At 40.9% G+C, this 144,179-nt stretch overlaps 2 protein-coding genes and 1 pseudogene across 11 annotated transcripts in view; all 3 read left to right on the top strand.

Moving 5' to 3' along the window:
* The window catches only part of GDPD1 (glycerophosphodiester phosphodiesterase domain containing 1), a 44,598-nt gene extending 13,224 nt beyond the window's left edge, over positions 1-31,374 (top strand). The window contains exons 3-11 of one of the 4 annotated variants that reach the window (XR_013991854.1): positions 2,339-2,474; positions 4,354-4,399; positions 14,836-14,954; positions 15,474-15,563; positions 20,729-20,862; positions 23,413-23,472; positions 28,816-28,867; positions 29,857-30,071; positions 31,038-31,374. Coding sequence is in view for 3 of the 4 variants with exons in the window: in XM_081027444.1 (XP_080883570.1) it covers positions 2,339-2,474; positions 4,354-4,399; positions 14,836-14,954; positions 15,474-15,563; positions 20,729-20,862; positions 23,413-23,472; positions 28,816-28,867; positions 29,857-29,979 (760 nt within the window). In the remaining variant the exon portion in view is untranslated. Of the gene's footprint in view, positions 1-2,338; positions 2,475-4,353; positions 4,400-14,835; positions 14,955-15,473; positions 15,564-20,728; positions 20,863-23,412; positions 23,473-24,361; positions 24,456-28,815; positions 28,868-29,856 lie in introns of those variants that run through there. The other 3 variants (XM_081027444.1, XM_081027445.1, XM_081027446.1) reach the window with 3 other exon arrangements.
* On the top strand, positions 17,260-17,972 carry LOC308488235 (proteasome activator complex subunit 2-like; annotated as a pseudogene). Its single transcript has one exon. The product of its transcript is annotated as a proteasome activator complex subunit 2-like (transcript).
* Positions 31,375-64,176: 32,802 nt separating the features above from the next.
* On the top strand, positions 64,177-122,261 carry YPEL2 (yippee like 2). 6 transcript variants are annotated; one of them, XM_081029970.1, is made up of 6 exons: positions 64,192-64,422; positions 66,293-66,369; positions 82,451-82,764; positions 111,946-111,989; positions 113,148-113,256; positions 117,474-122,260. In XM_081029970.1, exons 3-6 carry the CDS (start codon positions 82,648-82,650, stop codon positions 117,561-117,563), a joined length of 360 nt encoding a protein of 119 aa, XP_080886096.1. In that variant the 5' UTR covers positions 64,192-64,422; positions 66,293-66,369; positions 82,451-82,647; the 3' UTR covers positions 117,564-122,260. The 6 variants fall into 6 exon arrangements, 5 of the variants coding, with proteins under 5 accessions (XP_080886095.1, XP_080886096.1, XP_080886094.1 ...); XM_081029972.1 differs by lacking the exon at positions 64,192-64,422 and adding an exon at positions 67,036-68,024 and having other exon boundaries at positions 117,474-118,078; XM_081029969.1 differs by lacking the exon at positions 66,293-66,369 and having other exon boundaries at positions 64,177-64,422; positions 117,474-122,261.
* The last annotated feature ends 21,918 nt before the right edge of the window (positions 122,262-144,179 follow it).

Genomic DNA, 144,179 nt, shown 5'->3' with positions numbered 1-144,179 from the left:
AGAAACTTTTGCTTAATTGTTAAAACTTTATTCTCTAATTGTTATATAATATTTTAATGTGATGTGTTTTAGGTTTAAGTATAAAACAGAAGATACATTCATGCCCTTTAGGAGATTCATAGGCAAAATAAGAATCATGAATACTTACGTTTTTAAAAGGATGTTCAGTTTTTCTTAGATTAAATTACTACTGTTATTCATTGTGTTGCAGGTGGATAAATTGGTGTCAAAAATATTGTCTTTTAGATAAAGTATATTCATAATGTAATTATTCTTACTTTTTCATTATAAAAGCTTATATAGGCATACCTCATCTTATTGTACTTTGCTTTATCACACTTCACAGATACTGCATTTTTTACAAATTGAAGATTTGTGGCAACCCTGTGTTGAGCAAGACAGTTAGCCCCATTTTTCCAACAACATTTTCTCATTTTGTGTGTGTCATATTTTAGTCGTAATACTTGGAATATTTCAGACTTTTTCATTAGTGTTGTATTTCTCATGGTGATCTATGATCAGTGATCTTTGACGTTACTATTAATTGTTTTGGGGGTGCCATGAACCACACCCATATAAGACAGTGAACTTAATTGAAAAATGTGTGTGTTCTGAGTGCTCCACCCACCAGCTGTTCCCAGTCTCTCTCCCTTTCCTTGGGCCTCCCTATTCCCTGAGACACAACAATATTGATATTAGGCCAATTAATAACTCTACAGTGGCCTCTAAGTTGTTTAAGTGAAAGGAAGAGTCACACATCTCTCACTTTAAATCAAAAGCTAGAAATGATTAAGCTTAGTGAGGAAGAAGGCATGTTGAAAGCTGAGGCAGGACAGAAGCTAGGCCTTTTTGCTCCAAACAGTTAGCCAAGTTGTGAATGCAAAGGAAAAGTTTTTGAAGAAAATTAAAAGTGCTGCTTCAGGGCAGGCCTAGTGGCTCAGGTGGTTGAAAGGCCGTGCTCCTAATGCGGAGGTCACCAGTTCGATTCCCACATGGGCCAGTGAGCTGCGCCCTCTACAGCTAAGATTGTGAACAACAGCTCTCCCTGGAGCTGGGCTGCGGTGAGCAGCCAGAGGTTGGTGTAAGCTGCTGAGTGCTGGTAGCCGGCAGACATCATGAGCTGCCGTGAGCCGCTGTGAGTGACCGGCGACCAACTGCCTCAGTTGGGGTGGAGCGCAAGGCTCATAATACCAGCATGGGCCAGGGAGCTGTGTCCTACTCAACTAGACTGAGAAACAACAGCTTGAACCAGAGTGCGAGGGGAGGCAGAAAGGGGGAGGAAGTGCTCTGGAAAGAAGATCAAACCAGCCACAACATTCCCTAAGCCAAAGCCTAATTCAGAGCAAGACCCTAACTCTCTTTAATTCTATTAAGGCTGAGAGAGCTTAGGAAGCTGCACATGGAAAGTTTGAAGCCAGGAGAGGTTGGTTCCTGAGGTTTAAGGAAAGAAGCCATCTCTATAACATAAAAGTGTAAGGTGAAGCAGTAAGTGCTGATAAAAAAGCTGAAGCAAGTTCTCCAGAAGATCCAGCTAAGATAATTAATGAAGGTGGCTACACTAAACAACAGATTTTCGATGTAGACAAAACAGTTTCATATTAGGAAAAGATGCCATTTGTGACTTTCACAGCTAGGGAGGAGAAGTCAATGCCTGGCTTCAAAGCTTTAAAGGACAGGCCGACTCTCTTGTTAGGGACTAATACAGCTGGTGACTTTAAGTTGAAGCCAATGCTCGTTTACCATTCCGAAAATCCTAAGGCCCCAAAGACTTATGCTAAATTTACTGTGCCTATACTCATTGTTGTTTTTATTCTTTTTGATGCTATTGTAAATGGAATTGTTTCATGATTTTCTTTCCAGCTTGGGTACACACCCTTTTTTTTCCCTTGCTTAATTGCTCTGTCTAGAATTTCTAATCCTTTGTTCAATTACCGTGGCAAAAGCTAACATCCGTTTCTTGTTTTTACCCCTTTCGTTTTGTAGATGTGGAAATATAGGCCCAAAAGGGGCATTTACTTGCCCAATGTTATACAGCAAGTTCATAGCAAAGCCGAAACTGACACCCAGATCTCTTAAGTTCTGGACCAGTGTTTTTGGGCTGACAGAAATAAGGGTAACTGGTTATGGAAAGGAGGCAACGTGATTCTTTTATTCTAAGTTCATTTGGAATATTTTCACATCAATAAATCATAGTAGATGACAGTGTTGAGAACTTTTAGTATTATGGGATTTTTTTTTTTTGCTGTTTGATTATAATTCCCAATTTTTACATCTGATTGTATGTAACCTAAATGTTTATGTAAGTTTCAAAATGCCATTATTCTTTGTATTTCTTCAGTGCAGTTACAATTGGAACTGATATGCTGGAATTAGACTGCCATATCACAAAAGATGAACAAGTCGTTGTGTCACACGATGAGAATCTAAAGAGATCAACTGGGGTCAATGTAAACATCTCTGATCTCAAGTACTGTGTAAGTAAAAATGCATGACAAACTAATACCTAGTAGATATTAGGGCCTGTAAGATTTTTAAAAACAGTGAATGCCAGATAGTGCTTCAATACATAATTTTAAAAAATCAATGATAGTAGTTAAATAATGAATCTGAAAGAAAATTTAAAAAACTATTCTGAGTTTCAGTGAGGATGTACTTACTTCATACATATATGGAGACTTATTTTTATAAGTATTGTAACAAAATTACCAAAGTTTTCAAATTTAAACCTACTAGAGTTCAACTTGCTCGAAGTACTCTATAATTTATTTGATTCAGATTAAATATATGAATTAGTTTTAGTCTTCAAGTATAGAAAGGACCCTTTAAAAATCTGATTTTAATAGTTTGCAATGCTCATTATAGTAAATACTAATAAATGGAAGGAAAATGCTCAATTTTACCATCTGAAGAAAACTTACGTTAACAGGATACTACCTGTATGTATATCCTGTATGTTTTTTACATAGTTGTGATCCCACTGTATATCATGTATATGTTATTCTAAAACACTTTTAACATTTTTGCATAATACACATTTTTCTGTGCTTTTTCTTTTTTTAATATACTTTAGTTTTTAGAGCAGTTATAGGTTTACAGCAAAATTGAGCAAGAAAGTACAGAGACTTCCCTCATATCCTTTGACCCCACACAGGCACAGCGTCTCCCCTTATCTACATCCCCCACCAGAGGGATGCATTTGTTACAGTTGATGAACCTACACTGATAGGTCCTCATCACCCAAAGTCCATAGTTTACATTAGGGTTCACACTTCGTGGTGTACCTACCATAGGTTTTAACACATGTACAATGACATGTACCCACTATTACAGAATAGTTTCACTGCCTTAAAAATCCTCTGTGCCCCACCTATTCATCCTTCCTACCCCCTAATGTCTGACAACCACCGATCTTTTTACTGTCTTCAGTTTTGCCTTTTTTAGAATGTCATATACTGAGAAGTGTACAATATTTAGGCTTTTCAAATTCCATGCTTATTTTTCATAAACATTTCAAATGACTGCAGTTATTCCATTGAGTGGGTATATAGTTATTTTTTTAACTATTCCTCTATTGTTGGACATTTGAATTAAGTCGTAAGTTTTCACCGTTAAAGATAACACTACACTGAACACCTTTATGTATAATGATAAAGTTTTCTCTATATTTATGTGCTTATATAAAGTTTTTTAAGAGATATAAATATGTATTTTTAAAGATGTTTGTATTTATTAAAAGTATTTATATAAATAAAAAGTTATCTCTATATTTAAAATTATTTCCCTAACTAAACTCTCAACAAACAAATTATTGGGTAAAATATTAGGAATATTATAGTGTCTTAATATATATTGAAAGTTGCTTTTCATAATTTGCTTTTTAAGTTGTTTAAAAGAGTTCTAAAATCTGATATTAGAATACCGCCCACTTTGCCATACCCTTATCATTATTGGGCATTATAAAACTATACCAAATATTTCCTAATTTGGTAGGTTAAATTTTAATTGGCACTTGATTGTTTGTGAGATTAAAGATTTTCTATATGATTTTTAGTCATTTTTGTTTTTTCTTTTAATTATCTATTTTTGACATTTGTCTACTGAGATGTTTGTATATTTATTTTTGAGAAAAGGTTCATATTAAGTAGTACAAATTTCTTGTAGGTTGTGAAATGAAGTAATTATATGATTAATTTACTGTTGGGGATGTTCTGCTAAAGGGTGCCCTATGTAAACTTATGTAGTGTTTTGTTCTTTTATTTTTTTGAAGAAGCAAATCTTTATGTTTTAATGTAAGACATTAATATAATTTTAATTTTTTGAGAGCTAACTTGTTTGCAATCATATCTTTCAAAGGAACTCCCACCTTACCTTGGCAAACTGGATGTCACATTTCAAAGAGGTAATATTTCCCATTTGTACCTTAACCCTTTACATTAAAGTATATTCATTTACGCTGATAATTAGATATTCATGCATGTTCTCTTGTCATAGTAAGTTCCAGCTAAAAGTACTGCCCTCAAAACTTATTCTCTCAGGCCTACAAATCTTGACTCTTGACCCTGAAATGATGAAGTCCAGAGATTTAATTGGCTCATTCTGTTTCAATTTATATACAGATAATGTAAACCTGAATACTAATGACAAGAAACCCAGATATTATTAGGGACATTTTGTACTTCTAAAGCTTCAATTCTAGAATATTACTATAACTTGTAGTAATCATAAATTAAATCAATAAATGAAAAGACATTAAAATGACCCCTTTCAGATCCTTACTGATTCTATCACATTTGATTCTTTTAGCTGCTCCATATTATTAATTATTAAAGAGAATTCTAATACTCCAATAAACCATCCATTTCCTATTCATCTTCACTGCTTAGTCACCAGCATAGCCGTTTTCTTTCTTTTAAGGGAACATTTCTCACAACAAAATATGTCCCTTGGTCCAATTTGTTAGTTAGAGAGTGGAACATGTTAGAGTGGAAAATAAACCACCTTGAGATACACGTTGCTGAGCAGGTATACACTCCCTCACTATCACATTTTAGCTTCATGTTTTGAATGATTCGAATGTAACTCATTAAAACCACAAGGTGCTACATGTTATGGTCCTTCATATGGCTTGCATGTAGTTAAAACCTTGGTTAAATGTCAAGGACCTATTGATACTAACTTTCAGAAAGAACTGTTACTGCTCTGTGAGCTAGATTTAAAATTGGCAAGTAGAGACGTCATCAAAATGGCGGCGTGAGGTGAGCCTCTGTAAAGATCGCCTGGAATTTACAACTAATCGAACAACAATAACTCCACAAAGGACTCCCTGCATAGCAGACAGGCAAGACGAAGAGGCCCACTACTGAATTCACCTAAAGGTGGGCGAATCATGCAAGCAGGCGAGGAGGGAAGGGAGAAGTGTGGAGACGGAGCCGCGAGGGCGCAGGATGCAGACCTAGCTCATGCTCCGAGCTCGCTGCATCCCGGAACTACCGCAACTGCGGGAGAGGAAAGAACTTGGACTGCTAGGGCTCCGCTTATGGCCCACAGGGCTGAGGGGGCAGCATATAACACGGCTGAACCCAACACTCACAGCAGAGACCTCGGAGAAAAGACTGAGGGAAGAAGGCTTAAAACGGTTGTTTAAGCCCTCACTGCGGAGCAGAAAACGGAAGCCTTAGGCACTGAGACTAGCCGACCCCTCCCTAACCTCCCAGAGCTTGCCCCAACCCCACCTGCCCGGTACTAGAAGCGGAACAGTAGCAGTGTCAATATGGAGCAGCTAAAAGACAGAATCAAATGTGATAGAATCAGTAAGGATCTGAAAGGGGTCATTTTAATGTCTTTTCATTTATTGATTTAATTTATGATTACTACAAGTTATAGTAATATTCTAGAATTGAAGCTTTAGAAGTACAAAATGTCCCTAATAATATCTGACAACCACCGATCTTTTTACTGTCTTCAGTTTTGCCTTTTTTAGAATGTCATATACTGAGAAGTGTACAATATTTAGGCTTTTCAAATTCCATGCTTATTTTTCATAAACATTTCAAATGACTGCAGTTATTCCATTGAGTGGGTATATAGTTATTTTTTTAACTATTCCTTTATTGTTGGACATTTGAATTAAGTCGTAAGTTTTCACCGTTAAAGATAACACTACACTGAACACCTTTATGTATAACGATAAAGTTTTCTCTGTATTTATGTGCTTATATAAAGTTTTTTAAAGTGTTCAAAAGAACAGAATATTTGCTGTTCTGAGAACTGTGGACTGCAGACACAGATTCGCAGTCCAACCAGTTCCTGCAAAGGGGAGGGAGCTGTGGAAGCGGGACCGGCTGTGGTGGTGGTCACCGCCATTGCTCTGGGCCACCTCTCACAACGCACCCGCCCCTGGCCCCACCTATATGGGCAGATCCCTGCAGGAGTAAACAGAACTGCTGAAACATACTGGCTCTGAATCTGGTGCAGGAAGAGCTTTGGAACTTCAAAAGCTCTCCGCATACCCACCAGGACACTGCGCCCTGTGACCCAGGTGAACTATTAACAGAGGAGAAGCCCGTCTCCCAGGGAATCCCCCAATTGTATGAGAAGCTGGAATAGTGCAGAGAAAACATAGTACTACCGTGTTAGAGAAAAAAAAGGCTGCAGTTGGAGAGAAAATAAACCATTCTGCCAACAAGTACTGGAAAACAAAAGAAAGACCTCTTCCTATCAACCTGTTGCAGAAGCCACTCCTGTAGATGTCTAGGAAGAGAAAATAACGAAATAACGAAAATAATGAAATAGCAGCCCTATATGACACATTAGATGAAATGGACATAATTGACATATATAAAGCACTTCATCCTAAAATATCAGACTATACATTCTTTTCTAGTGTACATGGAACATTCTCAAGGATAGACCATATATTGGGACATAAAATCAGCCTCAGCAAATTTAAGAAGATTGAAATCATACCAAGCATATTCTCTGATCCCAAGGCTTTGAAATTGGATATCAACTGCAAAAAGAAAGCAGGAAAAAACACAAATACATGGAGATTAAACAACATACTTTTAAAGAACGACTGGGTCAAAGAAGAAATTAGAGGAGAAATCAAAAGATACATAGAAACAAATGACAATGAAAATACATCCTACCAAAATTTTTGGGATGCAGTGAAAGCAGTTTTAGGAGGGAAATTTATATCATTACAGGCCTACCTCAAGAAACAAGAAAAATCCCAAATAAATAACCTCATGTTACACCTTAAAGAACTAGAAAAAGAAGAACAAGTGCAACTCAAAGTCAGCAGAAGAAAGGAAATAACAAAAATCAGCAGAACTAAATGAAATAGAGAACAAAATGACAATAGAAAAAATTAATGTGACAAAGAGTTGGTTCTTTGAAAAGATTAACAAAATTGACAAACCCTTGGCTAGACTCACTAAGATAAAAAGAGAGATGACACTAATTAACAAAATCAGAAATGAAAAACGGGAAGTTATCACGGACATCACAGAAATACAAGGGATCATCCAAGAATACTATGAAGGACTATATGACACCAAATTCAATAACCTAGACGAAATGGACAAGTTCTTAGAAACATATAGCCTTCCAAGGCTGAACCATGAAGAACTGGAAAATCTAAACAGACCGATCACCAGTAACAAAATTGAATCAGTCATCCAAAACCTTCCCAAAAGCAAAAGTCCGGGACCAGATGGCTTCACTAGTGAATTCTACCAAACCTTCAAACAGGATCTAATACCAATCCTGCTCAAACTCTTCCAAAAAATTGAAGAAGAGACAGTATTCCCTAACTCATTTTATGAGGCCAACATTACCCTGATACCAAAACCTGGTAAGGACAACACAAAAAAAGAAAACTACAGACCAATATCTCTGATGAATACAGATGCAAAAATCCTAAACAAAATTCTAGCAAATCGAATACAACAATGCATTAAAAAGATTATTCATCATGACCAAGTGGGGTTCATCCCCGAGGCACAAGGATGGTTCAACAACCACAAATCCATCAATGTGATACATCACATAAACAAAATAAAGGACAAAAATCATATAATTATATCAATTGATGCAAAAAAAGCATTTGACAAGATACAACATCCATTTATGATTAAAACACTTAATAAGATAGGTATAGAAGGAAAATACCTTAACATAATAAAGGCCATATATGACAAGCCCTCAGCTAATCTCATAATTAATGGTGAAAAACTGAAGCCCATTGCTCTACGTTCAGGAACACGACAGGGCTGTCCCCTATCACCTCTGCTTTTCAACATAGTGTTGGAAGTCCTTGCCAGAGCAATCAGGCAAAAGAAAGAAATAAAAGGCATCCAAATTGGGAATGAAGAAGTTAAATTGTCACTCTTTGCAGATGACATGATGCTATATATAGAAAACCCTAAAGACTCCACCAAAAAGCTATTAGAAACAATCAATGAATACAGTAAAGTTGCTGGCTACAAAATCAACGTACGAAAGTCCATTGCATTCCTACATACTAACAATGAAGTCTCAGAAAAAGAAATACAAAAAACAATTCCTTTTCCAATTGCAGCAGAAAGAATAAAATACCTAGGAATGAACTTAACCAAGGATGTGAAGGACCTATATGCTGAAAACTACAATTTCTTTTTGAAAGAAATTGAAGAAGACACAAAGAAATGGAAAGACATTCTGTGCTCATGGATTGGAAGAATCAACATAGTTAAAAAGGCCATATTACCCAAAGCCATATACAGATTTAATGCAATCCCCATCAAAATCCCAATGGCATTTTTTTAAAGAAATAAAACAAAAAATCATCAGATTTGTTTGGAACCACAAAAGATCCCAAATAGCCAAAGCAATCTTAAGAAAAAAGAACAATACTGGAGGTATCACACTCCCTGACTTTAGCTTGTACTACAGGGCTACAATAATCAAAACAGCATGGTATTGGCAGAAAAACAGACACATAGACCAATGGAATAGAATTGAGAACCCAGAAATAAAACCACATAAATATGGACAGATAATTTTTGACAAAGAAGCTAAAAACATACAATGGAGGAAAGACAGCCTCTTCAATAAATGGTGCTGGGAGAATTGAATAGCCACGTGCAAAAGAATGAAACTGGACTGCTATCTGTCACCATGTACCAATATTAATTCAAAATGGATCAAAGACTTAAGCATAAGCCCTGACACGATAAACTGCATAGAAGAAAACATAGGTACTAAACTTACGGACCTTGGGTTCAAAGAACATTTTATGAATTTGACTCCAAAGGCAATGGAAGTAAAAGCTAAAATAAACGAATGGGACTATATGAAACTTAAAAGCTTCTGCACAGCAAAAGAAACCATAGACAGGGCCGGCCCGGTGGCGCAGGCGGTTAGAGCTCTGTGCTCCTAACTCCGAAGGCTGCGGGTTCGATTCCCACATGGGCCAGTGGGCTCTCAACAAAAAACAAAAATAAATAAATAAAAAAAAAAGAAACCATAGACAAAATAAAGAGGCAACCAACTGAATGGGAGAAGATTTTTGCAAACAGTGCCTCCAATAAGGGGCTAATATCCAAAATATACAAGGAATTCATGAAACTCAACAACAAAAAAACAAACAACCCAATTGAAAAATGGGCAGAGGACCTGAAGAGACATTTCTCCAAAGAGGACATACAAATGGCAAATTGACATATGATAAAATGCTCAACATCACTAATCATCAGAAAAATGCAAATAAAAACCACAATGAGATGTCACCTCACCCCAGTCAGAATGGCTATCATCAACAAGACAAATAGTAATAAGTGTTGGAGAGGCTGTGGAGAAAAAGGAACCCTCATACATTATTGGTGGGAATGCAGACTGGTGCAGCCGTTATGAAAGGCAGTGTGGAGGTTCCTCAAAAAATTATGAATAGGATTACCATATGACCCAGCAATCCCTCTCCTGGGTATTTCCCCAAAAAATCTGAAAACATTTATCCCTAAAGACACGTGTGCTCCAATGTTCATTGCAGCTTTGTTTACAGTGGCCAAGACATGGAAACAACCAAAATGTCCTTCTATAGATGAATGGATAAAGAAGTTGTGGTATATATACACAATGGAATACTATTCAGCGGTAAGAAAAGATGATATAGGAACATTTGTGACAACATGGATGATCTTGAGAGTATAATGCTAAGCGAAATAAGTCAGACAGAAAAAACAGAGAACCATATGATTTCACAGATATGTGGTATATAAACCAAAAACAACAAAAGAACAAGACAAACAAATGAGAAACAAAAACTCATAGACACAGGCAATAGTTTAGTGGTTACCAGAGGGTAAGGGTTGTGGGGGGTGGGAGATGAGGGTAAGGGGGATCAAATATATGGAAGGAGAACTGACTCTGGGTGGTGAACACACAATGGGATTTATAGATGATGTAATACAGAATTGTACACCTGAAATCTATGTAATTTTACTAACAATTGTCACCCCAATAAATTTTTAAAAAATGAATTAAAAAAATTGGCGAGTATAATTTCACCTTGATTGGGAAATTTTAGAAAGGCAAATAAAAATCAGAAAATTGTTTAACTTAGCTATCTCTAAGGGATATTAAAATTTGATAATTTGTTGATTTTGCCTTCCAGGTAAGCATCTTTAAGCTGTGTTGGTTTGAGGAAACACTTTTTTCATTCTTGTAATTAATAGGATTATACTTGCCAAGTTATTTTAATATTTGTGTCAGTTGTGGACTTGTGAAGGTTAAGAAAATTTCCTAAGTGAAGTTTTTCCTGTTTTTCCCTTTGTAGAGCAAAGCCAAAGCTTCACAAAGATTAAAAGATCTTTTGAGAAAAAAATGTTATTGTTGTTTTTTTGTGGTTTTAATATCCCCCTCATAAAGTCATGAAACTTTTGAACGTGAAGAGAACTTTGAGACCATTCAGTTCTTTTTCCTCATGTGATATATAAGGAAACATGTCTAAAGATGTAAATTAATTTGATTAAGGTCAGTCAAGTTAGTCACTGCAAGTCAATGACCGGGCTAGGACTTGAAACTAGGTCTCCTCCTTACCCAGGCCAGTATTCAGCTCTGTATTCAGCATTCACCATATTGCTTCTCCATTTGAAGAGTCTCTTCAATGCCTTATTAATAGCAATGCCATGTACTCTCAAGTTACAGACAACTGTAAAGAATAATTAACTTTAGTTCATATTGCATTCAATTCATACTGTAATTAAGACTGTGCCTCAAATGTGAAGTTTACAGTATTTGAAACAGACTAATACATAGTACTGTAAAAACTTGACTCAGTTTTTTTCTATCCTAGTCCCCTGCTCAGAACTCTTGCTTGCTTTTCTTTAAATACTAGAGAGAAAGAGAAACTATCAACTAACTCTCAAAGCAATATATATACCAGGCCTGTGGTTTTCTCTGTGGTTCACAAAAGTACTGGAGAAGCATAGTGTTCTTTTAAAGGTGCTTTGAATGTGCCACAGGTTACATTAAAAAGAAGGAACACTAAAGTATGTTAACCAAAGGGTTTGTTATTATTTATCCTGCTTATTGAAAGTAGTCTTTTTTCATGCAAATAATAATTTGGATAATCTGGAGTTGACTGCAATAATCAGTATTAAACTAGCATGCTATAGAGGCAACTTCAGTCAACATCCTAGGGTATACTCTTGCCTAGCGTTCTTTTATTCATTTTATTTTTTAATTACAGTTGACATTCGATATTACATTAGTTTCTAGCATTCTTGTTTTCCTGTTAGTTTCCTCTTTCCCTTTTTGTAGTATTTCCCAGCCGGTTATCCTCTGCCTGGAACAATACTGGGGACAAACTTCTTTCTCCAACTCTTTTTCTACATTCTGTGCTGGCTGAGGCATCTAATTTAAATATCTTCACAGCACATTAGCACACTTTTTTCTTAGCACAGTTAAATTACCTTGTTTTCCCCAGTATTCAATGCAATATTGTTCTTGTGCAATGTGTCATTTTGCTGTTCCAAAGTTAGTTTTGTCTGTTTGACCCTTTTCTAAATTGACCCTTCCATATATCTTACTTGGATGTGAAGAGCTATTGCCCATGGCAACTCTTTTGACTGCTAAATTAATTTTTCCACACTTAACAAGCTAACAACATTTTCAGTTAATTAGAATAGCACTGTCTAAACAGAACTTCCAGTAGTGATATCAATTTTTTTTTACACTGTCCAATAGAATAGCCAAAAGCCACATGTGACTATTGAGCACTTGAAATGTGGCTAGTGCGCCCGAGGAACTGAGTTATTTTATTTCATTTGAATTGAAATAGCCCTAATGCAGCTAGAAGCTACCACATTGAACTGTGCAGTATTAGAGCATCATGTTCAGACTTTTTAGGTTATAAGTAACAGAAACCAGTTTACACTAGCTTAAGGGGGAAAAAATAGAGATTTATTTTATCATTAATTGTCTAGGATGATGGTGGATCTGACATTAAACATTATTGGATCTAAGGGTCTAAAAAGGACTCTTTTTCCTTCCTTCCATGGTTCTACTTCTCTTGGGTCTTATCCTCTTCCGCTGTAGATGGATCTTGTCTCTGTGTCTGGGAACATGTTCACTGACAACTATAAATTCACATCCTGCCTGCGCTGTGACCCCAGGGAAAAAGGCAATCTCCCCAGTGAGCTTCAAGGAAAAAGTTCTAGAGAAAGACACTGATTGGCCTAGTTTGGGTCACGTGTCCATCTTGAAATATTTACTGTGGACAAAGAGATAAGCGATTATGATTGGCCAGACCTAGGTCATATGCTTACCATGAGAGTGAATGGGGAGTGGGTCTTGTTTTTTACAGCCCAATATATTAACGTAATTAATTTTTGAGTTCAGTTTTGTAGTCTATGATAAGTCTAAACTCTTTCAGTTGTATATGCTGGTAATCCATCTCAAAACAGCTCAAAAAACATTCTTAAAGAATTTATTGATTATCATAACCAAAATATCTAGAAGTTATATGCCTTCAGACGTGACTGATTCCAGTTGCTCAAACAATAATTGGTCTCTATCAACATTTCTTCGTTCCACTTTCATTTATGTTAGCTTTGTTCTTAGGCACATCTTCTCCACATAAAGATGGACCTCTGAGAACATCAAAAATGCATTATCAGTTTTGCTGAGGATTTCAGGAGACCTCTCCTAGTATCCATATTGATGTGATTAAAGGGTCATGTGCTCCTCTGTGTCAGGGGAGACAGCCAAATGATTGACAGTCCCATCAGAGCCCTATTTGAATTACAAGGAGTAGGAAAAAGGCATTAGAAATAGAATACCAAACAGACAAAACAGTAACAGATACTTCTTTTTTTTTTCATTCACATGTGGCTTTTCACATGAGCCTTTATTACAATTAATGTTCTGACATGGATTTAATTTACTTTTTTGATATGCTTTGTTTTGATTTGCTGTACAATAAAGATGAAATGAAGGATCTTTCACCATTTTGTTATTCACAGATTAGTAGAATTGAAGTTTTAGATGGAAGAGGAAATTTTATGATAGTTATATAGTATGTATAGTAAATGATATAAATGATTAGAGGCAAGAGGGACTAAGGAAAGAATAAAGGAAATAATCCTCAGGAAACAAAGAATGATTTAAAATCCTATTCTAATTATTTTATGACTCAGTTTTCTTTGACTTGAATTGTATTAATGTAATTCTTCAACACATCACTGAATTAGCATGTATTTCTCTTGCTTGAATATTTTTCTCAATTTCTGAAAAATTCAATGATGATATCAGAGCAAAACTTTAGGAACAATCTCAGTATCCACTAGTAGGGTACAGAGTCCCAGCCTGGGGTTCTGTAACACAAGAGAGATTAACAAGAGAAAAGCAAACAGAAGTTTATTAATATGTATGTATCATGGGAGAAACTCAGGGATGGCTGGAACCTGAGTTTATATAGCATCTTAACAACAACAAAACCAATAAATGTTCAGAGTGACAAGACAAAGGAGTGAGTTTCTAGGGTGGCAAATTGGGGGAAGGTAATATGTGGGGGAATAATGGAAAATAAAGGCCAGTCAGTAGTTATGTAGTCTTCTGGTGCTGATAAGGGTCTAGGGTTGTCGGTGATTGATTTTTGTACAAATTTAACTCTTGTGTATAGGCAAATAGGGGGAGGGCAGAGAACTTTTTATATCTGCTGCTTCTCTATTGCTTTCAGTTCAAAATAGTCCTTGTGCCAAAGTGGCGTATTTTAGAGTGGTACCCTTCAAGGGGAATGGTTAAATTAAAATAATTAAATTGTTGTATCGCTACTCAATGGAGTATTTTAAAAACTTTAAAAATAATAATTAAAGAATAAAATCAGTAGATGCTATCAATGTCAATATCATGGTTATGATATTGTATTATATTATAATTTTGCAAGAGGTTACCATTGGAGAATCTGGGTCAAGGGTGCCCAGATCTCCGTGTATCATTTCTGACAACTGCATGTGAATTTAAGAGTTATCTTAAGAGATTTAATGAAAAACTTTTAAATCATAATTATAAATACAGTGTATTAACATGCAATATTTATTTTTGTGTAAAAAGATCAGGTTAAAATCTGTAGGTACACCATAACGTCCTTGAATTATGCATAGGAAAAAAAAGGGTAGAGACAGTACACCAGAGGGTCCCGATGGTTATATCTAAGTTGTTGATTTTCTTTTTCTTTGTACTTTTCATCATTGTGTAAATGTCCTATTATGACTACGTGCTTTTAACTTTTCTAATCATCAAAAAAGTAAACGTCATCTTTTAAAAATACGTTTAAAAATCTTGCTTTCTCAGCATGCCAATGCGAAGGAAAAGATAACCGAATTCCATTACTGAAGGAAGTTTTTGAGGCCTTCCCTAACACTCCCATTAACATCGATATCAAAGTCAACAACAATGTGCTGATTAAGAAGGTACTTAAGGCATTGCCTCCTCTGAGTGTGTTGCATCCGATTTCACAAACTAAATAAGGCTAGAGTAGGTGGCTGCATAGGTCGATACTGTTCAAGGAAATGTGATACTCTAGGGATCAGTATTGTTTTAAATAATGCCCTCCCTAGTAGGACAGATCACTTTACTGCAGAAAAGCCTGTTTCCTGAGTGAGTTGTCCTGTCTCAGTCTTGGATAAAAGTGAGCTCCTGTGAACCAAAAGTTCTGCATTTACATAATTAACTATTTCTCCATAAATTTGCTTCATTTGTAGTTAGCTTATGCCAAATTACTAAAGAGTTGTAGTCTGTCAGATAAATCATATAATGGTAAATGTAATTCCGTATATCTTCTAACATAATCTGAATGTATGCATCCCTTCTTCCAAAATTTTATACTATTCATTGGCAGATAGTCAATTGTAACACATTTTTTTACGTGAAATAATGTAAGCAGATTTACAAGTAGGCACATGCATAAAAATTTGAATTTTCCTTTGTAGGTTTCAGAGTTAGTGAAGCAGTACAGACGAGAACACCTAACAGTGTGGGGTAATGCCAGTTACGAAATTGTAGAAAAGTGCTACAAAGAGGTAAGCTTCAAAAATGATACAGAATGATCTATCTTTGTTATTATTGTGGTTGTATATCAATAAATGGTAAATTATTACAGTAATAATTTTTTTAAATGATCTTATTTCATAGCCTTGATCCAAAGACAGATGGTACTGGCTGGGGGCAACTGATCAGAATTTTACAAAGAGAGATAATGGATTTATAGGTAATAGATTTAATAGAGATAATGAACCATGCAATTAAAGTTCAATATAATTGAACTGGCTTACATTATTATTTTTACATGCTAATATTGTTTACCGACATTTTATTATGTACATTATGAAACAAAATATAGTTCCTATCTTTTAATTTCTGTTTTTTTGTTAGGTAATTGAAATTAAAAAAGAAAAGCACCTTTTATTTATTTTAAGTGTGTTTTTCTAGGACCCATCAGCTCCAAGTCAAGTAGTTGTTTCAATCTAGTTGTGGAGGGTGCAGCTCACAGGGCCCATGTGGGGATCGAACTGTCAACCTTGGTGTTAAGAGCATCACGCTCTAACCAGCTGAGCTAACTGGCCAACCCTGAAATTTTTCGTGCAATTTGGAATTAAAGAAAAAGTATTTAGTCCTTCGATTCTGTATCTCAAGCTTTTCTTTACTCTACCTCCACACTAGAATTAATCAAATTAATCCAGGATCATAATTATCAAGATATATATACACACACACACACACACACACACACACACACACACACAGACTGTGTTTCCCTGAAAATAAGACCTAGCCCCACAATCAGCTCTAATGCGTCTTTTGGAGCAAATATTAATATAAGACCTGGTCTTATTTTGCTAGAAGACCAGGAATATAATATAATATAATATAACATAAATACTGGGTCTTATTTTACTTTAAGACCCGGTCTTATATTGTATAAGACCGGGTCTTATATTAATTTTTGTTCCAAAAGACATATTAAAGCTGATTGGCCAGCTAGGTCTTATTTTTGGTGAAACACAGTGTGTGTGTATATATATGATTTTAGTGAGCTATCTACCCACTGAAATATTATCTGATTGAAGAAAATACATCTATAAAAATTAATTTTGCTATATTATGAAATGGTATGCTAAGCCTCTGTAAGGAACTTTAGCTATATAATCAGCTAAGAGAATTTGAAATTCAAAATGTTATAAAATCTTAGGCATTGAAAACTCTCTTTCAGAATACAAATAATAGTGCAGGAGAAAAATGACACAAGTAACAATTCCAAATATAAAGAATTCTTTTGGAAGACCTTCCTTTCTAGCAAGGAAGACAAAAACACAGATCCAATATCAGCAGCGTTACAATTAAAAGTACAATTGAGGCCTTCAGTAAGGCAAGTAACTTTTATTTATGTGCAGCAGGCTCTGTGAGATCCCAAAGTAGCTTGTATACAAAAGGAGAAAACAGGATAATTACAGGTCTGAATGTCTTCAGATCCCTGAGAATTTACAACTAAGACTTTACCATAATAATGATTGTCTGATGGTATTTTCAGGCATAATGACATGCTGATCTTTTTGCATCATTCAAATAAAATAATGATAGTAGCAAATGTTGGGGAAGATGTGGAGAAAACACTCTCTTAATTATGTTGGTAGTTTCTTACAAAACTAAACATATACTGGTGAAAGCGAAAGCTCAGGCAGCGAACCAGGAGACCAAAGATCTAGCAACTGGAGCAGCATGGCCAAGCCTTGTGGGGTACGCCTGAGCGGGGAAGCCCGCAAACAGGTGGATGTCTTCCGGCAAAATCTTTTCCAGGAGCCTGAAGAATTCCTCTACAGATTCTTGCCATAGAAAATCATATACCTGAGTCAGCTCTTGCAAGAGGACTCCCTCAATGTGGCTGACCTAACCTCTCTCCGGGCCCCATTGGACATCCCTATTCCAGACTCCCCACCAAGGATGATGAGATGGAAACAGATAAGCAGAAGAAAGAAGTCCCTAAATGGGGCTTTGTTCCTGGGAATGAGAAGGTTTTCGCCCTACTTGCCCTGGTTAAGCCAGAAGTCTGGACTCTCAAAGAAAAATGCATTCTGGTGATCACATGGATCCAGCACCTGATCCCCAAGATTGAGGATGGAAATGACTTTGGGGTGGCAATCCAGGAGAAGGTGCTGGAGAGGGTGAATGCAGTCAAGACCAAAGTAGAAGCCTTCCAGACAACAATTTCCAAGTACTTCTCAGAACGCAGGGATGCTGTGGCCAAGGCCTCTAAGGAGACCCATGTAATAAATTACCCGGCCCTAGTGCATGAGCGAGATGAGGCAGCCTATGGGGAGCTGAGGGGCATGGTGTTGGACCTGAGGGTCTTCTATGCTGAGCTTTATATCATCAGCAACAACATGGAGAAAATTGTCAACACAAAGGGTGAAGAGAAGCCATCTATGTACTGAGCCCAGGGCTAGAAGGGAAATAAATGACCTATATGTGGAAAAACGAAACAAAACAAAACAAAAACCAAAACTAAACATATACTTAAACCACATTGACCAGCAGTCTCACACTTGGGCATTTATTTTATAAAAATGAAAACCTATACACACAAAAACCTGCACACAAATGTTTATAGCCGCTGTATTCATAGTGCCAAATTCTAGAAACAACCCAAATGCCCTTTCGTGGATAAATAGCTGAACAAACTGGCATGTCTATACAGTGTAACACTGTTCAGCAATAAAAGAACAGATGATTGATGCACATAATAATCTGGATGTTCCTCAAAGACATTCTGCTTAGTGAAAAAAGTTAACCTAAAAAGGTTACGTACTGTACGATCCTATTTATATAATATTCTCAAAACTATAGGCAGGAAGAGCAAATTAGTGGCTGCCAGTAGACAGTAACTAGAAGTGGAGTAGAGTTGATGCAAATACAAAGAGGTGACCCAAGGGAGTTCTTGTGTGGTGATGGAACAGCCCTGGATCTTGACTGTGGTGGTGGTCACACGAATCTATACATGAGTGAAAATTGCACTGAACTATACACATGTGCAAGTGAATACTGAATAAGGTCTATCGTCTGATTAACAGTATTGTACCAATGTCAGTTCCTGTTTTTTGTTGTTGTTGTTGTTTTTGTTTTAATTTACTCACATTAAATGTACATTTTTTTTATTTTTTAGATTTTATTGGGGAAGGGGAACAGGACTTTATAATTCCTGGTTTTGATATTCCCATTACATCAGCTGTCACCATTTGGGGCAGCTGGGTTAAGGGTGTATGGGACTCTATTATGTTTTTACAATGCTCTGTGAATTTATCATTATTTCAAAATAAAAAGTTAACTTTTGGCCCAGAATCACAGAACTTTTCCTTTGATTCAGACAGTCATTGAATCAAATGACTTTCTGTCATTTCAGAATTTAAAAGCTTCCAAACTTTCAGCAGTGATTTTCAAACATCATGGTCAGAATGTCTCAATATTTGTCATTCATATTATGAACATGTTATATAATTAAGTCATGCATATCTTTTATAATTCTTAAGGTATGATTTATAGGAATTTTACATTAGCTCTTTCATTCCCAGATGTTAGAAGCTAAAGATATAAAAATCAAAGAACGTGGGCTGCACCCTGGTGATGGGAAAATATGTGGCACTTATTCTCACTTAATGATTTTTATTTACTCATACTCAATGCAGTGGTTCTTAACCTTGGCTGTATGTTGAAATTACCTGAACAGTTACAAAAAATGCTAATGCCTAAGTCCCATCCCAGATATTCTAATTTAAAAGATATGGAAGCAGCCAGTTGTTATGCTAGTGGTATGCCAATATACAGCTCCCCACCCTCTCTCACCAGCAGCTTTACATGGCTCTCCAGAAGTACCAGTTACTGTTTTTAATTATCTGGTTCCAAAGTTGCATAAATTTTGAGAGTCAGCCCCTATCCCTATTTTTCCCTTTAGCTCTGTGATTCTTAGGATATGAATTTACAGAAATCATGGTTTTTCAGGGACTTGTATATTGGGTTGCAGCTGAAACACCTGTATATGAGTATAAATCAGCTGAAAATACTACAAAGCAGCATGAGAACATAGGGGGAAAAGAAATCCTCAAACTTATTTACTATATATATTTTTTACAATAAAGAGGTGGGTAATTTAGAGCGAATGTTTAAAATAAATTACTTTTTTGCATGATTTTTTTCAATGTTACTTTTATACAGAAAGTTCAAAATTATCATAATTTTTATTTGTTTTAAAGACAAATATAGGAGGGGCTAGGGAGAAGGGTTATGGTGAGTTGTTCAAAGGATGTAGAGTTTCAATTTTGCAAGATGAAAAGAGTTCGTATACAGAGGGTGCCAAAAAAATATACACACATTTTAAGAAAGGAAAAACTATTAAAATTGTAATAATACATACCGATAACAAAAGATGAATACAAGTCACGTTTGACTTCTGCAATTACAAGAGGTGCTCAAAGTGGTTACCATCAGCATCCAGACACTTCTGATTATGGCAAATTACTGCTTGAGCAACGTTGACCAGAGTGTCCACTTATACATTTTTTTGGCACCCCCAGTATACATGAAGCTTGCATGCTAAGGGTTTTGGGATCTTGAACACATTTTCCAGTAGAAACTTACAATGGTGGTTAGATTCTCTGACTAACTTACAAAAGTTTATAAGTTTTGTTTATACAAAACTTGTACAAGTTTATAAGTCCTGTTTATATTTAAGCTATACTGTAGCTGAAAGATGACATATTTGCAACAGTATTAATATATATCTGTATATGTCGATATTCATATTTACATCATATCCTATTTAAAGATGTATAACTATATGTAGATACTAGATATAGTTACCTATTTTAAACGGGAGTAAGGTTACTAAGTATTTCATATCTTCCCTTTATCTGATAAGCACTATCACCAATAGACAGAAGTGGTGTTCCAAAAGTAGAGAGTAGGGAATAGAGAAACTTTAGTATCATCAGTTAACATTATAGAGCTCCAAGACAGATCCTGACCCATTTGTCAAGGACTAGCCATTTTTAAGTGTGGTGTGTTTGGATATGAATAATTCAGGGAGTGCTTTTAACAGATGTCAAGATATGGTCTTGGGAAATTTTGAGGGTTGTGAAATAATCCCGGTTATTTGAGCAGTTATATAATAACATATAATATTGTTTGTGTCTTTTAGAATTCAGATATTCCTGTACTCTTCAGTCTACAACGTGTTCTGCTCATTCTTGGCCTCTTCTTCACTGGTCTCTTGCCCTTTGTGCCCATTCGAGAACAGTTTTTTGAAATCCCAATGCCTTCCATTGTATTGAAGTAAGTGGTTACCTGTTTTTATCAGTTATCAAGGAGGATGAGATAAAGCTCGTTAATATCAATAACAATTGATAAAGAATCGATTGCTGTAGTTATTTCCATGTTTGATTAGCTGACCTATATTAACACATTCTCTAAAATGAATAATAACAAAAGATTTATAAGTTTTTAATCTGGGCCCATCTCAGGTAACAGTGGATTTCTGTGCCTGTATACTCAGAAGTCAGGTAAAAAGAATTAAACTTAATTGTTGAAGCTTAATAATTATTTTATTCTAACATCTAATAGCAATTGCCCTCCAACTATTTTTTTTTCTACTTCATTGACAACTATACATAGCTGAAATTCCATTAAACTCCAAATTCACCACTAGTATTAATACATTTGGGAAGAAAACAACTGCCACCACAACAATGACCCAAAAAAACCCTCTGGGATAAAAAAACAATATAATTAGTGTATATAAGATACTTTTATATTTATATAACTTCTCTACAGGATACAAAGCCTTGCTTTTTACATACTAGCTTACTATAAAGATAAAAATATATAAAACACTTAGCATTGCCTGGCAAACAAAAAAACACTCAATAAATGATAGATTTTATTGTTTATTGATAGCCTTTATAGATAATGTAATAAAAATTTAAAGTTTTAATAAATTTTATTAAATTATCTTTATCATTATTATTAAAGAAAGATAACTTTATCTCACGATCCTGCAGCCTTAGAAGGTGATTTCTAGCTGTAAATTTATAATAACTGAGTCATCACAAAGGAATTTGGAGCTCTTGGAGATGTCATTTAAATGTGAATTCACCTGCGTGAAAACTTTTTCATCCCCAAACGGAACTTTAAAAAGTCAAGCTTAATACTAGAAAAATTATCATTAGAAACTATTGGTAAGAAAAGCAATTTGGTCAGTACCCTTGTACTCGACATCTATGTTTCATGCTTGTTTTCCAATTTGAGTTAGAGATGAGCATTTTTAAATATTCCCAATTATATTTATTAGCAGTCTTTGTGTTTTTCAGACAAAGGAACAGAAATCACTTCTTGTTTTACGAAGAAATCATTTTCATTTGCTAGATTAAAATGATTCCTAACCATTTATTGTGTTTCCCCGAAAATAAGACCAGGTCTTATATTAATTTTTGCTCCAAAAGATGCATTAGGGCTTATGTTCAGGGGATGTCATCCTGAAAAATCATCTAGGGCTTATTTTCCGATTGGGTCTTATTTTCAGGGAAACATGATATTCCTAAAGTAATTAGCTTTCCTCTAGCCTGGAATGGACTGTTATGCTCTCTAGATTATCTCTATGTGTTTCTTTTAGAAGCAAGTATAATTGAAATATAGACATACGAACAAACTTCACAGAATTAATCTTTTCTGTAAAAAATGGTTATGGATTAAGTCGGGTAGAATATAATATACGTGTTTTGATTTTTTTTTAAAGTGGTAAACAATGGGTACTTCCTAAGACAACATATAATTTGTGTTTAATGAAGTAATTAGCTATTTGAGATACTAAATCTCTGAGATTCCTGAAATTGCAACCAGGACTTTCCACCTTCGCTAAAGTTAGGAGAAAAGGATTTTATTTAGAGAGAGTTTCTAATAAAAAATGAATTTAAGTGTGGAGGCTCAGAATTATATTAAGAATTATATAGATCGGTGGTGTTTGAAAGAAAACAAGAAATGAAGATCTGGGGAGATTGAAAATCACTTTGTGTAAACTTAGAAAGAAGCTGAGAAATCATCATAGTAGAGAGGCTAATCAGAGATTTTCTACAGACACAATGTACAGTAAATGACACCCATAATTGTGCTGCTCTAGGTGTCAAAGAGATTGAAGAAGGAACTCAATGTAGGTCTAAAAGTCAAATATCCTCTTCCAATAGACAAGATAATTAATAAGTACAGGGCTTAGGTCTTTAAATATTGAAAAGGGGGAGGGGGTAGTAGAGGAGGGTAAAGGGGATCAAATATATGGTGATGGAAAGAGAACTGACTGGGTGGTGAACACACAATGGGATTTATAGATGATGTAATACAGAATTGTACACCTGAAATCTATGTAACTTTCCTAACAACTGTCACCCCAATAAACTTTAATTTTAAAAAAAAGAAAACTAAATATTGAAAGGGGAAGAAAAACATGCTTTTAAATTATTTTTTAGTCTTATTTTTACCCCAAATATTTTAATGCATAATAAAGTTTGGTTGTATGTTTAAGCCTACTATATACTAAATTATAGCAGACAAAGCAAGAGAAAGAAGCTTCACCAAAAAAGAGGCATTAGCCCTGGAAAGATAACCTTTTTTTTTTTTTTTTTACCTTTGAATAGTGGTAGCAAAAAGTTAGCCTAAAATCAATGAAAATGGAGAACCCACACAGGCTTTATTTTAATTTATTTTTGTCCTTTTACAAATATTTTTGAGCACATACCAAATGCAAGACACTTTTTATTTTGAACTTATTTTATTTTGTCACACTGATCTATTCCTTTGTTTCTAATTTATGATTTAAATTTTATTTTGCCTCAGGCTAAAAGAACCACACACCATGTCCAGAAGTCAAAAGTTTCTCATCTGGCTTTCTGATATGTAAGAATTTTAGTTTCCTGATATACAAGTTATTGTTTTAGCTATATCAAATACTGTGCTTATGATTTAGTGCAAGCTTTCTACATGTAATTTGTAATAAGGATGTGTGGAATAGCTACCATATAAATGGATGTGTATGAATCATTTAAAACCAGCTTAATCACCAGGCACAAAGCCTTAGCAAGAATCTGGGGAGATGATCTCATATTAGCTTCAGGAGAAAACTGAGCACCAACCCACCCAAAGTTACATGGGTTTATCTAGCTAGTTGGTAACAGAGCTGAGATATATAACCGTTCCCTTCTACTTATTTGCTGTTTCCAATAGCCTACAGTCAAAAACATGATGAAAAGAAGTGTGTATAACAATATAGTATATGTAAAATGTATATTTACTAATGGCACATTTCTCAGTAAAATCTGCACCAAAGCTCAGCAGCAGAAAAGAAGTTCTATCTATGGGGTGGGCATGTACTTTGAAGAGAATGCCTTAATTTCTAAGATATGTTGAGTTTATTTTTAGGTAAAAAACACAAAGTTACTGGGCTGTTTTTTGCTTTAAAATAGAACCTGAATGCTCAATTTTTAAAAAGATTTTTATTAAAATATAGCTAACATACAACCTTATATTAGTTTCAGGGGTACACCATGGTTATTCAACAATTATATGCCTAAAACAATGATCACCATGATAAGTCCAGCAACCATCTGACACTGTACCACACTATCACAATATTATTGACTATATTTCCTATGCTATATATTGTATCCCCGTGACTTATTTGTTTTATACCTAGAGATTTGAACCTTTTATTCCCCTTCACCTTAACCCCCTTTTTAATTTTTCAATTACAATATTGACATTCAATATTATTTTATATTAATTTCAGGTGTACAGCATAGTGGTTAGACATTTATATAGTTTAAGAAGTGATCCCCTGACTAGCCTAGTACTCACCTGCCACTATACATAGTTATGACCATATCATTGACTATATTCCTATGATTTACTTTACGTCCCCATGACTATTTTGTACTTATCAGTTTGTACTTCTTCCTCTCTTCACCTTTTACACCCTGCTTCCCAACACCCCCATCTGTCACCCCAACAAATCTAATACCAATATGACACCATACGTAGTTATTACAATATTATTGACTATATTCCTTATACTATACCCTACATCCCCATGATTACTGTATAACAACCAATTTGTACTTATTAATCCCTTCTGTCGGGCATCTGTCAGTCATCAAAATGTTCTCTGTATATGTGAGTTTGTTTCTGTTTTGTTTGTTTATTGTGTTCTTTAGATTCCAGATATAAGCAAACTCTCATTGCATCTGTCTTTCTCTGTCTTACCCTCCACTCAGCACAATACCCTTCAGGTCCATCCATGCCTCCGCAGGTGGCAAGAACCCATTCCCTTCCCTGGCTGAGCAATAGTCCATTGTATATATGTACCATGTCCTCTTTATCCATTCTTCCATTGACAGACACCCAGGCTGCCCCCACATCTTTGCCATTGTAAACAATGCTGCAATGAACATATGGATGCACACGTCCCCTCGAAGCAGTGTTTGGGTTTCTTCAGATAAATACCCTGAAGTGGGATTACTGGGTCCTTTATCTCGTTATAGCCTTTGTTTTAAAGTCTATTTGTCTAGTATAAGTATTGGTACCCCAGATTTTTTGTTTTTTCACTTCCATTTTCATGAAATACCTTTTTTCCATCCTTTTACTTTCAGTCTATGTATGTCTTTCAAAATGAAGTGGGTCTCTTGTAGGCAGCATATGTAAGGGTCTTGTTTTCTTATCCATTCGGCCCGCCTGTGTCTTTTGAGTGGAGCATTTAATCCATTTACATTGAAAGTAATTGTTGATAGATGTGTGGCCATTACCATTTTATTATTCATAATTTTGACTTTTTTTTTCATCTCAAAGAAATCCCTTTAACATTCCTGGTTTGGTGATGATGAACTCCATCAGCTTTTTCTTGTCTGGGAGTCTCTCTAGCTGTCCTTTGATTCTAAATGATAGCTTTGCTGGGTAGAATAATCTTGGTTGTAGGTCCTTGCTGTTCATTACATTGAATATTTTGTGCCAATTCCTTCTGGCCTGCAGTTTCTGTTGAGAAATCAGCTGATATTCTTATGGGAGCTCCCTTATAAGTTACTAGTTGCCTTTCTCTTACTACTTTTAGGATTCTCTCTTTGTCTTTAACCTTTGCCATTCTAATTATAATGTGTCTTGGTGTGGGCCTGTTTGGGTTCATTGTGTTTGGGCCTCTCTGTATTTCCTGGACTTGTATGTCTATTTCCTTCACCAGGTTAGGAAAGTTTTCAGTCATTATTTCTTCAGAAAGGTTCTCAATCCCTTGCTTTCTTCTTCTGGTACCCCTGTGATGCAAATGTTGTTATGCTTGATGTTGTCTCAGAGGTTTCTTAAACTATCCTCTTTTTTTTTTGGATTCTTTTTTCTTTTTGCTCTTCCAATTGGGGTTTGTTTTTTGTTTTGTTTTTTTGTTACCTTGTCTTCTAAATCATTGATTCAGTCCTCTGCTTTATGTAGTCTGCTGGTGATTCCTTCTAGTGCATTCTTCATTTCAGTTATTGTATTCTTCATTTCGGAGTGGTTCTCTTTTAAGATTTCTATGTCCTTTTTTCTGCTTGCTGTCTCTCTGTTGAAGTTCTCATTGAGTTCCTTGAGTAGTCTTTTTTTTTTCTCTTTCCTTTGAGCATTCTTATATCCATTGTTTTGAACTCTGTATCTGGTAGTTTGCTTGCTTCCATTTCATTTATTTCTTTTTCTGGGGTTTTCTCCTGTTTTTTTATTCAGGACATATTTCTTTGTTTCCTCATTTTGGCTGCCTCTCTCTTTGCTTCTATGTATTAGGTGGATCTGCTATGCCCCCCAGTCTTGGCCAGGTAGCCTTATGTAGTAGGTAACCTGTGGGGCCCAGTGGCACAGTCTTCCTGGTCACCTGCTCTAGGAGTGTCCCTTAGGATTGAGCCTTGGTTGCTATTGGCATATCAGTGAGTGGGATTGACCCTCAGGCTAAGTGGCTGTGGGGTTTTCCTTCATCCTCAGCTTACGGGCTGCTGTGTGGGGGGCTTCCTCACTGAGTGGGATTTGTCCCAGTGGGCTCTGGTGCTCGTTAAGACCGCCCTTTGTGTATGCCACTTGTGGGGCTAATTAGGCGGTGCTCTGCTGTAGTCTGAAGCAAAACTCCAAGTATGTTGGTTCTGGTGCTTCTTGCAAGGGACTCCAGTACAGGCCCAGGTCACCCATTGCCAGTGACCAATCGGGCACTACCTGATAAGAGCTACAAAGTGATCTGCGGTTGTTTGCTGCCTGTGCTAACCCTGGATGCACATAGGAGAGGCCACACTGTGAACTGAGGATATCTGCCATTAGTACTAGGCCTAGGGTAGCTACACATAATGCCAGGAAAACCCAAGGCCTATGGCCACCTGTCAGCTCCCTTAAGGTTCAGCCTCTGATAAAGCCTCGTGCAGTATCCCAGTTGGGTGAGGCAAGGTCACAGGGACAAACTAGAGTGGGAAGAATTGTAGTCACCAGGTTAAAGTAAATTCTGGTTTGATGCCAATGCTGAGCTTGAAGCTACTCAGCAAAAGTCTCAGCACGAGGCCATTCGCCACCTGTCTGGAGTCTATGGGATTCTGACAGTTTTCCAAGAAAGAGTGCAATGCAGCTGGGGCTGGCTGCTCTTGGAGAAAGTACCTCGAGTGTTGGGAGTATTGGGTGGGGTGGGGTCCCAGTGAGTCAGCAGGGTGGAGCTGTGGAGCTCACTAGATGAATCAGATTCAGATGTGGCCAGAAGTGTAGTGGGAGGGCTCAACACAGGAAAGATGGCGTAAGCCTATCGTCTGCACGGGAGAAGGACCCCTCACAGGGAAAATGCCGACTGTCCTCCAGCTCTTCTCCCGAACCACACAACTCAATCTACCCCTCGTATGTTTCTGACACCCCCTGAGTTACTCTCCTTCCACTGGAGCCCAAGGTGAGTGCCTGGGAGTGAGAGAGTCTGTGCTTGGGCCCTTTAAGAGGACACCTGGGTTTCCTGCCACCTTCCATCCCACCCGCATGGTTGGAATCCCCTCCCCACTGTTTTTCCCAGCCAGATATTGTGGGGGCTCCTCTTCCCAGCACTAATTCTCTGGGCTGGGGAGGCTGGTGTGGGGCTGGAGTTCCTCTCTCCCCTTGGAGAGAACCTCTGCAGCCGAGATATCCCTCCCTGTTCTCAACTGCCACATGGAGGTTTGGGGTTAGCCAGTTCTGGATCTCTGCCCCTCCTACCAGTCTCAATGTGGCTGCTTCTTTATAACCTTAGTTATAAAACTTCTGTTCAGCCAGATTTCAGATCGTTCTCCAGGTTGACTGTTCTATAATTTAGTTGTAATTTTAATTTGTTCACAGAAGGAAGCAGGCCCAGTATATAACTACTCCCCTATCTTGTATCTCCCCCACTTTCCTCCCTTGAATGCTTAATTAATAGTCCTTAGTTACAACATTTTTAATTTAACTCCTCTTTCAAAGAGATAGAAAACCAGTTTCATCTTTTTCTGTGCCTGAGGGTTTATTGGGGGTTTTTTGCTTTATTCCTGATTTAATTTCTAGTTTTCAAGGACACATTTTTAACTGATGTTAAATGCGTGTGATTTTCAGTTTCTGTTACTTAATCATTCTAGTAAATATAAACAGACTAGGAATTCTATACATAAGTTTCTAGTACAGTTAGTTCCCATCTTGCTCAAGTGATTTGTTTTCTAAAAAATTCACTTTGAAGTTGGTTTTTTGGAACTAAAAAAAAATGCTTTTTTCCTATACATGTAGGATAGTGTAATTAAATGACATTAGGTTCTAAGATAGCTCACAAAAGACTAATTCATTCTGTAAATGAACTATGATGTTATAGAACTTGACTCAAGTTCACTGCCTCATTTTAACTTGCAAACTTAGGAACACAGACTTCTCTGCTCTTTCTCACTCTCATTATGGCTCCAGCAGAGAGAATGAGGAAGCCATTGAGCTGCTTCAATAAAAGGTCTCTTAAGGATCTAGTGGCAGCAAGGAGTAGAAAAAAGGTTCTGGTTGTTCACCAGCAAGCAGCCAGCAATGAAAAGAGATCCAGCAGTTATGATATAAATGCATCCACAGCAGCTATTATTCTTTGAGGCCATTGCTTGTGTTGCTGAAGCATTGGGATTAAATTCAACCAGGAATTATAAATTCTAAATTGACTAAATTAGGACTAAGGACTAATTTTCGTCCTTTGTAGGGCTGAGAAGTACTAAAATCTGTTCTGCTTTTCTTTTCTAGTTTACTAATGAGAAAAGCTTTGTTTGATCACCTCACTGCCCGAGGCATTCAGGTAAATTTCTGGAATAATGCATTTTGGAAAGAGCATAGTTTACCAGTTGAACCCAAATATAATGGGCAATAACTTTTAACTGACTTAATTTGGTCCCAACTCTGATGATTCTGCTTTACTGGTTCACATACGAAGACCTTCATTTCTTCCTTACAGTTGACAAGAAAGCAGTGGCATTTCAGTAACTAGAGTCCACTTACTGAGGTCTGACAATTAAGTTCGCGAACTTGTTGCAATGATGTTACTAACCTTTTTTGATATCAGAGGGATTATTCATTACGAATTTGTACCAATTGGATAAACAGTTAACCAAGTTTACTATTTGGAATTGCTGAAAAGGCTGCGTGAAAAAGTTAAGATGAAAATGACCTGAATTTTTCACCAATTCATAGCTCTTGTATCACGACAATGCCCCAGCTCACACGGCACTGTCTGTAAGGGAGTTTTTAGCCAGTAAACAAATAACTGTATTGGATCACCCTCCCTATTCACCTGATATGGCCCCCAATGACTTCTTTCTTTACCTGAAGATAAAGGAAATATTGAAAGAAGACATTTTGATGACATTCGGGACATCAAGGGTAATACGACAACAGATCTGATGGCCATTCCAGAAAAAGAGTTCCAAAATTGCTTTGAATGGTGGACTGGGTGCTGGCATCAGTGTATAGCTTCCCAAGGGGAGTGCTTCGAAGGTGACCATAGTGGTATTCAGCAATGAGGTATGTAACACTTTTTCTAGGATGAGTTTGCGAACTTAATTGTCATACCTCGTATGTGTAATTGAGAATAGCTAAAGACACAGGTGTGGGACAGTGCATATTTAATGAGCAAAATGGCATATTTTAAAGGGTTCAATGATTTCTTAAAATTTCAAGTATAAAAGATTATTTCTAAGTGTGCTGAGATTGTAGTGGATAAATGCTATTATAAAAATAATTTTCTATCTTAACATTTCTTCTCATACTTCTCATGCTTCTAATTTTTAGGTGTATATTTGGGTATTAAATGAAGAACAAGAATACAAAAGAGCTTTTGATTTGGGAGCAACTGGGGTGATGACAGACTATCCAACAAAGCTTAAGGATTTTTTACACAATTTTTCAACATAGAAAAGGAAGTACTCAGAAGCATTCAAAGAAAACATAAAAAGACCTAAGAAAAAGAATTTTCACCATCATTTTCCTAAGCCATTTCCAGAATGGTAAAAAGTTTAATCAATTAAGTTTTTATTACCTCATTTTTAAGCCTGTTTGAGAATCTAGAAACTATATATTGTATATTTATTTTAAACAATGTTCCATATTTTGCATTTGTAAATAGTTTGTTTAGAAAGATAACTGGTTATAAGATGTAAGTAGAAGATTATTGATTAAGATTTCTGTATGTGATTCTAAGTAATTCTGAAATCAAAGACTACTGGATAATTTGATATTAGCCTTCACCGGAATAAGTCAACTAATTAGTAAAACAAAATTATTGAAGGCCATTATAGCTATTCTGAGTTGTCTTGTTATTTCTACATACATCTTAGTTAAAAGGGAAAAATATAGTGGAAGGAGAGCTCAGAAGTCAATGATGTTATCTGAGTACATTGTTAACAGAAGGCAGACTCAAAGAAATAACTGAAAGTTTATTACTTAATCAGAAATAAAATCTGTAGACTGAGATTTCTTGGTTGCTGTTGTTAATGGGGACATTCTATTTGGAATCTTCAGGTGCGTGACAATGCTACCATGTCTTTTTTTTTTTTTTTTTGATAAATATTAGAATTGCGCTTATCAATTGTAAATTAAGACAAGAACCAAATAGTCATATTTTTTGTTTCCTTTAAAGAAATGTAAATTTTCCATTTTTGTCAATGACTGTGTTTGGGCCTACATCTAGATTTTAAATAACATCTTGAATCCTAATAATCATATGAAACTGATAAAAAGTACATATCATTGTTTTTAATACTTATAGTGTATTAAAAACCTGTTCCTCATCTTTAAGAATTTTGTTCTTTTGAGTACTAAGTGGAAACAGGTTTTCCCAAACCATTAGCCTTCACTATCTCAGCTTTTCTGATGTGACTTCATGTAAATCTGTTTGTAATCTTTTTGACTAATTTTCGCAATCTTTTTGGGAGGTAAATACAATCTGGACTAATAAATGTCTTTTAACCTAGATCACATCTCTCATTTGGAGTTTGCCAGTTTACAGCTATGAATGATGATCATATTCCCACCTGTCCTTGGATGACATAAGTAACATTTGCTTTTTTGTTTAAACTGAAATAAAGTTTTCCCAGAACAAAATAAGGGTTCTTCATTGTTTTTTCTCTTTTTTTGCAGTTGTAATTTCACATATGCTTTATAGATACTTTTTTGCAGAATTTGCTGAGGTGATGAATTGATGAGTAAATGCACCTGAGATTTCTCTCTAGAGTAAGGAAAATAAAAGAAAATATGGAAACTCTTTTATGGTAAAGAAGTTGCTTCTTGACATTTGAACAAATAACTTCGGTAGGTAATCCATTAAATCAGTCATTTTCATTTTTACTTATTATAATTTATGGTTATGGTTACTAGAGATCATTTTGATCATATTTGATATAATTCTTTTTGTTATTTCTTCTTCCCAAATTTTGCTTTGTTATGATTCAGAGCAGTTCATATTATAGGACCAGCATATATTTTGTGTCATCCAGTAGAAGATAAAGTACCCAGTATGGTAAAGATGTTTAAAAAGTCATGTTTAACAAGTGTGATAATTTTATAGTCAAGGTAACTTAAATTCACTTAATAAAGGTATAGTATCTATAGCAAGAGAGTAGATATTATCAGAAAACATTTGAATACTGCTTTCCTGATTGGGGCATCACGTTTTATAAGAGGTTAACTATCCTTTCATTTTGAGCTAAATATGGTGGGTAAGGCTAGAGAGGTGGTCAAAAGATGTGATTAAACCTTTCTTTTGGGATAAGCCTGGCCCTAGATTTGACAGGACCACCTATAGGTCTAGTCCAGCATGCTAATAGTATCCCAAGTACATGGCAATTGGACTACAGTTGGCAAGCATTTATTTCAGGAAGCAATTGGCATGAGGGAGTTTTGACACTGAAGTGTAGTAAGAGCTTCTCTGTAGCATTGACATGTTACCAATGCAAAACAGGACAGAAGATATCAACCAGAACTAGGACCCAACTCTTGGAAAGAAGCTCACTAGAACTGAAAAACTGAGTAATAGCACTGGACTATAATTAATAAGGGTAAGTTGGTACTTAGTCCCATTAAACATCTCATTTCTGGCCAGGGCTGATTCTAGAAATTGGGGTAGGGCCCTGACATTTGGTGGGCATCTAGTGGCCACAGCTGTAAAGAAAGAATGGCTGCTGTTGAGTTGGGATAAGAGAACATAAAACATAAATTATAATATGTATGGGAAACCATTAACGTAGAATACAGTGTGAATGATTCTGCTTAGAGTTGTGCACCATGGTAGCCCTGGGAAGGTGCATTTAAAAAAAAATCAACAGAGAATCTGCAGCAGGTAAGAGTGCCAATTGAAGAGCACCAGGTTGAAGAGTGTTCTGGACTAAAAGTTTTATGTCTTAAGTAGATGGCTAAACTTGAGACATTAAAAACAAGAATCAAAACTGCTAGGCAATAACATGATGTAATCATTTTAGTACCAAAAGGAAAATGTAAATAGCAGTCTGAGATCAGGCATCAAAACAAGGTCAGAACTAAAGCAGTCAGATTCGAGAGTTTAAAGAGGAGATCAGAAGACAATTCATAAAGCCACTAGTGATGTTTAGCTTTTCTGCCTCTTTTGTGTAGCACTGTGACAAACTAATGTTTGGAAAGTTGGATCATCCTATTGTCGGGGTTCAGAATGAGTCACCCCAAAAGGTGCCTCTGGGGTATGAGGATTATTTTGAGCTAAAGGCACCTGAGATCCTATGGGCTCAAGAGAAACTGTGCCCCTACAACTTCCTAGAAGAATTTGAATTAGGGGCCCATAATATTATCAAAGATAACCTTTTTTGACCTATCTATGTGACAGGGCAAACTATTCATTCCTGAATATCTGCTCTTCTTATTGTCCTGCAGTGATTCTCTGAAGTCCCAAGGTGACTTACCTCATCCTTAGTTCAGAATGCCATATATACCTCATTTTAACTTTCTGTCCCTAAACCTGTCATGTATGTGGGGTCTCTGACTCATGTAGGTGAGCTTCCCATACATATGTGTGTATTAAATTTGATTATTTTCTCTTGGTAGTCTGTCTCATGTAGACTTAATTATTAAACCAGCTGAAAGAACCTTGAGGTTAAAGGAAGCTTTCTTCTTCCCCCACACTCTATTCTGAAATAAAGATGAAAACCTAGACCAGAAAACAGTCCAGAAACCAGGTCAGAAGGCTAAACAGAGCCAACTGACATTAGCTTGCATAAAAATTAATTTGGCAATAGTCTATAGGATGAGAGACTTGCAGCAATCCAGACATGAAGTAATAAGGGTCCAGATGAAAGTAGTGGCAGTGTAAGTAGAGAAACATTTGACTCTGTGTCTCTGTAAGAGAAGAATTAGTGAGAGTTGGTGACTACAGCTTAAAAGGGGAAGGGAAAGTCACTGCTAACTCCAAAGAGGCCAGAAAATGGGGAACTTGGAGAGGAGAAAAATGATAAGTATGGGTGCTCTTTGAAATGATAGACATTTGAGTGGCTATGCTTTGGGTATACTAGCCCTTGGATGAAAGGATGGTTCTGGAAGAATAGATTTAGGAGTCTCATATATACTTTGTAGGTATGAATTTGCAGAGCTAGCCATTTAGAGGTGATGTTAGTTCCTTCTGTGTATGGTATTCTACTTGCAATTTGAATAGGTTGCTCTGCCACCAAATGCCTATGTTGTGACTAGTATACTTCATACTATGATCAAATTGAATGATAATATACTTTCCCATTCATTTAGGCCTTTTTCTTTGAAAAGCAGAGAACTCTAGCAAAACAGCCGTAATTTAACTCATTGTATCGTTCATGAAAAGAACACAAATACATTGGTCTTGTTTGTCCAGTAGTTTTAAATTTAGTTTCTTGAAGTCCTACAATAACAAGACAGGGTATAGACAGCTTCTGCTGGGTGAGTGGGGATAGTTATGCCAAGAGCAGGCTGAGCAGGTTACCCATTCCCAATTTGACCAGAACTGCTCCACTTTTTTTCTGTTTAATGTATCAATTCCATAAAGTTTGATTTAAAATAGTTTTCTACCAAAAATATTATTTTGCCTTTATAATCTTTGATGTGTCTCTTCCTCCATTCCTTCATCCCTCCTTTCCTAACTCTCTCTAAGCTTTTTGCATTCAATCAGTTCTTCAAGAGTTTGTGGTCCTTCTTTCTGGTCAAAAACTTTTCAAGTATGATCAATGGTTGGGGGAGGAGCATAAGATAAGAACAAGTAATCTACAAATGTAAACAGTTAGCAAGAAAAAAAATGTTTTTCCTCCCTAGTAATCAAAAAATCTATACATTACAAAAATTAAGTGAGATACCAATTTCTAATTCAGATGGGCAAGAGTGAAAGTGTTGAGAGGCATGGAGAAAACAGGCATTCATGAACTGTTGGAGAGAATATAAATTGGCAAAACACTTTGAGGATCAATTTGAATACATCCTTTAATTAAGATAGGAATAATATTCTAAGAAAATCATAGGATGAGTACCCAAAGATACATATGCAGAGTGAAAATTTGTAAAAAACCTAAATATGCAACATTAAAGGACTAGTTAAGGACTAGTTAAATAAGTTATGATAGGTCTATATAATGATATCATTAAAATACTACTCTTTTTTATCTACTGACATGAGACATTAAGTGAAAAGACTAAGGCATAGAACTGTATGCTGTGTAAACAAAAATATTTATACATATTTATTTTAAAAGTGAAGTGATATGTACCAAAAGTATTAATTGTGCGAATTTTTTTATGATGATGGAATTATGAGTGATTTATTTTTAATTGTTTACGTTCTTCTAATTTTTCTACAATTAACAGAAATAAATGCTTTTACAAAATAATTTTAAAATAAAGGCCTTTCTAGCTACTACAGCATTGTTTGATGTCCAGGGCATTAACAGGTGTCTCTTCTCCAAATTTTAGTTTCTTTCTTGAGGAGAGAAACTTTTAACTGCCAACTTGGAGTTGACCAAGGAGTCCAGATTTCCAGCTTAGCCACTCCTTTCCAGCAAATCAGGAAAGAGGGATTATGGCTTTGCTTTGAATATGATCCAGAAATTGATCTGGACCTTTTTAAAGTATTCATCACGCCACAACTCAAAGACATTTACTTGTTATTAATTTTTTGGTCCATTTCTTTCTTTCTTTTTTTTTTTTTTTTTTTACAATGCATAGTTTTGGGGGTTTTTACTCAAAAAAAAAGAAGAGAGGGGTAGAACGTAAGTGAATAGATGACCTTTGATGGGAAGGACCACTGTGTCTCTGTTGTAAATGAAAAGAATCATGGCATACAAAAGCAGGGTTTTGTGGCTTTGGTGGTGGGAAGGTTAGAGAGTTTTCATCTAAAGGTTTCTAATTTCTCAATGACAGGTGAGCCAAGGTCTTTGCTAAAACTTGGAATGGTGAAAGGGGTATGAAGGTTTGAAGAAAGAGAAGGCTTGTCAGAGTCATATTAGGGAGTGGGAATGTGAATCTATTGGAGAAACATAGTGGGGGTCCTCGGCTGTTCTGAGGGCTAATTTGAGGCCTGAGATTCTGTATTTAAAATGAAACCAATCAATAAAAAAAAAAAATGCAAAAAAATAAAAATAAAATGAAACCAATCAACCCAATCAAGAGTCATCAACAAAAGAGTTGGTAATTTAAGAGAATAAAAACATTCTTGAAGGAAGTGAGTGGGGAAAAAGAGTGAACAGAGTTAATCCTTAGAATATGCCCAAAGGAGATAGAGAAGGTACGGTCTGAGAAGTAGACATAGGGAAATACAGTGTCTTCAACACCACCAAAGTAGAGAATTGAAGAAAGAAAGTGGTTATCAGCATTGTCCAAAATAGGACATTAAGATCAAGGAAGGCAAGGGCTGGGATAGGATGATTACATTTGGTGTAAAAGGAGGTCTCCTTAACTGAGGTTCATTCATCTCTCTAGTTGATGGAACTGATACCAGATTGCAAAGGGATGAAGAGGACTGAATGGTACTAAATGAGGCTAGTGAAAATCAGCCACTTATTCAAAGAAACTGGAGAACCAGGACATTTGAAAAGGCAGCAGTATCAAGTGAGTTGTGTTCTAAATGGGGAGGCTTGTAAATGTGTGAAAATGAGAAGGAGGTAGTGGAGACAGATTGGAGATACTGGAGAGAGAGGACATGTGAGCAAAGGTCTCGTTCAAGATGGAATGGGTTGTAATTTGTTCAACAAATATTTACGAATGCCTGCCATGCCTGGCACCTGGGTTACAGCTGTGAACCGTACAGAACAATTCCTGTCCTCCTTGGGGCTTTTGGTCTCATTGGTAGGTAATCAGGAGTTGAGAGAAGAGAAGAAAGCAGTATCTTTTTTCTTATACTCCAGGGCAGAATGGCAGTATAAAAAACTGGGATGTTTTGCACTTGAGAGAGGATAGAAGAACTCAAATGTATTAGTCCCCTCAGGTTGCCATAGCAAAATACCACAGATGGGTGGCTTAAACCACAAATTAATTTTCTCAGTTCTGGAGGCTGGCATTCCAAATCAAGGTGTCATCAGGGTTGGTATTTGGTGAGACCTCTCTTCCAGGCTTACAGACGGCACCTTCTTGCTGTGTCCTCACATGGCCTTCTATCTGTATGTAGAGAAGAGAGAGGGAGATATAGACAGAGAGAAAGAGAGAGAGAGATACAGAGAGAGAGAGAGAGAGAGAGAGAGAGAGAGAGATATCTGGTGTTAATCCTTTTCTTATAAAGACATTAGTACTATGGAAATAGGACCCTACCCTTATGACCTCACTTAACCTTAATTACTTCCCTAAAGGCTCTATCTCCAAATAAGTCACATTAAGGGTTAGGGCTTCAATTTATGAATTTGGGGTGGGGGGCACAGTTCATAACAGGTGGGGATGGGGGTCAAAGTGGCAGAGGTGGAGATGGGAAGGATAAACTGAGGAAACCTGACAGAGTTGGAGAAGAAGTGCTAGTAGCTGACCATGGAAGGGCTCAGATGGAAGGAAGTCTGCTGTGGCCAGAAATTGTCAGAAAGAAGCTGATGTGTGTTTGTTTCTTAGTTTCCTAAGTTATCTACTTGGAGATTTACATGCAGCTTATGCTAAGCAAGCCTGTAGATTGCTAGAGAAGAACAGCAACAAAAACAAAAAACCTTTCAAATGTTTAAATTCAGATTAAGATTCAAGTGAAAGTAAGTTCGAAAGTTTGGGTATTGCTGAAAAATAATGTCACATTTACATAAATATTTAGATTTCATTCACTTTTACATACATTCTCATGTGTCTCTTACAATAAGTTGATATCACATTCCCATTTGTTAGATGAAACGGAAATGAGGGAATTTACAAGTTTTCCTGGTTAGAATTGGTGTGGTTGGTTCTTCTCTTCCTCCTCCTCCTCCTCCTTCTTCTTTTACTCTTTCAGCCATTTATTTTTATTTACAGTTTGTGTTCAATGCAAATCAACTCCATAACACTTATGCTATGAATCAAAGCATAAGTGCACAAACACAATACACGATCCAAAATATATGTACAGCATCCAGGTATGAAACAAAAGGAAATGTTCAATTCACACACACAGGAGCTTGAGATCTGTTGGTGTTCTTGTGTAAGTTTCTAAAGATGAAAAAAAATGACTTGAGTTATCAAGTCTACTGTGGCCATATTAGATATTGGAACATCTAAGCATCAGTGTGTGACTATGCGAACAAAAGACTTGAGGGAGTGTCTATTTTTAAAAAGGTTTCTGTGCATAGAAGCAGTTGTGAAGAGATTTACTTTCCAAAATCAAGCCCACAGTAGGAGCAGGTTCAATCTAAAAATATTGAACGATAACTAAGTGTTCCAAATGTGGCTATTTGGATTCATAGTTTTTTTGTGTGTTTTTTTTTAAGTATATGCAGAAAAAGTATAAAAGTTTTTCTAAATTTTATGTAAGTAAGTTTCCAGGCTTGACTTTCCAAATACCTGATTTATAGTTTTGGCTCCTTCATTATTTGCCTTTTCTGTTTTAAGATTTGTCAGTTTTACCTTCAAAACATACCTTTTTTTTAATTGTAAAAAGTGTTCAACATACAAAAATAAAAAGCATTTTGAAGTTAGTTGAGGGTCAGTTTAAGAATTAGTTCCACTCTTTGTAATTAGTTTAGCTAAATGAATCCGACGCGCTTGAATAGGAATAACTGGTACTGTGTTTCCCCGAAAATAAGACCTAGCTGGACAATCAGCTCTAATGCATCTTTTGGAGCAAAAATTAATACAAGACTCAGTCTTATTTTAGTATAACATAAGACCTGGTATGATATGATATGATATGACATGTCATGACATAACATAACATAATATAATGCCAGGTCTTATATTAATTTTTGCTCCAAAAGATGCATTAGAGCTGATTGGCTAGGTCTTATTTTCAGGGAAACACGGTAAGTATATAAACAAAATTTACTCATTATGCTTGGATTTGGGGTGGATTCCAATCCATCATTGCTCTGGCATATGTCAATTGCTATATAAAAAGACACATGCAATATCCAATCCAGAGCCTCAAAGGAAAGAGTTCAGTACCCAAGAGAACAGTAATCATTTAACAATGTAAAACCTGATCCAGAGTTACATATACCGGGGTACCAAAAAAATGTATACACATGACTTGTATTCATCTTTTGTTATCGGTATATATTGAGTATTACAATTTTAATAGTTTTTTCCTTTCTTAAAATGTGTATACATTTTTTTGGCACCCTCGGTATGTATATGTATTAGTCTTTTCTAATGGAAGAAATAAAACCTTACAGAAAAAATGGTATCTGAGCCCTATCCCTAGTCCTATTCTCCTTCCTATTTGGCCAGTGGGGATTCCTAGCATGAAATCAGAGAGAGAGAGGAGAGGGAGACTGGCATTGATTCTCTCAGGTCCCTCTCTATAAAATCACTTTGGGTTGGCTGAGTCCCTTGACTGAAGGGCAAGCTTATTTCATGGTGGTTCTGTCTCCAGGACCTTCTCCCTCTTGGTTCCAGTAACAGCTTCCAACTTTTCTCCATTCTGGCCTATGGGTGGTAAGAGTTCTGCTATTACTAGTCCTGGGGCATTTTATTATCCTTGTGGTTTCCTCATACCTTTGTAAATGATCTCTTATTAAACAATACTCAAATTGTTATAATTTGAGTATGCATCTGTTTCCTGCTTTTCCCTTACTGATTCACCTGGGAAGCTAGCCCAAATACAGATTTTTGAGACTTTCTTTCACCTTTCTTTTCATTAATTCTCTTAGTTATTCATTAATTCAACAAATATTTGAGTGCCCCATGTGGCAGGCACTGGGCAAGGTGCTTATGGATACCGTGGTAACAAGACACATTTCCTACCTTTGGGAGAAGACAAACAATAAACAACTTAATTATGGCTAATTATAATGTGATAGAGGGTTAAGGGGGTAGGGGGCAACTTTAGATTTAGTGGTCAAGGAAGGCTTCTCTGAGGATGTGACATTTCAGCCGGAAGTATGAGATAAAACCTGAAGGAAGAGTGTTTGAGGCAGAAGAAACTGCACGTGCAAATGGTGGGAAAGCGCTGGGCCTTTTCAAGGAGCAGTAAGGAAACCAGTGTGCTTGGAGCAAAGTAAACTGGAGGTGCAGCATAAGGCTAAAGAGCTAGGCAGGCGTCAGATCATGCAGAGCCTTTTCAGCAGGCCATGGTAAAGAATTCACATTTTATTCTAAGTGCAAAAAAGAGCCATTAAAGGGTTTTAAGCAGATGAGAGATATTATATATATATAAATATATATATATAATATGTATATATATATATAATATGTATATATATATATATATATATATATATATATATATATATTTACAGCTTTATTTTTTTTTAAAGATTTTATTGGGGAAGGGGAACAGGACTTTATTGGGGAACAGTGTGTACTTCCAGAACTTTTTTCCAAGTCAAGCTGTTGTCCTTTCAGTCTTAGTTGTGGAGGGCGCAGCTCAGCTCCAGGTCCAGTTCCCATTGCTAGTTGCAGGGGGCACAGCCCATCATCTCTTGCAGGACTCGAACCGGCAACCTTGTGGTTGAGAGGAGGCGCTCCAAACAACTGAGCCATCCGGGAGCTCAGCGGCAGCTCAGCTCAAGGTGCTGTGTTCAATTTTAGTTGCAGGGGGCGCTGCCCACCATCCCTTGCAGGACTGGAGGAATTGAACTGGCAACCTTGTGGTTGAGAGCCCACTGGCCCATGTGGGAATCGGACTGGCAGCCTTTGGAGTTAGGAGCATGGAGCTCTAACCACCTGGGCCACTGGACGGCCCTGTAGTATTTTTTTAAAGATTATTCTTGCTGCTGAGTAGAAATAGATTGGAAAGGGGCAAGATGGAAACAGATATGGCAGTGGGAGTGGAGACCAAAAAAATGGCTGGATTTGAGATATATTTTAGAAGTAGAACAAATGGACTTGGTGGGTGAAGAAAGGGGGAAAATCTCTAGGTTAATTGGTAGGTTTGGCTTATCCAACTGGGTAGTTGGATGATGGGCAATTTACTGAGATGGGGAAAAAATATATTTCTGGAGGGAATATGAAAAATTCTGATTGAAATCACTCCTTGAGAAACCCTCTCCAAAACCCTAGGATGTATGTTTTAATCTCTACAAAATAACTAGATACTCTGACCCTACTTGGTATCACACCTATTATTTAATATTTACCAGAGTCCTATGAAGTAAGTGATGTTATCTCCGATATATTAATGAGGAAACTGAAACTCTGATGGGTTGAATGACTCACAGATTGCACAGCTAGTAAGGTGACAAACCTAGTTCTTCAGAAACCAAGTTCAAAGCTGTTTTCACCGCACAACACTGCTGTTCACAGGCTAGTTCTTTCTCCATAACCTTTGTCACTGACCTTCTTAAATACGATCATGGGAAGAGTGTGTTAAAAGGAATCAAATTAGCTCATGTATTTTCCTTCCTCTTCCAAGTAAGACTTTTGTTTAAACAAATTAGTATTTAATATACATCAGTGCTAGGCCTCTTCCAACTGTTATATAGTGTTACATGGAGGATTTGTTTTTCAGTTCCTCATTCTAACCATTTTAACCATATTATAAAATAAAGAAATTTGACTTTTAAAAAATCCAGAGTTTCATCTTTTCTGTCTTTTGTGATGTTTAAAGTCAAATATTAAAGCTTACCAATGATGAAGCTATAGTTCTGTGTACTTAAGTAAAAGTTCAGATGAACTATATAACTTTTTTACAGGTTCTTTCCCAGTGCCTTCTCCTCTGTAGCTAATTCACTTCCCTTTTTCTTGGGTATATTTTTGCAGTCATCATGTTTAAATCATGTGATTCTGAAATAAGAAATATTGATGTGGCTTTGCAAAATGTAACAGGGTACATCCAGTCCTATTAATCACTAGCAGCAATCTGAATTTAACCTATCAAAAACTTAGATAAATGATACCATCTTAGGAGAAAAATACTTCTTGATTCAGGTTGGAAATGCTGAGAATTATGGCAACATTTTCCTCAGGAAAAAAGTTGTCTTTTTCTAAATTCATCAGCTTCTGGAATAACGTCACCCAAATAACTTGTGTTAAAAAGTTATTAGAACCACTTCACAATCATTAGAATGGCTACCACAAAAAAGAAAATCCCCAAAATAACAAGTGTTAGCAAAGTTGTAGAGATATAGGAACCCTTATGCACTCTTAGTGGGAATGTAAAATGAATGGTTGCTATGGAAAAATAGTAGGGTGATTCTTCAAAAAATTAAAAATAGAATTACCATATGATCCAGTAATTCCACTTCTGGGTGCATATATGAAAGAATTGAAAGCAGGGACTTGCCAAGATATTTGCACACCATGTTCATAGCATTGTTCACAATAGTCAAGGGGTGGAAGCAACCCAAGAGTCCATTGACAGATGAACAGATAAACATAAGGTGGTGTACATACAGTGCAATATTATTCAGCTTTAAAAAGGAAGGAAATTCTGACATATGCTGCAACATGGATAAACCTTGAGGACATTACGTTAAGTGAAAGAAGCCAGACACAGAAATACAAATAATGTATGATTCCATTTATATGTGGTACCTAGAGTCATCAAATTCATAGAGACAGAGAGTAGAATGGTGGTTGCCAGGGAGTGGGATGGGGGGAATGAAGAGCTTTTGTTTAATGGATAGAGTTTCAGTTTCTTTTTTGTTTGTTTGTTGTTTAAAGATTTTATTGGGGAACAGTGTGTACTTCCAGGACTTTTTTTTCCAAGTCAAGCTGTTGTCCTTTCAATCTAAGTTGTGGAGGGTGCCATTCAGCTTCAAGTTGTCCTTTCAGTCTTAGTTGTGGAGGGCACAGCTCAGCTCCAGGTCCAGTTGCCACTGCTAGTTGCAGGGAGCACAGCCCACCATCCCTTGCGGACCAGCAACCTTGTGGTTGAGAGGACGCGCTCCAACCAACTGAGCCATCAGGGAGCTCAGCAGCAGCTCAGCTCAAGGTGCCGTGTTCAATCTTAGTTGCAGGGGGTGCTGCCCACCATCCCTTGCGGGACTCAAGGAATTGAAGTGGTAACCTTGTGGTTGAGAGCCCACTGGCCCATGTGGGAATTGAAACCGGCAGCCTTCAGAGTTAGGAGCATGGAGCTCCAACCACCTGAGCCACCAGGCCGGCCCTAGAGTTTCAGTTTTGCAAGATGAAAAGAGTTCTGGAAATAAATGGTAGTGGTGGATACACAACAATGTGAATATTTTTAATGCCACTGAACTATACACTTAAAAATGGTTAAGATGGATTCAGTAAAAAATGTGGTTAAAAAATAAGCTCAAAATAAATTTGATAATTTTGGTGTGGTGGATAATTAGGGTTTTCCATCTATAGAGTCATCCACAGAAGTTACCAGGAGGACCTGTACTGCCAAAGCAGAAATTACTTATTTGAAAACAAAACATGAAGAAAGCTTACGTGTGTAAAATTGGCCAACTGACATTTTATTAAAAGTCCACTCAAAACTTTAAAAAAAAGTTTTTAAGATGGTAAATTTTATGTTATGTGTATTTAAAAAATTACTTTTGTTGTTTAGAAGACTATAATAGGACTTTGACAATATGGGAAGATAAATGTTTATTTCATCTATCTTTAATAGATAGAATTTGGGTTAATGAAAATATTTTAGATTTTTAATATTTTTAGAATGTTAGCATTTATTGATCATCTATTCTAAACTTACCCAAAAAGGAATAGTTCTATCCCTGATAGAAGAGCATTTATTTTCTAATGTTCTTTCTGCGATTGGGAGCTCTCATAACCACGGAGAGCAACCCATTTCAGCTCCTGGATGCCCACTTTGGTTTGCAACTTAAATTCCATAGGCTGTGCTGCTTTGTCCACCTCTAATATACAAGAAAATCCTGATAAAATAGTCATCTTGTTGCACTAGAGTCCTATTCTGATACCACCATTAAAATGATTACCTTTTATTAATGAGTATGCTTTTAGTGTCTGTGTTATACTACTTTTTCAGTACATTTTCTGGTCTACCGGAAACATCAAAGGGTAAAAATGTTGTTCTTAAAATCCAAAAATTATAGACATATGTAGAGTAAAAAATGGATCTCTCATTCTTCAGCCAGTTCCACATCCCAAAGATGACAATTGACTGCCATGTGTTCAGAGTATTTTCAAGAACAAACCATTCCATTTTATCACAAATAATATCATACTATTCATATTGTTCTATAGCTTACTTTTTTCATTTTGTCATCTAATCTGTGTTGATTTAGTTATTCCAAAGTCATCTTTCTATTCACAGGACATTTTCCAGCATTAGTGAAAATATAGTGTAGAATACAACAATGGACTGCGAAGGATTTTCATGATACTGCTTTGTCTTATTGCTCCCCCATTCAACTGTGAAAACTTTCTTACAAACCAAGGATTTGATTTGAATAATATCTAAACCTGAGCTCTGGTAAAACAAATTTAAAAACCTGGCAAATTGCTTTCGAAGGAAAAGCCGCGACAGTGTCGTCTATGTAGGAAAACAAAAAAGTTAATGAGCGTTACTGTATTTTGGTTTTCTGGTGTCATTCTTTTGGGTTCTTGAAACTAATTATTAGCACCAATTCCTGAAAAATCTCTGAGCAACAGAAATCCTGTAACCTTGTCAGTACCTTGTTTTCTGCGGACATTCATTACATCTTCCTGCAGGAGCAGGTAGAGGGCACTTGCTCCATGTTCTTCCTTCTACATTCTATTTGAAATGTTGTTCATATTTTGCTACCTGACATCTACTTTCCTGTGCAACTGGCATTTGGTTTAGGGTAAAGTCTGAGATTCTGCCAGGTGTAGTAGGAATGCCTTCAGTGACATTCCTGACATATAGTCATTCAAATTCAAAGTGGAAACATTATTGTTCACTCTAGGAGCAAAATCTCAAGGACTGAAGGAGGAGCCCCAATAACTTTCCTGCACAAATAAAGATCTCCACTGTGTTACCACTTCAAGATTAAGGGATTTATAGGACATAATCCTCAGATGCATGGTTCTGGATTAAATCCTGGTTTTGATAAGCCAGCTGTAAAGGTCATTTTGAGATTGGTGAAATTTGTATGTGGGTGTTAAATGAGATGAAAAGTTATTGAACTAAGTAGAGATCATTAAATTGAAGCAGATTATAAGGCAACATGTATATAAAATCTCATTTTGGTAAAAATGCATGTTTTTATTTATCTCTCCGTAGAAAAGTATCTCAAAAGAATATATAGTAAGGTATGATAAGACAGGGGATTGTAATGGTGGCACTAAATCTTCTATTTTGAGATTTGGACCTCTGGTATGATTCGATTTAACAAGTGTAATTTAGCTTGGGACTTTTTGAAAGTTTTCTTTGCCTCCCTCCCCTCCTGCCAACTTCAGATGAAACTAGGACTCAAGGCAGTAGTCTCCAGCAGACTCTGCCCAGCCGACCCTTCTCTTACTTTAATAAAACTTCCTCTGTATTTCTACCTGCCTCATGAATTAGGTGAGCAGCCGCAACAGTGTCTTCTATGTACCAGGCACTGTCCTAGATGTTGGAGATTTAATAAGGAATAAGATGCAGTCTCTCTGAGGGGATTGATGGGGAATTATTATTTCTAAGGCATTTTTATATATATTACCTTCCTTGATTCTTGTAGAAGTCCTTTGAGGTAGTCATAAAGAAGCAGGCTCAGAGAATTCTGAGAATTGCTCAAGGTTGATGACCAATAAATTGCAGAGTATCCAAACCGAGGTTTTCTGATGGCAAAACTCAGGATATACACCATGAGGATTAATATTTATAATCTGAACTTGGAGAGAACCTGGAGACCTGACTTATTCCTCTGTGGTTCCTTACTTTTTTATGGTAGACACAGGAAATTTTCATTCTTAGCTGGTAGTGCATTTGTATTTAATATTTTGGAGGACTAGTAGGGTTCTGGCTCTTTATGTCTTGAGACTATTTAGGCAACATTCTTTAAAAGATCATAAACGATAGCATAGACTACAAAATGCTTTTGTTGGAATTTTCGTTGTCGTCATAAAAAGCAAATACTGTCGGGCTGGCCCAGTGGCTCAGGCGGTTAGAGCTCCATACTCCTAAGTCCGAAAGGCTGCCGGTTGGATTCCCACATGGGCCAGTGGGCTCTCAACCACAAAGTTGCCAGTTCAATTCCTCTCAAGGGATGGTGAGCTCCGTCCCCTGCAACTAAGACTGAACGTGGCACCTTGAGCTGAGCTGCCGCTGAGCTCCCGGATGGCTCAGTTGGTTGGAGCGCATCCTCTCAACCACAAGGTTGCCGGTTTCGACTCCCGCAAGGGATGGTGGGCTGTGCCCCTTGCAACTAGCAATGGCAACTGGACCTGGAGCTGAGCTGCACCCTCCACAACTAAGACTGAAAAGGACAACAACTTGAATCTGAATGGCACCCTCCACAACTAAGATTGAAAGGACAACAACTTGACTTGGAAAAAAGTCTTGGAAGTACACACTGTTCTCCAATAAAGTCCTGTTCCCCTTCCCCAATAAAGTCTTAAAAAAAAAAAAAAAGTAAATACTGTCCAGGGCAGCCAAGATTTCTTACATTTTTTTTCTGTCTGCAATGTGTAGTGTAGATATATAAATTTCACTTTTCCTTGGGGTGTTGCAGTCATGTACAACAAAACTATTTTATTACACTGAGTATTTTATTACACTGAGTATTTATTATTATTTATTATTTATTATTTTATTACACTGAGTATTTATTACTCAGTGTATTTTATTACACTGAGCTTCTGGAGTGCAGGAAGCTCATCTTATGCACCTCTGCTATTTCTCTCTTTCCCACATGAGGTACATGGTAGATCCTCATTAAAACTTCAAGTTGAAAAGAGCAGGAAAAGAGAAAACGAATTACGGAAACTCTGTATTTGGGTGGACAACAACATTTTTCAGTTAATTTGCAGATAATTTAGTGAATCTAATATTTGCAATGAGGGGGAAAAAAGCTAGGGATCTATGAACTTCTTTCAGAATTTAATGAATGAAGATAAAATAGCTTCCTTTGTGTAAATAAGAACATTCCTGTTTGGATTTTGCTTGGTATTTTCTTGTCACATAGTCAGCAATCTTTGAAAAACACTTCAAGGAGGAGGAGGACTGGAGGGCTGCAGGAAGAGGCAATAAGGAGGATGAGCAAAGTTGTAAACAGGACTCTGCTCATACTGGCCTGAGGCCTATCTGATCTTGGCCAACCCAGTAAGCTGGAATCAGAAATGAATCTTCCTGCGGGGCCTTCACTGAATACTTGCCCTTTGACCTAAGCTCAGAGAGGGGACTAGGGGCCACTCTGTTCTGGAATGCTCTATTCCTGAGATTGAGCAGAGGTCTCAAGTGTTGCTGCTGCAGTTTCCCCAAAGCAATGAGAGGCCAAGGACAAAATGGTTCATTTTGTTCAACACCACAGCTTGAAGAAAACGTGAGATACAATAGCCAACTTTCTTTATAAGTGTGTGCACAGAGTTTATTATTATATGTTCATTCAACAACTCTTTGGGTGCTCACAATATGGAGGTTCTAGGGATATAGGAGTAGAAAAGGCAGGCAAGGTCTCTGCTCTGAAAATCTGTTCTGAAAGTTTTAAGGCAACTATGTGCAGGCTGACTAAACCATCATTGTGTATTATCTGACACTAAGCACCCTTTTCTCTTTTACCAACTCACCATGGAAAAGGACAATCTAAGAGCAGAAAGCATGAATAGTATCTGATTCTAGCCGATTAAATGGATTAGTATCCCTTTCCTTTCTTGGAAAAGTGATCACTCTCCTTTTTATTGCCTGGAAAGAATGAATGCCAAGGCTGCAGGTAAAAGCTATAGACATGCAATATTAACCAGTTTTGTTTCTGTGCTTTTCCATTTCCAGGATGTGTCCTCAATTGCATGTTGGAAATACAAATTCCTCAACTGTTTTTTTTCTACCTTTGTACATCAGTGTGATATTGAACAGGAAGTTGGCAAACTTTACCTGTAAAGGACTAGATAGTAACTATTTTAGGTTTTGCAGACTCTAGGGTCTGTCACAACTACTCAACCCTGCCATTACAATGTAAAAGCAACCATAGCTCCTACGTAAGTGGATATGTGGGGTATGTTCCAATAAAAATTTATTTATAGATATTGAAATTTGCATTTCATATAATTTTCACATATCACATAATATTATTCTTCTTTTGATTCTTTTTCAACCACCCGAAAATGTAAAAACTGTGCTTAGCTTGTGGGCCATGAGTCATAGCTTGCCAATTCCTGACATAAAGGACTGGTTAGTTCAGTTAATTAGGACCTGGTGATCAGGCCATGGCTGCGGATTTGACTTTCATGTGAGTGAGCTCATCAGCTTTGCATTGGTGAACCTGTTGCAATCTGAAATTCCACCCTCAGTTTTTGAATATGACTTGAATATGTAGGCCATTAGTTGTCACCAGGGGAAGCCAGTGAAAGATGCCACTTCCTCATGCTTTCATTTCTGTTATAGAACAGCTTACTGATGATTAGTCACACTTTTTCTGTCACTTGAAAGTTTTTTAATTCCATTTTTTCAGAATAGGGTGACACAAATTGTAGTGTGCTCTTCTCACCCCCTTTATGAAGGCACTAAAGGCAAAACTCTATGGGTTTTTGTTGTTGTTAGGTAAGAAAACAGACTTGTAAGCATTTTGGATAATTCTCTGAGAAGGCAAAACAGCTGTGTTGTGCATATTTAATATTGCTCTTGTACATTTTCTTGACCAGGATCATTTTATTCAATTCCCTTAGGTTTGCTTTGCACTGGGAAATAAGAGGAGTACTTTTGTTTCCTCTTGAGGTCATTTCTGTGCACTTTTGTAAGACCCAGAGCTCTTTTTACCTTAACTAAGCATTACGGATAGCTTTGTGCTATTTTCTTATGAGAAGGCATTACTTTTCCCGACCTAGATTCCCTTGCCTCTTCCACACCTCTTGCGTCTCTGCTTTTTAAATGGCTTTGTTTTTGAGGTGAAGCAACTGGCCATGGGGGATTTGTGAAGTGTAAATCACAAATCCCTTGGAGGAGATTTATAAACAAAGCCGCTCTTTGTCAGGTATGATTGTAAACTGGCTGAAATCCCTCCAGTAGGAATGATTTTTTGATTACAGGTATAAGTAGGTTCAAGGCTGTTCTGTCTCATGGACTATTGCCTAAACTTGATGTTATTATAATTAGGTTTGGAGGAGTGACCCCTGCCGGATTCTCTGTGTGATCAATTCTACCAAAAAGTTTGTACAGAAGACCTGGGTTCAATCCTATCCTACCCAAGCTTGAAAACCTGAATTATGCTTGATATTAAAACTTGCTTTTTCTTGTACTCCAACCTATCAGAGAACCCTGTCAGGTCTACCTTCAAAACATATCCAGAATCAGATGCCTTCTTACTTTTTCCTAAAATGCCACAACTCTGACCCAAGCCCAAACCATGTCTCTGCTAGATTACGGCAGAAGCTCTCTCTGCTTCTTCCCTTGCTCTTCTTCAGTCTTTTCTCAGCAGAGCAACTAAAGGGGTCAGTTAAAAACTTAGATCATGTCTATCCTCTGCTCAAAACCCTCCAATGATTTCTTCTCTATCCCAGCATAAAAGCCTTACGACGGCTTATTTTGTCCTTCGCCCCAGCTCCTACTTCTCTTACCTCATCTCCTGTTACTCTCCCCATTGCTTACTCTGTTCCAGCCCCACTGGTCTCTTTGCTTCTCTGACAACACACTTCTGCCTGAGGCCTTCCTACTTCTCTTCCAGAGGCCAAGTGTTCCAAACAGAGTACACATCCTTCAGGTCTCTGCTTAAAAGTTATTTTATAAACACATATTCGTAGAATGGCTAAAATGAAAAAGATAGACACAATCAAGTGTTAGCAGGGATGTGCAGGAACTGAACTCTCATACTTGGCTGGCAGGAATGTAAACCGGTTCAATTGCTGTTTGTCATTAATTACTAAAACTACACATACACCTACCTATTCCATGACCCAATAATTCTACTCCTCCACATATACAAGAACACAGCAGTTTTATTCATGATAGCCTCAAATTGGAAATGATCCAAATGTTATCAATAGGCGAACAGATAAACTGATCTAATCATGAAATGGAATAGTACAAAGCAATAAAGAGAAAAACTGCCTTTACATGCAACAGTATGGATTAATCTCACAGACATTATGTTGAGTGGAAGAAGCCAGACACAAGTGGATACATACTTTAGGATTCCATTTATTTAGTTTAAGAGCAGGTAAAACTCATCAATGGTAATAGAAGTCAAAATATGTAGCCATTTGCTGTCAGAGGGAGCTGACAGGGAGGGGACACTAGGGAACCCCTCTGGGACACTATAAATATGCTATTTCTTGGCCTGGGCAGTGGTCACATGAGTGTATGTAAAAATTCAAGTTGTACATAGTTGTACGCTTTACATACTCTACAGCATGTATGTTATACCTTCATAATTAAAAAAAGAAAAATGAAAGAAAACAAATGCACGTATCTAAAATAGCCCATCCTACCTTCTCTTCACCTCTCCCTCTTCTTCTGTTTTATTTTTACCCGTAGTACACATCACCAACTAGCATATTTTTTATATATTAATGCACTTGCTTATTTATTATCTGTCTCTCCCACTAAAATGTAAGCTCCACGAGAGCGAGGACTTTGTTTACTGCTCTATCTCAGAGCTCAGAACAATGCTTGGCACAGAGATCGCAATAAAGATTTGTTAAATAAATGAATACTGCAGCTTCAGCTCTGGATATGCTTACAAATCAGTATTTATCCAGGACACAAGATACTCCTCTTTCCTGATAATCAGCACTATGACAGATTTACATAATGCAGTTTTTGTTTTGTTTTGGTTTTTTTTTTACAGTGAAAAACTGATTACAGATTGCAAAATGGGTTTGGGGACAATGATGTCAATCTTTGGGTTGAGTTGCAGGCACTGGGATTTTATTGACAAAGACATTATTTGGTTGACTTCTGGGCCCAAACCTAAGAAGGCAGAAGAGTGGGTGATATCGGTTCCTATTTCTCACTCTCCCAAGATGTTTGAGTTGTGCAGTATTATTTTCTCAGAAGCCGGAAGAGGGAAATGAATAAGACATTGTCTCCCTAAGCTAAATGCTTGTGCTATCAGTCAAGATCTTTGACCCTGGAATCAGATAGAAAGAATGAGCAAAGCAAATCTTAAGAAATGTGATATAGTGAAATGGACAGGGTGGGGAGGGAGTTGGTCCCTTCAGATCTAGAATGCTCTTGTTGATTTGAAAGGTGAAACACAGAGAGAGGATAAGAAATATACAAAAAAAAAGAAATTTGCCTTAAGGTAGCGTTTAAGTGCAAGAACGTAGACATGAAAAAGGGAAATGGGTAGAGGATTTTGAGAAATACAGGAACATGAAAACAGTGATAAGTAAAAATACAAATTTCTCAACTATAAACTCAGTCAAGGTGGGAGGAGCTGGCATGCTTGGAAATAAGGTTGATTGAGTACCTACTATGTATTTGGTATTTAATATGCTTTTCTCATTTAGTCCTCGCAACAGGTGTTTAGGTAGGTATTATTGGCCTCAGTGTTTTATTAGAGATCAGGAAATTGAGGTTATAAAATTTGTTCACAGATGATGAGAGAAAGAGCTGGGGATATCTGCCTAGGACGAGATTAATGTGGAGATAACTCCCTCCCCTGAATGCCTAGTTATTGTCTGTGTCACTCATTGTCATGGCTTATTTCACTACTTGATTACTTATTTGATCTCATCACTGCTATCTGCAAGTTAAGGTCCAAACAGCAGGTTTAGCTTTCTTATGGCATGCCATGCTTTATAGTCTGACTCCCACCATCTTTCCAGCCTTTCTTCCTATTTCCAAGTTATCCTTGGTGCCAGAAAGAACGATTTTTGTCAAAAAGTAATTCTAATCAAAACTCCTGCTTCAAAACCTTTCCTTACAGTATTACTTTGATGATCAAGTTCAAATTCCTTACATATTATATACCTCTTCTTATCTTTCCAGAATCCACTCCCATTTCAAATACCCCAAACTTCAGCTACACCAAACAAAGGCACGGTTCTCTCCGAAGACAGTGAGTGCTCTTCAACACGTCCCTACCAACCTCCATTTGCCTTCCCTCCGCCTTTCCCACAGAAATGCCCCAACTTCCCATACTTTTACATGAATTCTTTCTCCACTTTCTCCTTTCTTTTCCTGGTGAACTTTTGTTTACCTGGCATTGTGTGCCAAATAGTATCTCCTTGGTGCAGCCTTATTGACCTTCCTTGTGGCATTTTATTGCCTTGCTCTATATTATTTAGACCATCTATTCATCTTTCCCAAGAATCAACCCAAGGACAAAGAAACAGACACATTCGTCCATGTGTTTTCAGAGCCTGTCATACCACATATGCTCACTAGATGTTGAGATAAGTGAATTAATTAACAATTCTTCTATAATTCTAGTACATCCCTCCACTAGATGATACATTTTTAAATATTAATTTATATCCCTAATGCCTGACAATAACCAGTGAAAATGTCACAAGAAGACCTTCCTTAACACCCTTTTCACCAAGGCAATCAAAAGAAAAAAATCACTCATTAGTATTAACAAGAAATTTGAGTGACAAAACAAACATAAATTACTAAGAAACACAAAGAAATACCTGAATAGGTGGAGAAATAAACCACATTTCTGAAGGAGAATACTAATTCATACTAATATTGATGTTATCAAATCAACCCTTAGTGTGGATTAGTTTCCATTGAATCCTCAAAAGCAGATTTTGTGGATTTGTTTGTTTTCATTTGAGTTTTGAAATACATTATTTGAAAGTTTATCTAGGGTGTTCACTATATAGTTCTTTTAACTTTTCTTTATATTTGAAATTTTCATAATTAATTATGGGTAAAAAAGTCTGTTAGGAAGAATGAGCAGGCAAGACTAGTAAGGAAAGTGCTACAAAAGCATAGTGTGTGTGGGTATTGGCTTGCCCTAACAGATTTTAAAATGCCATTTTAATCATCAAAAATAGAACAGAAAAATCCAAGACAGATCTTGAAACAGATCTTAGGATTGATAAGTCCACGACATTTTCATTGTATTTACTAAACAAACATTTATGCAAAGATTACTGTGAGCCAAACACTGTTTTAGATTCTTTACAAATATTAACTCATTTACAATTTAACTAATTTAATTAAGAATGGGTCTCTGATGCCAGTCTACCTGTGTCAGATTCGATTTCTGCCATTTATTAGCTGTGTAACCTTCGACACCTTACTGAACCTCTCTGTGCCTATTTCCTTAGGTGTAAAATGTGAATAATAACAGTTAGCTATCTCATAGGATTTTTAAGAGATTAAGTAAGTTAATATTTTATAAAGTATATGTCATAGTAGGTAAGAAATTGTATCATCAATTGTGTGTAGAAAATTGTATTAAAATGCCTCACTGGGGCTTTACCTCATACCATACACTGAAAATAAATTTTAGAACTTGAAGAAATATATCTAAAAAATGAAAGTATAAAATATTTAAAAGAAAACGTAGATGGATATTTGATTGATTCTAAAAATGGATGACTTTCTAAATATAAAATGAAAAAGAAATAATAAACTTTAATGTAGCAATAAAAGTTGAAAGTTAAAATGAAAAAAACTTGGAAATAGATAAAACAAATGGGCTAGATGACAGGTAAATATAATTTTACATCAACTTTTATAAATCAGAACAACATAGAAAACAGGCAAATACATAAACGATTTACAGTCGAAAATACAAACAGCTAATAGCTATAAACATGTGAATAAAATGTTCAGTCTCACTAATCAAATGCTGGTCAATTAAACCAGTGAGATAACATTTTTAATTGATAAATTGGTTAGTATTAAAAAATACGGGCTGGCCCAGTGGCTCAGGTGGTTGGAGCTCCTTGCTCCTAACTCCGAAGGCTGACAGTTCGATTCCCACATGGACCAGTGGGCTCTCAACCACAAGGTTGCCAGTTCGATTCCCGCAAGGGATGGTGGGCTGCGCCCCCTGCAACTAGAAAAGAGCAACTGGACCTGGAGCTGAGCTGCGCCCTCCACAACTTAGACTGAAAGGACAACAACTTGACTTGGAAAAAAGTCCTGGAAGTACATACTGTTCCCCAATAAAAGCCCTGTTCCCCTTCCCCAATTAAAAAAAAATCTTAAAAAATAGAATATTTAATGCTGATAAATGTACCCTAAGACAGGCACTCTCACATACAGAATAAATTTGTTATGATTGTCTGAAAAAAATTTTGGCAAAATGTATTGAGTCTTGAAAAATGTTCCTATGTGTTGATCCTGTGATTCTATTTTTTATGGTTTGAATTGTTCCCATCCAGGAGCTATGTTGATGTCCTAACCCCCTGTAACTCAGATTGTAACCTTATTTGGAAATCGGGTCATTGCAGATATAATTAGTTACGATGATGTCATACTGGAATAGGGAGGGTTATTAATTCAATATGATTAGTGCCCTTATAAGAAAAGAGTACGAGACATATCTACAAGCCAAGGAATATCAAGGATTGCCAGGAAACAACAGAAGATAAAATAAAAAAGGGAAGAAAGGATTTCCCGCTCCAGGTTTCAGAGGGAGCATGTCTCTGATAACACCTTGATTTCTACCTTCTGTCTCCAGAGCTGTGAGACAATACATTTCTGTTGTATTATAGTAAGTCACCCAGTTTGTAGTAGCTTGTTATGTCAGGGCTAGAAAACTAATACATTATCCTTGGGGAGTAATTGATATAAATAAAGATATATGTTTAAAGATACTCATCATTGGATTATTTATAATTATGAAAATTTAGAAATGACCGCAATGTATAACAATTGTAGAATCATTAAGTGAAATATATTATAAGGTAAAATAATGCTAGTAATGATAATCATATTTTTGAAAATCTGGGTAAATATTTCACAATATAATAGTGAGAAAAGGCAGGAAATAACACTACATAATACCATATGATTCAAACTTCATTTAAAAAAATCATAAATTATATATTTATAGAAAAAAAGCTGGTGGTAAATACTCTAAATAATTTAACAGTGGTTAGATTTCTTTTCTATAGTTTTCAATGGTTGTCATAGCAAAGTATAGATGTTAGAAATGTCAGAAAGAAAAAAGACAGTATATATAAATATGATAATCTCAGGGACAAAAATGCAGAGAAGAGAAAAGGAATTACACATATACATTACACAATAGAAAACTTATACTATTTCCCCACACAGCTGGGACTTGCTTTACCTTTAAAATGCAGCCCACTTCTAGAGCAGAAGGTGGCAGAGACTTAATTCAGGTCCAAACCTTTGTTCCCTCCTACAGAACCAAAGGTAGAGGCTATCAATTTGACTCTTGTATTTTCTTTTCTTTATATTATAGCCTACACAACCTAAGAGAAAGCACTTAGAAGAACCTAAGGAGAGCCAGAGGATATTCTTTCTTGCTTGAAGTACTCAGTTATATTTAAGAATTACCAATCTCCATGTGACCCCAAGTCCTCAGGGAGGAGTGAATCCTCACAGACCTACAGGAAAGACAAGAAGGGCCCAAATGGAAGTGTTTATAAGAGGAAGGATGAGGTGCCATAGCTGCAAGTGCCATGGGCGCTGGCAGGGAAGCAAGACCTAATCCAAGGCCAATGTCATGCAGCTAACGGCTCTGCATAACTGCATGGATGTTAGATACATTCCTTCACCTCACTGCATCTCTCTCTCTCTCTCTCTCTCTCTCTCTCTGTCTCTCTCTCCCCACACACACTCCCTATCCTAGTTCAAGTGATCTCAAAATGTGATTTACCTACAGATGTGTACTTTTAGGAAGATAATTCATCCATGAAAGCAACATAAGCTAATACAAACTTACTCCTAATAAATAAGCAAAATTTTAAACAAGGTGTGGGTTGTACGGTAGTCAAGGCCAGCTTTTGTATTGCCTGTGGTTCTGCAAGTTGGTACGATCTTTTGGGAAGGCAACATGACAATAAGTATCAATAGCCTCAAGGAAAACAAGGAAGAGAATAAGAATAGCAGAAATGGTAATTTGTCAACTTGCCAGAATCTATATCACGTACTTGGCATACACAATCTCACTTAATCATCACCACAATCCCCAGAGCATCGGGAGCTTAAGCAAATCACTCAAGTCATGGGTAATGATGGGCAGAACTGAGTTTTGAACCCAGGTTGTTTAATTCCAAATTCTGTGTTCCTATCCTCTCTGCTTGTTGCTATATACTGTTCATACTCTTTGACTCTAGAATCTGCCTCCTAGGAAGGTATCCTAAAAAAATTCTGTAACTGAAGAAAAACACTGTATTGCAATGATAGTTAGAAAAAAGATTGAAACAATATAATTGTTTACCAATAGAAGAATGGCTATAGTATGGTTCACCTACATTATGGAATATCATATAGATAGTTAAAAATATAATAGGGACTCTAGAAATACGAAGAACACATTTCAGATACAACATCATTGAAAAAAGCAGAATATGAAGTAGTTATACTCGTATTCACTGATTGCAACAACATAACAATATGTATGTATAGGAATGCAATTTTCAAAGTAGCTGTGGAATGTAGTCGTAACAGCCCTGGGTGCAATCCCCCCCCCCAATTCTTCGTAGTTTAAAAAAATTATCTGAAATGAACAATTTTATTACATAATCCTCTCCTCAAAACACTGGCCCTGGTTTAGTTCCTTTGTCTACTTGCACCTCTTCTGCTGAGAACAATTCCCATTGACCAGTTGCTTGTGTGCGGCTCCATAGCATGAGCTCTTGCCATTCGTATTTGTGTGCCCAAGGTTGGCGCAAATAGAAACTGCACATTTACAGAAGTTACTTTACCATTTCTTCCATCTCTGCTGTGATCAGTAGTGTAGAACTGCACATTCTATTGAAGTATTGAAGTTGTTCTCTTTTTCTCACAAAACAGGTCCTTCCCTCTCACTCCATTATAACAGTATGCTTTGGAGCACGGCTGTAACCTTTAGACACGTGTATATAGCTGTTGGCCACAGGGCTTCTCAACCTCAGCATGACTGACAGGTCAGTTCAGAGAATCCTTTGTTGTATGTGTCCTGTGCATTGTAGGATGTTGAGCAGCATCCCTGGCCTTTTTTACCAGATGTCAGTAGCATCGCCTCGCCACAGTGTGACAATTGAAGATGCCTCCAGATGTTGCCAGATATTCTCTGGGGCTGGGGGCAAACTCATGCCTGGTTGAGAACCACTAGACTGAAGGAATGTCAGGGGCATAAAGTGAAAACCTGTAGCTGGCTGGTTATGCCCTCATTTAACCACGAGAGGTCTCCCTAGACCCCATTATGGTTGTAATCTGGAAAATACAGGTCTATGGCCACCACCAAATAGATTGTCGTGACTTAGTGGGTGGTGACAGCAAAAGGTTTACAAACAAAAGCATATGATCCATTTCCAGTGTACAATAATTCCAAATAACTTATCTAGATATTTTACTCTAAAGGAGGGGACCATAACTCCCCATAGTGTGGGCTGTTCATAGTGACTTCCCCGCCAAAAAGTACAATGTGGAAAGTGGAGACACCTGAGCCAGGTGATCAAGGTCAACATCAACACTAATAAATCATGTAGATAGCATTTACCCTTGATATGATGTGAGGAAAATGCCATTTTACCTCTGTGATTCTCCTCCCCAAACCCTATAACCCCAGTCTAATCATGACAAAAAACATCAGAAAAATTCCAGGAGAGAAGGGCATCCTACAAATACCTGACCAGAACTCCTGAAAACTGTCAAGGTCATTAAAAACAAGGAAAGTCTGAGGAACTGTCACAACCAAGAGGAGCTTGGGGAGTTGACAACTAAATGTAAAGCGGTATCCTGAATGAAATTCTGGAACAGAAAAAGGATGTTAGGTGAAAGTCCGTAGGTATAACTATGGACTTAATAAGAAAGTATCGATATTGATTCATCAATTATAACAAATGTTCCATATTAATATAAAAATGTGAATAGGAGAAACTGGGCAGGGGCAGGATTATAGAGGAACTCTATTCTGCTTAATTTTTCTATAAATCTAAAATTGCTCTAAAAATTGTCTATTAATTTTTTTAAAAGCATCTGATCAAGCACAGCCTTGTTTAAAAAACGAAGATTTCAAAATGGTGGATTTACTAGGATTCTGATTTCTGATCGAAATGAAATCATTTGGTGAGTGTAACGAGAAAGGCCACCATCACGAACCAATCAAGCCCCTTTATGCAGCAGTATCCGGTAAGAAAATTACCAAAGATTGCTAACAAAGAAAACTTTTAATGGAGTAAAGGAGTCCAACCACTTCAAATAATTCTTAGAGATTATTTCATTCTAACAAGTAGGTAAAAGTGGCATGATTATATATTGAGAATATCAACTATTATATCTCATTGATACCCCTTTGAAGATGGTGCTATATTTTAGTTTTATATTCACACGAGGAAAATTGAATCTCAAAATGATGATATATGTGCTTAAGATCATAGAGCTAATAAGTGGAAAAACTACAATTCAAATTTTTATGTCTGATTTTAAAATCTTTGCTTTTAACTCCTGTGCAGTATTTCCTCCCTATATGTGACAGCCGAAATTATTCACTGTCACTGTGGCGTATGTATTATGTAATTAGAAGAGTGCTGAACAAAAACCAGGAGTCTGGGTCCTCAGGATATTAATTTCCTTACCAGAAAATGGTGGATAATAATACCTGTCCTGCTTACCTCACTGGGTTATTTTAAGAGTCAAATGAAAGAATATATGAGAAAATGTCTTGCCACCTGTGAAGAAGCATGGCATTGTATCATTAACACATTTTTACTTTTGCAGCCTTTTGTAAATATGTCTGGGAGCTAATTGCAAAATGGTATGTGTGGAGATGTTGGAGGGGAGCTTCAGACCAGAAGGCTTAGAATTGTGCCAGCTTCAAATCCTCCCTTTGAGCAGAAGATGCCAAGTCTGTGGTCTTCATCACTGGCTGCACTTATCACCTGGGAAATTTTAAAGGCATCCATGCCCAGGTTCCACCCCAAGCCAATTAAATCACAATTGCTAGGAGTGGGGCACAGGAATTGCTATGTTTAAAAAGCTCTCCAGATGATTCTAATATGCAGCTAAGGCTGAGAACAGCCATCCTAAGGGATCTATAGTCAGCCCAATTCCATGGGGCCCACCATACCCTTCCTGCATAGGCAGCTCTTCACGCCTAGAAATTGCTGGAGTTGGAACACTGCCATCAGGCAATGAGGCTTAAAAAAAAAGTCTGGTCAGCCAAGCTGCTAGGACAGCTGATGATATTGTCGTTTGACTAAAGAAAATGGATCTATTTCAGTTTTATTCAAAGAAGGAAGAGTCCAGTCATGGGAGGGCGAATGCTACTGTGTTTCCCAGAAAATAAGACCTATCTGGACAATTAGCTCTAATGAGTCTTTTGGAGTGAAAAATTAAGACCCGGTATATATTATATTTATATTATATTATATTATACCTGGTCTTATAGTATAGTAGAATAAGACCGAGTCTTATCTTAATTGTTGCTCCCAAAGATGCATTAGAGCTGATTGTCCAGCTAGGTCTTATTTTCGGGGAAACGGTACAGAGGGCAGCTATGTAATTATTCAGCACTCTGCCACAATAACAGACCAGGATAACGGAGAGGCTGCTCTGAACCTTCATAAACTCGGCTCTGCAGGTCAGTGTACCTTGGCTATCGTGTTGTCCTTCAGCCTTTGTCGAGAGCCTGGAGCTTGGTGTCTGGCAGACCAAAGCAACAATCAGCTTACAAGTTAGTGAATAAACATTGTTCAAAAACTGAGGCCAGAGAAGAAATAACTGTCGAGCAAGAATAATGTTAGGTGTGCTACAGAATTAATACAATTCAGAGCTATAAACTCCCTTATTTTAGATACAAGGCCCAGATTTCTATATGTATTGCCTTTCAGGGTCTTCAGTGGAAGAATGTAGGTTATAGCACTGCCGGGAGAGAGTACCGAGATGGAGAAGACATCTGGGGAAACTGAGGGTCTCTGTCTCTAGGGTCTTGTCATTACCTTGACAAATCCAGGAACTTACGTTTTTCATAACACTCAGAGGTGAGCAGTCCCTTGGGGATGGACCCACAGGAATCAAGCTCACAATACTGAATTATGCAATGACCAGACACCGGATGGCACATTCCCTACCAGTAAGAAAGGTAACAGCATGGGGAGCCACATTTGAACCATAAATTGTACTTGAAAATCAAGGCTAAAATTAAGAAGTGAGTTGGGCGAGCTTAAAAGATGGTATCAGCTGGATTCATTCAGTCTTTCTGTAGGCGTGACCAGTGAAGCAGGATGAAATCCCCCAGACTCTGGGGTACCTTCTCTCTGGACCACAAGGTTGTTGTGGAGTTTGGATTAAATGAAGCAATGCATGTAAAGTGTCTGGACCAGATCCTGTAACATAGGAAGCACCAAGTACCAGTAAATATTACTGTTGTTGTTTTAGGATGGAAGTGCTAAGCCCTTAAACTCTTGTTTCCGGGACTTTTAGCTTGGCGGTAGGGTTTTGCTTTGTGGGGTGGTTTGATGTTCAAATGAGTTTCTTTGTAAAGGTAACTGGGATATTTGAAGAGAGAAACATTTTCACTCTTTGATGGTGTAGAAGAAAGAGAAGGAATGGGCTTTGAAGCCAGATAGATCAGGGCTCAAATTCCATAGGATCAGCCTCTTTTTAAAAAAGAAAAAGAAAAAAGGAAAAATACCTATCTTGCAGATTGTTTTGAGGATTAAATATAACCAAATAGACGAGAAACTGCTCTGTACACAATATGTGCTTAATAAATGATAGCAACTGTTTTGTTAGGGTATGTTCAGGAGGGCTGAGGGACAGCCCTTAGCCATTTACAGTTGAAAAGCACATAATCAGCCACTTTCGTGACTAAAAAAGCAGGACTTGGACAACGATCAGAGAAAGCACTTATTGTACACAAAGAAACAAAGCACCGTTACCATGATCTGTCTGCAGGAAGACAGCACCAGGCCCTCTGCTGTGATGTAATATCATGGGACTCTACTTGTGGGGGGGAGGTGATGGACGGATGGAGGGGGTACAGTGAGGCCTTCGAGGAGCAACTCCTCCTCCCCACACAGGCAGAGAGGAAAGTTTTCCCAGGTGGTATTGTAGTGTGAGAGCCTGTAGCCTTTAGCCTTCAGGAAGTTTCCATTGTACTGTGGTTTTAAAATGTAGGTTTCCCCCTTTATTGTAGAATATACTGAAGCTTTAGGTTTAATGTCATACTACAAAGTAAGACTACTATCAGTTGATCAGTATTCCCTGAGGACAGACCCTATCCATTTCTGCTTAAATGTGTACTGGATTCTATTGAGATATAAACCTTGGAGAGCCTACCATGTGCCAGGTGCTGAAAATACAAAGACGATCTGATAAGTTTCCATCTCAGGAGGGGCTGGCAGAGAGGATGGATAACTGATAACTCTTAATAGGGAGTGCAGAGTGTTGAGTGATGTAACAGAGCTATGAATAACTGCTATGGAGTGTACTGAGAAGAGAGGAATTCATTTTTCTAGGTTAGGGGAAACTCCTCCAAAGAAGTGGCATTTGATCGGATCTTTGGAATGACTCATCAAGCAAAAGGCTTTGAGAAGGAATGAGGAAAGAGCAGAGAGGGAGGCAAGGGGGAATAAAGGAGAAAATAACATTCCAAGTGAAAGAAACTGCAGGGACAAAGGTATGAGGCAGTAGGCATATTCATTCATTTGCTCAGCTATTTATTCAACAGATATTGGTTGAGTGTCGGACACTATTTTTAGTGCTGGGGATAAAGCAGGAAGCAAGATAGATAAAGCTCTCATGGAGTTTACACTTTAGAGCTGGATAGGACTGAAAAGAAATAAATAAGTAAACAAGGTAATTTCAGAGAGTGGTATGTGTTGTGAAGAAAGTAAGTTGGGAGAAGGTAAGATAGAGAGTACCCTGGCAAGGGGTGGGGGGAGATATGTAAGATTGGGTAGTCAGGGGGGTGTTCTCTGGAGGGGGCATTTGACCTGAGAACCAAGTGTTGAGAAGGCAGCCTTCTGGGGGCAAAGTGTCTCAGGTGGAGGGAACAGCAAATACAAACGCTGTAACAGGACTCTCCCCGTGTATTTCAGGAATAGTAAGGCAGCCATCTTAACTGGAACTGTGAACAAAGGAGTGATGGGGGAAGAGCAGACAGGGGCAGACCTGGTTAGCAGGGCCCTGTGGGCATCATAAGGAGGTTGTTTAGAAGAGGTTGTGAATGCTTTGGAATGAATGCATCTGGCCTTCCACAGAGGAGACAAGGCTACTGGGCCATTGACAAAGCCAGGCTGATAATCTGACTGTGAGGCCAGGAATCTCTAAATTTCACTGCCAAAGGTTTTTTTTAAAAAGAGCCCTTTGGCAAAATTTGAACAAATTTGTTCACATCTCTCCAGCTCTCTTTTTTTTTCCGGACAGGATACATATCTATCTATACTTACACACTCTCCATTGACCTCAGCTTTTCTCTTCTCAGTAGATTCTTTAGTATGTGTACCATCATCCAAGTCAAGCAGGAAATTTTGCACATTATAGGCCCTGAGTAAAAGTGTAAGGAGGGGCAATTAGAGGTGCTACCTTTCAAAGAGGAAGATAAGTCATTTTTACTACTTTGTTTCACTTCTACCTTCTGGATTAACAACTCGCAACACTTTGTTCCTTTGCCTTGGAAGAGGCATGATTAGGCTTATGAATTTTTTTTTTTTTTTTTTTTTTTGGTGGCTGGCGGGCTCATTCTATTGTCTTCCTGTCCTACTGTCTGATTGCCTCTTCCAGTCCCCTGCATACACACACCAGGCCTGCAGGGGTCCCCAATCTCCCTCTGAACATCGGCACCAGGCTTGTCCTCCTTAGCTAACATCTTTTATTTAAACAGAAACAGTAGCCACCAATCTTGTTACATAACATACCAATATCCTAGGGTGTTAAACTAATGTAGTACCTGCTGTTGGGGAGTGGTAATCTGTCAACACAAATATTCACTAGGAAAATATTACAGAAATGTTGTAACAGATTTGACTTTCTGGCCCTAGAACTTAGAATTTTGGAGCTGGAAGGGACTAGAGATCACCCTATTTCAGTTTTCTTTCTTTTAAACTGTGAAAACCAACGCCCAGAGATACAAAGACATTTTGGGCAAAGGCTAGAAATCAAGGTCTGAATAATCTAAAGAATCTATCACATCTTAGATTATGGATTAAGTGTTAAATCTTTCTTGTTCATGATTCTTTCTTATCTCAACAGCCTTTTTTTTTTTTTCTGTTTTAGACTTCGAAGTTTGTCAATTCTGAACAGTGACATGGTGTTCCTGCTTTCACCTGAAACACCAAATTTGAGACTGATACATACATAAAATACCGATGTATTTGAGGTAGTTTGGGATTTTTTGCTAACATTTTACTAACTGGATTGGGACTGGATTCACATCCAACCATGCAATGTATATTAACTGACTCAAATATATTTGAAAAGACAACAGGGTGGAGTTGCCAGGATGGGGTGGGTGTAGTTTAAGCCACCTGGCGGAGGAATGCATCCCAGTACAATTCTCTTTCTGGTCTCTGAGGAATTGCAGGAACCTCAGTGACCAAGGGAAAAGGCTAGGCTGCTCTCTTCCCCTGACCCCTGCCAGCATTCTTTCTCAAACGACCTGTTTTCCTGCTGGGAGAATGCCCCACTCCACCCACCTGGTGCCTCCGTGAATTTCCTGACGGCCAACGGCTTATTTTTTAACCTTCTGTTCTTTGAAAAGCGCCACCCCACTGACCCAGAACGTGGGCTCCTCCACTCTGGTCCCTGACCAACATACTCTCCTGGGCTTACCATCCTCATCTCCCTCTAAATGCCTTGGAAAATCAGCAGTAATAGGGAGCTGAGCGCCTTCCAATTTCCCTAGGACCTCTTTCCTCTTAACTCGCTGAAATTACTAGCAGAGCAAAGCGGGGAAATGCCTTGCTTTTGAGTAGGGCCTGGCTGGGCCAGGTAGGGCTGGCACTATTTTATTAAATTCAACTGCCCCAGGTCCTGAGGGCCTCCTCAGGTAACTTCGGCTCTGGGTTAGGGATGGCTAAGGTGTAAGGAGGAAGTTACTATCTTGGCCCTCTAAGAAGAAGCAATATAAAGCCTCCTCCCTCTCTACCCCAGGTTCTGGGAATCCCAGCCTTGACCTGGGGACAACAGTTCCCTCACAGAGGCTGAGAACCTACCCATGCTCATCACCCTTTCTCCCTGTTCCTCCCGGCAGTCGCCCTGCTTAGCCAGGCTTCGCTGGCTGAGCCTAGCGGGACCAGACCCGTCACTCATCGCACTCCCCGCACCCAAACCCGGCCCGGGCAGAGGGGTGGGGGGTGGGAGGTAGGGGAAGCAGGGGGCGGAGTTCCGTCCTTCGCTGATTGGCTCGGGGCGGATGGGCTGCGGCCGTGCCGAGCCAACCCGCGGCGTGTTGCTATGTGCTGAGCCGAGGGGATAGGCGCGGGGGCGCGTCCGTCACAGGGCAGCCCCCGGCCCGGACCCGGAGGGATGCGGAGTGGCGGCGGCGGCGGTGGCGGAGACTGTGGCTTTAAGAGCGCGCCCGGAGCTCGGCATCCAGCCGGGCGGTCCTTTGCTGTTGCGCACCCCCGCGGAGCCGAGCCCGGCGCTGGCCGGACGGGGCAGCCTGCTGCCAGGTAAGCAAACCCCGAGCGCGCGCGGGTAGGGCGCGCGTGGGCGTGGGGCGCGCTGTCAGTGCGGGTGCCGGGCACCAGGTACTGGGCACCGGTCCCGTGGCCCCTCGGGCTCAACCCCTTGGAGCGCGGCGCCCTGTGCCGGACGCAACCCCGGCGGGGTCGAGCGTGGGGTCCCCACGGGGACTGCGGGTACAGGGGGCGGGGAGCGGGCCGCCGGGGCCACGTGACCGGTTTGTTTACAAACACGGCCGGGGCCCGGCGGCGGCCAGAGGAGGGAGCGGAGGTGCAGTGGATCCCCGGGTCCAGGGCGGGAACCTGTGGGGGGGAGTCAGGCAAGTGTGGGGTGCGCGATTTGGCGGAGGGGACCTCGGGTCGCTGCTTCTTCCTTAGCGCAGTTCCCGCGGGTTTGGACTCCCGGGGGCAGGGTGGTGGCTGCGGAAGTTTTCTGTCCCTGGTGACGCTGAGTGTCTGCTGGACACACTGGGTCCGGGTGCGCCGCCCTCGGGGGCCCCCGCCTGTGGGAGACTGGCTGTTCTCGAAACTCCCCGGAGTGCTCGGCCGGCCGTGGGCCGAGGTGACCGCAGCCGAGTTCCTGCCTGGCCGCTTCCCGGCGCCGCCTCAGTGTCCTTGCCAAGGGGGTGGGCACGAGCTCTCTCCTGCCCGACGGAATGTCGGGGCCTCTCCTGCGAGTACCTCTCGGTTACTGACGCTGAGGGGCAGCCCCCGCCTTTCCCTGCTTCAAGTTCATCCTCCTTGGCCGCTGACCGCTTCAAAGTGTCTTTATCCAAGTGGTGGCTTTTTTCCCGTGGGGGGATGGGGAGAACCACCTGTTTTTTACCCAGCCCAGGAGACTGCCATCTCTGACTTCACCCTCACCTTATAAGCTGTTAAAAAGCCAAGTGAGTGAGAGTCGTCCGTTTTTCTTGGTTCTGCATGTAGCTGACCTCCCACAGCCTTGAAGCTGTGAATGGCACACGAAACTGCCCCTGGGCTTTGCTGGGGTTTTTGCTTTCTGGCCTCTTGGTCAGTTTGCTTTCTTGAAGTCTTGAGGCTCTCCTCAGTGAGTCTTTGTTTCTGGTGAGTCTAAAGGATAACAAGACAGCTAGCCACTCATCCTTTTTCCTTGCCTTTCCTCCCTGTTCCTCTCTTCTGGTCCAGCAGGATGTGCAAAATGGGGCTCCCTGTCCTAGAGTACTGGCCAAGAAGGGAAACTGTCTGCTACCTTGTACCTCTCTTGCTCAGAGAACATTAGTGGTGCAAAGAACCTAGAAGGTTGAGAAGTTAAGCGACTTGCCTGGGGTTACTCATGTCACTGTTTTGGGCTGGGACTTGACCTCACATGCTTGTTGCTCTCCAGTGCTGTCTGGGTTCTGAGAACTCTGCTTTGTGATCAGTGGGCTTGGTCTCAGTCTTCACTGGCTTCCCTTTGACTTAATCACTGCCCCAGGACTGCACATGTGGACCAAACCTGAAACTGAGTTCTGTCCATCCTTCCCCCCTTTTCCTTAGCACTTAATACTGAGGCTGAGTCTTGCCCTGATGTATATTTTAATTCTTCTGAACGGTGGTATGAGTGGCTACAAGTTCTTTATCAAGGAGTAGGTCCAGCCTGAGGAGAGTTGTGCAAACTTCCCTTTGACATTGTCCCTTGTTCCCAGCTCCATAAGTGTGTCCAGTAAAAGGAGTGAAGGCCTTGGGCTCATTAACCTCCTCAGTTTGACTTTGCCTTACTAGTTTAAGATTTGATAACAGCACTTCTGGGATCTGTCTTGATGTCTTGTGCTTGAACTAAAATCAAGAAGCTTAGAGTTAGGGGTGGAAAATAGAAAATTAAACACCACACCTAGGAATACTGTTTTTTTCCCTCTAGGAGAGTGGTTTTTAAACTTTGAGTGGGAGCCACAGTAAGGAACACACTTTGCATCACTGTGCAGAATAAGAACTGTGGTAAGTTCCAGGAAACAATTGCCCTTACTACCTGCAGTGTGCTCTGTTTATAATTTTTTTTCTACTTAATTAAAAAAGACCAACTGCTGGTCATGACCCATTAATTTGATTTCTTGACCAAACGGCTCATGGCCCAAAGTTTAAGAAACGTTGCTGTAGGGCAGAGGTCCTTAAACTTAATGTGCATAAAGATGACCTGGGTAGTGTTTAAAAATGCAGTTTGTCAGTCCACTCTGGAGATGTTTATTTTCAGTGGAGCATATTTGTAATAAATGGACCATGAGATTGTGATGCAGGTGGTTGAAAAGAAACCCTCATCTGGTGGGTCTTGGGGGCAGTGAACAATGAAAAGCTTTCTCTCAAATATGAAGACTTAGGTGTGTGACCCACACCCTGTGCAAACCCAAGATCACTCATCTGTTAGTCACACTAGCTTAGGCTTTGTAAAGTCTAAGGGTATAGTGTTGGCTTTCAGCTGCTGTGAAGCCTTGGCCATAAGAGACCGATCCCCCTCCCTCCCTACACCACTCCAATCTGAGGGCTGCTGATCACTGTTCTGTGCCACTGGATGTTTCTAGATGCATGGGGTTGGGGTTGTGAGTAGTGCTGATGAGTTAGTATGCTATTCACGGAAACTTGAATTTTCACTGTTTTAATGATTTTTAGGTAGCAGCGCAGTCATTGTGCCTGGGATAGTAACAACTGATCAACAGAAAAGGTTGTTTTTGTTTAATATATGGGTATTCCAGGCTGTGTAGCCTGGGGGAAAGGCAGGTAGGTGATTTTATTTTTGTTTGAGGGTGGTGATGGGGCATTGTCAAGGCTTGTCTATCAACAGTTGTTAATGAGAAGAGGCACAAGGTCCCCTACCTCATGGCCTACCTCAGCTCTGGTTCTTCCTGTGGTGACAGCTCTGCTCTTGTGTGCACTTAGATCTCGTTAGTCATCCAGTTTCTGATGCTGTTACCTCCATCTCTACATTTAAACACAAACATACACACATCGAATGCATCCACATGTGGGATGTTTTTTAGTTATTGTGTCCAAACATGTTGGTAAAAGAAATTCCCTTAGTTAATCAAAGCTTCAATTTAGCTTCAGAAGAACTCTAAATTATTCAAATTCAACCATTGTCCTTTCTGTCAAAGGTATGCCTTATATGGGAACTCTAACTGTAGGTTTGTTTAAATTAACTTTAATAATGCTCAGTTTGGTCAAGCAGCACCCATTTACAATGTTTAGCTTTGAGCCTGTGGAAAAAAAGAAAAGGATAGCAACGGATAGGATATCCTAGGATAGGAAAAGCAGAGGGAAGAAATGTTCAGGTGGGATTAAAATGGAGGACCAGGCTCACTTTCCTTTGTATATTATCTTGGCATTTCCTTAGGGTCTGTTGACCAAACCACTAGGTGCTCTGACAATTGCATTCCCTTAGCTTGGAAGGGATATTAAACTCTGGAAAACAAGCATCTTTTTGACGTTTACTCTCCAGTGATGGAAAGCCAGGGCCTTCAGGCTAAAGGTATTTTGTAAGTTTTCAGTGACATTATCTTTAACAAAAGGTGATGGTACTTTACTTTCATCCTAAAGGACTTTACTTTCATCCTACCTGAATTTCCCTGGGAGCTGTGAACGGAGCCCGGGAGGGTTTAAAGGTAAATTGGATTATGCTACTCCCCTGCTTACAATTTTCCAGTGGTTTCCCATTGCCCTTCAAACATAATCCAGCTCCTTTCCAAGCAGGACTTGCCCTCTCCCAACTTTTCACACCTCATCCCCTACCAGTTCTTACCTGGTTCACACTGCTTCATTCTGGTCCTACTGCACCAGCCATCCTGAGATTTCTAAAATGCGGAAGGTTTATTTTAGTCATTGGGTCTTTTCTACTGGTAGTTTCTTTTTTCAAGAATGCCTTTTCTCCGCATCTTTGCATGATTGGCTTCTCTCGCATGAGTCTCAGAAAGCCCCTCCATGACCAGTTATCTAGAAGAGCTCGTCCTCTCCCTGCCCCTCAACCTCTCTTAATCCCTTTAACTTTACTTTTTTCAAATCTCTCTAATACCATCTGGAGATACATTGTCTACTTGATGGCCAGATTGGAAGCTTGAGAGCCTTTGTTTTGCCCTGACAGTGCCTGGCATGGAGTAGCACTGGATAAGAAATCTATCTGTTGTTGGAATGAATGAATGAATGACTAAAGAGTGCCAAGGTTCAGAGTCTCTTAAGAGTAGGAAATATTACTTTGTTTTCAAGAGAAGAAGGGGAAAAATTTTTTTCTCTCCCTTTTCCTGGGATGGGGTAGTGTTTCTTTGGGATTTCTGCTTTTCACCATATTTTTATTGTTTTGTTCTTTTTATAGGTTGCCAAAGTCTCTTAAAAACTCTATTGTTGTTTTGTTGTTAATGAACAACTCTTTCTTCCTCCGGTATTATTATTCTAGGGCTCATTGTTCTGACAAACCTAAGCATTTCTACCAGTAATCACATTTTATTAATACTTGGAGGCACTGTAAGTAAGGGTTAAGAGGCTGGGTTTTAGAACCAGAAAGATCTGGATACTTGGCTCTGTGACCTTGGGCAGTTGGCTAAAATTTTCTAAATCTCTGTTCCTTACTATAAAATGGGACTAATACTGGGGGTTCCAAAAAAATGTAAACACATGACTTGTATTCATCTTTTGTTATCGGTCTATATTGAGCATTACAATTTTAATACAGTTTTTTCCTTTCTTAAAATGTGTACACATTTTTTTGGCCCCCTCTGTAGTTACTATCGCACAGGATTGATGGGAGGATTAAATGAGAGAATGCACGGGAACCAGGCACAGAGCTCGCCACATGAGTAAGCGCTTGGAGGTAGCATTAAAAACAATATAAATATTAATAGATTCTCCTTCTTGCTCACTGGCAGGAATTCCCAATTCCATTGACTTGGGAATGGACAGTAAGAGGTGAAAACTACCAATGTGATTGACTGTTGACCTAAGAAGTCCAAACCTGTAAAGAATTTCTATTGAGTTTTATTTGAACCAATTTAAGGAAGAGTACGTGAAAGTGGGAGAAAGCAAGGCAGGGATTGGATTACAGGGTAAATAACAAGATTATGTGCTCTCTTGAGGGTGATTACACTTATTTCAAAGGTATGTTAATCTAGATGCCCAAGAATAATGGACAGGGCTGGCTTTAGGCAAAGATAAACCTTTTACTAAAAAAGTTATTTGCCTGGGGCATAACTACCCACCATGATCTGCCCAGTTAGGAATTTATGATCAGATCATCCTATGAGGTTGCTTAGAACTCCTTTTACGTCCACAAAATCTTAAATTCGTGTAAGTAAACGAAGGCCATAAAATGTTGCTTGGATCTATCAGAACTGGAATGGAATTTAGAAATGTGCAAGTCTTAATAAACATCCATTGAAAGAAGTAACATTTATAGAAGCTTTTGGAAGGGCATGTTGTCTACCTGTTCCTCTGGCCATTCATAGTTTCATCCTTGAATTAAGGTGGGGCCACTGAAAGCTGTGTACTTGGGCCATCTAGCTCAGCTCCTCGGCTTCGAGGTACTGTCTGAGATAGCCGTCTATAACTTGCTACTATATTTAAGGGTTTATAATGTTGAAAATTTAAGCTCCAGTTTCACTGAATATCCCTTTTAAGAAGTTAATTGGAGAAAGCTTCTTTCAGAATCAAATGCCAGGGAAAGCTTTGCCTCTTCTGAGGAACTGGTATGGTTTTTCTTTGTGGACAATTAGAAATTTATAACCGATCCTGTTTCTCTCTTTTAGCGTTGGCTACCAGGAAGCACAGACCCAAATTTGTGGCTGAACTTAGAAACTGGAGAGCCCTACATCTTAATTTTTTTGTGGTGTTAACCTTGTAATTTTTATTTTCTCTAATTTCAAGTTAGTGATTTATAACTTCTTATTAATTCGACATATGCTGGAGTGGGTATGAAAATCTACTTTCAGTATTGCCTTTTAGAGGTATAAACATTGAGGCTCAAATAGGCAAAAGAGATTTGCTTAAGACACAGATTTAATTAGGGCAAAGAACTGACTGGAAACCATACCTTTTGTTTCCTAGGCCCAGGGCTCTTTCTACTCCTATGCATTCTGGAATAATACCAATTCCTGACTAAAACCCCAAATAATCCATAATGTCTCAATAGTAGGCAGGGCCTACTTCCTCTCAGTGATGGGGCAGTGGGACGTGTTGCCAGTCAGGTGGGACACTACCACCACGTCCCTGCCTCCTGGCTGAGTCAGCAGCATCGTGCCCTCCTGTCTCCTGAGCTACAGGGCGGCCAGCCCTCCTCTGTGGTCTTGGGAATGTGGTGAGTCCAGATTTAGTGGCTCTGATCTGAAACCCAGATTGCCAGCTCAGAACGAAAATAGCCTCTAGTGTCTGGAGTTCCCTTATCTGTTTCTTGATATCCAGGAAGGAAGGCTTGACGGCAGATGGGTGCCACTGAGGCTCAGACAAGGGTCTTCTGGGTGGGAACAGTGGCTGAGTTTGGTTGGCCTGAAGAAAGTAGCTTTATTTTATCTGATATGAAATTTAGTTATAGGAAATATTGATCTTCCTAATGATTTGTTTCATTTTGTTTTCCCATGGTGCTCTGGTTGGGAGTACCTGGGGCAAGAGAGCATAGGCTTGCGACACATCCTGCCAGAGTCAGGAAAATTTTTTGATTTCTATTTTGAGCGAGAGAAAAGGAACCTCTTTCTGGCCTTGGCCTAAAACTCAACCTTGGTTTTGTTTTGTTTTTTCCTGGGTAATAATCATTAAATAGGTAATAAGACCTCTGAGAGATAAGGATAAATTAATATATGGCCCCTGCCCCTAAGAGCATATGCTCCAATAGGAGCAATTAAGACATATGCATTAGTTAATAACCAGAGTACAAGGTAGAGTTTAAAGTCATTACAGAGATACAGAATGAAGGGGAGGCATTTTGAAGATGGGACTGTGAAGAATGAAGAGGATTTAAATATGCAGAAACACTCCAGGCAAACAGTGCGTGCAAAGCCAGAGGTATGGACATAAGAGGTGGTGTATGAGGAATGTTCAGTAGGCTCGTGAGGTGTGGGAAGGGAACACTGGGGTATTGCGTGGGCTACCATTGCTGCAGTTTAGAGTAACCCCATGGAAGTGGACTGTGACTTCCATTCATAGTGGAACCCTTAAGGATGAAGCCCTGTGAACAATGGCTAGTTGACATAGATGATAGACATCCTCAAAAGTGAGACTATCCCTAGGGATTCTCCATCCTGGCTGCCCTAAGAATTCCTAGTCCAACCAAAGGCCCACAAAATCAGAATGTTCAGAATGGGGAATCTATTAAAACAGGCAAATAATAATCAAAAGAAATGTTGCCCAGGTTTTTCTAATGCTGCCCACTCCACACATGCCTGAGATCTGGAAATCGCTGAGGTGGTTGGTCTCCCTGGCAGGAACCAGCCACTTAGCATCCTTGACCTTTGGCCTCCTTTCCTAAACTAACCCTTTTTGCCACTTCCTTATCTCCTGTATGTCATCCATTATATTTGCCTCCCTTTATCTGCTTTACCACTTTGGTCTCTTGTCTGTTGGGGATCCCTCCCTAAATTGAGCCACTGCCATTGGACCATAAGGTAAAAATGAATTCTCTTTCAGTTTTTGCTGCATTAATGGTATAAACATGTGTATTATGTAAACATAAATTAAATAGGGCTTTTGGTTAGTTTTGTTTATATGATTCTTAATTTGTTTACTTTGGGATTTGAGGGTAAAGTATGCCCACACAGACTGTAGCCTTAAAGCTAAATATCCCATTGGCAGGAATACAAGAACCGAAAACCAGCTTTTTCTTGTGCCTAATCTGTTGATCCACCTTCTGCTTCAGGTTATCCACTTTCCTCATTTGTTTTCTCAGGTTTCTGCAATTAAAAGTTGACACTCTGAGCCAACCCTGAGAGTCTGAAGATGTTTTAAGAGAACTTGACATCTTTGTTTTGCATTATAATTAGTTGATTTAGACTCTCCCTCTGGGAGATATTCTATTTGTTGCTCTAGAGGACTTGAGGACCAAGGATGAGCACCTTTAGAACCCCTCTTGCTTGTCTGGGTTGCAGGATTCATGGGGGGTGGGCGATGGGGTCCCAGGATTCAAATGTTGGCTCTGGTCCTTTCAAACAGGTAGTCATAATAATGCCTGCCTTCCTGGGTGGTTGTGAGGATTGATTGAGATAATGCATATTAAGTACCTGGCCCCTCCTGGGCCCCCAATAGGAAATTAATAAACTATAGCATCCTGGAGGCTTACTGACAGTTCCTGCAGGGCCTCAGATGACTCCTCCTTACCTCTGCCCCTCCTCCCCTTCTTTCAACCAAGGCTTTCTGAGCTCTTACTGCCAGCCAGGCTTTGGGCTAGGTATGAGGGTTGATTAACCAGTCCTGGTCTCTGGCCAGGAATGGCTCACAATCTAGTGGGAAGACTGACCCATAAACAGCTAGCTTTGTGGAGGTTTCTTAAATTATATGAAAAAGCTGCACTGGCAACGTGCATGGCTCCCCTGATGTGCCAGGCCTGACAGGAAAAGAGGCCGTAATTCTTGTTAAAATCCATCTGCCACTCGCATAAAAGGAGAAACCCAGAAATTTGCTCTAGAATCAGTCTCTCTCTCCCAGCCTACTCCTTTTCCTCTCTTTCAATAAATGGCAACCCTAGATGACAGTTTAATAATTCTTAGAACAAAATAATCCTTCTTTGGGCTGGTGAAGGCTGAGACTTTAGACGTACAGGCATCCTTTTGAAAGTGCCTCTGCCCTTTCTTTCTCTTGAGTTTTAAGTTTAATTTCCAAATTCCAATTGTGGAAAGGCAGGGAGCCCAGCCACAGATGTCAGAGTCTAGAGTTTTGGATATATTTGAATTGAGAGATTAAAGTGAGAAAGCCAAAGGCATGCTGACAGCTGAACAATGAAATTGTATTGGCAGATTTGGGATGGATGGTTTGTAACTAATTGGGGCCCCAGCTGTGCCCTGGGGGAGCAGCAGTTAAAGAGAAATCAAGGTCACACAGTGCCAAAAGACATTCATTTATTCCGTAAATAATATTTGATATTTGAGTGTGGGACACAGACAGCAATCAAATAATTACCTCAATAAAAGCAAAACTACAACTGAAAAGTGCTGCACATGTGGAATAGAGGACCTGACGTAGTAGGGATTGGAGGAGGTTAAGGGGAGGGTTCCCTGGGGAAATCACTTTTGAAGGTTGGCCACATCTCTTACCCTGTTTTCCAAAATGATAGATCTTTTTGATAGATCTTCTAAATGGCTATTTTACATTATAGTTCGAGTACAGTCTTGTCTGAAGGCAGAGGAATGGACCGAGCCCTCACGAGGTCCCGATGTTGGGGAAAATGTGTTTGTTTTGTTTTAAACAGGATTCTCATCTCTGAGCATGGCCAAATACAAAGCAAAGAACTGATGCTTAGATGGCCGTCTCTGGTGGCTGGAGGACAGGACCAGAGCTGGCCCTCTTTCCCATGTGGAGCAGAGGCAGGGTTGAGGGACCGCTTTTCTTCTTGGCCTGAGTCAAGTCTGACACTTCAGTTCTCTCTATTTCGGTCTCACCTAGAGTAGCATCTCAGACTACCCTGGGGTTTTGTGGGGCCCACCTTGGGAAAAAGAAGGTTCCTGGGTTGGCAGTGGGTCCAGAAGTCAATGCCAGCCTGGGGAGGGTTTCTTGAGACGGTGTGAAGGGCCAGGGAGGCGGAATGGGAAATGTTTCTGCCATCAGACAACAGCCAGGTAAAACCATTAGAGGTTCGTGTGATGTGGCTTATTGGAAATATGGCTCCATGGTACTGAGTTTTATTAGACTCCTGCTAGCCCAACTGAGCTGATGTTACAAGAGTTTGCTGGCATGTGAGTCCCATGTAATGCTCAGAATTAGGTATTTTAAATGTACTGGGTATGGCAAAATAAGGAAATTATAAAAATAACTGCATACAGCGCAGCTCTGTTTCACTGATGGTCATGGTCTTGATATTAACACTTACCAAGAATCTCCAATATTGTGGTCACCAGGAGCCCTGGGGAAAACATGGCGGGTAAAAACTGGACGTCTGACTGTAGGAAGTTCCCAGTCTAGTAGAGAGACAGGCACACAATGTGCTAAAGGCTATTCCAGAGAAAAAAATGGTTTTCTGCATGCTGGAAGAAGGAGGCCACCGGCTCTGCGTAGGGTCTCATTTAAGCTAGGTATTATGGGGTGAGCAGGCATCTACCAGGCGGAGAAGATGGGTTGAGGCAACTGCAGGCCTGAAGCAACTTGAGAAAAGGTATCGAGAGAACTTGGTCTGCTGGGGAAACGGGTTTGGAGTGAGATGGAAAGGGGATGAGAAGATAAGCCACCAGGTTCTTGGTGCCACTAGAGGGGTTCGACCTGGTTCTATATGTTGCCAGGAAACCACTGGAGGTTTTGAAGCGGAGATGTGATCAGATTTTGTTGTGTAAATAGAATTCTAGATGGGCTGGAGAGGTAAGAGCTGAGTCAGTGAGTCCAGTTAGGAGGCTGTCATGGCTGTTCAGGATGAGAGAGGACAGTGCTGCTGGCCCGGACTGTGAGGATGGCCATGGGAGGCTGAGTTTCAGAGCCAGAACCAACTGTCTAGGGGACAGATGAAGTACGGCACAAAAGGAAGGGAGAATAAAGGGTGTTTTCTGTTTGAGCAACTGGGCCAAAGAACATTAGCATTCAAAATTATTAGTGTTTAGGGCAGCTGGTTAGCTCACTTGGTTAGAGTGCATTGCTGCTACGCAGCACCAAGGATGCCAGTTCGATCCCTGCATGGGCTACTTTGAGCTGCGCCCTCCTTAAAAAAAAAGAAAGAAAGAAAGAAAGAAAAAGAAATATTAGTGTTTGGACCTGGCACGTTGGAGGCTGCCCATGTTTTTGTTCCTCAAAAGCCTGGTTGTGATAAATGACATTCATGGAGCATTGCCAGAAGGTTCTGTAGCTCTTCCATTTCTCCCGAGAGTCTAACACTGGATCCAGCCAAACCATCAGAAAGCCATGTTCTTCCTTGATTTGATCCCAGGTGGAATCCCTTTTACTGCATTGCCCTTTGGTGTTTGTTAGGTTGTCCATTTTCATGGAGGGATTTCTCAAAAACAGTCTTGCAAGAGGGTTGCAGGGTAGGAATTATTGCGGTGTGTAGGGGATCTTGTCTGCTGGGTTACTCATTGTCTCCTCTATGACTACCCAGAAGAGAAAATGTCTCTCAGAAAATCTGTATCTGGAACAACCCAGGTTCTTTTATTTTATAGGAAATATAAACCTCATAACTGCTGACATTTTTTTTTTTTCTGTCTTGGTTACTGGGGAACTCAAAGCCAAATTTGCAATTAAAATCCAGTAAATATTTAGCAACTTAGCAGCATGCATTTCTATGCCCCAAACTCTCCTTTTTTCTTACCCTAATTTCTTAACCTATTTTATAATATTGTATTGTTTATATTTTTGTAAGCCACCTTAAGTCCTTTTTGGACTGGGAGTTGTATAAGAAAAAGAAGGAAGCCATGAACGAACTGTAGGCAAATGTCTTCGGTAACCTCTCTTCAGACGGGTTTTTCACATTATTTTTGATTGAAATTGTAGAAACAACCCAAAAGATATGATGTCTTCATAGTCAGCTAGCAACAGTTACTTCTATCTAATATTTAGTAAATTACATGCAAGTTTCAGGATTTTCAAGGGAAACGGCCTCTTCTCTATGTAGATGTTCTGACAGATGCGAGCCTCACTTGGGGGCCTCCCCAGGCAAAGTGCTGAATGAAGGGCCATATGGTAAATACACTGCTGTGCTAACAGATGTTTCAAAGCACAGTCCAGCAGCCATCTCTGAGTGGACTCTGTGAGACTGGCATGTTCTGTGACCTCACGGAAATCAAGGTCTTAACAGAATGATGTTTGATGGATGGATACGTACTCTGCTCTAGGGCAGAATTCAGCTGGCAGAGACATCATTACAATATACTGTGTTTCTCCCAAAATAAGACCTAGCCAGACCATCAGCTCTAATGCGTCTTTTGGAGCAAAAATTAATATAAGACCCAGTATTATATTATATTGTATTATATTATATTACATTATATAAGACCTGGTCTTATATTATATTAAAATAAGACTGGGTCTTATATTAATTTTTGCTCCAAAAGATGCATTAGAGCAGATGGTCCAGCTAGGTCTTATTTTGGGGGAAACATGGTAGAATCAGGACTTTAAAAACTGAAGGAATCCTAGAGATCATGTAGGATTATCATCTGACAGATAATCCCCCTGAAATCAAGACTAGGCCCTGTATCTAGGATAGAGGTGAATGGTTGGTTTTATTTACCAGAAGGTAGTTACTTGACATCCAAGCTGGTTTTCATTATTATCAACTGGTTGGATTTGTAGTACACCTGGGTCCACTGCTTTACACTGGGTAGCAATGAAATGATGACATTCAGTTTCCTGTGTGTCTTGCACATTAGTTGCGTAGTAGTTTGAATCTGGGCATTTCAGTCAAGTTTACACCCGTGGCCCCATCCTGGGATTAGTGGTGTCAGTGCAGACCACAGAGGTAACTTTTCCTCTGAATTAAGGGATGGAATGGCCTGTTGTTTGGAATGACATATCAGTAATGTCAGATCTCCAGTTAAGCCACAAAAACCTACTTAAACCACAGTGTACCTTTAAGTGGATTAATTTAGGTCCTAACCCTCTAACCACCATGAGTCAGCCTCAGAGGACAGGAACATTGCTTTGTTTGGGTGTTGTGAATAAACAGTTCCTGTGCTTTTTCACGCTTGCTGGTAAGGGTGATTATAGCTAATCGAGGTTATTGAGTACTAGCCATGTACCAGGAGCTGTGCTGAATGCTTCACTTGCATTATGTCATTGGTTCTTTTGTCTCCTCCGTGAGGTAGGCACTGTTGTCATTCCCTGTTAGGCATAATGGTGATGCAGCTCGTGAGAAGAACCAAGACTGAATCCAAGCGCATCTGCCTCTAGATCCTGTACCCCTCAACAGTGGGCTACGCTGCCTCCCACTTCTCTTAGTTGGAAGCCCCGAGAAAGGGGTTCTCTCTGCTCCCTGGCCAGGGTTCAAGGATTCTGGTGAGATTAGGAATGGGGAAGGAGGTCAGTCGTCCTGGGATGAAGGCCTCTCACAGCCATTCTCTCTCTCTCTCCTAATTCTGTCTCCCAGTTCCTGAAATGGCTGGTCTGTTCCCCTATTTTATTGCCTCCAGTAAGGGCTTTTCTCTTTCCTCACCCATGTTGGGACAGAGCAGGGCTACTCCGTCCTGTGCCTCCTCTGCTGTCCTTAAAGCTAGCATACAGCCCTCTTTAGGCTTTCTAAGAGTTCCTACAATAAGTCAACGATGGAAAAGTTGAAAAGTGGTTCAGTTGTTACTCCAACAGCTATACACATATTTCACCTAGACCCTGCAAATGCAAAGTGGGCATCAGTGCCAATGACAGGACTTTACTTAATACCCAGGTCTTAAAAATTCACCCATAGCCCCTATGAACCATAGTTCTGGGCATCTCAGCACAGGGTCTGAGTGGAGAAGGGTCTCGGCCTGAAGACCCAGAGTTTGCCTCCTGCCTCATTACTTGGAGAAGGGAGGGGCCTCAGTCATGCCTGCCACCCACACAATGGGTGGACCAGTCTAGTCATCAGCCAGATGCGAAGCAGTGGGAGTTCAGGTAAGTGACGGCCTCTACGGTGTGTCCTGTGCTGCTGAGTTCAGGGGGTGCAAAAATGATTAAAACGCAGTCCCTACTCTTGGAGCTTACCTCTAGTAGAGGCAGGAAAGGACAATTTCAATTTCAGCAGGGTAGGTGTTAAGAGGTGAGTGCAGAGGAAGCGCCAATAAGCCCAGGTGCTGAGGTGACATTTGAGCTGAGTCTTAAGAGACGCCAGGGCATGGTGAGCAGTGGTGGGAAGGGTGTGTCAGGCTGAGGGAATGGCATCCACGAAACCTTGCAAGAGTGGAAATACGTGTGTATTAGGAGGGACTACAAAGAGTTTGGTTGCCAAATCTGAGCACTTAAGAGAGTTCTTGACACATGGTTGACCCTTAAATGTCAGTTCAATAAGGGGAGTACAGAGCATGAGGTGGTAGAGATGAATCAAGCCATTTATGGGTGTCAGTAGTCGATGTAATACACACTTAGAATTTGTTGTATACCTACTACATGCCAGCCAGACGCATGTGTTGAGTATTTTATATGTAGTAGTTAATCTGCACAAGAGTCCCACGAGGAAGACATTATTCCTATTTTTTAATGAGGAAAGTGAGGTTAAGTAACTTTTCCAAGGTCACACAGCTAGTAAATGATAGAACTGGGATTCAAAATCCCTGAGTCTGGTCACAGAACCTGTCATTTTAACTGCTACCCCATATTGCCTTTCCGAAGGCAATGGGAACGGTGACATGGTCAAATCTGCTTTGTAAATAGACAATACGGGCTGAAATGCAGAGGGTAGGACAGGGGCTTAGGGGCCTGCCAGGGCTGTGTGCCAGCACTGTGTATGCCCTTACATCAGCTCATTTAATCCTCATGATCCTATGTAGGTTGTTGTTAGAGTTAGGGAAGCTGAGGGTCAGAGTGGTTGAATAATTTGCCAAAAATCACTCAGCTAGAAAAGAATAGAACTGGTTTGTGATTCCAGAGCCCACTTCTTTTCTAGGCAGTCTTTGCCTATCCTCTACCAAAACACCCCCCAAAAACAGAGGCCCACCTAAGGTTGGTCCCATTCTATGGCTTGAGGTTGTTACTTCCCCCGAGTGGGTTCCACCTTCTCAGTTTCTGTGGCTGTGTGTGTGGCAATACAGTCTTGCTTCCCACATTATTCATTGAGTTCCTTCATGGCTTACCTGAAGAATTCATATCTCTTACCCCTCCATTCTGGGGACACTCAAAAAGTTCTGTTTTGAGTCCCAGCTGCTGTTGTGGCTCCTTGGAAAGTAGGCCTGTCTGTCAGGTGGGCTAGCAGGTTTGGTGAGTGCTCCCTATGCCTTTGGATCTCAGAGTGGTGTATTGAAGGTCTTTGTTTTTAATCATAATAGTTCACATCTTTCCATTCTGATCAGCGGGAGGTGGCTGGGGATGGTAGCAAATCTTTCTTTACTTTCTACTGTGATGGATTATCACTTCGCTTAAAATGGTGTTTAATTTGTGCATGGGCCCTGAGGCTTTCAAATATTGAGCTCATTTGATTGTTATTGGAAATCAATTTGGACTTTACAATATGTGCAACGAGTTGGACTTATGAAGCCCCATGGAGCCTGCAGCCCCATACCCTCCATTTATTTTAAAAAAAAAATTCTTCTATTTTGTCTTCTTTCCTACAAACCCAACTCACAGAAGCAGTTTTTAAAATTTTCCCACAAGTGGGAAGAAGCCAGTAACAGGTGATTATTTTTTGGTCCCTACTTTTTTTTTCTCACTCAGCCAACTCTCTTTTTTCTTCTCAGGCACAAGGACCCTTTCCTGGGCCTACTTCACCTTGCTTTCAAGTCACTCCCTCTCATTCCCTCTTGTTTGCCCTGTACCAGTTGAACAAGATTCATATTTCAGCAAGCCACTTTTTCTTTCCTTCGTGGGGAAGGAGTCAGCTTTTGGACGCTTGTGAATTCCTATGAAAGCAAGAAGGCAGAGAGTGACTGGAGCAGCAAAAACTAATGCCTTCTGTCGAGGCTCTCCAGAGTTTTTCTAGCACCAGACAGCCTGGGATATTGTTTATGTGGTCGATTTTTCTCTTGTTTTTTCAAGTTCAGAGCTATGGTGTGCAATGAATGTGGGTGCATGGGTATGTGTTTGTATGTGACATATTCACATTTAATACAGACTATAAATGCTTGTTGCTCAGAAGGTAGCTTTGTATAAGTTTTGGGATTCAGATTTGAAGCTGAGCATAACCAGAAACCCCTGCCTGCAAACTTTTTTGGGGGTTTCCTACAGAAGAGAAGTGAGAGAAGAAATAATTCTGCTCTGGGGAAATGCATAATTTAGAAGCCGGCTGCATGTATAAGAAAACAGACTCTGTGGCTGCTCTATAAACCCAGACTGGCAGCCAGGGCTCATTGTTTCTTTTTCTTCCCTCAGTGTTTATATAAGACTGAAGGGGCCAGTGCTCCTTGTGCTCCCCACTGGGCAGCTTAAGTTGTGGACTTCAGAAGCTGCTGGCCTCCCTGCTCGCTTCCTCTGCCTGTCTTTTCGATTCCGTACCCTGACCTACCACCCCTTCCTTTCCTGCAGATACTGTTTTTCCTGAGAGTGCAACAGCAGGAGTATTGGAAAGTACAGAAAAGCCCCAGTGGGGTACATGGCTCTTTCTACTACCTGTAATGCTGCAATACCCAACAGCATTGGTCTCCTGTGGACTTTTGTTTTGACCACTCACCTTATCCACTCCCACAATATCCCCAGGCTGAGATAAAGGGTCTCTGGATCCAAGGGATCATGTATCTTCCTTCCTCATCTCCTATTATGGCCAGGCCTAACTCCAAGGCAAAGCTGGGGAAATTAACTCTCACCTCCATATGGAAGTATTTCTGTAATGTTCAGTTTAATCTGATTTTACATCTTTAAAAATAGACTGAGCAGGGAAGACATTATGCCCCCATAAGTCTGAATTTCTCCAACAGTTGGACATCTCATATAGAGTTGGTCCCCCCTGATGTGGAGCCCGCTTGGCTCAGGGCTGCAAAAGGGACATGCAGGATAAGGGGCAGTGAACACTTGTCCTTCAGCCTGGTGCTGAGCAGTGGTGTTGGCCACTCAGGAAGATATACAGAGTCCCCGGGGTAGAGTGGCCTTCAGTGATTGCCGCGGGGGAAGGAAGTCGGGGATAAGGGCAGCTTCCCTTTGGAAGATTTGGTTCTTGTGAGGTTTAGAAGAAACAGAGAACTGTGATTTGTGGGCTTTCTCTAGACATCCAGATGGATCCCAGACATAATCCAGCAAGGAAGGTTGGTTTTGTATGTCTTCCCCGCCCCCCCCCCCCAAATAATTTTATCTTCACAGCACGGCAGGTGTTAATTAGCAGTCTGGCTCTCCTGGGAGGTAGGCAAGTGCCTCAGGTAGGTGACTCTGAGAAGCAGAGTGAGTCGTAGATCTTGGGGCTTTGCCGTCAGACCTTTACTTGGACAAATCCCGAGAGTTACCTCACTTTCTCAGTGTCCTTGGTTCCCAATAGAATAAAAGAGCTGAGGTTCTGGTAGGAAAGCTATTTGGTACTGTGGGATGATTAATGGGAAGTTTGAGGGTTGAGGAGAAATGCTGGTAAAATTCACTCTCCTAGTGTATTTTAGAGGTGGGAGTAGTCTGATTATGCCATTGGTTTCATTCATTCACTTGATTTTTCAACAAAACAAACACACAAACAAACAAATACAGAGAGTCTACTTCTGGACAAAGTATTGGAATCACTTCTCCCAAAAGAGCCACGAGGGACCCTGCTGGTTGGGAACTTGATCCTTTTTATCCCATGCTTAGTCTACAAGTAAAGGGTGGTAAAGGGTGGTGTGGGGGTTTATTGTCTCTGCAGGTGGGGATTTCAAGTTTTGAAGGATTGCCGGCATCTGGAAATGGATGAGAACTCCATATGTGGCTGTTGATATAGTGACTCTCTAGAGGCCGAATTTCTTTTCCTTTAGCCATTTATCTTAGTTGGCTCAGGAGAGTAGCGGGGGCTTAGGAATCCTCTCGTGGGGGCTATAGTTAGCACTTCTTTAATCTGGCCATTTTTAGAACTCCCGAGGAATAGTGATCATGCCCGTTTGCTGGATGTTGGTGAAAGGTACCTAGGGATGGCTGAGAGCCCTGAGTTGATACTGAACCTCCAACTCTAGAGAAGTGGCAATACTGGTACCTTTAGTGGTTTCTTCTTCATTGGGCATCTTGACACAGTGCAGGAAAAGGGGGTCATTTTATCCTGGACATGTTGCCCTCTTGGTGGCTGTTGGACTCTACTTGCTTTGTAGGAAGCCCAGCTCCATCAGCTAATGCTACTCCCCTTATCTTGGCACTACAGGCTGCTGAGAACCAGCCCTAGACCTCTGCTTGAGGCTCCTTCCTCTGAAGACATCACCAGTGTGTGGAGCCTGCCCCACACCCACCCCCTGCCAAACCACGGCCTTTACCTGTGTCTTCCGGTGTTTCCCGTGCGACCCATCCTGTGGGAGTGCCTCGTGGGCTGCCCCAGAGTTCACTCCACGCTCAACGGCGCCAATGGTGAAGATGACAAGATCCAAGACTTTCCAGGCCTATCTGCCCTCCTGCCACCGGACCTACAGCTGCATTCACTGCAGAGCCCACTTGGCCAATCATGATGAACTCATTTCGAAGGTACAGGTTCCCTGCAGGCCTTCCTTGCCTATTGTGGGGGAGGGCACGTCCTGCCCCTAAGGTTGCAGAGGTGTACAAGCTTTCCCAGAGAGCTGGGGATATCTGTACTCCATCTTCTGTACAGGGAGGGCTGACCCACAGGGCTGTCTCATTCAACTGAGAAACAGCTCTTGAGTTGGAGGGAGACTGTACTAGTTCTCTTTGTTATTTTGGCAATTAGATGTCATCCCTGTCGGAGGCTGTGGGATAGCAGCTTGAGGCCTGAAAGGAGAGGCACTGAGGAGGGATTGGAGGCTTAGGTTGGCAGATGAACACTGTGGAGAGTACTGCCTACCTGAAAAGGGAGTTTTCAGAAAGGTGATGGGGCCAAGATGTCTTGTAGCAGGGTTTTTAGCTGAGATAAGGAGGGTATTGCCTTTCAAGCCCCAGAGAAGGTTATGAGACTGTTGAATTACTAAAATGGGTGGCCCTTGGGGAGGACCAAAAGTGGCTTGGTGAAGACCTGATTCACTGGCTTGTGAGGACCTGTAGGGCTTCTAATATAGCAAGATATTTGATCATAATCAAGAAAAAAATGGAACCCTATTTTCCCGGAGGAGCCTTGGCAACTGCTTCCTAAATTTGGGGCAGGGGAATTATTAAAAAAAAGAAAGAAATAAACCCAACATCCCAGTTATGCAATCCAGGAACTGGCTCCTCAGGCAGCAGTCTCAGGGGAGCTATCTCTTTCCTGGCCCTAAATTCCCAGGAGAGGAGAAACAGGTTTTACTAGGCTTCATGAAAAGGAGAAAGATCATGGGGGACTTTTCCCTTTAAAAAGTCTGCTTCCTCAGAACCTGTGCTACCTGCCATTCAAGTAAAAAAAAAAAAAAAATGAAACAGACAAACCTTTATGCAGACCCAGACTAAGTTAAAAAAAAAAAAAAAAAAAAAAGAGTGTTGTTGATCCGTCTACAAGAACTGCTAGAAAAGGTGGCATCACTTTCCCTGCCTCTGGCTTGGTAGCCGCAGCCAAAGAGGAATACAGGATCCACAGTTACAGATCAGCCCCATCCAGCTGGCTGATTTGACAGGAAGTGAGGAAGGCTGCCTGAACCACCACATCTGTGGTAGTGGGGATTCTTAAACCAGGACTGAGGACTGACCTCCTCCTTTTACTCCGCTTCCAGGGTCTCAGGTTACCATAGAGCTTGAACCCTGGAGCCCTCAGAGTCCTGGCATCTGGCCCACGTTCCCCTCTGTTACTCTCCTTTGTGCTATTTATGTTCCAGCCAGCCTATAGCTTCCTTCTCTATCACCTAACTCATCTTGTCTCAGATTCCTTGGATCTTTTGAGAACCCCTTGAGTCTGCAAGTTTGGAAGTGGAGAGGCTCCGTCAGTGAGGGAAGACGGGAGTTAGTCCTCTTTGCTTTGGAAGGGTGCCTGCAAGCTTGGAGGGAAAATGTGAGTTGTCCTATTTCTGAAAGTCTCCAGAGAAAGTGGAAGCCAAGACATTTTTTTTTAGCATCAGAAAGAAGTGTATCATAAGAAATTGAGGTACTAATAAAATGTATTTTAGCACCTTCTCTATACTAAGAACTCTGCTACTTGACACTTTACAGCTGTTATCTCACTTAACCCTCATAAGCCTTTAAGGCAGGTGATGTTAGTCATTTTTTATATGGATAGAGAAATTGAGACTCATAAAAGACATCCAAGAACTCAAGTCAGAGGCTCAAAGGAAAGAGAGCGATTACTTTGAGCATGTTCAAGAAGGATTTCTGGAAGAGGTGGTATTTGAGCTTGGCCTTGTAAGATGGGTCGAAGTGAATATATGAAGATGGTAATGACCTTCGAAAGTGCTGTGTCTTCTCTCTTTGGCCTGGTATACAGGGTCTTGGTGATCTGACAGCCGTTTTTTTAGTTACCGTGTTTCCCCGAAAATAAGACCGGGTCTTATATTAATTTTTGCTCCAAAAAACGCATTGGGGCTTATGTTCAGGGGATGTCATCCTGAAAAATCATGCTAGGGCTTATTTTCTGATTAGGTCTTATTTTCGGGGAAACACGATAAGTCTCCTCTCAATTCCCTTGCTTTATATTTCAACCACTTGGAACTAAGCAGTACTCCCTGAATATACAGATAGGGGAATTTCAGGCCTCTGTGCCTCAGCCAAGAGCAGCCCTCTTTCTTCACCTTCTTCCTCTTTCCCAGGAGCTCTTACACTCCTTTTTCCACCTGGGGCCTTTTCCTACTAACTTTGTATCGCTGGCTCAGAACCTGACCCATGGCAAGAGCTCAATAAATGGTCAAATAAACGGATGGATGGAGCGTGAGCCTTGGGAGAAGACAAACTATGAGCAAAAAAGACTTTGTTGGCTTCATGTCCTCCTTCCTGCCCCCTTTGGGGCAGAAAGGCTTATTCACAAATCCAGGCCAAAGTCAGCACAGGCTTCAATTTCATTGGCTACAACCGGTGCACAGATGGGGTGCATTAGAGCTCGATGATTTAAAGAGTTGGGTTAAATGCCTGGCTGTGGGGAAAGACTGAGGGAACCATGGCTGGCATTGTACAAAGATTCTTTTATTTCACTCCACCGCCACCCCCGGCGTGAAATCTATAGATTCTTATGCAGGTCTGCTTAACGGAAAGATCATTGCCACAGCCCCCTCCTTGGAAAATGGGCCTTTCTTTTCATTTTGTTTCTCTCTTCCATTTAAGAAAGTTCAGGGAGAGAATGTTTCTCCTGTTCTTCCCTCTTGACATAATCTCCTATGCGGTTTCAGAATCCGCCCAGTGGGAGTTAGGAGCTGGGAAGCAGATAACTGGAGCAGCAGTGTAATTAAATGATACTTTGTACTTGTAATAGAGCCTTTCATCTGGAAGCTTGACATTCCATTGTTTGGTCTAACAGAAAAAGAAAAACCACCCCCCCACACCAAAAAAAAAAAAAAAAAACCACCACAAAAACCCGAGTCTGCCTTCCTTAATGGAGAAGGCAACACAAAGGTCCAGAGAACTAAAGCTCTGAGTATGTGACTAGCAGAGAATTAGAGGACAGAATCAGGATTTCAGGCTCCCTTCCTATCAGAGTGCTAAGCCCACATGGAAATGTGTAATTGTCAAGACTTAAAACAATTAGGGTCTGTATTGAAATGGTGGTAGCATTCCACCTTCCCAACTTGCTCTAGATTTCCTAGAGGCCTGGTTGCTGGCAATCAACTGTCCAACCTCTGATTCTCAGTTTCTAGCTAATAAAATCAGTGCAATAATATTTGCTGTGTCTAATGCCTAGCAGCCAGCCCTTGTGTGCTTACTATATGCCATCCCCATAACAGCCCTATGCGGTAGGTGTACCTTATTTGGCCAGGGGGAGGGGAGCAGGTTTACCTCATTGGGTTGTTATGAGGCTGGATGAGATCATAGATATGTGGGTGGTTTGCAAATCAAAGCTATATGTGAGTATAAAGTAGTCTCTTTGCTTCTCTTGGCCTCGCTGTCCAAAAAAGAAAGAAAGAAAAGAAAAAAGAAAAGGCAGGGGTTGGGGTGGAGGGCATTTAGTTTAGCCAAGCAAATTTAGTTTAGGCCAGATAGTTTCACTTTAGAACCTGGAACACAGGAGTTGACTGTAAGAGACAAAGGCAGTAGAAGAAATCGACAGGAAAGTTGTACATGTCTGCAGAAGCGTGACAGCACTTGCTCTGTAGGATGGGGGTGGGGGGGAGGTGAGGAACTCTTTGAATCGATGACAGAACTATCTAGGGAATGTGTTGAGTCTCCTCCGATTTCTTCTTGGGGGTGTTGTGGTCTCAGTGCTGGAGTGTTTGCAGGCAGAGGTATTTTGTGTTGGCATGAGGAGTTGTTGTTTCTTACCAATGGTGCAAGCCCCAGGATAAAAATATACCTTGGTTTTATAAAATAATGATAGTTTCAATTGGAACAATTGCCCTGAGTGAGAACAAGCTAAATGTTCATTTCAGTGGATCCTATTACGGAAACCTTCATCTTCACAAAGCATTTCCATGAAAATTCCTGTCTGTCGTTCTTACCTGCCCTCCCGCCTGCTAACTTTTTGATGGCATCTTGGAGGAGCCCATTTGGGATTGGTGAATTGCATTAATCTATCACGATCCCACTTTAGGGATGGTGGCTCCACTCCAAGACACAGGTTGCTCTAGTGTGCTGGGTTCTTGGAAGGAAGGTGTTATAGGAGGCTGTAGAGTGGGGGTCCAGTGAAGGTGACAGGAAGAAATCTTTTACTCGCCCCTCCCCAAAAAACACTGTTTACTACTATGTCAAATCTTCAGGTCAGATTATCGTGTGTGGACAAATAATAGAATTCCCAGAATTACAGATCATCTTGCCCAACCCCTATTCCTGAGGAAACAGGCCATGGGCAACTCAACGATCAGCCTGAGGTGACAACCTCAGAGCCAGGTATCACTGATTCACACCCCTCAACTGTGTTTTGTGTGAAGAGCTCTGGTTTGTCTTGTTTTCAAGAGTTGGGCCTCCTTCTCAGGTGGGGCACTTTTAAGAGGTGGGTTCTTTCATTTGTGGGGTTCTATTGGGTTTACAGTGGTGGCATTTTGGTTTTCCCTTCTTGCCTACACATTAGATAAAGCATTGCTTTGAGAAAAGTGGCAGGGAAGAAAATGTTCTGAAGCCCTGTATTGATCTAGTAGCTGCTGAGAGGCCCATTCTGCCCTGTGTTTCTTGCCTCTGCTTCTGAGCACTAGTGTTCTACACCAGCAATTTGCATCAGGACTTGCACCCCTAACACAGTAGCTTAGAGGTAGTGGACATGGAGGGGGTGCCAGTATGCAAGTACGGAGATCTGTCCCATCCTGTCTCCTCTACCTGTCAGGAATTTGTTTCTACCACCAACCAGCTTGTCTTTAATGTACAATAAAACCAACTCTTGGGGTGGCCATTTAGCTCAGTTAGTTAGAGTGCAGTGCTGGTAGCACCAAGGTTACCGGTTCGATCCCTGCATGGGTCACTGTGAGCTGCGCCCTCCTTAAAGAAATTAAAAAATTAGAAAAATTAAAAAATTGAAAAAACATACAAAAAAACCTCTCCAGATTATTTAATGCAATTATTTAGGTCCTGAGAATTTTGTGTAAAACATAAATACAGGAATAGAATTTTTAAAAATCTACTCATTTCTTGTTATAGTGAGCTTTGGATTATATTAGTAGTGTTAGTGATTGCTAGGTCACATCAAACAAAACAAGTCATAAAGTACATGTACAATAAGATGTGTCACTTAGAACATTCTGTGAGCTTCTCTAACTTGAAAATTATATTTTGAATTCTAATTTTATTGAAGGATTTTTGTTATCCAATGGCTATATGCCAATGATTTTTACAAAAACCATAATTCAATAAAATTAGTACTTCTATCCTAGCAAGATGAGAGAAACCAAGTTGCATGTACACCTATAAATGTCAATCATAAAAAGTGAACGTTTTGTTTTCGAAATAGTGGGACCCAGGCTTTGACCACAGTGATTGATGAGCTTTCAGCAACACAGTAAATGTCTTTGTTGATTTTGCCATGTTTGTAAACCATTGTTGAATGTTTGTCAGTGTTTTCCTAAAGAGCATTTCTGAGGTACAGAAAAGGCAGAAGTGATAAATTATGGAAGAGTTCCAACATAAGTCAATAAGCCATTTTAAAAACACCTTCAATCAATTTTGCTTCTGTAAATAAAAATCACATATCTTACCTAACATTACTTACTACTTTTCCACAACTATTTAGCCTTTGAAAGTCCTAATCTCCTATCAATGAAAGTTCTGAAGGAGTGCAAAAGAGCTATCTGTTGACCACCCAGGAAGGGGTGACAGGTGAACCAAGTCTGTACAGAAAATCTCCAGACCAAGGGATGTCATTAGATTACAGTGTTTGTATGTATGTGTGTGTGAAAAGAAACCCATCTGGAGTTTATAAAATGTAATATCTTACGGCATCTTCCCCCTGTAGGGACAGAGATTGAATCACTTCAGACTGAGATCAGCCATAAATTAGGCTGGGATAATTTGTGTGGCATTATTCTTCCAAGATGAGATGGCCATAACTGGATCTCAGAGGCCTGTGGGGTATGTGGGTGGTGGCAGTGGGCCTATATACTTGCTCTTTTGTCTCACTGGTTCTATCCTATAATTGTACAGAAACTAAACACATATTCTGCGTGTGTGTATAGCACTGTACTAGATACTTTGATATCACTCTTAAGGATTTTATTCTCAAGGAACTTTGATTCTAGTTGGGGAGTTAATAGGTTCATAACTCATCCCTTGAACTCATCCCTTTGTACTTCACCATATATTTATCTTAAAGCAGTTATCACAGTGTAATGATGCACGTCTAACATTAGCCTGTGAACTTCCTGAGGAGATGCTTGTGATACTTTTTTGTGTCTCTAGCACCTGGCACAGCTCCTAGAGACTGGTAGATTTTCAGTGAATATCTGAGTGACTTAGGGCTCGAAGACAGAGACAGATCGCAGTGGGGTCTTAATCTGGAGTCCATCGACTGACTTTAAAGGATCCCTGAAATTGTACGTTTAATCTGTGTGCGTGTATATTTTTCTAGGGAGGGTTCCCCAGCTTTTATCAGGTTCTCAGAAGGGTTGTTGGTCAATAGAACCTTTAAGGGATCAAATATATGGTGATGGAAGGAGAATTGACTCTGGGTGGTGAACACACAATGTGATTTATGGATGATGTAATACAGAATTGTACACCTGAAATCTATGTAACTTTACTAACAATTGTTACCACAATAAACTTTAATTAAAAAAAAAAAACACCTTTAAGATCCATCTGTCTAGAAACTGAAGATCTGGGAAGATTTGGTGACATTGAGATGTGTCTTGAAGCAAGAACCTAGACAGGTAAACATGGATGGAGTGGGGCCAGTAGATAGAGCAGCATCAACAGAGAAATAGAGGCAGGAAGTGTGCAAAGAGCAGCCGTTCATTTGGGTTAGACATTGAGGAACTGTGTGCCAACAGATTGAAAGTTCAGGTAGGTTGAAGCCAGATTGTTGGAAGAATAGAAGTTTGGACTTTATCCTGCTGGCTGTTGGGTGCTACTGAAGACCTTTGAGTACCTGATGAGCTCTTTGCTTTGAGATGGTGAATATTGTTGTGGGGTGGTAGTTAAACAGCAGAAGAGACTGGAAATGGAGAAACTAGTGCATACACATTGCAGTGGTCTGAAAGTGTTCCGGGCATGTGTGGTGATCCTTCAGTGAATACTTATTGACTACTGCTTAGAAAAGAAACACAAGCATTCTGGGATTAAAAAAAAAAAAAATTCTATCATGTATAGCCACATGAGCAAGAGGAATTGAATTCAGGAAGTCATACTCTTTGGATGGGAGACAGACTGATCTGACAGTAATGCTTGTTCCCTGTGAAAATTAATCTGGGCACAAGTAGAATTGCTCACTAATTTATCATCAAAGGAGCTGCCGGGGACCGAGCCTGGTGAATTGTCTGTTTTTCGCTGAAGACAGGCAGCTGGAGCACACAGATCTGCTCAAATGTGATCATTTCTATGTGGTGGCTTTAAATACCAAAAGGAAATGTTGACTTGAGCTATGAAGTGTACCCTGAAAATTTAACTTGGTGGTTTGCAAATGCCTATAAGGTTCCAGTCATAAGATTGGTTTGTACATTAGTGTCTTGGCATTCAGTAAGGACGCTAGTGATGGAAGCTTGTGTCCCTAGTCAAAATCCAAAGAAACTTTTCAAAAGGGTGTTCTCTCTGGGAAGCCAGAAGTGGGTATAGGACCTCTTCCCTTGTGTTTCTGGTTGAGCATTGGCACTCCCTCCATCTCTAGAGTGGTAAAGTTGCACTATTACTGGCTTGGCTGCTTGTATTTTGGGGCCTGAGCAGAATCCACTGTCATACACTGATTGTTCAGTTCAATGTGTGTGCTTGTGTGTGTGTGCGTGTGTGTGTGTGTGTGTGTGTGTGTTTCAAACAACATGCTAGGCCCTAGTCTTGGGCTAGGGATAGGGAGATGAAGCCAGCATGATTCCTGCATCTTTGGGGTAGTACATGGGAATGAAAGGCTCACGGTGGAGGGAAGAAGAATGGTACAGATGAGGTTGTATTGGTGCCATCATTTAACAAAGTATGAAAAATCTACACTGCTGCTATTAACTACTATTTATTGAACATTTACTGTGAACATTTTCCTTACCTCATCACTTAATTTATAATATCCTTTCAAGGTGGGGATGAAGCAATTTGTCTAAGACCACAAGTTACCAAGAAGTCATACGGGATACAGCTCTAGATAGGTCTGTGCCCTCTTTACATAGCTTGACCTAGGTAGCTCCTCTTGGCCTCGACTATTTTCTGGTCTCTCTCAGTAATAGTGGTGATAAATCCTACCTTGTCTTCCCTCCAATCATTTCCTTTGCCTGAAGGATCCTTCTTTCTCTGTTCAGTTTCTACCCATTCTTGAAGACCAGCTTAAGTTTTTTCTAGGGTATCTTCTGGACTATAGAATTCTCTCCCTCCACAGAACGTCTGTAGAACTCATTGCCTGGATAATGATTGTCTTGTAATAATATGGTCTGTGTTATTGTGGTTACATGCACTTTTTATGTATAATTGTCTTGTTTCCTAAGAAGATTCTAATAACCTGGAGTCACAGGCTCTCAGAACATTAGAGCTAGAAGGGCCTTTGAACCTGGGTTTTCTAGTTGACTCCTCGGTTTACAGATCGGGAAACCAAGGCCCAGAGAAACTGAGTGCCTCTTGACTTTGTACTTTGCCACCTCCTCCCTGCCACACCGCCTACAGCCTTGCAAATAACGGGAGCTTGTAAATGCTGGAGGCAGCCCTGGGGGAGAGGGCTGGCAGCTGGGAGAATGAAAGTAGCAAGCTGTGTGATCTTGGGCAAGACTGTTCTCTCTTGCTCTCCTTTCTCTTCATCCTTCCAAATGAGGCATTAGATTAAACTGACCTTAAAGGTTCCATCACCTCCCTCATCTTCTGATTCTAGTATAGCAGCAAAAGGTGATCTGAGGCACAGTAACTTAGAGGTGAACTATAACCTCTGCGTCAGAACATTCACTGGGTTCAAATCCTGGCTTCTTCACTCAGTAGTCAGGTAAGTTAAGTAACCACTCTGTGTCTTAACACCCTCATTGGGAAAATGAGACTAGTATTAATAATTAGATAGATACCCAAAAGGATTTTTGTGGCAATTAAATGCTGTAATCAATATAAAGTTCTTATTACAGTATCTGACATACAGTAAGTACTCAATAAATGCTGGTAGCCATTGTTATCTATGGCTTTTCATGAAGCAAAATAAAACAGAAATCGGCACCCAAACATAACTAGGTCCTGGCACCCATTAACTGTCCTGGTATATTTGCTCCTTGTGTCCTTTTGGAGACACTCAGCTTTTGCCCTTTAGCTCTATAGCTGGTCTTCTGAGGCCTCTGTTTTGAGTTTCTTGTTTGTTCCTTATGATTCTAAAAAGACCAGCCAGTCTCCGGAGGTAATTAAATCACAGCAGCAGCCTCTACCTTGCTCTCTTGGGGCCTTGCCTGAAAGCGGGTATGAAGCCTCTCTAGAATTTAAATGGAAAAATCTGCCCCTGCCCCCTTCCCTTCTATTCTGTCAGGTGGTTATTTTGCCTCTGACCACACATCATCTGGTTACAGAGACCTCAAACTACTGTGACAACAGCAGTCCAGGCAGCTGGAAGAGAATTCCGGCCTGGGTATTGGAGCAGTAGCTAAGAGCTGTTTGTCAGTTTGGTTCACTCTGATGGTTCACGGTGGGGGTGGGGTGAGCTTCCTTTGAAAGAAGCCATTTTCCTTCTCTTTAAAAAAAAAACAGAACCAGAAAAGAGTCTCCGATGCCATTGTTTCCAAAGCACTGAACCTGTTGCTGAGGGGAGGGTTTGACCTGGTGACCCAGAGTATTGTCTCAGGTCAAGGCTGCCAGGCCTTAGAGAGCTTTAGCGCTCTGCTTCCCCTGTTCTGGTGGCTGGACAGTGACTCAGGGAAGGAGGGGGAGGAGAGGAGGAGACAGCTCCACCAGCTGCTGCTAAAAACAACATCTAATCAGTCCACAAACTCCCTCCCTCCAGACCACAGTGATGTAAAGAGGCAGAGCAGGTGGCTCTGTGCTCCCCACCCCCTCCTTCCCAGCACCTTTGGGTCTTTGAAGGGGCTACTAACAATTGTCTGAAGTTAAATTATCTATCTTTTGGGGCCAAGGAACTCTTTCTTCCCAGGTAGGGCTGGTTCCATTAAGAACATTTCACTGTAACTTCAACTCGCCAGCCGATAAAGGAAGGGACAGAAAAGCATTTCCTTGCCAAAACAAAAGATCCCAGAGTAAACCCTCCTGCACTAAGTTCTATCATTTGTTCTACATTTAGCCAGCTCCTCTTATATGTTAGGTATTGGGGATACAGTGGCAAACAGATGTATGCCTTACTCTCACCCAGCTTGTACCCAGTACCCTTTGGTTCCTGGAAAACCCACTGTGTGAAGGAGCAGCTGGTGGCAGTAGAAGTGGAGCTCTCCATCCTGAGCCTGGTACCCAGGGTCGGTTGAGGCAGCTGAGAAGCCATCATTTCCATATTGCTTTCCATCCTATTTGCCTGATTTTCATGAGACACCCAAATGTGTACAGCTTTTTCCCTGACTGTCCCTGTCCTCTCCTGTCATGTCAACCTGGGCTAGCCCCGCCTAGTAAAACTGCCAGCTGGGCGCTGGCAGCTCAAGGTGGCCAGTGAATGAAACCCGCTGTTCTCTGATTGTCTTTGGAGGAATGTCTGTTCTCAGAACCAGGCCTCTCACCCTTGAGTGGTGGCTGCTTTGTTTACTTCCTTAGCTGGCCTCTCCCTTTTTAATGCCAATTGTTCCAAATGACAAGCAGAGCTCTGAAGAGTCTTTTAAGGTTCACCCTGGAAAAATTTACCCAGGAAACCTGAGGCGAGAGGAAGCAAGAGAAACCAGACTTCCTGCAGCTCCTTAAGCTGTAAGTCCCCGTATATTTATGGGGGAGGAGAGCTCCTCCCTGTCTGTCTCCTCTGTAAAAACTACAGGCCAGTCTGCCCCGGGCACTGTGGGGGCAGGTGCTGGGTAAATACACCAGGAAGGAAAGCTGATAAGATATGGTCTGACAAATCTAGGTCACCAGGCTGCTGCTAGGCACCTGTGCGACTGGTCACCTTGAAACTGACAGGAGAGAGGGTGGACTTTTGTTCTGGGCACAAATTGGCCAGTTTCCCGTGCTTTTGTTTGTTTGTTTGTTTATTCAATAAATATTTCTTGAGCAGCATTATATTCCAGGCCCTGTGCTAGGTGTTTTAGGCCCTTGTGTGTCTCCCTCAAGCAAAATCTCCTCCTGGATCCCTGGCCTATAACTAGTGCTAAAAAAAAAAAAGAAATGACATCATGCAAAAGCCAGTTGGTCCACTAACTTCCAGAGTGGGGGCAGCCGGTCTCTTGGTAGATGAAGGCGCTGTTTGAAGTCTTAATTTCCCTGTTCCTTCAGCTAGATCAGGAGTCGGCAAAACTTTTCTGCAAAGGCCAGATAGTAAATACTTTAGTCTTTTCTGGCCATATGGTCTCAATCAGTCAATTCTGCAGCCATAGAGAATGCATAAACAAATGAGCATGGCTATGTTCCAGTAAAACTTTATTTACAAAACAGGCAAGAAGCCCAATTTGGCCCTTGTGTATTATTTGCTCACCCTGAGGCTAGATAGTTGGAATGAGTGTTGGAGAAATGGGTTTATGCAATTCTAGGAGGAATCCCAAATCAACAGGTAGCTACATTTGGTATGAATAGCGTAGGAGTTGATGCACTATGATCACTGACTAGGTCTAATTGACAGTCTGGTGTCAATAGAGCTACAAGAATTCCACTCCACAGGCCAAACTTCATCCCTAGCCATTTAGCACCCTCAGGTTCCCACCAAAGGTTACAAGGTGACCAAGCCAAACAGTGCGTATAGTTTCATACAGTCTCAGCACTCTAATGGGAAAACAATGTGGGGCCCTGCTGATGGAGTCAGCGGTACCATTTTTAAAGCCCTGAATGAAGATATAAGCTACCTCTGCTCTACCCTGTTTCCCTGAATATAAGACCTAGACGGACAGTCAGCTCTAATGCGTCTTTTGGAGCAAAAATTAATATAAGACCCGGTCTTATTTTACTATAAGACCGGTTCTTATATGATATAATTAAAATAATATAAGACCGGGTCTTATAGGATATAATTAATATAAGACCAGTTCTTATATAATTAATATAATATAATATAAGACTGGGTCTTATATTAATTTTTGCTCCAAAAGACACATTAGAGCTGATTGTCCGGCTAGATCTCATTTTTGGGGAAACAGGGTAGATCTGGCTCTGCCATTCACTGTTCCGTGTAGCACTGGATAAGTCACTGAACCTCTCTGACTATTCAGCATATATTGAGTACTATATGAAGCACTGGGGATATAGAAATAGATGCAGCAAAATTCTTGGCCTTAAGTAGCTTATGATCTAGCAGGGAAGACGCATAAGATGTAGTGAAACACAGGCTTTGAGTAGGTGATTGTTCAGGATGCTATGGGGGCAAAGAGCAGGATGGGTGTCTACTACTAAGTGAATAAGAAAGGGGAGTGCATTCCTCATAGAGGCAGAGAAACATTCTAGAGGAGATCAAGCCTAGGGAGCCACAGGTAAGAGATGGAAAGGGCTTGTGAGAGGGAATCAGAGGTCGGGGTGGATGCGGTGGTGTGCGGGTGTGGGGGTGGGTGCAGAGTTCCAGGTGAGGAGTTCAGACTTAATTCTGCATGCTATGGGGGAGCCACTAAAAGGCTTCAGCAAGGGGTTAAGCATTTGGTTCAGATTGGACTCAATTTCTCTCCAGCTTCTACAAACTGTATATCCACGAGCTTTGTGTGAAAAGGAATGTTGATAATGTGTAAAGTTAATAAGCATGATAATTAAGCCAGTGGCTGTAATTAATAACCACTCCCTTGCTGGTGAAGACTTCAGCTAAACAGCAACCAGATAAATCATTGATCTCTCCACCAAGCACCCTTAATTCTGAGAAGAGGGCCTTTCAGAGTTCCCCAGGACCTGGGTCCTCTGGTTTGCTGGGCCAGTTACTCCCGCTCGTGTGACCTTCCTGGCTTCTTGAGGCTCACTGAGTCATCATTAGCTGGCAATTGCAACTCCACATGTATGGGTTTTTCTGTCACAATAAAGGGAGAACTGAGTTGCAGAATTCAGATGGCTTTTGGTGTATGCAGCTTTGAGGTTTGGGACAGGGCACAGTGAAGGTCAGTGGGGAATAAGTGGCTTCTGCAGTCTTCATGTATTTTAGAGCCTGCCTGAGAATAACTGAAACTGGCATTAGAAGATGGGGCTTCTTGGGCAGTGATTCCCAAATCTAATAGCACATCAAAATGACCTGGGATGAAAAGGCTGATATCCAGGTCCTACCCACACGGATTCCTATTTGTAGGTCTGAGTGTGACTAGGAATTAGGGCCCTGACTGGAGGAATGAAACAAGTCACCTAGGACATAAGATTTAAGGAGCCACGCTCTCTTAGGGATGTGCAAGTGCAAAGGCAGCGAGTGCCTCCTTAAATGTTGTGTTCTAGCTTTGTGGCTGGCCTCACCCTAATCCCAGCCCTACTGGAGATCTGTGTTGTGTTTTTGTTTTGTTTTTTAAAGATTTCATTGGGGAAGGGGAACAGGACTTTATTGGGAAACAGTGTGTACTTCCAGGACTTTTTTCCAAGTCAAGTTGTTGTCCTTTCAATCTTAGTTGTGGAGGGCGCAGCTCAGCTCCAGGTCCAGTTGCCATTGTTAGTGGCAGGGGGCGCAGCCCACCATCCCCTGCGGGAGTCGAACCGGCAACACTGGCTGAGAGGATGCGCTCCAACCAACTGAGCCATCTGGGAGCTTAGTGGCAGCTTAGCTCAAGGTGCCATGTTCAATTTTAGTTGCAGGGGGCACTGCCCACATCCCTTGTGAAACGGGAGGAATTGAACTGGCAACCTTGTGGTTGAGAGGACGCACTCCAACCAACTGAGCCATTCTGGAGCTCTGCCGCAGCTCAGCTCAAGGTGCCATGTTCAATCTTAGTTGCAGGGGGCACAGCCCACCATCCCTTGCGGGAGTGGAACCGGCAATCTTGTGGTTGAGAGCCCACTGGCCCATGTGAGACTCGAACCGCAGCCTTCAGAGTCAGGAGCACGGAGCTCCAACCGCCTGAGCCACCGGGCCGGCCCCAGATCCGTGTTTTTAACAAGCATTCGTCCTCTCCCCCTGAGATTCTGATGCAGCTAATACTAACATTGGGAGCCACTGCTCTAGGACAAATGTTCTCAGTACTTGGAAAATAGCTACACAGCTATACATGCTGTCCCTACCATCCACTATCAAAGTAACATTTGTTTGAAAAAGGAAACAGTTCTTTGGAGACGTTCTTCTAATAATGATGACAATAGTTATCATTTTACCCAGCGTTTACTAAATACCAGGCACTGTACTGGGTACTTTTTTAAAAATGTGGCTCACACCCTTTGCCTCATACCACCCCAGAGAGAGACGTGCTACTATTGTTCCCATTTCCAGATGAAGAAGGTAAAGCTTAGAGGAATTAAGTTGACCAGGGGGCCCAGCTAGCAAATAGTAGAACCAGAATTCGAATTCTGGTGAGGACCCCTAAGTATTCTACCACGTGGTCTATTTCTTGCTCTGAATTAGCAGAGGAACCCAGCCCAGCCCCCTTTCCTGGTCCTTCCCAGGTTGTCTGCCTGGCTCCTAAATCTCTTTGTAACTCCCTGTTCCTGGGGTTTTGCACTTGGACCAAACATGGAACCCCAAATTTCCTCTGGGTCTGTAGGGTTTTTTGTTTTTTTAAGTAGCATTTCCTGACCCATAGAGCCATGGCAAACCAGATGGAATGGAAGAAGAGCACAGGCAACCCTCAGCAGGGGCAGAAGAAAAGTTATTCTTTCTTAAGCTGTTTATTGATTAACTCCCTTTGCTCCTAAAACCAGAAAGAAGAGTCAGCAGGGCTCAGAACCCTAATTAATTTGTGGTCCAACTGGGTCAGGAGGAGTGACCCTGTGCAGTGGCCTTTTTTTTTTAATAGATATGTGTGCCCAGCTGACTAGAGCAGAGTTCCGTGCACTGAGGGCGAGATTCCAGGTCTCCCCCTCCCCCAGGGGGGAGTTAGAGCTCCTGTGAAGCACATGTCTGCCTATTCAGTCCCTTCCTCCCTGGCCCTCTGGCTGGGCTCCTGCTGGTGTTAAGTTGCCCCAAATACACAGTCTCGTATTTCACATCCTCAGGCAAAGAGCCCATAGCCAAGGTGCCCTTTCAGCTTAGCTTTCCCATCCCTTGCTCACTGACAGATGAGCTTCTAAGAAGAGGGATGAGGGAGGGTAGAGAGGTGGGTAAAACCTGGAACAGACCCCTTTGTCCCTTTGTCATGTGGCACAGTGGGTCCTACAGCTCCCCAGCATTGCCTTTGATGGGATGGTAGCTAGCTCCCTGGCCCCAGCCCTTGATTGACAGGTGGAACTCGACTTGGCGGTGAGCCACAATTGGACATACACTTAGTCTTTACCTTAGGGTAGAAATTGGAGTTTGCAAGTGTCAAGAGACAAGGAAAGTCTGTATTCAGCGTGTGGGCTGGGAGAATGCAGGGGCTCCTGAGCCAGACTCTGTTTCTGCATAATCTGCCATGGCCATGCCAGACTCCCTGTCCAGACTTCGCAGAGATGTTTCATTCCTTGGACTGGGTGGAAAAGAGACGCGAGTGCTGCTGTGAGTTGGGAGGGGGAAGGAGCCAGTGGACAAAATGTTCTCACCCCTGGGTGGACCAGCCACAGCCCAGGCTGGGCCCCTGCACGGCGAGGTGAACCCTTTCTTCTTTCTTTAGCCAATCCATATTTTGAGTAACCAATTTACTGCTGGATGAACTGGTTTTAATTTACCTTTCTGAAGTGTGTAAGTGCTTAAAATAAAAATGGGAGTGACCAGGAAGTTTGTACAGTTAGCTCTGCCAGTCTCACTGCTTTGGGAATGAATTTCTTCTTCTTCTTTCTTCCCTGCCACTTGCAACCAAAGCAAATACTAGGAACCTGGTTATAGGGATTATTATGTTGTGTGGGTGCAGTTAACTACACAGTTAGTCGATATTCCAAACAATCTCAGGTAATTTCCCCAAGAAGAGGTCCCCAGTCACGGCCTCCAAAGATAACCCTGTAGATGGTGCCAAAGTGACAGAACCGGGCCTCTGTGCATAGGCTGGTACCCAGAATATATATCTCGAGTGTCCAGAGGCTATTTTAAAATGTGTACATAAAGGTAGCGATTAAATGTTTGTCTTGGAATAAGGCTGACCTCTGCATTCTCCCAGGAGCCCTTGCGTAGGAATGATGATTAAAAATAGATCTGAGTAGCACTTCCTGCTTGGCAGATGGCTGATAGCAAACGCTAGGGCTTGCAGCTGACCTTTCCTTTCTGAAATCTGCTCTGTGTTTCCATGATGCTAATTGAGTCCCTCTCTAGACCTAATCAAAGAGCTGGCTGAAAAAAAAAAAGAAAATAAATTTTAGAATCCATGGCTTGCTGTCCTGGCTGGACTTAGTTCATGGAGCAACTTGAAAGTGCTGGAATTTGCATGGAAACACCCACTCTGTGGTCCAACTGGCTGGTCCTTGTTTAAAAACGAACAAGTTATGCTTTCAAATTTGCTGTCCAGTGCTGTTAAGGATCCCACACCCTCTCCACCCCCATCAGTAAGGAAAGATTAGTGGATAGGGGAGTAATAAGAGTGCGCTGTGTTTAGACGTGTGCACAATAGACAATGCTCACATTCACTTAAACAAAGTAGATGTCCAAAAGGGGCAGAGGCTTCTTGAGATTGGCTTCTAGGAGTGGCTCTATCCCCATTGGCTGTTGCCTTTTCTCACTTATAAAGCACGATACTACTTGAGACGATGCCTTGAAACGGCATCAAACTATGGAAGATACAAGATACCATTGTTTCTGTTATTATACGTAGCAAACATCTAGGGACTGCTAACTTTTCATTGAGCTATTATCCTCCCCTAGGAAAGAGATGAGGCTATCTATACACAGGCTGGGCTGAGTCCTCAAGCTTCTTCATCCTCACTTCCTGCTCAAGGAGAGACCCCTGCTCTGTCACCCAGTGCCCACCTAGAGTGCTCTCCTCTCCAGTCCCATCCATGTTCTCAAAATTCTTCTAACATCCATAAGGTATTATAGCAACATACATTGTTTTGTACGTCTTTTATGTATTGTAGTCTCTTTTTCTGGTTGGCTAGATTGTAAGCACCTCCTAGGTAGAGCTAACTTGCAGTATTCTCCATGGTGCCCAGCTAAGTCTGGGACAGAGCTGCTCATTAAGTATTCCTTGATTTATAATTATGGAGGCACCAGATTCCTTTATACTCGTATGACCACATCACACGATTCTGAGCCATACCCTCCCTGTTGACCATTAGGTCACCCCCCTCAATCTTTTGGTATCATAGACTATTTTAATGTGACACAAAACTTCTTTCTCTGGGAGATGATTTTTCCAGGGCCTGATATTTCACAATGTGCCTGAGACTTTTACACTCCCCTGGCCAGGGGAGAAGGTTGAGCACCAGAGTATGTGAAAGGGAATTAAGTGTCTATGTCTTGAGGATGAGAGTCTCAAGGAGAAATTAACAGAGAAGATAGATCAGCTGATGGGTAGAAAAGACCCTTTATGCAGATTAACAGGAAGTTTAAAAACACAAGGGAAGGGGTCTACCTCTGAGTCAGAAATGTTTGTTTAATATGCGAGGCGTTATTCTCTCTTGAGAATATGGACTCACAAAATGTTCACCCTGGTAAGAGACCTTCCTCAACCCCCTCATTTCACAGATGATGCAACTCCCGGCTGAGAAGATCAGGGATCTGCCCAAGGACGTCATACTAGTTGGAGGCAGATGCTCTAGCCTCGCCTGGCAGGGCTGGGAGTGTTCAGGCTGATTATTCTGACCCAGTCATATTCTGTTTCTAGAGGGAGTACCGACCATCACCAGTGCCCAGCTTTGACGCTTTGGCAAGTACTCTGTGCTCAAATCTTTCTAACATTTACAAGCTCATGTCTCTTTCATAAGCGCTCTTTGGCTGTGATTTCTTCAAGCCCCACCATGACCCTTACTACTGTGACCCTTTTAAGTAACATCATCTCTCCCTTCATAACTCTGCTCCTAAACCCAGTCCCTAGGGGTTTGTGAATACAGAGGTTAAATGTAAATACATGCTAATATGCTCATGGGAGGAAAGCCGAATGCTGGACAACTGCCACAGAAGGGAGAACACAGTAATCAACTGACTTTAGTTTGTATGTGCAGCCTCAAGCTCAATTGTTTAAGTAAGGCCTTCTGCTTTGATGAGCATTTCCATGAGAGGAAAGTGTTTAGGGAAAACCTAGTATAAAATGAAACACCAGGTTTAGAAGACAGTGGTGAACTTGGTGAGGGTAAAGCCATGCCATATATGGGAAATTTGAAGGAACTGGTAGAAGAAAGGGTACTACCGTTTACTGAGGGCCCATTAGATGCCAGGCACTGTACTTTCTGTGAAGTGGGCATTATCCCATTTGGCAGATGAGGAACTGGAGACCAGAGAGGATATCCAAGAACACACAGTAGGGAAAGTGCCAGAACTGGGAATTGAATCTATTTCATCCACCTGCATCATTCTTTCATTATACTAAGCTACTAAACTGGGAGAATTTTAGCCCACAGAAGGAAACCTTGATATGGGCATGATAACAGCATTAAAGCTGTAACCTGTGGTGTTATTTGGCATCAAAGGATGTAAAGAGGGAGGATTCGGGGAGCTCTCAGGAGACAGAGTTCATTCAGCTCATATGAGGAATTTTGGTGCTGTCAGAACAACTGGCAGTAGAATGGGCTTCCTCCGGAGGTAGTGGTTTCCTATCCCTGAAAGTATTTAAGCAGAGGTTTGGTAGAAATGTGGACACAAGCCATGTATCAGGTGAGTGGTTGGCCTTTGGGGCTCCTTCTAATCCCTGTGGTCTATGGAATTAAAACTGGATAGTCATGTGCATATTTTGTTTTGAGATGCTCCGCTGTACTCTATACATGATATTCTTGCAGACTGCAATTAGTTAAGTATTTCTCTTTTTACAAACTCCTCAAGCATTCTTCTGGGTTCTCGACTCAGTCTCGGTCATAAATTTCAGGTGGTGCCAAGGACAGAAAGGATTTTAAGGGGCTTCTTTGCTTTTAATTTTTTCCCTCCATGGGTTGTGAAATGAGAATCATTTATTCAGTAATGAGCTGGAAAAGCTGTTTTTAGGCTGGGATACAGAGAACATCCCTTGGTGGTCCTCAATCAGCCTTAAACATTGTAGGTTTACAAATTTAATTTTATCCTGTCACTCAAGAGTAACCAAGCTCCGGTGAAGTGATTCCCCTAACAACTCATAGGAAGCTAATTCGTAGACCAGAATTCTCATTCATTAATTTACAGTGGAACAGATAATTCTGCAAGATGGGACTGTGTGTTACCTTCCTTGAAGGTAAACCCACTTGAGCGAGGGAATGAGATTTAGGCAGTTGCTACATAAATATAGAATCAGAGTAACGGAAGTTGACTAGTCTAAGAGATTTTCATCAGTTCTGATGGCTTGATCCATCCTTCTTCCTCAAAGAGACAGATTTTCCACGTGAACACACTCTAGAAAAATCTTGGGACTTGGAGTCAAATCCCATAGGTTTAAATTCTGGCCTTGACTTTGACTTACAAGCTGTGTAAAAGTGAGCAAGTCGTTTGAGCCACCCTGGGCTTCAGTTTCCTCCTCTGTTGTTTTGGAGGTTGATTCAGTTAATATACTAGGGGTGCCAAAAAAAATGTATACATATGACTTATTCATCTTTTGTTGTCGGTATATATTGAGTATTACAATTTTAATACAGTTTTTTCCTTTCTTAAAATGTGTATACATTTTTTTTGGCACCCTCTGTGTGTGGAAGAGCCTTGTACGTTTTGGGGTATTACATATGTGTCTGTATTAGTCTAACTCTGTTAGGCTCCTTTCTTTTAGGAAGTCACTTAGGCAACAAACAACCTTGTTATCTCATCTTCATTCTCCCCTAGACTTTGGAGCCAGACTGCCTGGGTCTCTGTCATGTATTGGTTGTTTGACGCTGGACACATGTCTTCACCTCTCTCTGCCTTACTTGTCTCATCTGTAAAATGGGGAAGATGATTGCACCTACCTCATTAGATTGTTGAGAGGATTAAATGACTTGGCTTATATAAAACAATTTGAATCCTGCCTGGCATTTAGTAAGCACTATATAAATGTGAGCCGTTACAGTTTGGTTTTTTTTCACAATTTCCAATTTAATGAGCCACCTCAATCTCATCTATAAACCCTCTCCAATTTCACTGTAGGCATTGCTTGTTAGAAAACATTTTAAAAGCAATCCTTTCCATAGCTTAGTCTTGGAGGGAAGCCTGCCTTTTCTGGCCTTTTTGCCTGGATTGGTTGCAGGGAAAACTTACTTAGAGAGTCTGTAGGTTTTGCCCACTGATTTCACAGGCATCTTTTGTAGTGTAAGGACATTTTCGTTTGCCAATGCCCAGTTGATTTTATAAACAGAACTGTAGATTAAAACATAAATCTAATAAATTGGTAATTGTCCTTCCTAGGTATATTAGCTTGCACTATCTTTTTAACCTCAGCAGCTCATAATGAATTGTTTTTAAAGGCCTCATGGCTTTGAGAGAAATTTGAACTCTGTTATTTCAGCCCTCTTAAAGTTTTAGTTTTATATTTGAATTAAACACAAAGGGCTCAGCTAATGACAGCTGGTTGCCATTACATCCTGATTCTACCATCTCTGCTCTCTAACTCAGAAACCAGTCTCCCTATACAGAGGGTGACATGTAGGGCTTTCTTCTCTAGAATATGGGGCTTGTATGATTGTGGGAATCCCCTGCTCTTTATCCTTCTCGAGAGGCATGTTTTCCATGCCTTTTCTATGGAGAGCAAAGAGGGAATGCAGGATGTTGAGAGCTGGCAGCATCTGTTTTCCCACTAGCTGCATGTTTACATTGGCACTTACTGTCCTGACCATTTGCCACAGACTAGAGAGCTTTATCTACTCTTGGTTCATCAGAGACCAACCACACAGCCCCAAGCCACATCTGAGGCCCTTGGACAGCTGGGAGAGGTGTGGGAGAGGAGCTGTGGAGGTCTATAGCTAGAGGGGTGGGTTTGGAAGAGAGTCTGGGGAAGCTCTGGTCAGACAGCCCAGGCCTTCCAGACTAGTCATGCAATTCCCATTTTAAATCCTGAAAGCCTGTGGTGGTATGAAAGGAAACAAACATTTATTAAATGCTTTTGATGAGCCAGGTACTGTGCTTTGTGTTCAGGCACTCATTTAACACTCACAATATCCCTTTGGAGGAGTGCATTATGGAATAGGCATTATGTTTCTCCCTTTTGTATGTGGGACCCTGAGGCCCAGAAAGATGAAGTAACTTGCCCAAGGTTACACAACTAGCAAGGGCTGGATCCAAGGCCTCCCTAGGTCCAAAGCCCTCATCCTTTCCACTAAACATCAGGCAGGCGTGAAAGAAACCACGAGGGAGGAGACCTTGCAGGATCTTTCTCTATTTCATTTCTCTGTTCTAGGTCTGTCCCTGAAAGTAGTCATGTAGGTCAATAAGGAAGGTAAATTTAAAAGGTCTGATCAATAAATAACTTAGATCTGAGAATGTCCCCCTTTCAGCAATAAAATGTGGCTCTCAAGCCCCTCACACACTTTTGTTTTGGACGTTCCATTCCTTATAACGTGTATGCTCCCATGCTCTTGGAATTTTATGACTCCGTACAGCAGATATTTCCTCCTTTAGAGCCAGTCTCTTCCCTGCCCCTCCCTCCATCTGTTTTAGGGAATGTGAGGGTGAATTGAGACCTACCAAAGTTCAAAGCCACGGGAAGAGGACTGTAGAAGGCCAGCCATACTTCTGCCCAGGCAGCACACACATGGCTTTTTACCCCACTCAGTTTCTAGACAGATTCGTGAAAGCTTTGCATAAACCATAAACATATACAGATGGCTTTGTCCTTTTCTAGTCTTTCCAGGTGACCTGTGTCCTAGTGTGGAACTCATACAGAGTCAGGAAATTCTTCCCTTATAATTAACCCAAGTCTCCTATTTCCATCTAAGTCCATTTCCTCTTGCCCTTATTGCAAAGAAGATGGAAGAAATCCCCTTTATTCATCTTTCCTCTTAGCTAAATGTCCAGTTTCCTTTTCAAGTTGCCCTCGGGTTCTAATCCTGGAAGTTTTCATAATTTTCGTTGTTCTTTATTATCACTCTTTCCGCTTTCTCCATATGCTTCCTCAGGGTGAAATCCAAACAGGGTACAGTATTATTTTGCTTGTGTTTCAGCTCTTTGGAATGGAGCCTGTAACTTACTTGGCCCTAAATAGGAAACTCTACCAGGTCTAACCATGGAGAAAAGAATGAGAAAGGAAAAAGGACTGGCATGACCCTCCCCAGCCTAAAGTCAGTTCTGTTGAGGAGGGGTGTTTAGCTGACACCCCAAGGGCAGGGGTTTTACTAACCCTCCTTTGTATCTCTCTACCTAATACTTCTGCAGCCTTTCACTGAGGTGATATGTAGTATAGTATATTGTGCATTGAGCAAATCGATACACGTAGAAAATAGATGTGTGGTTGCCAGGATTTAGGGGCAGAGGAAATGGAAGGTGACTAGTAATGATGTGAGATTTCTTTTGGGGGTGTGAAAATGTTCTAGAATTAGATAGTGGTGTTGGTTGCACAACCTTGTGAATATACCAAGAGCCACTGAATTGTATACTTTAAAAGGTGACTTTTATAGTACTGTGAATTACATGTCAATGAAAAAAAACCTCAACTTTCTGTTTGTACCAAGTTATTTTATAGCTATATAATAAAACAAGTTCTAACAACAACAAAATTTATATAATGTCTTGAAGTTTAGGAAGCACTTTCTTTTATACACATTATCTCATCTTTCATATACAAATCTGGTATGAGTGTGAATACTATTTTATTGTGCCCATTTTACAGATTAGGAAATTGAGCCTTAGAGAAGTTCATTGCTTGCTCGAATTAGTAACATATAGCTAGTATATGGCAAAACCAGGACTCAAATTCTGGCAGTCTGCCTTTCTGAAGCCCATGTGATTAAAATTGTGTGGATTGTAGGTTGTAGAAACAAGCACCCAGTACTTTAAAGGATTCACAGAATATTATAACTGGAAAGGATCCATCCTATTCCTCCATTTTTATAGGACATTGAGTTGCAAAGAGTGGAAGACTTGCCTTTTGTCATAATAGTAAAGAAAGGGGAGAACAGCATCACCGAAGAAAAGGATGTTCAAGAACCGAGTAAATTATAATAGAATCAGCCTTTTCATCTCTCTTCTCCAGGCTCCTGAACAGGTCCAAGAGGAAAGACAGGGAATTGACCTTTTAAATCGGCACTTCACTTGCCTCATTTTACTTACTATTCTCAACAACCCCATGAGATACAGGCATGGTGTCCAGCTACAGATATAAAAGACGTGGAAGCTGAGAGAGGCCCAATAATTCTCCCAAGGTCAAGTAGCTAGTAAGTTGAAGTTATAAAATCAGAATCTGATCCTGAATTTCTGGTGCCAGGACTAGGTCCTCTTATCATATTACAGCTGTGTAGGCAGGTGGACATCTCCTTCCCACATCTCTCTGTGCACCTCCTGAGGCACATACTATGTTGATAATGGCTGACCTTCCCGGTGAGAGGAAGGGGCCTGTGTTTGAGAGGTTGTGCTTCATGCCTGGAGGATTTCATGCCTGTGTCTTGCGAGAGAATAGGTTTCCAGGGCGAAGACCTGCGCCTGTCACCAAGGGGAATGAACCTACATGTTTGCTCTGTTGCCACCTCCCCCCAAAAGTATTCATTTTTCAATGGCCCTACTTTTAAAAGGAATTGCTGTCATCCAGACTTTCAGAGGGGCCAGAAATCAGTGGTTTTGGTTACTAAACAGGAAACTCAAAGCCCTTTCCGTTCCTTTGAGCTGGCTGGAAGGGCTGGGCCTGAAATGATTACTTTCCTTTAAAAGGACAGAAGAAAAGGTTTGTGTAATTTGAAAAATAACAAAAACCCTTTCCTGGAGCCCTAAACACCAGCCTTGGTTAACACACAACACGGAAAAGAGCTGCTTTGTTACCTGGCAGTAATGACAGCAAACAAATGTGTCTGACCGTCTGTTTGGGATCTCCTGGGCTGAGGTTCTGTTTGCTTCGTGTTAATGGGTTCCTTAACCTCCTTTCAGTCTCCCCACCTTTGGTACCATCCTCACTCAAGGGAGTCAGGCCGTGCCTGGTTGTGCCAGGCTGGGCTGGGCCCCACAGGATACAGTGACCCAGCCGGGGCTATTCGTGTCTGTGTCTATTTGCAAGATGCCTGTTGTTCTCAGTCGCTATTTTTCCCATCATAACTGTTGACTTGGCAGGGACCCAGTGTGGAAGCCATGGGGGAAGAGCTTCCAGAGTCCTGCCCCAAGATATTCAGCTGTCCCTGAGTGCCAGGCTGAGCAAATAGGTTCATAGACACTGTTGCTCAGGGGTTCCTGCATAGATGCTGCCACTGAGACGGCCTTGCTTGGGTTCGGCAGCCTTTGCAGAGTGTGGACTTCTGCCAGCACACTCTCGGAGAACAGCCCTGGAGGAACCCCAGTGGCTCTGTGAGGCGCCTCTGGGCCTGGCTGGCGTTGCTTGTCTCTGCCGTCTGTCCTCCCCTACCCCCACTCTCTAGGAATTCCAGTCCATCAGGCTAGGGAAAATTACTCTTAGGCCCTACCCTGGAACCCCCAGAGCAGTGGCCTCCAAACTTTCAAAATCAGTAAAACGTTTGAGCATATACTCCTAATATATGTATACTTATAAATAGTATACGTGTGCTGTCATGTAATATGTACATTAAAACATAGATAAGAAGAAACGTTTAATAATTGATGTAATTTTTAAGGATGGAAGAAAAATAAAACAATAAATTTGTTTTTAGTCAATTATTTACAACTCCTAATTGTACAAATATAGGGGTACAGTGTACAGACATGGGAAATTTTAGAGATGGCTTATTTTAAACAATTTTGTTGGATTTTAAAAAAATCATTTCTAATTTTACACAGTAAAATTCACTCTTTGGTATAGGGTCCTATGAGTTTCGACAAATACCTGGTCTTGTAACCACCCCTTCAATGAAGATAACGGAACAGTTCTATTGCCCCTGTTACCCCTTTGTAGTCAAATTTCCCCTCACCCATCATCTTTGGCAACCACTGATCTTGTTAGCCTCATGCATTTCATTCTGACTCATCCATGTTGTTACGTGTATTGATAGTTTGTTCATTTTTATTACAGAGTACTACCGCATGGATGTACCATTTTATCCAGTCACCAATTGAGAAACATTTAGGTTGTTTCCAGTTTTGGACAATTATGGCTAAAGCTACTAAAAAACATTCTCATACAGGTTTTGTGTAAACATAGATTTTTGTTTTCATTTCCCTTGGCAAAATGAAGCCGCCAAACTCTTGTCCAAAGTGGCTGTGTTGTTCTGTAATGTAGGAGAGTTCCAGTTGCTACGCATTCCTGATAGCACTTAGTTTTGTCAGTTAAAAGAAAAAAAACTAACGATTCTAATACATGTTTTGTTTTGTTTTTTTTGTTCTTTTTTGGTTGTTGAGAGCCCACTGGCCCATGTGGGAATCGAACCGGCAGCCTTCTGAGTTAGGACGGGCAGCCTTCGGAGTTAGGAGCATGGAGCTCTAACCGCCTGCGCCACCCGGCCGGCCCCAAACGATTCTAATACATGTGTAGCGCTGTCTTATCGTGTTTTTAATTTGCATTTCCTCTAATGACTAGCAATATTAAGCATCTTTTCGTGGGTCTGTGTCTAAGATATCTTTTTTTTTCTCCCCCATCCCCCAAACCCCCTCCTGTCTAGCAACCATCAGTTTTTTTCTCTGCATCTCTGAGACTGTTTCTGTTTTGTTCGCTCATTTGTTCTGTTCTTTAGATTCCACATATAAGTGAGATCGCATGGTATTTGTCTTTCGCAATCTGACTTATTTTGCTTAGCATAATGTTCTCTAGGTCCATCCATATCATTGCAAATGGTAAGATTTCATTCTTTTCTATGGCAGAGTAATACTCCATTGTGTAAGTGTACCACACTTTGTTTATCCAGTCGTCTATTGATGGGCATTTTGGTTGTTTCCATTGTGAATAATGCTGCAATAAACATAGGGGTACATATATTTTTTCAAATTAGTGTTTTTAAGAAATCTCTTCTAATATAAGATTTTTCTCCTGCATTTTCTTCTGTCATCTAGTTTGAATTAATTTTTGTACAGACATATCAATTTTAAACTGCAAAGATCATATAAAACGAAAATAATACCAAATTCCAGTTCTCTCCATAGCATAAGTTTCTTTTGAAAAGGAATTCCCATTCCCTGTTAAAGTGTCATCTTTACTTTGAAGGGACAGATTTAGTATGTTTTATTTATTTATTTATTGGAAAATACTGCAAAGTAGCCTACTATCTGCTACTTTTTACCACAAAGGCCAGCTACTTGAGACTGCTCATCTTTTTGCAAAAGACAAATGCATAATTTATCTTGCCATCTTTAAGTACTTTGATGTAAGTGAACCTCTTTGTGGTACTTGATCCCAAAACAAACAACTACAGGGATCCTACTGTTTAAAGATCCTGTTTTTATAAGATCAGTGTCATTACTGACATCCTATAGCATAGAAACAACGGGATACATGATGTGCTAAAAGCAAAGGCAGAAGGGTCCCCCCCACACACAGTGAGGGTCCCATCCTTCCTTCTAGATACCGGTACACACATGAGACAGACTAGCTCAGGAAAGATCCCAGTGGCAGTCCATGTAGTATGACTGTTAGATAAACTTCTAGTATTTTTTCCCTACCCTGGAGGATTGTCTTGTTTATCTTCTGGGGATACTGCTGCCCTGAAAAATCTTCCAGTGCTGCCTCTCACCCTGCATTCGCAGTTGTGCCTAGCAGGTAATAGATGACCTGTGAGTATCTGAGAAATAAGTGGGTTGCTTTATGTTGTCATTTTCCTGTCCGCTTTCTTCCAGAATTTGTTTTCCCATAGCCACCTTCTTCTAAGCTCTGAATTTAAAGGTCTTGATAAAAGTTTCTTAGAGGATGACACTCCCAATTAGCCATAATTTAGGACCATGGGATCAGAAGAGAATATAGTTTTGGAGCTGGAAGGGGACTTGGAAGTCAGCTGGTCCAAATTCCTTCTTAAAAATCAAAGAAAAGAAATGAACAGACAGGGAACGAGAGGAGTCCAGAAGCCGAGTGCCAATGAGTACCTCTTCCTGGGAGGGTCAGGGAAAGCCTTATGACGGAGAAGAAGCTGAGCTGAGACTTAGGATTGGTCCGGGGAAAGAGCCTCCCCATCTAAGGGAACATAGTGGGCAAAGTGGGTGAAATGCAGGAACTGCATGTGGTTTGGTCTGACTAGAGCAAAGGACACAGTGGGAAAGTAGCAAGAGAAGAGACTGCAGAGGTTGGTGTGGCCAGATGGTGAAGCTTCTGCTACACTGGCAGTGCTTGGGTGTCTTTGTGCTCCCAGGTTGAGCTGTCAGGTTGGCCAAATCTATGATTTGCATCGCTGGGACATTGTCTCATCCAAACACTTGGCAGGGACTTTTAGGTCCCAAGTTTTGAAGCTGTGACACTTGTATTCATGCTCAATTTTAGTCTGGGAGCACCCATGTTCCCGAGGGATGTTTCAAGACCCAAAGGGAAAGAGAAAGTGCTGGTTTAGGATTGAGAAGCAGCTGGGGAACATCTGGAGCCACACCTGGAGCAAAGGCTTCTGGTTCATATGTATGTTGGAGGCAACCAACATTCTAGCTGCCCCAAAGGCAGTTTTTCAACAAGTCAAGAATTTTGCCTTTCTCTCCGGCTGGCGACACTGATCCCTAAAGTCCTGTGCTTCTGACAATGACTGTCTTGTGTGCAGTGATCTGTGTCCTGTCTGGTTCTCTCCTACCCTCTGGTCATCTGTTAACCAATCACCCCCGGTTTTTCTCCAGCTACTGAATAACAGAGGTCATGGGAGAGCCCTTTATTTGTTTGTTTGTTTTTCAGAGTGGTTTTCAGAGCAGACTAGGATTTTTCATTCAGGGTACAATTGTCAGATCACATTAAAAATGCAGGCAGCAATGCAGAACACGGCTGGCTCATGTCAGCCAGACATTTCAGTGTAACCAGAGGAGGAAACCACGGATAGGGACTGTGTTAATGGAAGTAGATGCCAAATTGCATGGCAAGCTCTGGCTCCTGTTTCCCCTCTTCCCTGCCACCCTCCAGCCGGAAGAAAGAAGCTCATATTTAAGCTTGAAGTTAAAATGGGATTGCTGCTTAATGAGCATTCCTGTGATCTAGAGCTCAAGTTGCTTACACCTCAAAAGGAGAGCTCCCATTTAGGAGGGCTGTAACTGTCATGGCAGTTAGGATCTACAAGCAGGCAAGACAAGTGAGAAGGTGGGTTTGGTGGCTTATTCTTACCTCGAGGATTCTTTGCTGTCTTCTGCAGGATTGGAGCCTGCAGGGCAAGCAAAGGTACTGGCAGTGGTTTCCATACCTCAGACAACTCAAAGAAAGCTATGGCCAGCACAGATAACTGAAATCAAGTGCGTCTAGGAAAGGCCAATGTGGATTAATGATCTCAGGTGGATTCATTATATCAGACGATGTGAGGAGGAAAGAAGTTTTTAATGATACTGTGGAGTTTGGGCTTTTCATATCTTCTCACCTGGGCTGGTGAAAACAGTCCCAAGTGTGGGCTGGCCCAGACGCTGTAGTTCTGTTTATTCTGCCTTCTCCTCCCGCTATGCCATCTGCCAGCTGGACTATTAACTAGCTTACTATTTTCTTTTTGTTGTGTCAGTCCTGGAAGATCATGATTGTTGTGATTTGGGGCTGGTTTCCCGAATGGGTAAGTGAAATGGACATCTAACTATCGATTTGTTTTCTTGCATTTCAGTCGTTCCAAGGAAGTCAAGGACGAGCATACCTCTTTAACTCAGTGTGAGTGTCTCTGAATAGTACATCCACTGTTTGGTGCAAATATTAAGGGGTGGGGGAAAAAAAAAACACTCATAGATAATTCAACAATGGACCCTGTCCTCTGTGCCACAAGAAATAAAAAACAAAAAACAAAAAACAAACATGGAGCATTACTCTGTACAAATGGTAGCCAGTTACCTTTGGGGAATTTTTTTTTTTGAAGCATCTTTGGCTCAAAATAATATATTCATTACCCCCAGTAGGTATATCAGAGGGCTGTGGTCTCATAGGGAAGAAGCTGAAGTGCTTCTGAGAGCCTCAACATGAGGTCTTCTAACCAGGTGTGCAATATGTTGTTGGGATAGAGGCAGCGGGTGAACTGAAGATACCAACATCTAAAGGACCTAAGGCTGGAGGGATGGGCCAGTTAGGGGAGAGTCTTCATCCCCTCCTGCAGACGCACAATCTACCACAGCCCTCAGTCATTACCTGGGCACATCATGTATAGCTTCTTCTCTGGGAAAGGAAGGTGAAGCTCACACAAGCCTGATGACCTGTGAAAATAACAATCTTGCATGTTTGGCTTGAGACAATGCCTGCTCTGTGGAGGAGGATAGTGTATTTGATACCCAGGGCTCACTCAGCCTAGATCGGGACGAGCCTGGCCCGCCATGATTGCCATCTCTGGCTGTATCCAGTCTTCAGTAAGCTCTGAGGCTGGATGGGCTCGTGGCTGGACTTCACAGTGTGGTTGTCAGTTTGTCCCCTTACATCACAAGCTTAAAAGCATTTTGTAGAAAAATTCCAACCAGAGTCTCAACCATAACGACTATTTTTAGTAGACTCATTGAATCAGACCTGAAATTCACTTCAGTAGAGATATTCCACCTTTTGGGGATTGTAACTGATTTCAGTGATAGAAGATGCTCTCCTAGGTGTTGGCTTCCCTGAGGCAGCCATGCTCAAGCTGCTGGAAGCTCAGCTCGAACAACTGATGAACATGTGACTAACTACTCTCTCTCTCTCTCTTTCTCTCTTTCTCACTCTCTCGCGCTGTCTCTCTGTCTCTCTGTCTCTCTGTCTCTCTCTCTCTCCCTCTCTCTCTCTCTCTCTCTCTCTCTCTCTCTCCCTCTCTCTCTCCCTCTCTCCCTGTCTCTCTCTTTCTGTCCCTTCGCATAGAGTTAATGTGGGCTGCGGTCCTGCGGAAGAGCGAGTGTTGCTAACAGGACTGCATGCAGTCGCAGACATTTACTGTGAAAACTGCAAAACCACTCTTGGCTGGAAATATGTAAGTACTGAGGAGTCTGGTTGATGGAGAGAAGGCCACAAAGGGGACAGCTGAGAGCCTCACAGTAGAAGAAAGCTTTCTGTGGCCTGGGGGGATTGTCTTAGACCAGGACGGGAAACTGAGCTCAAAGGGCACTTCCTGGCACACTCTGTTTGCCACACTCATTCTTCCCTTTTCGCCGATAGTTCCCTCTTCCTACTCATTCCTTCACTCACCCGCCCCTGAGATACATACCCTTTTACCTTTTAATGTAGTCAATCATAATAATAGCACATAGCATTTCCTGACAGCTTACCATATTCTAGACATGCGTTATTCTATTTGCTCTTCACAGCATCCCTAGAGAATCGGTCATATTTTAATCCTTATTTTATGGATGAGGAAATTGAGGATTAGGGAGGTTAATACCATGTTTCCCCGAAAATAAGACCTACCCCCAAAATAAATCCCAGTGAAGATCATCAGCCAGACGGACGCATTTAGTACGTTATGACGGTGTTCCAGAAGAAGACGACATGACTGTATTGGAATAAATGTAGATTGTTGTCCTGGTTTGAGACATGAGAAAAATCAGACATCCCTTGAAATACGCCCTAATGCGTCTTTTGAAGCAAAAATTAATATAAGACCTGGTCTTATTTTCGGGGAAATACGGTATAAGACCCAGTCTTATTTTCGGGGAAACACAGTAGTATGTCTAATGCTATCTAGCCATTATGTGGCCAAACCAGGATAGAGTCCAGGGAATGGTCTGGCTGCAGAGCCCATGCCCTGTAATGCTCCCGTAAATGTTCCCAGAACATTTCAGGTCCCCGGCACTGTGCTAGGCATCCTCAAACATTGGTAATGACTGTCCACTGTCAGACATAGTCATGGCTGGACTTTCCCAACTGGACGGTCATACCTTCATTGCTTAACTCAACAAATATTTATCACATCTTGGTACCTAGGAGAGTGTGTCCTCTGCCAGGGTAGGAGGAGGTATACATATTCACTGAAAATAAATTCGTACTATTGATACTGCTGTTATTATTATTGGAAGCTCTTTCCACAGTGCTTTTCTTTGCTCTCTCTATCATTATGGGGATATTGAAAAATGAACCTTCCCGTCTCTGGGAGGGCATTTTATTTCATATAAAAAGCCTCACGGCCAGCCCGGTGGTTCAGGCGGTTGGAGCTCCATGCTCCTAACCCCGAAGGCTGCCGGTTCAATTCCCACATGGGTCAGTGGGCTCTCAATCCCAAGGTTGCCGGTTCTACTCCTCGACTCCCGCAAGGGATAGTGGGCTGCGACCCTTGCAACTAACAACGGAAACTGGACCTGGAGCTGAGCTGCGCCCTCCACAACTAAGACTGAAAGGACAACAACTTGACTTGGAAAAAGTCCTGGAAGTACACACTGTTCCCCAATAAAGTCCTGTTCCCGTTCTTTTAAAGAGCCTCAAATTCCCTGTCCTGTCAGTTGCCTAGAGTCAGTGAGGGGCTGGCTCATATGGACCTGCATTAGTTCACTTCAGAAGGAGCCTGAAGGAGTAGTCCAAACCGCTGGCGGAGTGATAATGTTGTGTCCGTGTAGGTTTGTTGACTGTCACAAATGCACCATTCTGCAGGACTTTGATAGTGGGGGAGGTTGTTTATGTGGGAGCAGGGGGTGTAGGGGAAACCTCTGTGCCTTCTGCTCCTTTTTGATGTGATCTAACACTGCTCTAAAAATATGAGATCTATTTTAAAAATGATGTTGAGCAATGGAAGCCAGGCATAAAAATATGCTTCCATTTAAATAAAGTTCAAAATAGTGCAGATCTGAAAAACTGCCGCAGGTGGAGTCCGCAGCGGAGCAGTAGCACTGCCTTTAGAGCCCGTCTTTCACGTCTCCCTTGGCATGTTCAGGATGAGCAAGAAGGAAAACCTAGACATTGTGAGTCATGATGCCAGCGTGGTTTAGCCAGAGCTCCCTACCTTGGCTGTTCCTTGTGGGAGAAACTGGCCTTGGCCATTCTGTTCCTTCTGTACGGCCACTGGTCCCCTCTGGGTGATCTGGGGGGCCACAGTTCGGGTGTTAATGATCCAGAAAAGTTTTGCCCCTTCTGTTTCCTAACCTCTTGGTTATCTTACTCCTTTGAGGATGTGTTGGATTACAGACAGAAGATAAATCTGAGTTGATTTGTTTTACTCCTTAAAATAATTCACTCCTTTGACAAAGCTTTATTGAAAGCCTTTGTGCTGGATACAAAAGCGAAGAGATCCAGTCCTTGCCCTCAGGGTGTGTACAGTCATGACACCAAGGAGGAAAAGACACAGGTAAACAGATAAAACAGTTCGACAAGTACAGTGATATGCAAGGGACAATGGAGAGACATCTATCTCCCCGAATGTTTATTTATTACCTCTTATGTGCCACACCCAGTGCTCAGATCTTTCATTCCGTTATTTCTTCTGACACTCACAATAAGCCTGCGAAGTGTCTATAATTATCCCAACTTGGAGAGTTTATAATTTTGTAAATTGTAAATGGTTAAGTGATGCTTCTGATACTAGGAAACAGAAGTGGGATTCACTCTGTGGTGTTGTAAACTCCAGATGGTAGTACTCTGTCCACTGGAGTCCAGTTGTGACATTTTGCAAATGCCCTGTGGCTTGAGGGCTGTTGATTTTTTTCTTTTGTTTTCTTTTCTTCTATTTGTTGTTGAATAGAGATACAGTCTCACTTCCCTAGTTTTGTTTTTATTTCCTTTCTCCTACCCTGAACACAACTACTATGGAACAATGGGCCTTATTCCTGACCCCCATTCTCTGCTGTATACACACCTCTTATACACACATACAGCACCCACTCACTGGGGAATAATGAAGTGTCAGGGAAATTACTGCTGAGTCCTCAGCTCGTGTGTGTCTGTGGTGTATTTGCTCATTCTCTCCTTGGTGCCTGTCCCTCCTTTCTCCACTGTGTGTAACGATTCCTCTCTCAACAAGAGATTCAAGTCTGAACTCCTGTTCTGAAACCCGAAGCCCCTGAGCTCTAGCACAGAAGATGTAGTTCATATAAATGCTACCCAGAACCTATCGACCATAGGATTTAGTTACTTACATGGGGACTCAGGAGGAAGAGCCGATGTCCATTGCTTCTGTTCAACCAGCTTAGCCATCTAATGATTCTGATCTAATGGTGCTGCACCAAGATGTTTTGATGTATCTGTCCGCTAGTAAAATAGCCCTTTGTCCTACACCTATGCAGGGCTTCTTTCTGTGAGGCTCATTATAAGCTGGGAAGGCCCCCCACAGTACAACTTAGGAGGGTCACCTGCCGTGTGCTTGGTATTGAGCTTTCCCTCTGGAGGCCTAGCAGCGGGCTGGGTCTCAAGGGCTGCCAGATCCTTCAGCCTGGAGTGCAAATAGCTCCTGCCTCCCTAGAGAAAGGCAGTGAAGGAACAACAGACTTCACACATTTGACAGAGAAACAGCAAGATAAGAAATTAAAAGAAGACCTGTGGGGCCCCACAATACTTTTGCTCCCTGAGTGTCTTTTTCTCTTAACTTACCAAAAGTACAGTTTACAATTATGACTCAGAAATTTTATGGATACACCATAGGACAGATTTCTGGTGTCAGAAACCGAGTTCCCCTAGGACAAAAGCTATGTATGTGCATTCATTCTTTCAGCAGTTGAAGACCTATTTTGTGTAAAGTGGTCTTCTAGGCATTAGGGACACCGCAATGAGCAAAACAAATGAAAATCTCTGCCTTCCATGAAATGTATACTGTAGTAGTGGGAGACACAGTACACAAAATAGATGACCAAGTTATATTGTATGTCTGAAAGCTGTAAGTGCTGTGGAGACAAAGCAGGAAAAGGGGAGAGGGATTGCAGCAGTTATCATTTTAAGTAGAGTAATTGGGAAAGACTTCACTGAGATGGTGACATTTGGACAAAGACTTGAATGAGCAAAGACCCTAAAGAAACTCTACTGGAAATATTGAGAAAATATTTAGAATATTTAAATTCACAATACTTAAATTCTGTAGATACTGAGAAAGTCCTAATGTTGCCTGAGTGCTATAGTGAATTGAAAGGGACAGCGTGTGCTTGCGTGGTGGGAATTCTCTCAGTGCTTCCATGGTCCTGATGCCTGTCATTGGCCCCACTTTTGGTCATTTGCTACAAAAGTCACTTGTTTTTTTGGTCATTCAGTGTCTTCTCTCTTCCTTGTGTTTCCTAGGAACATGCCTTTGAAAGCAGCCAGAAATATAAAGAAGGAAAATACATCATTGAGCTAGCACACATGATCAAGGACAATGGTTGGGACTGATCAGAGAAGAGCCACCCAACCCAGTGTCCACGTGAATGCCATCCAACTGAACATTCTACCCAAGCGTGAGAGAGTGACTGAACACTTGGTTCCATCCATTTAGGGGCCTTGCCATCTGGGGCATTCCCCAACCCTGACGCCGTCTCTCTGGTGACCGGCCTCTAAATCGCTGTCCCTCTGTCTCTTTGCTTTGTATATGTTTGTGAGTTGATCCTGGCTTCTCTCTCTGTTCTAGTGTTGGCTGAAAAGAAAACAACGAAAAGAACAGACACCTCACCGCATGGCGGCAGCCCACCTTGACGAGGGCCCTAGGGCCCATGCAAGAGCTGCCTGATGGCCTCTTGTCAGTAGAGCAGTGGCACAGCACGGGGGTGTGAGGAAGAGGGAAAGGGGGGGAACCTCGAGGGTGCCGGGGGTGGGCAGGGGACGGGAGGGTAGAGGTAGGAACAAAATTGTGCTGCTCCTGGAAGACCTGGGAACTTTAGGCTTGAAATAACCAACTTGTCTAAAAGGACAAAGAGAAAAAAAAATACCTCATGACTGCATTCTCTCTGATCAGAAGCTTCTCTGTTCCTGACACCAAATGTGCCAGGTTAGCATGTGAGCACAAGAAGTCGCCCTAATTCTAGCTGGCAGGGCAGTAGCCTGGTTCTCCTGGCTGAGTTGGGGGCTTGTCTTGGCAGCAGTGAGTAACTTGGGGAAGAGCCCAGATGGGTTTTGATGACTCTGATGCCTCGCTGTTCCTCTCGTCAGTCACCTTTGTCTCTTCAGCCCCTGTAGGTGAGAGGAGAGGGGACTGCCGTTTGCAATGAGTGCAAGATTCAAACACCCCAAAGGCTTTGACTAGGAACCAAGTAAAATCAGTAATTGGAGAGAAAGGGAACAAAGGGGGCTGCAGTTTGGGAGCTCCTGCAGAAACGGCTCCAATATTGATTGGGCCAGAAGAAAACAAGTTGAACCAGTTAGCGTTTCTGATTGTCTGACCTTTCCCCCTGACCCTCACTAAGAAATGAGCATTGTGGCAAGGAAGGGGTGGGGGTGGGGGAATGGCGGGAGTAGTTTAGATTTGAACCATTACAGGTTAGTTGCTTCGTTCCTCTTTGGTATGCAATAGCTTCAGTGAGATCAGCAATTATTTGTGCGTAGAGTTTTGGGTGTTTTTCTCCAGTTCTATCATTGTAGGTTGTGAAAGACAAAGTCCCAAGGTTGGCTGGTAGCTTCCTCATGCCCCTCGCTGTTCTCCTTGGACTTGAATGTTATGCAGGAGGAAAAAAACTGTCAGAGTGGTTCAGCAGTGGGGAGAGCTTAATTTGACATCACACCTCAAGTTACAAATTCTAATATTACCTCCCCATCCCCTGGAATCCCCACTTCCCTACCCAAAGTTTGTTATATTCGGGGAAGTGGAGAACAAACCCTCGTAAGGCTCACGAGAGAGAAGAGTTCATTACATTTAATCAACACTGTGAAGCCTATTCTATAGCAGTTCAGCCAGTACATGGTGCATGACCCAAACTCATCTAAGTGAGTTAATTTCATTGCTGAGACTGAAAATATTATTGTTCAGATATGAGTAGGTTATGTAAGGTAATTCTCAGTATCTCACTCTTCAAGTAGGCTGACCCTAGAGGAATATTCACCTTAAAAGTCTCAAAAGTCTTGGAGATAAGAATCTGTAAAATTGATTAACCAAGATTCAAGCAGCCAACCCAGGACATTTTAAGAATTGAACCAAATTCCCATAGGGAATGCGTCCATGTGGAGATGTCTTTTTGTGTTTCTGTGTGCTGATTGCAGAATGGGGGACCTGAGATGGGCATGGTTCTGGCCTGGCAGTGGAGTGGTGGGTAGCAGCACTGACAGGAGGCAGGGTAGCTCCAGATTCAGCAGTAGACTGCCTCTGTAAAACGAAAGCATTCTTAGAAATCAAATTGTGTTCCCAAAGGCTTCTTGCCCACATCTTTCGGTGCTTTACTAGGTAGTCGTGGGAGATTAAGTATTCTCCCCATATAACTAAAAAGTAGACTGAGGTTTAGAAAAAGTATTTCGTTTCTGCTCCCAGAGAAACAGCTCCTCTGGCTCCCAGGCCCTCCCAGGCCCAAGATCTAAATAAAAAACGTTTTCAACTTTCACATTCCTAAGCTGGCTTGCCAGCACAGAAGTCATAGGTTTCCCTCTCTATCCCTCCTGAGGGTAGTGGCCTTTGTTTATGGATTTTGATTAGCCCCTTTGCTCAGGGACTGTCCTGGCTATTGATACTCCTTTCCATAAAAAGAAAATGGGGATTATTAAACACAGTAGGTGTTCTGTCTAAAAATGGAATGTGATGACCTAGAAACCAGACATGGGGTGCCCTAGGATTTTCAATGGGCAGAAGAGACCGATGTGTCACTTCTTCCTTGGGGATGGGGTCTCTGTTGCATGGACCAGAGCAGGCTCCAATGAGACCCTGATTTTGGATTTTTTTTTTCAGTTACTATCCATTGAGCATCCAATGGGTGCATGGTGCCATACTTGATGCGCGAGATCTGAGTAAAATATTGGTTTTACCATAACTACAGGGGGAAAAAACCCAACTTATTAGATTTCCCTTTGTGTCAATGAAACCAAAAGTGCTTCTTATAACTTTTAACTCCATTCGTGGCTTGTCTATCTAATGTCTTGTAGTATTGGAGAGACTGCAACTGAGCAATGGAGATGCATCAACTCATGGCCTCAGTCAGTTCATTTTTTAATTTCCTCACCAAATTACTCAGAGCATAACCAAAGACCTCATCCATTTACCCTCCGTAGGTTCAGGGAATTGGAATTCGATATAAAACTTAGGCGAGGTACAGGGAATAGGAAAGGGGAAAGGGAGAAGTGAGAAAGGCATGGAGTTTATACCTCAGCCAGCAGCTGCCTTCATTTTCAACTGAAGTCCAGCCGCAGGCTCTCTAGTTCCATCTCCCCTGTGCCACCCAATGTCGTGTGGCCTTGGTGGCTCTGGATTACACCCCATCCCCCATCCCACCCTTGGTATTGGTCTCAGGCTGCTGATGGGCTGATTTGACATGAATCAAATACAGCCAAAGTTGACGCTCACAGACTGTCAGCTGGACCTGACCGAGAACTGCCCCAACTCCTGTGACAGTAAGATCATGGAAATAGGATAGAATGAAACTTTACTGGTGGATCGGTGAAAAAGAGGTGTCCCCTTTATAAAAAGATTTTCAAGTGGATATATATAAAAGAAACAGTTGCTTGTGAAATATACTTTTGTAAATAATATTTAATTTTTTAAATAATATATTTGGTGCTGTTTTCTCAGATCCCCTGAGAGCACTTTTTATTTTCATTTTTAAATTCTATGGTTTCCTCTGCATTTCTTGAAGTATATTTTAAGGGAAACAGTGATCACCAATGAACTCTTTTTTAAAAATAGATTTCCTCACTTTTGTCTGGATGGAGGCAATAGAGCAATGCCTCTGTATTTTTCCCAAAGGAGCAGACTCATCACCAGGTTGAGAACTGAAATCTTTTCTTGCACCAGTACTGGCTAGAGAAGAAAATACACAAAATCAAATAAATTTAGTAAAAAGGTAGAGTGAATGATCTTGTTGGAAGAATTTCCAACAAATTAGAATCTTGAGAGAGAGAAAGAAAGAGTGTGTGTGTGTGTGTGTGTGTGTGTGTGTGTGTGCGCGCGTGTGCGCGCACGTGCAAAAAGCACTTTGGATTGTGCCTCCTGTTTTCTTTTTTATTGGGGACACTACACCTACAGTTTACACCTTGGGCACATAGGTTTTTCTTCACTTTCTCTCTGGTAGTGGTTTTGTTTCTGAGTAGACCAACAGCACAAACCACGAGGATTTTGTTTTCCTGAGTATGGAGCTGTTGCCAGCTTGTTCTTTTTTCTTTCTTTGTGTGATCAGCTTCTACAGACTGTAAAGGAAAACTTGCTGTTTGTGAAGATCAAGCAGAGTCAAATCTGTGTTTCTGAGATGTGTGTGGTATACTCATCACATATGCCAGGGCGCCAGTTGTTGTAGAAGCCACATCATGTAAAACGCTGACTGGCTTGGGTCGAGAGAACATAAATCAAATAATATACATACTTTATTGGTAAACAGCTTTTTTTTTTTTTTTTTAAGGTCAAACTGCCTCAGGTTCAGTAAGAGGCTGAGAAATCAAATGTTGAACACAATCAACTTATGTATTTTAAAAAAGAGTCCACCTCAAATGAGAAACCATGCTAGTGTTCTAGGTAGAGGAAAGAGATGATTAATTTTTAAAGTTAAAATACAACCATGAAATCTGCCAGTAGTGAAAGGCAAAGCCAAGGTGAGACAAGCTATTCTCATTTTACCAAATTCTATCTGCCCGTGTGTTTTTGTATAACATTTTGGTGAAAGTGAGAGTTGGTTCCCTTTTCCAACCTGCAGAGACTATCTTTCAATACAGAATTTATGCTTGTGTTTACAAAGTGTATTTGTTGGGTTTGGGTTTTGTTACTTTCTATTGTTTGTCTTTTTGTTGTTGTTGGCATTTTTCAGGTCACTTTGCTTCAATAACAAAGGTAATTATTTTCAAATAATTTGTCTTCACCTTTTCCTGTATTTGTACATAGTGACTCAGTATTAGAGAAAAGTGCATTGTTTCTCTCCTATTTCCAATCTGTGTTGGTGCTCATTTGAGAAAATAAAGTTTTCAAATATTAATTCTTTGGAGGGCTCATCTTTTTTCTTTTATTTACAGATTTTTATTAAAAACAAAAAGCTAACATACAATATTATGTGAGTTTCCGGGGTGCACCATAGTTGTTCAACATCTGTACACCTAAAGAAAGTGATCACCATGATAAGTCCAGCAACCATCTGACATCGTACTATGCTATCAGAATATTATTGACTATAGGGGTGGACGGGTGGCTCAGTTGGTTAGAATGTGAACTCGGCGCAATGGGCTGCTAGTTCAATTCCCACATGTGCCAGCGAGCTGCACCCTCCACAACTAGAATGAAGTCAGTGAGCTGCCACTCAACTCCCAGGTGGCCAGATGGCTTGGTTGGTTGGAGCACAAACCACAAGGTTGCCAGTTCGACTCCTCGACTCCCACAAGGGATGGTGGGCTGCGCCCCCTGCAACTAACAACTGGACCTGGAGCTGAGCTGCGCCCTCCACAACTAAGACTGAAAGGACAACTTGACTTGGAAAAAGTCTCACAAGTACACCCTGCTCCCCAATAAAGTCGTTCCCCTTCTCCAATAAAATCTTTTTTAAAAAAAGAAAAAAAACATTATTGACTATATTCCTCATGCTGTATGTTACATCCCCATGACTTATTTGTTTTATACCTGGAAATTTGAACCTCTTATTCCCCTTCATCTTAACCCCCTTTTTAATTTTCCAATGACAGTTGATATTCAATATTATTTTATATTAATTTCAGGAGTACAGCCTAGTGGTTAGACATTTATATAATTAAGAAGTGATCCTTGTGACTAGTCTAGTATCCACCTAGCACTATACATGGTTATTACCATATTATTGACTGTATTTCCTATGTTGTACTTTACATCTCCATGACTATTTTGTAACTACCAATTTGTATTTCTTAATCCCTTCACATTTTTTGCCTTGTCCCCTTACCCCCTCCCATCTATCACCCCAACAAATCTAGTACCCATTTGACATCACACGTAGTTATTACAATATTATTGACTATATTCCTTATGCTATACCCTACATCCTCATGACTACTTTGTAACAATCAATTTGTACTTCTTAATCCTTTCCCTTTTTTTCACTCACATCCCCAACCCCCTTCCCATCTGGCAACCATCAATATCTTCTCTGTATCTATGAGAGTGTTTTTGATCTGTTTATTTTGTTCTTTAGATTCCACATATAAGTGAAATCACATTGCATCTGTCTTTCTCTGTCTGACACTCCACTCAGCACAATATTAATACCTTGTAGATCCATCCATGCCACTGTGGATGGCAAGAACCCATTTCCTTCCATGGCCGAGCAATATTCCATTTATATATACACCACCTCCTCTTTATCCATTCTTCCATTGACAGACACCCAGGCTGCTTCCACGTCTTGGCCATTGTAAACAATGCTGCAATAAACATATGGATGTACATGTCACCTCAAAGTAGCATTTTAGGTTTTTTTGGATAAATACCCAGAAGTGGTATTACTGGGTCCTTCTTTGTGTCTTGTTATAGCCTGTTTTAAAATCTATTTTGTCTGGTGTAAGTATTGCTACCCCAGCTTTTTTGTTGGTTTCCATTTTCATGAAATACCTTTTTCCATCTCTTTTCCTCTGTGTGTGTCTTTCAATCTGAAGTGGGTCTGTTGTGGGCAACATATGTAAGGGTTTTGTTTTCTTATCCATTCATCCCTCCTATGTCTTTTGATTGGAGCATTTAATCCATTTACATTGAAAGTAATTGTTGATAGATATGTAGCTATTGCCATTTTATTCATAATTTTGATCTTTTTTTCCATCGTAAAGAAATACCTCTAACATTCCTGGTTTGGTGATGATGAACTCCTTTAGCTTTTTCTTGTCTGGGAGTCTCTTCGATTCTAAATTGTAGCTTTGCTGGGTAGCACTCTCATAGATATAGAGAACATATTGATGGTTGCCAGATGGGAAGGCGGTTGGAGGTGTGAGTGAAAAAAAAGGGTAATGTTGGTTTTAGGTCCTTACTGTTCATTAAGTTGAATATTTTGTGCCAATCCCTTCTGGCCTGCAAAGTTTTGGTTGAGAAATCAGCTGACAATCTTATGGGAGCTCTTATAGGTTACAATTTGCCTTTCTCTTGCTGCTTTTAGGATTCTCTGTTTGTCTTTAACCTTTGCCATTCTAATTATAATGTGTCTTGGTGTGGACCTGTTTGGGTTCATCTTGTTTGGGATTCTCTGCACTTCCTGGACTTGTACGTCTATTTCCTTCACCAGGTTAGGAAAGTTTTCAGTCATCGTTTCTTCAAATAGGTTCTCAATCCCTTGCTTTCTCTCTTCTTCTGGTACCTCTATGAGCAAATGTTGTTATGCTTGATGTTGTCTCACAGGTCTCTTAATCCTCATTTTTTTTGGATTCTTTTTTCTCTTTGCTCTCCCAGTTGGTTTTTTTGTTTTTGTTTTTGTTTTTGTTTTGTTACCTTGTCTTCCAAATCATTGATTCAGTCTTCTGCTTCATCTAGTCTGCTGGTGATTCCTTCTAGTGCATTCTTCATTTCAGTTATTGTATTCTTCATTTCTGGGTGGTTCTTTTTTTATGGTTTCTATGTTCTTCTTTCTGCTTGCTATCTCTTTGTTGAACTTCTCACTAAGTTCCTTGAGCATCCTTATAACCACTGTTTTGAACTCTGTCTCTGACAGATTGCTTGCCTCCATTTCATTTAGTTCTTTTCCTGAGGTTTTTCTCCTGTTCTTTTATTTGGGGCGTATTTCTTTGTTTCCTCATTTTGGCTGCCTCCCTGTGTTTGTTTCTATGTATGAGGTAGATTTGCTCTGTCTCCCAGTCTTGGCCAGGTGGCCTTATGTAGTTAGTGCCCTATAGGGCTTTGTCACTCTCCCTGGTGTCCTGCTTTGGGTGCTACAGGAGTGTCCCTTGTGTAGGTTGTATGTGCCCTCCTATTATAGTTGAGCCTTGGTTGCTGTTGGCATATCAGTGAGTGGGATTGACCCTCAGACTGATTGGTTGTGGGGTTTGGCCATGACCACAGCTTATGGGCTGCTGTGTGTAGGGTTTACCCTAATGAATGGGATTTTCCCCAATGGGCTCTGGTGCTTGTTGAGACTACCCTTTGTGTATGCTGCTTGTAGGGCTAATTGGGCAGTGCTCTGCTGTGGTCTGAAGCCAACCACCAAGTATATTGGTTCTGGGGCCTCTTGGGAGGGGCTCTGGTGCAGGCCTAGGTCACCCACTGCCTGTGACCAGCTGGGGACTACTTGGTAGGATCTACAAAGCAATGGCAAGTTTTCACTGCCTATGATAAACCTGGAGGAATGTGGGAGAGGCCACACTGCAAACTAAGGATGTCTGCCACCAATACCGGGCCTGGGGTAGCTCTGCAAAAAGCCAGGACACTCCGAGGCCTGCTGCCACCTGCTGGCTCCCTTAAAGTTCAGCCGCTGATAAAGCCTCATGCAGTACGTGAGTTGGGTGAGGCAGGGTCTCAGAGTCACTAGTGTGGAAAGAGTTGTGTTCACCAGGTTAATGTAGAGTCTGTTTTTGTGCAAGTGCTGAGCCTAGTGCTACTCACGAAAAGTCTTAGAGCCCACTGAGGCTAGTAGTTGCCCACCTGGATCCTGTGGACTCCTATAGTTTTCCAAGAAAAAGTGCAATGTGGGCGGGGCTGGCTTCTCACCTGAGTACTTGTGTCAGGCGTTGTGGGAGTTGTGGGGGGTGGAGTCCCAGTGAGTCAGCAGGGTGGAGCCCCAGAGTATACCAGACCAATCAGATTCACATTTGGCCGTAAGCATAGGGGGAGGGCTCAACACATTAAAGATGGCAGCTGCCTGCCTAGCTGCACGGGAGTAGGACCCGACACAGGAAAATGGCGACTGTCTTCAGCCCTGGCCTCGAAGCCTCACACCCCATTCTGCTCCCCATATGCCTCTGACACCTCCCAAGTCACCATCCCTCCGCTGGAGCCCAAGGTGAGTGCCTACGAGTGAGTGAGTCTGTGTGTAAGCTGTTTAATAAGAGGACGTCTGGGTTTCCTGCAGCCTTCCATCCCAGCCAGATGGTTGCAATTCCCGCTGTTTTTCACAGCCAAATATTGTGGGGGCTTCTCTTCCCGGCACCAGTACTCTGGGCTGGGGAGACTGGAGTGGGCTGGGGTCCTTTGCTCCTCCAGCGGTGCACCTCCTCAGCCAAGGTATTCCTCTGTATTTTCAACCGCCAACTTGAAAATGGACCAACTTGGTTTGCGTCTCCATCACTCCTACCAGTCTTGACGTGGCTTCTTATCCTTAGTTATAAAACTTCTGATGGTTCTCCAGGTTGATTGTTCCGTAATTTAGTTGTAATTTTTTTTAAGACTTAGTTCTTTCTTTTTCTTTTTTTTAATTGGGGAATATTGGGGAACAGTGTGTTTTTCCAGGACCCATCAGCTCCAGGTCAAGTCGCTGTTTTCAATCTAGTTGTGGAGGACAGCTCACTGGCCCATGTAGGAATCGAACTGGTGATCTTGGTGTTATGAGCACTACACTCTAACCACTGAGCTGGCTGCCCTAGTTATAATTTTAATTTGTTCATGGAGGAAGCAGGCACGGTGTTTACTCTGTCATCTTGGATTCCTGGAGAATCTTAAACCTCAGGGCACATCTGTCTTAATTGATCTAGTAAGTTTTATCTTGACATTTAACATTTAAGTAACTGAAAGGCCTGTAGGAGGTCATCTGTCTAACCCCATTCACAGATCTGTCAACTGAGACCTTAAGGGGTTATTTTTTTCAAGGATAGTTGGCCAATTAATGAATAAAACTCAATATCCTGCTTGTCTACAAATGTTTCTCCTGGCTTTAAATATCAGAAATACATGAGTGACCTTTATCATTTCTGTCTACTAAGCCCCTTTTTCTTAGAGTCTGCAAGCTTTTCTGCTTACACAAATTGCTTTGGCGGAGCTAGGAATGCATTAGGTGAAGGGAAAAAAGTAAAACAGCAAAAATTATGTCAAAAAGAGGCAGCATTATCTCTGAATAATTGCCTAACAAAGGGAGATAAATTTTCACAGTTATAATATATGGAAAATCAAGTCTTCTCATTAAACATTGAACAAATATTTATTAAACATCTATTAGATTCCATGCACAGGGTGAGGCAATTCAACCGTCCTAATAAATCTGCTATTTTTGTTTTCCCAGTATCTTTTCTGCAGCCTTGTCCATATGCACACACAGCCTTGAATAGCCAGTTGTTGTAAGCACAGCTTTGTATTCTGGTGCCTTCGTTTAACAGGCTAAACATTTTTGCCTAAATATCATTAATTTATACTATATTTTAAATAACTTTTTCCAAAGCTTGCCTCCATAACCTATGGAGTTCCCACCTTGTATAGATAACCTAAATCGCAAAGAAAGAAAATATTAAAACCACACAAGGGTATATATGTTTGTGTGTTTTCATATTGGTGATAATATTTTAAAAGCCTATTCCTATAAAATAGAAAATCCTTTCTCTACTTCCCATGAATTTTTCACCTCCTCATTTGGGCCCAGGTACCGTTGACTTTTCTTTGTCCTTGAGTGTGTTATCTTCTTCCTGTGACCTGTTTTGCTTCAATGGATGTGCCTGTTATCATTTCATTCTTGTTTGCCTTTGGCAGATAGGACAGAGAGAAAACATAACATGTGCAGGAGATAACCAGTCTCAAACCGGCAATCCTTGGGTCCTCACTCTCAAGCTCTTACTCCCCACTGTGACTGTCTAGGAGATCAAGCAGGGAGAAAGAGAAGGGAGCACATTAGTGTTCATTGAAGGCCTGTTTTGTGCCAGACCCTGTGTTGGGTAACTACACAGGATGCTTGCAACGAGGGACTTTCTCACATCATCCTAGGTATCCCCACCACCCTGTGGAAAAGCTGATGCACAGTTAAATGCTGACTATCCTCATTGTATAGATGATGAAATTGAGGTTTTGCAAGGTTTCCTTACCAGTGACACAGTCAAGACTCAGCCTGTCTGACTTCACAGCCCTGTGCTCTTTCCCCGGTACCATGTTCCAAATGTCATCCTCTCTCTTCCTCCAGCCTTGTCAATTCTAGGGTGGCTTCACAGGACACTGTCCCAGTCTGCCCACATGACTGCCTAATATGGAAGCGTTCAGGGAATGCAAATTAGAAAATTAACGCCACAAAAGTCAGTGCTACCTGAAAAATACTGTCTATTCCATAGCTGAATATAAGCTGGGCTTTGTTGTTTAATCGTCAGTAATGGATAACATAATTAATCCTTGGCCCCTTGATTAATAGTAGGTACTTAATAAATGCTTTGGTGAACATTTAATGAATGTGGATGGTGGAGGATTGTGGAGAATTAACAGCTTTAAAAAATCTGTTTAATGTGTTAGTGTCCCTAAGAGGAGAATAGAGATGAGGTTAGCATTAAATGTTTCCTGCGTGAAGTAAATGATTACACTGTCTGTGATCACTTTATTATTTGCGTTTATTTATTCAACAAGCATTTTTTTTGACATAATAATGTGCCTAATCTAGTCAGGAAACTAACCTCAGGGAGCAGAAAATCAGTGGTACTAGTTGTGCAGTATGGGAGAACAAAGGATTATGCATGACCCTCCCTTCTGTCGCCCAAATATCCAGCCACATAAGCCATGACCCTCACAGGCAGCTGTTTCCTGCAGAAGCAATTGGTCACAAATTCTTTCACCTGAACTCATTAAATGGCTCATGTCCTAGAGCAGGGCACAGGGCAAACTCTGGAGTTAAAGCACCTGGTCTCAAATACTTATTTGCCTTAGTAAAAAGGTTAGAAGTCAATAATGAAATAATTGTTATTATTGCAGACTGCTCAAGTCTACTTTTAATTGGGAGTGGGATAAAGAGGAGTATTGTATTTGCTCTTTACGTATGTTATTTGTTTAATTTCACAACAATCTTATAAAGCAAATATCCCCTGTTTATGAGGAGAAACTAATGCTCAGAAAGTGTCAATAACGTGTCCATGGAGGAGCTGGGATTTTTTTTAAACTCTTGTTCTGATTCTGAAGCCTACACCCTACCTGTGGCCCCAGCTTGCCACTCAGGAAACAGGAATAACTACAAAATAGGAAACTATCTAGCAGATCTAAGCACACACCCAAAATTTCATGGCTATTTTGTTCTCTTATGTTTTATTCTTTTTTCATGAAATGGAAATCCTGGCTTTTCCCGTTGGAGCCAAGAGCTTAGAACTGAGAAAGAGTGGAGTTGTATTATACCTTTATTTTACAGGCTATCAGGCCTGTTGATTGCAGGGAAAAAAGTGTTGCCTTCGGTTGTTTAGATGGCTTTAAAAGACAAACATCCTAAAACTTGCCCATGCAGAACTGACTAAAGTATCCTAACATATGACAACACCTCTCTGGGGCCATTTGGAACTAACTCTTCAGGGAAGCAAGGAACAAGCCAAGGATTAAAAGTTCATGTCACATGAAGACACTTCTAATTCCCAGGTGATATGGGATCATGTTAATGAGAGACAGAATAGCTGGAGACGCTGGATTTTTCAAGGTATTAGCAAGTTATTTGAAAACTCTGACAGAACTCTGTGTTTATTTTAAATTAAAATCTGTTAATTGATTTATCCCAAGTTCAGAAATGAGCAGGGTCAAGTGGAAAGAAAGTTGGCTCTGGTGTTGGAGAGATGGGGATTTGAAGCCTGACTGCATGCTTCAACATTGGTCACTTTGAGGAAGTCACTGTAATTCTCAGGACTAGTTCCCCTGGTCTATAAATCGAGGGGATATCAGCACCCACATATAAATTATTGTGAGGATCACAGAACAGCCATAAAGTAGAGCAGCACATTGCCCAGATCGAATGTGCTTTAGCAAGTGTCATTTGTCTTGTTTTGTTTTTGTTTGTTTTGGTTTTTTGTGGGGTTTTGTTTAAGTGACTGGAAGTCACTATGATGGGCATTGCTAGTACATAGGATATTTAGATCCAACATTCACCCCTCTGACCTACCTCCACAAAGGAGACTGACACCCAGCGAGGTTAGAAAGCCAACACTTGGTCATGGGTCTGGTAAGTAGTGGAACTGGAACAGGAACCCAGGGCACACAGGCCATCAATCAGGCCAGTGGTCTCTGCACCATGCTGCTTGCTTTTACTTCTAGAGGAGAATGTATACATTTATTGGGGGGTGGGGGAGAGGAACGGCGTCAGCTAGAAAAACATTTTAGGACCCTGTTTTTGAAATTTTTATAGTAACCATCTTTGGTGGTCTTCAATAAAGCAAAATTTACTCATTATCCTTGCACCTCACCTGGTCTGATGGGCAGGCCACATGTGGGAGAGGAAGCAGAATGCTCTCAGATTTGCTCACTTCCTTAGTCTCCCCTGGACTGCTTGCTACCAATTCCAAGCCACTTCTCCAGAGCAATGCCAGGTAAGCATAGCAACAGAGCAGTTGCAAAAGGATATTTTATTTATGGTTTTAATAATGGAATCTCGAGAAAATTTTGGTGTCCCGTTCCCAGAAACAAAAATGCATTTACAGAATGTTCTTGAACTTTATTACTGCATGTATTTTTTCCTACTACATTCTTTGAACCACCTTAATAAAGTTTAAAATGTCCCTTTGCAAAAGTAGGATTATTTCAGTTGTCATTTACTTGGCTAGCATGTTCTGTACAGTGTTGAAAATTGAGAATATTGGTTGACAATGCTGCTGATCATAATATGAACATAATCCTCTGTTAAACATGCCATGTTTATTACCCAAACTGCCACTAATCCAGTAAGAGTTTGTTTTAGCTTTGTCCAGTCCCCAGTCCCTTATTTCCATAGCCTTTGGGAAACTACCCACATCTCCTGGAGGCACACAAGCTTTAAGTTGCTTACATGGTGACAAGACCCACCCAAGTTTCACATTTCATTTCACGTTTTAAATCTCAATGATATTACAAAGAAATAGTACCAGTGAGAATGCCAGCCATCTAAAGGAAGAAGATTGAGGAAAGGGAGCGCCACTGACCTTCTGGGGTCCTAGCTGTAGGAGGGACCTCTGGGAGTTTCTGTTTAACAAGGGGAATGGGTATTCATCCTGCAAAGAAAAGATCAGAATAACCACAGAGTTTATTGGTTTGCACCTGTTGTATCCAGTACATCGGATATTTCAACTTGCCTTGGGTAGACCTAGGTTTAGTCTGAGGGAGACTTGCCTGAAAAAGCAGTGCTATAAGGCAGGAGAACTCAACCTGAGAATGCCTGTAAAGATCCTTTCTGCCTGTGGACAGGAGTCTAACAGGCATGTGGGAATTTAAAAAGCAGACCTCCAGGCTCTAGTTAGCTTGTGACCTTGGGTAGGTCGGTTAGCCTTCTGAGATTCAGTTGACTCATCTGTAAAAAAGGATTGTAAGCAGTAAGTGAGATAATGCCTGGCTCTCTAGAGCTGGAGAAACGTGGCTTGCTGTTGCTTCAGAAGTGGTGAAGGGAAGGCATGGACGTATGTTTTTCAAAGTTGAAAAATATATGCAACTCCCTAGACAAATCCTACTGGATTGTTAGTAGGATGGCTTGTAATTTGGCATGCACTTTCTAAACATGTTTTATATTTCTTCCCAGGGAATTTGGCAAATATTCAATATTCCCCAAAACAATAACTTACACATTCTTTCAAAAAATCTTTATGAGCCAGGCATTATGCTAGGGATAAACAGACATGGTTCCTGTCCTCAGGGAGATTTCTCAAGCCTTTCAGGGAGTGCTGATTTAAAAAGTGGGAGTGGGTAGTTGCCCACCAAAAAAAAAAGTCAAAGTTACCACAGAGTTACTGGTTTGGACTCAAAAGTATAATTTTGATAAGGCTTCCCAGGGGTCCCTTGCTGCCCATCTTCCTCTGGGCCCCTATAGCACATGTACCAGGCCTCTGCCATGGTCCTTACCAGGTTATATTGTCTGTCTGCTTCCCTAGGTCTCCCTTCAGGACAGGGGCCCAGACTCTTAAACAGGTCTCAAATGGTTTTATTCAGTCCAACCTAAGTACAAGTACTGGGGAGCATGGGTGCCTGGCAGTCACTCATGTAATAGCACGGAGGAGGGTTTTCCTACATGGGGTATGTTGGACAGAGAGCTGAGCAAAGTCTTGGGGTGGCACAAACAAGAGTCATTTCATCTGGCTCATCAGAAAATAATGTGCTATCTGCTGCCCAAGAAAAGGTCTTACCAGTATGGCCTAGATGCAGACAGTGTATAGGCTCACTCAGTTGTAAGCTGGGCTACTGGTGAACATGGACTCTAACCCTTTCTGTGGGGCCATTTTTGGTTCAGCCTTTTTACCTCCGGCCCCATAGGTCTCTCTGATCATTTTCTTTTCCTCTCTCTTTCCTAATCTCTTTGGTCTAGGGAATACCTTTCAGGTAAGACATGGAGGTGGAGAAACGTAGCATTCATTTATAATGTTTTCTACCAAATACTTTGTTCTTGCCTAGAGACTTCTTTTCTTACCCTTGATGGCCTAGGAATTTGAAACTCCAAACCCAAAGAAATACAAATGTTTTCAAATTAGATATAATTTACAGATAGCAAAAAATTCAGTTATGTAGCTCTGTAAGTTTTGACAAATGTATACAGTCATGTAACTAACCATCACCACAATCAAGATATTGAATATCTCCTTTACCTCACAAAGTTCCTTCATGTCCCTTGTATAATGAACCCCCTGCTCCTATCCCCAGACCTCAGCAACCACTGATCTGTGTTCTGTTCCTGTAGTTCGGCCTTTTCCAGAACGCCATACATTATGTCGCCTTTTGGGTCTGGCTTCTTTCATGATGCTTTAACATAATGCTTTCGAGATTCACCCATGTTGTCGCATGGATCAGTAGGTCATTATTTTTTATTGCTGAATAGTATTCCACTGTATGGATATACGGCAATATGTTCACCAGTTGGTGGACATTTGTGTTGTTTCCAGTTTCTGGCTATCATGAAAAAGCTTCTACAAACATTTATGGACAGGTTTATATGTATATTGTGTATATATTTTCACTTCTCTTGGGTAAGTTTTTAGATGTGAGATTGCTGGGTCATGTGACCAAAGTAGTTGTACCATTTTGCATTCCCGCCAGCAATGTGTGAGAGTTCCAGTTGCTCCACATTCTTGTCAGCACTTGGAATTGTCTGTCTGTCAATTTAGTCATTCTAATAGATGTGGATACTCATTATTTTTCCTTTCTGGTTTCTACTGCCACATTCCGACCTAGGGATAAATGCACAGAAAATCCTGTCTGACCAAACAAGGTAAAAAGACAGGAAATTTAAGAGAAACTTTACATAATAAGCAAAAATATCTTTTGCTTCGTAAGAAAACATAAAGATGAGAATGAAAAAACTAAGAAGTAAAAGAGCAGGTGTTGGAAGAGGGAACCAGGTGTAAGATCTCATAATCTTTCCAATGATTAGATTTTGCCATCCATTTAGGTAGGAAACATACCCTTTGGCCAAATTTTCTGATTAATCCATTTGGAAAAACCCATTCTGCTCTTGGCATAGATTATAAAACCAAACATTTTTTGTTAACTCCTGTTTTCCAACCAAGTTTCCTTTATACCAGAAATGCCAGTTCTCACTGAAAGATGGCTGGGATAATAGCATTGTTAAAATAGCCACATACAAAATGATTATAAAAAAAATTGCACATTCAAAGGAAAACATCACCCTTGACCCAAAACTGTGTTATTTCGGAGTTCTTTAGAAAGTAATTTGACATGAAGAGTCTTTGAATCCTTTTGAGGAATCATCTTGTTCTTTTCCTTGACACTCCTCATTCATTTCATTGGCACACACATTTGCAGGATAAACTTGCAATTTATAATCATGGCCATTTAGTTTAAAGCTCTTTTGAGACTCTTGTGACCTTGAAAAGAAGCTGCTTGGATAAAGATCTAGAAAAGTCAGATATGAAAAAGAGACTACAAATCCTCCTTGTGCATGAGAATTGAAAGGAAAGCATTTCTTCCAGTGGTTTGTGGAACACACACTGGTGGCTCTCTTTACCCAGGGTTACTTCTTGTTCACCTTTGCACAGCCAAGAGAAGGAACAAAACACTCCACAGCCTACCTGGAAAGTCTGTATGTTCCACTTCTTTTCCTCCAAGGAGAAATTGCTGCTTGTATCCAAGACTTGTATACCAATCACTTCTCTTTTACCAAATACAAAAGAGAACAAGGGTCAGAGATGTGAAGATTTTGAAGAATTCAAGTAATCTGCGTACTCGTTGGCAATGCCTACTTGTGGTTTCTAGACAATAAATCATGACTCACAAGCAAAAGGCTACCCCTGGTTTCAGCCACTATCTGCATCCATATTACCCAGGGCCTTGTATCCAGGGTGACCCAACACTATGGCAAATGCATGGCCTGCTGAAATTGAACATCCATGTTCAAAAACCACATTTGGTTCAAAAAGTGATGGTGACACAATGGGGTCGAGTGAAACTGTTCTAAAACATGTACTAATAATAGCTCATATGTACTGAGCACTGGCACTGTACCAACCACCAAATGCTCCACCTGTTCTTTTTTCATTAGCCTTCAGATTAACCCTAGAAAGTAGGTCCTATTACCAACCCTGTTTTATAGTAAAGAGGCTTAGTGAGATGGCAACTCCTAAGGGCCCACACCTAGCTAGATGGTAGAGTCGAGTTTTAAACCAAAGTAATGTGTCTCTGTAGTCTTCATTCTGAACCACTATACCAGGTGTGCCAAAAAAATGTGTACAAGCGGACACTTTGGTCAACATTGCCCAGGCAGTACTTTGCCGTAATCAGAAGTGTCTGGACGCTGATGGTAACCACTTTGAGCACCTCTTGTAACTGCAGAAGTCAAACGTGACTTGTATTCATGTTTTGTTATTGGTATATATTGAGTATTACAATTTTAATAGTTTTTTTCCTTTCTTAAAATGTGTATACATTTTTTTGACACCCGCTGTATATTTTACCAACAACTGGAGCTCCATTGCAACAAGAATCCCCAGGCAGATAAGTCTACCAGTGGGAAAATGTGAGGACAAAATGATTTCTAGGTTTCAAACTCTACTTCAAAAAACAAATTAATTTCAACAAGTCATTAATTTAACAGAGATTTATCAATAGGTAAAGATGCTGGGGATACAATAGGAATAAAATAACTATGGTTCCGCCCTCATGGACCTTAAAATCTTAAAGAGAGACTGTAAAGAGAAAATTACAACTAAAAAATGATGCATTTCATCAGAAGTATGAAGAGGCAATGCCAAAGAGGAGGAAGAGGTGCCTACATCTGATTGTGAGAGGTGAGACAAGGCTTCACAGAGAAAGCATCTTAAGAGTTGAGTCTCAAACAATAAAGAGGAATCACAGAATGGATAGGGTGCATGTGCATGTGTGCTCATGCATATGGCGTGGGGGTTTTGAATAGAGGAGAAAAGAAGAAGCTCTCTGGGCACAGCCCAGCCCCAGCATTCACACCTGAGAGAGCCTATTTGGTAATGCCTGGAACACAGGGCTCGAGGAAAACAACAGGAGTGGAGGATGAGGCTGCACCAGGAGGTCAGGGCCAGGTTGAAGGGATTTGTCAGGAGTGTGGGTTTTAACTCCCAGGCAACCATTAACGGATTTTGAGCAGAAGCCTCACATGGTTAGATGGACATCAAATTCTAACTTGGCCAGTTATGGAAAGGAAAATTGGAGAGAGGCTAGATGAGGACAGGGAGGTAATTAAGGAATATGTAGCAATATTGCAGATGAAAAAAAGATGAAATGCCTAACCTCGGACTGTGTCCATGGGGATAAAGCAGAAGAGACAGATGAGTATGATTAAGAAGGCAGAATCCCTGGGATCTGAGGATGGTTTCCCCATGAGGTAGTAAAGTGATTAACCACACAAGCTGTGGTTCCAGACTGCATTGGTTGGTTCCAGACACTTACTAGCAGTGTGACTTGGCTGAGTTACTTAATCCCTTGGCCTCAATATCCTCATATAAAATGAGGATGATAAGTACTTACGGTATAGGGTTGTGGTTCAGATCAAATGAGATCCATGCGCCTAGAAGAGTGCCAAGCACACTAAGTGCTCAACAGATGTTCTATTTATGCCATTTTAGTGAGAAAAGGGGATTGATCGAGGCTGGTTCCCAGCTTTCTGACCTGAGTCGCCTGGTCGATATGAACTAGGAGCGGGGTTCCTTCCTTAAGAAGGCTGCAGTCTAATAGACCACCTGCTAAAAACATTGTGAAACTGATCCTAATGGGCCACGACAAAGATTGGATGGACTTGTTTAGCCGTGGAAGTAATAAACGACATTCCTGAGTAGCTCCAGATTCTGGGCGGCCTGACTCACAGCAATATTTTCTGCCTTTGTTCTGATCAAAGTTCTCAAAAGATATTTTTCAAAACATCAAAAATATTTCATGTGATCCTGAGGCTCTTAAAGTAATCCCAGATCATTGAAAACAAAAATACTAGGAAATGCTTCCTGAAAAGATAAGTTTTTTCAAATTTCTGTTTTTTTTGTTTTTTTCTTTTTTTTAAATAAAGCTTTTTAGAGCTTTCTGTGTTGTTGTTTTTTTTTTCTTTCAAGTGAATTCTATCTCTTTTGAATTCCTGGGAATAACCCTAGTGGGAATTTACATTTGGCTCTGTTATTTTTTTTCTTTTCAGGAGAAGATCTTTCCAGTTTGAAAATCTGCCACTTTCAGAGAGACATTTTGGTACCAGTGATTTTTAGCATGAGATGTTGCCATCTGCCAATTCATCAATTCATCTATCCTTTGAGCCACCTATCCACACACCTACCCATCCATCCATCTACCCATTCAGACTATTTGACCGTGTAGTAAAGTGGTGAAGAGCATAGAATTTGGAGCCAGACACACCACTTAACTTAAAGCTTATTAAGCTTTACCACTTAATAACTATAAAATTTTGAGGCTGTCATATAATCTTTCTGAACACAATTCCCTGTTTGTAAAATGAGGATTCAAGCAAGTATCTCCTCACAGGTCTCTTGTGAGGATTAAATGAGAAAGAACATAAAGTATGAAGGAGAGTGCCGGGCATGCATTAAACACTCAATTATTGGTAGTTTATTTTATTATTCTGCAATCCATGTGTTGAACCAGACACCGAGCACATAGCAGTGAATGAGAGTTAGGGGGCTTGTTGTCATGGAACTTATAGTTTAAGGAGAAGAAAGATGTGGAATAAGTAATTTCTCCCAAACAGTCCCATTTTATTAAGCAATTCTACTATCCTAGTTTATTATGTTCAAAATCTAGAAGTTATCTTTGATCCCTCTTTTTCTATCACCACGCGCGCACACACACACACACACACACACATCTAACCCACAGGCAAGTCTTTTAGCTCCACCCTCCAAATATGTCTTAAATCTGGCCAATTTTCACCATCTTCAATGCTACAATCTGGTTCAAGCCACCATCTGCCCTTGCCTGCCCTCCTGCAACAATCCCTACTTTCACTCATGCCACTTACAGCACATTTCCAAGAAAAGCTGCAGGGATCTTTTCAAAGCATAAATCAGACCTTGCTGGGCCTCTGCTTAAAATGCTGCAATTAGAATAAAATTCAGCTTTTCAAGATCTAAATACTCTGGCACCTACATTTTCACTACCCACAACCACATGGAAATTCTTTCAGTTCCTTTGAACACATCAAACTTGTTTCTTCCCGGAGACTTTTCACTGAGGTCTCTGCTCTGTCCCTGATCCTTTCATGTCTGGCTCCTTCTTACCCATCAGGTCTCTGCTCAGATGTCATCTCTTCGAAGAGGACTTCTCTGGCCACCATATCACATAACCCTTTTACTCCCCACCAATTTCTATACTGTTCCCTTGTTTTATTTTCTTATTATCACTTTTCTTTGTTTCTTTCTCTCTCCCCCTTCTCCCCTCCCTCCCTTCCTTCCTCTCTTTTCTTTTTTTTAAGGAGGGCGCAGCTCACAGTGGCCCATGCAGGGATTGAACCGGTAACCTTGGTGTTATTAGCACCACGCTCTAACCAACTGAGCTAACCGGCCACCCCTCTTTCTTTCTTTTTAATCTTTACTTGTAGCTGGTCTTCATAAGGGGTAAAATTTTGTCTTTTTGCCTCCCTGTCCCAGGTGCCTTGAATAGTACTCAGCACATAGTAGGTATTCCATAAATATTTTTTAAAGTAATGATTGAATAAGTGATGTAAATACAGTGAAGTGTGTGTGATCCCAGGAGTAGTACCACTGGGGCAGCATTGGTGGTGGCTGCTGAACTATGTGCTGGAGAAGATTTCCATCTGTCTGAGATTTAAATGCAGTCCTGCCCGATAGCAAAAACTTGGACTAGAGTTTTCTCAGGATTCCTTCCAATCCGAGATTCTGGGATCCATGCCCTTTACCATGTCCTGAAGTGTCCTCCTTTCACCTGGTTCTTAGCAATATACAGATTAAAGAGCTATTGTAGCCAAATGGATGGTGAAATGGAGACCTGGCCACCATTCTTAACAGTGCAATCAATCGTTTTCCCAAGAGGCACTGCCAGAATGCTAGTCAGGTTATTTTATAGCTGATACAATAACAAAGGTTCCCAATTGTAAGGCATCTACTACATTCCATCCATCTTGCCTACCTCTTGGCTAATTCTTATACAGACTTCCACAGAGTAGAAATTATCCTCCTCCTCATCTTGCACATAAGGAACCTGAGGCCCAGAGAAGACTCTTGACTTGCCCAAGGTCATAAAGTTGATAAGAGGTGGGGGTGGGGTGGGGGAGCTGGGATTCAAACCCAGGTCTATCTCCAATGTCTGGGTTGGTTCCAAACAGTTAGAAGGCCAACTCCGTAGAGCAGGGGCTAGATGGCATTGATATCAACCTAACTAATGCTAATTTAGGAAAACAATCCTGAGATAAAGAGTGATAGAAAGAAGACTCTATAATTAGCCTGCTGGCCCAGCAGGAATGGTGTGTTTTATCTACTGCAGGTTAGAGCTATTTATTTGGCTTCTGGAGATTCAAGGGCAGGATTGTGGGGACTTTGGAGAAAACTGTTTTCAAAGATGATGAGCCCAAGAAAAGCTTCTCTAGGCTGAGCCAGGAAGGGCAATGTCCTCACAGTGATGAGAACATGTTGGGGGACAGGAACAAGGAAACACTTGTAAGGAAACAAGTGTGCCAGGAAGGCCTGGACAGAGGACAGACGGGTGTGGGGGTTGGGGGAGAAAGGGAAGAGAAGTCTTCCAGCAAGAAACTTGGAAGGAGGGTTTTGTAGCCCACTCTGTTCTCCCAAAATATTCTTCACTGTATCCCTGGCTGAGGTACCTTTTCCTTCTTAGAGCTGTCAACAACAATTCCCAATCCAAGGCATGGAAAATGAAAAACTTTATTCAGATGAACAGTTTGCAAACCAAGGAAATGCAGCCTTTGGTGGAAAACTGAAAGTGCCCTCGCTCCCCGGAGGCCACCTTCTATAGAGAAAGTTCCCACCCAGGTTGTTGATTGGTCTACTTTTATGCAAATGAGGTTTTCTAATTAGTACAATACCGGTCAGTGTTGTGCATTCTGATTGGTCATTATAGAGCAGTTCTGATTGGTCATTTTAGATGCAAATGAGAATATAATTGTACAGTTCTGATTGGACGGGGCAGGTCTCACTTCATTGGTTGAAAGATGAAAACAGGAACTTCCTTATAATAGTTGATTCAGATGGCAGGAGCATAGTACAAGAAGTTGAAATCTCAGTCTGTGGCCGAGTGTGTGAGAGACTTCTGTTAGCAATGGCCGCTAGACTCTGGTTATGAATTTGAGCCCAGTTAACCACGAGAAGTCCTTCTTGGCAGGTATCTTCCTCCTTGGCGTTCATGGAGCCTGGCATTGGGAGAGAAGGGAACTTAGCTGAGTAGAGAGAGGAAACGTTTATTGGCAACTGCCACTGAAATCCCCCCAAGTCCTTAAATATCACATTCTCAGAAAGGCCTGCATGCCGTTCTTATCTAAATCAGACACCCCCCCCCTTACCACTGCTGTTCTCTGCTGTTGTACCTGAGTACTTCTCTCACAGTAGCATTTCTCACACTATGTAATTACATATTCATTAATTTTCATATTCATTGTCTGGCTCTCTTCCTAGGGCAAAGACCATCTTTGTTTTATTCACCAATGCATATTCAGAACCTAGAACAGTGCTGGTGTGAGGTAAATGTTCAAAAACTATTTGTTGAGTGACTGAAGAAGTGAATGGTGTCCAGGTGGCTGATCCTTAAGTTGGGTGGTCTTCGTGGCATGTATGTAAATGACAGTGTGCTCCTCCCCCCTCAACATTTGCATATAGATAAAATTATGTTAGGGTTAATACTAAGAATAGGTCCACAAGAGAAATAAGGACATTCCCCAAGATGTGTCACGGGAAGTCCTGCTCCTTTGCCTGCTGAGGTGAGGGGAATTCTGGGCTGGGTTTATGGAAATGAGCCTAAGTCAATTTAGCCCCAGCTTTCTCCTCCCGCAAACTGGCCCCCAGTCAGTGCCCAGCTGGGGGCAGGTCATGCTGGGGCTTGCCCCACTTGTTCTGCCAGGAGCTCTGGCTGGCTCCCATCAGATATATGACTGCTGTTGGCAACCAAGAAGGAAGAAAGCTGTAGCAAGAACAAAGTCCACCCCACCACCCTCTCCCAACACCCCAACCAGAGTTGAAGTAGTCAGCTGAAGGAAGCCAGCTTGTATTGGGTTAAAGAGACCCAGTTATTTGCCATCTAGTAAGCAGGTATTTGGGGAGCCGATTATTTCTCAGCAGGTTGAAAAACAGGGCATGCATGCTATTTTGTTTCTCCTTTAGCCTTGCTGATAGCAGGGTTCACCCTAAGGTCAGGTCAACCTGGTTCTACATTTCAGGAGACTTTGAAATGTAGATAAGCACACAGTGGTGGAACAGACAGATACCCTTCTCTATCCTTCACCTACCCACTCTTCTTGATGCCTTCCTTTGTTTATGAACTGAGACCTCTGATAAATGTCATTAAGGACAGTAAATGGAGCCAGGAGACTCATTGTGGCCTCAGCAAGACATATCACTATCCAGATTAGGCCTCTCTGTGGGACTTCTAAATGGAATGAATCTAGAGAAGAGAAACAAAGTTCTTGTTCCCATGAGCCTTCATATCAGAGACGTTTAGTTTATGTCACGAGTCTGCACATTTAGAAATGCTGGTCATTTCTAGTATGAGGGGCTTGGATGGCCTTGGTTTGCCCTTTTCCCTGCCTTTCATTTTCTGGAAAGAAAAATAAGACAGTTTATTGATCACCTACTATATTCCAGGCATTGTACTAGGCATATTTTCCAAAGCTGTCTCATTTCATTTGTATTAAGACCATTTCAGGAGAGATTATCATTTATTTCATATACATGAGAAGATGGAGGTTCCGAAAAGTAGAATAAATTTGTTAAGCTGTTTCAGGCGAGTCAGACTGAGTCAGAATTTGAACCCAGGGTGTCTGGTTCCTAAACTTGAGTGTTCTTCCCACCCAGGGCCCACAAAGAACAAGAATGCCGGAACAAATTACAGGGTGATTCCATACATTGCTTATCAGTGTAAATTTAACACCAAATATTGTTTAGCGTATCTGCTTTTACTGGGAGAGACGGGGAGGTGGCATGAAAATTTTTTGTGGGCTGGAGTTCAATCAGCTCTTGGAACCCTGTCCCATCCAGACAACTCAAGCCTCTCTGAGTAGGCCACCTTGTTACTGTAGTGTCAGAGGAAAGGTCACCTGGGTAAAGATTAACCCCAGCTTGGCCCAGAGGCTAGTTGAAGGATCTGCATTATTGGATAAAAAACAAAACAAAACAAAAAACATAGTTTTTCAGCCCTGCACAGGAATATCTATGGGAATAAAAGCTCCAATAAAATAAAAGTTAGTTGCATGCTTGTCTCCTGCCGTAAAACAAGGGGCTGCTCAGCAAGAGAGAAACACTAAAGCAGTGACTTATTTCAGAGGTCAGTGACTCCTCTATCCAATTGCTCCTTCTGCAGAAAATGAGCCCCAGCCTCTGCCTTCTGGATGGAGCATGAGCTCTATAGGCCCTTGGAAACCCAGCTCCAGGAAGTTTGCTGCCTCCTTGTTTGAGATGTATTATTAAACTGTAATCATACTGTGAATGAAGCCAGCCAAAGCAGTGGCTAATAATAGGAAGGTGAAGAAAGCTGACTCAGGAGGAAGCTGACTTAGGCTGGAGAGCAGAACCTGGCCACCTTGGCCTATAATCCTCTGCAAGAGGTCAGTGAGGGAGACGGAGACCTGAGCTCATTCTGTTCTTGGGCTGGAGTCAGCGCTATCTGTATTTCTCAACTTTGGAAATAGAAACCCAAAGCAGTCCTGATCGAAGGGATATATAGACGTCTTTTCCCAGGTCCTTAGGGAGTCTCATAGCCCTGAGAACAAATAGCTTAAATAGCTATGACACAGCAGAGCAGCAACTCTTCCCTGACGATGTCATCAGTTAATGAAACTTGGAAAAGCGTGCTGGGGCTGCATTTCTGTGGCCTCCCCGAACCGAGAAGCCAGCCAGTGCTGACCCAGCCCTTAGCTGGCCAGAGCTCCTGTTGGCAGTGATGTCTGAGTAGGAAGACTCTATTTCTGGCATCTTGATAAGGCTTCGGGAAGTGGGAGGAAGCAGAGAGGTGAAGGTCCAGAGCGAACGAAGGCCATGGTGCAGACAGTCCTAATAATCTGGGAGAAAGTTTTCAGTAATTTTTGTAAATGTAATGCATTTCTCACAGAGGTAAGACTTTAAGCCGTTCAGTGGACTTACCATCATCTGGCAACTAGAAGCAGGATAGATTCCAAAATCTGGCCCAAGGTATGCCAGAGGGAAAACAGAACTGCTTCTGGGTGCTGAGTGCATAGTAGCTCTTACCCTGTACCAGCCACTGAATATATATGCTCTCCATTAGTCCTCACCAACCCTCACAGGTGGCTATTATCACCCCTCTTACTGGAGGGAAAAGTGAGATTTCAACAGGTGAAGTGACAGTCACGCAGCTAGTAGGTGACAAAGATAGAACTAAAACCTAGGTCTGTCTGAGGCCAGAGGAAAAGCCAGGCTGCAGTGAGAAGTCTTTGTACCCGAGGTATGTCCCCATCTTTTCCGTTTCTTCTACCGAGACCCAGTTGTCCGTCCCTCTGTGGCTATTCCAGTGCTCACACTGAGGTCAGGGTGATGAAGGTTGGTGTGTGTTGATGGGAGGTGCTGAGAAGTTGGGGGAGTGATAGGTTGTCATTTTCTCACCTTTCTTTTAGTCGGTTAGGTGGACCTAGGTATGTTTCCTAAAACTGGAAGATTCGTTTTGGTTCCTGGATCTTTGATGAAGGAAGTACAGGTGGAGATAGGATTTGGGAGATTTTTCCCTTTCTTTCTAAAAATATTTATTAAGCACCTATTGGGCTCAGCTCTGGGTGCCCTGGACACTTTCAGACTATAGAACAATTGAATAACATTGTTGATTTGGTATTCTTCTCTACTGTTCTTCACATATCATAGGAAATATCTACATGTATGTATCTCTTTAGAGTTACACAGGTATCATCATCTACGTGTGTATGTGTATTTCTAAAATACCTTTTCACGGAAAAGAAAGAAGTGACTTTCCTTTTAGTGATGGTCACGTGGGTCACCTCCTGAACCTAAAAGCAATCCCAGGACCCTAGACACCAGTTTCTAAGCTCTAGCAAGTACATGAAGGAAGAGTTTCAACCCCGTTATCTGTCAGGAGGCTCAAAATACAGAGGTGGGACCAGGCCAGGCTTATGGGAATTTGTTCATCATTTTATAGCCATAGTATGGCTCATCCCGAGAGGGCTGGAGAGCAATTTCCAAGACAGTAGATAATCTAAGCTATTGTTTTGAAGTCTTATG

The sequence above is a fragment of the Rhinolophus hipposideros genome, assembly GCF_964194185.1.
Source record: "Rhinolophus hipposideros genome assembly, chromosome: 20".
Classification (NCBI taxonomy): Eukaryota; Metazoa; Chordata; class Mammalia; order Chiroptera; family Rhinolophidae; genus Rhinolophus; species Rhinolophus hipposideros.
The sequence above is the reverse complement of the archived record's forward strand: the minus strand, read 5'-3'. Positions and strand labels throughout refer to the sequence as shown.

What these genes read in the sequence shown, in the direction of transcription:
- YPEL2 (XM_081029968.1), top strand. Translation starts at nt 64,277, where the DNA reads ATGCGGAGTGGCGGCGGCGGCGGTGGCGGAGACTGTGGCTTTAAGAGC. An exon ending in ACGGGGCAGCCTGCTGCCAG is followed by an intron (nt 64,423 to 82,450) that starts GTAAGCAAACCC and finishes TTGGCACTACAG; the next exon opens with GCTGCTGAGAACCAGCCCTA.